The 131,554-nt window shown below is 29.6% G+C and overlaps 1 pseudogene; it reads right to left on the minus strand.

Moving 5' to 3' along the window:
* Window positions 1-6: 6 nt before the first annotated feature.
* On the minus strand, window positions 7-103,140 carry LOC119611018 (annotated as a pseudogene).
* Window positions 103,141-131,554: the final 28,414 nt, after the last annotated feature.

Below are 131,554 nucleotides of genomic sequence, written 5' to 3' on the forward strand. Positions count from 1 at the left end.
TTCTGCATTAAAACAACGAGACCTGCAAAGGTCAAAGTCATTTTCATAGTGATCATCGATTGAAGCCCACCAGCTGCGTTTGGATGTGTTTTGTGTCTGACGATTGTAGGGATTTTGATTTTGATACTGTGGCGGAGGCTTATTGTACATATTTGGACTTGGATAGCCACCGGGATAGGGAGCTAAACCACCACCACTTCCACCCAAAATGCCAGCACTACCACCGGGAGGTCCACCAGTACCAACCGGGTGCATTGTAGAAGGGTTGTTGACCAAATACGAACGATGGATTGTAAGGATTTACCGGCTGCAGACCCTGAGGAACGCCTGGATTGAGAACGCTACCTGGATGATTGGGTTGTGGGAATTGTTGAAAAGATGGAGCTAGAGTGGGTGAATTATAAGGGAAGATAGGCAGATTTGGTAAGACGGGTATTGACTGCGGTGCGCCAAACACGTAATGGGGATCAATGATGGAGGGATTATTGTATTGCCCGTTGCCACCATTCTGACCATTACCATTTGAGGCGCCGTTGCCACCATTGTGACCATTATTATTATTGTGATTGCTATAACCACCGTTATTATTACTATTGCTACCACTATTCTTATTCATATAACCGTTACCGGTCTGATAGCCATTATTGCCCATCGCTGATGAGCCCGGCTTAGCACCGTTGCCATTGTGATTGATGTAAGCGTGAGTGTTTAAGGTGGGATTTGAGGATGACGATGATGAACCAGATGAGAAAATATTTAGCTCTGGTCCAGGTTTTAAAACTGGATCCTGTATACATACACATTAATTGTAATGGGTAATGTTTACAAGGACACATTAAAACACACAAACACAAATACATGTTAGTGTGGCCATTGTTTTTGGGGAGTAGACAGTAAGAAAATAGATCAAAAAACAAATAAAGAGAGAGAGGAGAGAGAAAGACAAAATATGTTTAAATACCGTTAGTATGTGTAACCAAATTATGTCTGTGTAGTTTTAAGAATATGTAATTTATAATATATTTTTTATATATTTTATTTACATGTGTTGTTGTTGTTTATTCTTTAAATTGACCAACTACTTTAAAAAAACATGCTTTATTGACAGGGTAGAGGAAAGAGCCTTAAATCTAGAAGCCAGGTTTTAAATAAATAAACAAACTACTTGATGATTAATGAGTTTCAAAAGCTAGAAAATTATTAAAGCAAAACTTAAAAAAACAATTATTTTATTAAATAATAAATTGTAAATAAAAAAATTCAAAATGTGTTGCCTTGTTTTATTAAAGTGTTAAGATTAATTTGCCATTTATTTAGTTTTATTTAAAATACATTTTAAAGCTTGATTTGTGTTTGTAGTGTTAGATTTTTATATAAATTTTTAATATGATTTAAAAACCCAGTATATGTTGGTTTTTGGTTAATTTTGTTAAAGCTGTGATAATAAATGTTGTTGCGTTTTTTAAATAGAGTTCTTGCACCAAATGAATGTGTTTTTCTATTAATTATTGCCACTTGATTTGGGATTTTTTTAATGTGATGTAGTTATAGAGTGTTGACTTTTTGTTTTCTGTTGTATTTTTTTCGTTTTTGAGAATTAAAGCCTAATTATTATAATAGTAGATATTAATATTAAGAATATAATTGTAGAGAAAATAAAAATTTAATAAAATACTTAAATTGTAGAAAATATCAAAAAAACTTAATAAAAAAGTTTAAATTAAAAAAGTTTAAATGAAAAAACAACACTTAAGAAAAGTAATTTCTACCATAGAGATATATTGAAATTACTGTGGAACAATGTTTCACATACCTAAGTCCCCACTTATGCGATTTCCCTCATAATCGAAATTTACCGATTGTATACTCGAATCAAATCGAGAGCGTTATACATATAAGTTCTTTCTTTCATTTTTCTGACTGATTACTAACTAACTAACTAACTAACTAACTACTAACTAACTAACTAACTAACTAACTACTAACTAACTAACTAACTAACTAATAACTAACTAACTAACTAACTAACTAACTAACTAACTACTAACTAACTAACTAACTAACTAACTAACTAACTAACTAACTAACTAACTAACTAACTAACTAACTAACTAACTAACTAACTAACTAACTAACTAACTAACTAACTAACTAACTAACTAACTAACTAACTACTAACTAACTAACTAACTAACTAACTAACTAACTAACTAACTAACTAACTACTAACTAACTAACTAACTAACTAACTAACTAACTAACTAACTAACTAACTAACTAACTAACTAACTAACTAACTAACTAACTAACTAACTAACTAACTAACTAACTAACTAACTAACTAACTAACTAACTAACTAACTAACTAACTACTAACTAACTAACTAACTAACTAACTAACTAACTAACTAACTAACTAACTAACTAACTAACTAACTAACTACTACTAACTAACTACTAACTAACTAACTAACTAACTAACTAACTAACTAACTAACTAACTACTAACTAACTAACTAACTAACTAACTAACTAACTACTACAACTAACTAACTAACTAACTAACTACTAACTAACTAACTAACTAACTAACTAACTAACAACTAACTAACTAACTAACTACTAACTAACTAACTAACTAACTAACTAACTAACTAACTACTAACTAACTAACTAACTAACTAATACTAACTAACTAACTAACTAACTAACTAACTAACTAACTAACTAACTAACTAACTAAACTACTAACTAACTAACTAACTACTAACTAACTAACTAACTAACTAACTAACTAACTAACTAACTAACTAACTAACTAACTAACTAACTAACTAACTAACTAACTAACTACTAACTAACTAACTAACTAACTAACTAACTACTAACTAACTAACTACTAACTAACTAACTAACTAACTAACTAACTAACTAACTAACAACTAACTAACTAACTAACTACTAACTAACTAACTAACTAACTAACTAACTAACTAACTAACTAACTAACTAACTAACTACTAACTAACTAACTAACTAACTAACTAACTAACTAACTAACTAACTACTAACTAACTAACTAACTAACTAACTAACTAACTAACTAACTAACTAACTAACTAACTAACTAACTAACTAACTAACTAACTAACTAACTAACTAACTAACTAACTAACTACTAACTAACTAACTAACTAACTAACTAACTAACTAACTAACTACTAACTAACTAACTAACTAACTAACTAACTAACTAACTAACTAACTAACTAACTAACTAACTAACTACTAACTACTAACTAACTAACTAACTAACTAACTAACTAACTAACTAACTAACTACTAACTACTAACTAACTAACTACTAACTAACTAACTAACTACTAACTACTAACTAACTAACTAACTAACTAACTAACTAACTAACTAACTAACTAACTAACTAACTAACTAACTAACTAACTAACTAACTAACTACTAACTACTACTAACTAACTAACTAACTAACTAACTAACTAACTAACTAACTAACTAACTAACTAACTAACTAACTAACTACTACTAACTAACTAACTAACTAACTAACTAACTAACTGACTAACTAACTAACTAACTAACTAACTAACTAACTAACTAACTACTAACTAACTAAATAACTACTAACTAACTAACTAATCTAACTAACCTACCTAACTAACTAACTAACTATCTAACTAACTGGCTCCAGAAGATCCCAGTCTTTCGTGGGATCATAATCAGTTCGATCTTTAAATAATGGGTATCCCGATATCAGTCCCCCGAAGATTCACTTATTTGGAATGTGGTATCGGGCGGTAGATTGTTTATCAATTGTGAGGTATTTAAGGGGACTTCCATATAACATGTATTGCAGTAGGTTTTTATAAAAGGTTAAAAAATTATCCATTCATTTTTATAGCCCCCTCCTTTTAACGAATTTGAGCCAACCCAAATGTACGATATTTCAGAGTCAGTTCACTTTTTTTGTCAGTTATAGAAAATAGTATGACCACAATGAATATTAAAAATATCAAGGAAATTACAGTGAGTACATGTAAATACATAAGTATTTTTAATTTAAAATTGTGGTTTTATAACAAAGACATCGAATACACGTTTACTTTTGTCGTTTGCTTCCATAAATAATTATGTTACCCCCATACACTCTATACCGCCTAGTGTTATTTTCAAACAATAATTCAAACTTAAATAAAACTCTTAAAAATACACTCAGAATAAAAATAATTAAAGTTAAATAATAATAAAAACTAAATAAATACTTAAAAAAAATAAAATGTTAAATATAAAAGAAGAAAATAAAAAAATAAATAATAATCACCTGAGGGATTAACCGACGATGACGAAGAAGAGGTACTGACGCCAGACTTCCTTCTGCAAGTAGGATAACTGCCACAATCTTTGCCATCACGTTGACTATAACTGCACGAATCAGTGCTAATGACACACTCCTCATTGGGCAAACAGCCAATGTCATTGCAGCCACGCCCATACTCTAATGCAGTGTTTACATTGCAATTTTAGATTTGGACACAAAGACAGTTTTATTTTTTCGTTTTCATTGTTACATTGTTGTAATGATGTTGCATTTAAAGTTGTTGTGATTGTTGTAGTAGTTGTAATAAGTATTATGGTGTATAAGGATTTTATTTATTATATTTTTATTATAAAAAATATATATTTTTTATTTATTTGTTTTTTTTTTTTTTTATGGCAACACAATTGTGGTAAGGATTTATTTTTAAAAGTTGTTTTGTTGGTTTTAGTGTTGAAAAATTAAAAAAGGTTTTGTTGGTGGTGGGGTAAAATAAAAAGACGAAAACAATATTAAATTAAAAATTATACAAAACTAAATAACTATTTTACATTAATGATGATTGAGATCTGATGATGAATTTTTGGAGGAAAAATTAACGTACAACATTGAGGTAGAAATCAGTTAGTGTAGTTAATATTAGCTTTAGTTTTTTTAGGAATTTACTTTAGGAGAAAAAAGAGTGCTGTGATATCTTGAGGATTTAGGAAAATAAAATAATTATTATATAATTAAAAAAGTGAGATTTTTGGGCTACGAGTCTCGACTACGGATGACTTATAGACTTCAATATGTAATAGTCTATAGGTTGCATTATAGAATAGCCCATAGTCTGGACTATAGAATAGTCTATAGCGTGGACTATAGAATAAACTTTAGTCTGGAATATAGAATAAACTATAGTCTGGACTATAGAATAGTCTATAGTCTGGACTATAGGTATAGTCTGGACTATAGAATAGCCTATATTCTGTACTATAAAATAGCCAATATTCTGGACTGCAGAATAGTCTATATTCTGGACTATAGAATAGTCTATAGTCTGAACTATAGAATATCCTATAGTCTGGACTATAGAATAGCCTATAGTCTGGACTATAGAATAGACTATAGAAGAGTCCATAGTCTGGACTATAGACTATCCCATTGTCTGGACTATAGAATATCCCATTGTCAGGACTATAGACTGGTCCATAGTGTGGACTATAGTCCAACTCATAGTCCGTCCTATAAACTTGTTTTTAGTATGGAATATAGACTAATCCATAGTCTATAGTCCGTACTCCAGAAAACTAATCTATAGTCTGAATTATAGAATAGTCTATAGTCTGGACCGTAGAATTGTCTATACTATGGAAGGGTCTATAGTCTGGACTATAGAATAGTCTAAATAAACTCCAAACTGTGGACTATTCTATACTCCAGACTATAGACTATTCTATACTTTGGACTATAGAATAGTCTATAGTCTGGACTATAGAATGGTCCATAGTCTGCCCTATAGTCTGGACTTTAGAACGGCCTATAGTCTAGAATATACTGGCTTGACTGTAGAATAGTCTATAGTATGGACTATAGAATGATCCATAGTCCGGACTATAGAATGGTGAATAGCCTGGACTATAGAATGGTCTATAGTCTGGATTATAGAATGTTCTATAGACTGGATTATAAAATGTTCTGTAGAATAGTCTAAGGTCTGGATTATAGAATGTTATATAGTCTGGACTATAGAATGGTCTATAGTCTGGACTATAGAAGAGTCTATAGTCTGGACTATAGAAGAATCTATAGTCTGGACTATAGAAGAGTCTATAGTCTGGACTATAGAAGAGTCTATAGTCTGGACTATAGAAGAGTCTATAGTCTGGACTATAGAAGAGTCTATAGTCTGGACTATAGAATGGTCTATAGTCTGGACTATAGAATGGTCTATAGTCTGGTCTATAGTCTGGACTATAGAAGAGTCTATAGTCTGGACTATAGAAGAGTCTATAGTCTGGATATAGAAGAGTCTATAGTCTGGACTATAGAAGAGTCTATAGTCTGGACTATAGAAGAGTCTATAGTCTGTACTATAGAAGAGTCTATAGTCTGGACTATAGAAGAGTCTATAGTCTGGACTATAGAAGAGTCTATAGTCTGGACTATAGAAGAGTCTATAGTCTGGACTATAGAAGAGTCTATAGTCTGGACTATAGAAGAGTCTATAGTCTGGACTATAGAAGAGTCTATAGTCTGGACTATAGAAGAGTCTATAGTCTGGACTATAGAAGAGTCTATAGTCTGGACTATAGAAGAGTCTATAGTCTGGACTATAGAAGAGTCTATAGTCTGGACTATAGAAGAGTCTATAGTCTGGACTATAGAAGAGTCTATAGTCTGGACTATAGAAGAGTCTATAGTCTGGACTATAGAAGAGTCTATAGTCTGGACTATAGAAGAGTCTATAGTCTGGATTATAGAAGAGTCTATAGTCTGGACTATAGAAGAGTCTATAGTCTGTACTATAGAAGAGTCTATAGTCTGGACTATAGAAGAGTCTATAGTCTGGACTATAGAAGAGTTTATAGTATGGACTGTAGAAGGGTCTAGAATAGTCTCTAGTCTGGACTATATAATAGTCTACACTCTGGACTAATGGGTTACATTTTTATCAGTTTGATGTATAACTAATTATTTTAAAACTAGCCCAATAAATCTCACTTTGAAAATTATTAAAGCCAGTTCTCTAAAATCATAGCATAAACTTTGTTTTAGCTAAAACCTTAAGAACATAAAATATCTATTTAAAAAGTATAAAAAACATAAAACTACAAATAACTCTAAACTGACCCTTGTTAACCTAAACAAATATATTTTGGGTTTAAACCCAAACATACTTGTTAACAAAAAATCACGAAATGAAAAAAATCAATAGGAAATTTTTTAGGGTGTATAATAATAAACAAGAACTTCAACACTTGAGATTGTTTTTTTATAACTATTTTCTTTAGGAAATGTAAAAGAGAAACACAACCATAAAAAACAGTAAAAAAGGGAAAAATTCTTAAATATTTTTTCTGTTATTTTTTTAGGTTTTCTTATAGTTTTGTTATGGAGGAAGAAAAAATAATGATTTTTTTGTTGGAGAATTTCTTGTAGTTGTTTAGTTTGTGGGCATGTTTGCCCTTTAGCTACATACTTGAATAAGAGTTGACGCTGCTGACAGCACATAACAGTAAAATGCCGCAGGCTAACAAGCCTACGCCTCCCATTTTCTTCAACATCATGTTACTGACGTTTTCTTGAAGTTGTTCGTTGTTCCTTCTGCTGCTTCCTGGCTAGAATAAATATTTTTCTTGGCAAATTTTGTTGTTGTTGTGTTGCCTATTCCTCCTTGTTGGCTTAAGTTGTTTTATTTTTTTTGGATATTTGTTGTTGTTGTTAACGGCTGCTTCCTTGAGTTATTACTGCGGTTTACCCCAAAACAATTGGAGAAGGAGAAAAAAGTTTAAAAGTTATTTCTGGAAATATAAGAAAAAAATAGTAAAGAAAAAATTAGTTTTAAATTAAGAAAACATGCTAGAAAAAAATTAAATATCTATGTAAGATTTTTTTATATAAAGAGATTATAGGAAATAGTCTTATGCCAGCCGGGGACTTGCCAAAAAAGTAGGATATTTTTATATTAGTTGTGTCAGCCTTTTGAATGCTTACAACTGCAGTAGTTGCGATTTCCTTTGGTTATCTGTGTGCTAGTGTGTTTTTAATTTAAAATAATAATTTACGACTTTAATATTGCGGTATAATTAATTTTTCCAGACAGCTAAATTTTTGTTAGGGTAAAAAAAAACTATTTATAACCAAAACTCCCACTTTACAAAATGTTGGCGATAAAGCAAAGAGCGACAACAAACAAATCGTTTACTTTATGTAAATAAGTTTGAGGATTTATTTTTTCCAGTTTATTTAAGAGCGATGGCCAAAGCAGTAAAAAAAGAGGAAATGAGAAATAAAGGATGCAAAATATCCTTTTAACGAATTTGGCCAAGATAGGAGAGGTAAAAATTATACTCAATCTAATTTTGTTTTAGACATTTTAAAGAATCTGATAAGTTTTATTTTTAAGTTTGAAGTCTTGAACTATTTTTCTGTAGAAAAGAGAAATTTTCTAAAGTTTTCTATAGAAGACTTAAATTTTTCGAGAATTATTTTTATTAATTTTCTCTGGAAAAGATAAAAATTCACCAGGAGAAGAATTGAGAAAGTTTCTATAAAAAGTTAATTTCAAAAATTTTACTGTAATAAGATAATTTTGAAAAATACACTAGACTATTGACTAGACTGTAGACTAGACTATAGACTAGAATATAGACTAGACGATAGACTAGACTATAGACTAGACTATAGACTAGACTATAGACTAGACTATAGACTAGACTATAGACTAGACTATAGACTAGACTATAGACTAGACTATAGACTAGACTATAGACTAGACTATAGACTAGACTATAGACTAGACTATAGACTAGACTATAGACTAGACTCTAGACTAGACTCTAGACTAGACTATAGACAACTATAGACTATAGACTAGACTATAGACTAGACTATAGACTAGACTATAGACTAGACTATCGACTAGACTATAGATTAGACTATAGAGTGGACTATAGACTAGACTATAGACTAGACTATCGACTAGACTATAGACTAGACTATAGACTGGACTATAGACTAGACTATAGTCTAGACTATAGACTAGACTATAGACTAGACTGTAGACTAGACTATAGACTAGACTATAGACTAGACTATAGACTAGACTATAGACTAGACTATAGACTAGACTATAGACTAGACTATAGACTACTATAGACTAGACTATAGACTAGACTATAGACTAGACTATAGACTAGACTATAGACTAGACTATAGACTAGACTATAGACTAGACTATAGACTAGACTAGACGACTATAGACTAGACTATAGACTAGACTATAGACTAGACTATAGACTAGACTATAGACTAGACTATAGACTAGACTATAGACTAGACTATAGACTAGACTATAGACTAGACTATAGACTAGACTATAGACTAGACTATAGACTAGACTATAGACTAGACTATAGACTAGACTATAGACTAGACTATAGACTAGACTATAGACTAGACTATAGACTAGACTATAGACTAGACTATAGACTAGACTATAGATTACTGACTAGACTATAGACTAGACTATAGACTAGACTATAGACTAGACTATAGATAGACTTAGACTAGACTTAGACTCACTATATACTAGACTAGAGACTAGACTATAGACTAGAACTATAGACTAGGGACTATAGACTAGACTATAGCTAGACTAAGACTAGACTATAGACTAGACTATAGACTAGCTATAGACTAGACTATAGACTAGACTATAGACTAGAACTATAGACTAGACTAATAGACTAGACTTATAGACTAGACGATAGACTAGACTATAGACTAGACTATAGACTAGACTATAGACTAGAACTATAGACTAGACTATAGACTAGACTAAGAACTAGACTATAGACTAGACTATAACTAGACTAGACTAGACTATGACTAGACTATAGACTAGACTATAGAACTAGACGATAGACTAGACTATAGACTAGACTAGACTAGACTATAGACCTAGACTCATACTAGACTATAGACTAGACTATAGACTAGACTATAGACTAGACTATAGACTAGACTATAGACTAGACTATAGACTAGACTATAGACTAGACTATAGACTAGATTATAGACTAGACTATAGACTAGACTATAGACTAGACTATAGACTAGACTATAGACTAGACTATAGACTAGACTATAGACTAGACTATAGACTAGACTATAGACTAGACTATAGACTAGACTATAGACTAGACTATAGACTAGACTAAAGACTAGACTATAGACTAGACTATAGACTAGACTAAAGACTAGACTATAGACTAGACTATAGACTAGACTATAGACTAGACTATAGACTAGACTATAGACTAGACTATAGACTAGACTATAGACTAGACTATAGACTAGACTATAGACTAGACTATAGACTAGACTATAGACTAGACTATAGACTAGACTATAGACTAGACTATAGACTAGACTATAGACTAGACTATAGACTGGACTATAGACTAGACTATAGACTAGACTATAGACTAGACTATAGACTAGACTATAGACTAGACTATAGACTAGACTATAGACTAGACTAGACTATAGACTAGACTATAGACTAGACTATAGACTAGACTATAGACTAGACTATAGACTAGACTATAGACTAGACTATAGACTAGACTATAGACTAGACTATAGACTAGACTATAGACTAGACTATAGACTAGACTATAGACTAGACTATAGACTAGACTATAGACTAGACTATAGACTAGACATAGACTAGACTATAGACTAGACTATAGACTAGACTATAGACTAGACTATAGACTAGACTATAGACTAGACTATAGACTAGACTATAGACTAGACTATAGACTAGACTATAGACTAGACTATAGACTAGACTATAGACTAGACTATAGACTAGACTATAGACTAGACTATAGACTAGACTATAGACTAGACTATAGACTAGACAATAGACTAGACTATAGACTAGACTATAGACTAGACTATAGACTAGACTATAGACTAGACTATAGACTAGACTATAGACTAGACTATAGACTAGACTATAGACTAGACTATAGACTAGACTATAGACTAGACTATAGACTAGACTATAGACTAGACTATAGACTAGACTATAGACTAGACTGTAGACTTTAGACTAGAGTATAGACTAGAGTATAGACTAGAGTATAGACTAGACTATAGACTAGACTATAGACTAGACTATAGACTAGACTATAGACTAGACTATAGACTAGACTATAGACTAGAGTATAGACTAGAGTATAGACTAGAGTATAGACTAGACTATAGACAGACTATAGACTAGACTATAGACTAGACTATAGACTAGACTATAGACTAGACTATAGACTAGACTATAGACTAGACTATAGACTAGACTATAGACTAGACTATAGACTAGACTATAGACTAGACTATATACTAGACTATATACTAGACTATAGACTAGACTATATACTAGACTATATACTAGACTATAGACTAGACTATAGACTAGACTAGACTAGACTAGACTAGACTATATACTAGACTATAGACTAGACTACATATGTTACTAAAAGAAGAGATATTTTAAAAAAATTTCTAAAAGAAAAGAAATTAAAAAAAAATTTTCTAAAAAAATAATATTTAAAAAATTTCTTAAAGAAGAGAATTTTTAAAAAAATTTCTTAAAGAAGAGATATTAAAAAAATCTAAAAGAAGAGAAATTTAAAAAAAAATCTAAAAGAGTAGAAATTTTGAAATTTTCTTTAAGAACAAAAATTATGGAAAGTTTTCTATAAAAAGAAAAATTATGGAAACTTTTCTGTAAGAAGAAAAATTTGGTAATTTTTCTCTAAAAATAATAATTCTAGAAAATTTTCTATAAAAAGAGAATTTTTTAAAATTTTCAAAAAGAAGACAAATTATGAAAACTTTTCTATAAGAAGAGTAATTTTCGAAAAGTTTCTATAAGAAGAGTAATTTTCTATAAGAAGAGAAATTTTTGAAAATTTTCTATAAGAAGAGATATTTTCCAAAATTTGCTATAAAAAATTAGTGCTACAAATCTTTGCTGATGTTATTCATTTGTTCTAACAACATAAAACATGCTAAAAAAACAATTTTAATTCCAATTTAAACTTTATTTAAACACCAATTAGCTCCAAATGTTAGCAAAAATCTCTTTAGCCATTTAATTTATAGCACTTATCAAATTAAAAACGAACAAAACATTTAGATAAATGGCATCCTCAAAATCCCTGACCAGGCAAACATCAAGTGTTAAATAAATAAACTTAAAAAGATACACCCTCAAACACACATACACAGACATGTATAAATAAACAAATAAAGTTTTATTTTCTAAACACCTCCCAAAAAATAAATATTTTAAATGTTTTCAAACAAAATAAGCAGAAAAAAATTTGGAAAAGGTTCACACAGCAACAGCAAACATTAAATTCTACAAACAAGCAAAACAATTTTTATCAAAGAAAAACATCTAAATGTAGTGAACCCAGTGATTTAGATGAAAAACTTTAATGCCTTTTCCCCTTTGCCCCTTAAAACGAACAAAACCACAATAACAAATGAACAAAGCAGAGGGATAGATTTTTTTTTTTCAACAAATACTTATTTTACTGTATTACCAAACTGTAAAGAGTTGCTGGGGATTTTTGTGTTTGTTTTTGGTAGAAAAACTAACATATTTTGGTATAATAAATGAGAGAAAAGCTGTTTAAAAGCAAAAGAAAAACAAACAGAAAAGGCAATGGCATCCGGGAAATGTCAATAGAGGCGTATAAGGATGGCATCATTAAATTTTTAACACTACAATGAAGTTTTTTTTTTAATAAATTATAAAAGAATTTTAAATACATTTTTTTAAATTTAGAGTTTATTTTTAGCAAATTATTCCTGAAATAATTAATATTCATAATCGTGACATCTTTTAGCTGAAATTGTGCCAAATGGAAGAACATGTTGCCTTTAAATTACAATATAAAATTATGCTTACAATATCCTGTCGAAAATATATTTCGTTTAATTTGCAATTTTTTTGAATCTTTCCCATTGAATTGGGTTTAGTTCCGCCCTTCTCGAAAGTAAACAAGAGTTCCCATCATGATAAGTATAATTGACGTGAGCTTTAAAACGTTTGATTACCTCTTACGTTCATCAAACATTTGATAATGGTCCTGCAGGTTTCATACAGTATATGAAACTAAGTATTAGGGATGTTTCTGGAGAAGAACAATTTTTCTAAAATATTCCAAATATTTAGAGAAATTTTAAGTAATAGAAATTTTTGAAAATGTTTCTGAGAGAAGAATTTTTTCGAAAATTTTCTATAACAAACACTTTTGTAAGATTTCCTGTCGCAAAGACATTTGTCTAAAATCTTCTACAATAAGAAAAGAAATGTTTCCAAATTTTCAATAAGAAATAAATTTTTCGAAAATCTTCTATAAGAAGAGATATTTTTTTGAAAATTTTATGTATGAGAAAACATTTTTTATAGAGAAGAAACGATTTTTATAAGAGGAAATTTTTTATAAAAGATAAACTTTTCGAAAAGTATCTATAAAACGATAAATTTTTCGTAAAGTTTCTATAAAGACAGAAACTTTTCGAACGGTTTTTATGAAAAGAGAAATTTGCAGCAAAATTCTATAAAAACAGAAAGTTTTCGAAAATTTTCTATAAAAAGAGAAATTTGTTAAAAAATCTATAAAAAGAAAAAGTTTTTGAAAAATTTCTATAAAAAGATCAATTTTTTGAAAATGTTCTTCAAGAAGAGAATTTTCTTTTTTGGAAATTTTCTTTAAGAAGATACATTTCTTTTTAAATGTTTCTATATAAAGAGAAAATTTCCGAAAATGTTCTTTAAGAAGAGAATTTTTTGGAAATTTTTCTATAAGAAGAGAACATTTTAATAATTTTCTATAAGAAGACATATTTTTGATAATTTCCTTTAAAGAAAATAATGTTTTTTATAAATTTAATAAAATTTTCATTAAAAAAGTGGCATTTTTGGAAAATTTCCTATAAGAACAAATATTCTTTAAGCTGAGAAATGTTTCGAAAATTTTTGAAAATATTCAATACGAAGAAAAATTTTCTGTAAGAACATAAAGAAATTAGAAAATTTTCTTTAAAAAGATATATTTTTCGTAAGTATTCTATAGGAAAAAAACTTTTTCTAAAATTTTGTATAAATAGAATATAAATTTTGAAAATGTTCTATTAGAAAAGAAAATTTTTGAAAATTTTTTATAAAAAGAGAAAACATTTTCCATAAGAAGAAAATTCTTTCGAATATTTTTATAATGAGATAATTTTTTCGAAATTGTTTTATAAAGATAAATTACAAAAGCAAAGTGTTTATGAAAGCAAAGAAACCAACACACATCCAAACATACGTTTCTTTCCACTAAGCAATGTTGTTGTTGCTTTTTTATCAAAGCCTGCAAAAACTTGTCTTTTTGGATTGAATTTTCAGAGGTTGTATCGGATATTTGCTCATATCTCCGTTATTTATGGATGGATTTTGCTGATTTTTATCGGAAGCATGTCTGACAGAATTATTGGATCCCGAAGATATCAGGGGTCTTCAGAAAGTTTCAACTGACAGACGTACAGATAGATAGACAGACAGACAGACGGACACACAAATAGATAGACAGATAGACAGACAGACAGACAGACAGACAGACAGACAGACAGACAGACAGACAGACAGACAGACAGACAGACAGACAGACGACAGACAGACAGACAGACATGACTTAATCGACTCCGCTATTTACTTGGTAATGGCTTTCAATTGTAATTACTTACCTAAAAGCATGTTACTTTTCAAGGGCTACTACATATCGTCTGGATAACATAGAAGTAGTTTAATAATGTCTTACTTATAATGTGTTATATAAATACTTTCTAATTCATTAATCATCTTTCCAGTAAAGATTTAGAAGCTAAATACGTTTTTTCATGCGATTAACAATGACTACTTTTTGTAATTACTTGTAATCGTTTGTGTTAAGTACTTGCCTCCAATGACATCACCGTGTTAAAAAAATGACTTAAAATGCTATTGTGTAAGTAAATTTAAGAACCACTTACATGGTAATCAAAGTTTTTACTGGCTTCCTTTCAAACGAAATAATTCTGAAACATTTTCTTTTAAAAATGACATGTTCTACAAGAAGAGAAATTTGCGTTTAATTTACTACCCTAATGCATATACAGAGTTTTGTTTCTCTCATAGGAGTATGTGTATATTTTGTTAAAAAGTTTCCCTACCACATGTTGTTTTCAATACTCGAATGATTAGGGTTATTTAATGGGAGGTCATTAAAAGAATAAAAGCAAACATGATGTGGGTTTTGAAAGCACACACACACACACACGCTAATTCGTACCTCCCATAAAACTTTAAAAGCAACAACCAAATAACACCAACAAAATTGAATTAAAATGTGTTAGAAATTTGCTGATAGATAGAGGTTGCTGCAAAGAATTGAAAATAATGCTGGTATTGTAAAAAAAGATGTGAACAAGTAAGATAACATATAAATGGTTTTAACGACTTTAGAAATACACTTTAAGGGACAAAATTTAGACCCAAAAATTTTTTTATATTTTCGATAAATTTTCTTTATATAGAGAACTTTTGATAATATTTTAAAGAAAATTTTAAAAATACTGGAAGTTACAAATGGTGTAGGGTATTAGAAAAAGGTAATAAACTATAATAGCGAAGGATGTTTAACTAATTAGTAATAATTTGAAGGGGAAAATAGCAAAAAACCTTGAATTTTAGCTTTTTTCTTGCAATTTTTTACAAATAACTTTTATATTACTTGTAACAAATTAATATTTAATTAATTTATGTGTGTGTATTTAAAACATCAAATAAATTTTAATTGCTGAACATTTATATTAATTACTACTAATTAAAATAAGGATTTAATTAATTTTATTTTTGATTAAACTGAGTGGAAAGATAATACTTTGAATGGTTTGATTCTATGACTAAAATTTATATTTAAATAAAATTATTAAAAATTAATAAAACAAAGTCCAATATTCAATCCATTGTGCTTTCATATTTGTTACCTTTGTTTTTACTATCAAATTATTTTATCGCAATAAACTTTAATATATTTCCTTCCTTATACCTGAGTCTTAAGAAAGCAATTATTTTTCGAAAAATTAGCAAAACAACTTGCGACTTTGTAGTTGAACTTAATATTTTGCTTTTAATATGACTTTTGTATTTCACCCTTTAACTTTCTAATTCATCTTTTGTAATTTGTTTGAACATGACTTCCTTTCTTTTAACTTAAGTTTAAAAGTGTTTTTGTTATTTTAAACTTTTTCCGAAACTAAAGTTAATACTCCTTGACAGCATAATTATTTAACTCTAAACTACAGCAACTAAAACACCTGCTAAGTGTGTAACAATCTCGAAATAATTTTTAAAACAAACTGAAATAATAAGTAAAGAACTAAACTAACTGTAAAGGAAAAATAAATAAATTTGTTAGGAAAACTTTAGCACTAATCTAGATGTAAAAAAAGTTTTTTATAGAAAAGAGATGCACTAGCATATTTTTACAAAAGTTGAAAATTTTTGTAACTGAAAACAAATTTGGTACTAAAAATAATATTGTTTTATAGAAAACGCTTCAGAAAATTTAAAATTTTATATTTTTTTAAAAATAGTTAATATTCAGTCCAATTCTGTATGACTTTGTATATAATGTACATTAAAAACTTATTGAAGTGTAACAAATACATACCGGAAATAATTAAAACAAAATCAATTTCCTTCTATACTCATTCAAAATCCCTTTAACCAAACTTTGCTAATAATTTATTGCATAAAATGTTTAGAAAAAGTACAAAAACCTAAAAATCATCCTAATAAATTCTGACATGTCCGCAACAAATGTTGAACTGACATACATAGGCAACATGTGCATACATACATATATTTTGAATTTGACATACCGGATGTAAGTTTTCTTAATACTAAAGTTATAACCAAAAAGGATGGTTGAATGAATGAATGAATGGATGTTTAGATGAATGACTGTGTATGATGTTACCACAATGAATAAATGGCTGAATGGTTGATTGTTCGGTTGACTGACGATATTACCTCAATCGTTGGCAGTTTGGCAGTTTAACTGTTCACGTGGGAATTTAACATGATTTTATGTTATTTTTTTATTTTACTTCTACTTACACAAGACTCTGAGCTGAAAAGTCTGCAACTGAAATATTACACTGACAAATCAAACAAAAATCGTTGACATTGTTTCATGTGTAGTTTTTATGTTTGGATGTAAGTATAAATATTGAATAGACCTGCTCTAGAAAAAGCTATATATTTTAAACATTGGAGGCTACAGTTTAAGTTACAAAAAATCAATTGAGTCTTTCATGGAGCAATTTAGTTTTTAAAGGGCACATCTACTGTTTAGTGTAAGCAATTCTCTTGACATGAGACCGTTATGGAAAAAAAAGGAATCAATTAAACGAACAAAAAATTACCAAACATGAATATGACATGTGACTAGACGGTTGAATAGTTAAGAACTGAAAATTGCTGACTTGCCAACGTCAACTTCACCATTTATCAGAAAAACTTTTAAATTTTAAATCGTATATATAGCGCCTACAGATAGAATGTAGGCTATAGCATAAAGCTCAGACCTTAAAATGTACTATAATTAAGACTTTAGCCTGGCCTATAGTCAAGTCTATATATTAGATTATTTTTTAGTATAAAGAAGACTACAGTCTATACTTCAGACTATACTTGACAAAAGACTAGACAAAAGTTCACACACACAAGATCAGACCATAGACTATAGTCTATACTATAGAACGATCTATAGTATATACTATATACCAGACTGTAGACAAGACTATAGTCCACACTATAGACCAGTCTATAATCCAGACTATAGACAAGACTGTAGCCCACAATATGCACTAGACTATAGTCTAGATTATAGACTACGCTATAGACCATACTATAGACTAGAGTATAGTCCAGACAATAGACAGGACTAGACTATAGTCCAGACTATAGACTAGACCATTGTCCAGACTATAGAACAGACTATAGTCCAGACTATAGCCCAGACTATAGTCCAGATTATAGACAAGACTAGACAATAGTCCAGACTATAGACTAGACTATTGTCCAGACTATAGAACAAACTTTAGTCCAGACTATAGACAAGACTAGACAATAGTCCAGACTATAGTCCAGACTATAGAACAGACTATAGTCCAGACTATATTGCAGACTATAGAACAGACTATAGTCCAGACTATAGATTAGACTATAGTCCAGAATATAGACTAAACTATAGTGCAGACTATAGATTAGACTATAGTCCAGATTATAGACTAGACTATAGTGCAGACTATAGATTAGACTATAGTCCAGACTATAGATTAGACTATAGTCCAGACTATAGATTAGACTATAGTCCAGACTTTAGACTAGAATATGTTCCTGACGTTAGACTAGGCTATAGACTTTCTATGTTCCAGGCTGGACTACACACTTCATGATGAACCAAACTATAGACTACACCAATGTTCTGTCTTACTATTGTATCAAGTTTATTACATGAATTAGGAAATATTGCTAAAGCTATGAAGTTTAAAATATTCTCCTTGAAAATGGTGTAACTGACAGCTTAAAACATTCAAAAATATCACATGACAAAAAATATCACAAAAACCTGCTTAAACTGACATTTTATAAAGAGGGTGGAAACTTATACGAAAAGAACAATCAAAAAACTGTGTATACAAAAATAGAACTAAAAAGTGCAACGGAAATGTTACTGCCAAACTTACATGAATTTTGGTGATAAACACAAAAGTGTTAAAGAATCTTAAAAAATAAAACCCAAAAAGTGCTTACTTAGTATTCCTGTATGCAACAGCAAACAGCGTACATTTATTGTTTCAAGAACACTTAGCTCTCATACATAATACAAACAGCACAACAACAATGATGCAATATAACCCACACAATACAAAAATGAACATTTTTGTTCGTTTTGTTCGAAAAGTTGATTTGGTGAAAATTCACTTTGTCACAATTGTCGTTGTAGGGAAGATGAAAAAAAAAAAAAAAACAAAAGAAAAATTGCTAACAACTTGCAAAAAGTCAGACATCACATGAAAGTATTTTTTTTTTATTATTTGTTAGTTTCCTGCTGCTGTATTCTGTTGTTTTACAAATGAGAAATGTTACTGCACGTTGCACAATTCTCACGTAGATATGTACATATATACATATATCAAAACAAAAAGTGCAGGTGGTATTTGTGGCAGCAATGAGATTTTTTACTTGAAATTATATAAAAGATGTTGATCACATTCATTCTCATCAACAGAATAAAAAATAATATTATATAAATAAAATTGTTTATTTTTGTTAGAGCTCAGTAAATCGGATTTATTTCGGTGATATTTTTGCAAAAGAACTTAAATAATAATAAAATGGACTATGAGTTTATACAATATGATAATTATTTTGTTTATTTCCAAGGATATAATTCGTAGAATAATCAGGATTTTTCGATGTCCATACGTGTAATTAGCAAACAAGAACTAAGCTTACTATATGTTGAATCCTTTTAGTACTAACTAGAATACATACAAGACATGTATCCTTACTAGTGTAGTAGTGAAAGCATCAGCTAAATTGTGTGAATACATGTATGTTTAACCTCTAGTATCGATTTTGAGGACTTTAAAGGTGTAATACTCAGCTGGTCATAGTAGTGGTGTGTAAACTATTGAGCAAATTTGTGTGTGTGTACAATAGCTTAGCGTATAACGCGAAATCCGATTGGAAGTTTTAAAAAATTGTAAACTAATGCAGAACACTAACACCAAATCAACCAAAATGGTTAAAAAATAAACCATAGTTGTTTATAATTATAGTTCTAGATGTAGGGCCGCCCGATAGTTTAACATTTTGTTCAACAATACAATTCTACATCACTTTATGGTGCATAAGTGTGTGTAGGCTATGTTTGCCTATTAATGTATTCTGCTTAAGTTTGTTTATCCATCTATGTCTATGTTTGGCTTTTTGAATTGACTCTGCCAACAACTACTTAGGCATACATCTGTATCTATGTTTTAATGTTAAGAGTGCAATAGTAGTTGTATTACATACACTTGTTCTTCATTTTTGAGTGTGTGTGTGTGTCTGAATTTTAGGCTAAGTACTAAAGGATATTTTAGTTTTATATTATGTAAAATTCATACGTACATGACACTTGTGAGTAGCAATGATCATTAGGGATTTTGTTCATTTTGTGTCATTTGCTATTCCAATAAACATGTGTCAATTAATATGCAAAACACTCTTAGCATGTAGTTCTATAAGAACTCAATTGTATTCTTCATAGTGCTAAATAAGTACATTTGCTATACTTACTAAACTTCTTAGAATTTGAAAAGGATTTACATTTCTTGAAATTAGAACAATTGCATAAGTATGCATAGTAATTAGATTAGATAATGAAATAAAATAAAGTGTTTTTTTTTAATGAAATTTAATTTAGTGTTCATCCCTGGAGTCACTGGAATAATAAGGAATTATTACAATACACAACTGTACAACGGAGCTGCGTTTGTTATGCCGTTGGTAACAAGCAAAACTATTGGATCTATAATCCCTATATAAGGCTTATTTCAAAAATCATTTTCCAGCAATATAATGCTTATTAGAATCACAGGATAAAAGTACATCGGAGCGTATACCTACGAAATATCTGAGAAAATCACAAACATCACTCATACGACCTGTAGTAATAATAACTAAGGCCATAATGATTATGAAATTAAATTTTTATATAGAAAACTCTTATATTTTAAAGTTTTCCCACGTCATACTATGCATTAAAATTTATGCTAAAAATACAGTTTTACATATGCTGCAACATATATTATATTCAGTTTTTTATGTCCAACATTTGATTTAATAAATTAAAATAAAAAAATTGAATATTTATTTTCGCATATGTCACAGATGTGGCTGGTCCGCAGTACATTTTTTTTGGCAATATTTATTCATTACTATTTTGTTGTTGCTGCCGTTTCAAATGGAGGTTTACCATATTGCAGAAGTTGCAGTATGTTTAATTTTTGGTTTTTTATTTGCTAAAGTTTTTGGTTATATGAATACATAAAATTGAATTTCCATTTTGTTTCATTAGTTTCCGTTTTTATTTATTTTTATTATGGTTTATTTGTTAAGCTACCATTACAAATAAAATTTAATTATTTACATTTATTTATTTTTTGTTTTTATGTAAAGCTTTATTTATGTATGTCACTTTATTAATTTGTTTATATTTATAAATGATATTTAAAAAGTGTTTTTTGTGTATTTGGTGTTTTTTATGCATATCAATTCCAAAACGTAAAATATGATTTATTGAATTGAAACCATTAAATGATTGTTTGAAACTAATTGTTTAATTAAAATTAAATTAATGTTCATTTAGAGAAAATATTTATGTAAGAGTAAAACAACGATTGTAAACTAATTATCAATATCATTTAATTAAAGCAATACTATTATTAATAACACTGTGCGACGAAAGTAGTTTTCCTATGTTATTAATAAATTACATAAAATGAGACTAATCAACTAACTAACTAACTAACTAACTAACTAACTAACTAACTAACTAACTAACTAACTAACTAACTAACTAACTAACTAACTAACTAACTAACTAACTAACTAACTAACTAACTAACTAACTAACTAACTAACTAACTAACTAACTAACTAACTAACTAACTAACTAACTAACTAACTAACTACTAACTAACTAACTAACTAACTAACTAACTAACTAACTAACTAACTAACTAACTAACTAACTAACTAACTAACTAACTAACTAACTACTAACTAACTAACTAACTAACTAACTAACTAACTAACTAACTAACTAACTAACTAACTAACTAACTAACTAACTAACTAACTAACTAACTAACTAACTAACTAACTAACTACTAACTAACTAACTAACTAACTAACTAACTACTAACTAACTAACTAACTAACTACTAACTAACTAACTAACTAACTAACTAACTAACTAACTAACTAACTAACTAACTAACTAACTAACTAACTAACTGACTAACTAACTAACTAACTTAACTAAATGCGTTAAACACCAGAATAACTATGTCGACTTTGCAATGTTCGTCCGTGTGTCTATCCGTCCATTTGTACGTCTGTATGTCCATGCAAACCCTGTGCACACGTTACAGGTCGATATTATTAAAATAATTTGGTGACACATATACTTTTCTCCCATGAACGAAGCCTATATAAGTCGAATTTGACCCTAGCCGCCGTTGCTCTACCAAAATTTATAAGGATTGGCCTATAATTACCTTGTCACGTCAATGATGTGAAACAATTTGTCAAATGCGCTTTTAAAGTTGGAAGTTTCTATACAACTTTTTACATTCACCAATATCCCAATATTGTTGGTATATTAGCTTTTTGTTATCTTAATTTCAAGAAAAAAATAAATTATAATATTTTATGACAACAACCCTCAACGAATTTTGCAAAAAATACATGCCGAAAAAACTCTGTATTATTATAGAAAACTTACAAAACTATACAAACAAGTCTAAACATGAACATTTAATGCTTTCAGAAATTTGTTTTATGACTTGTCCGAAATTAATATGTATTCATATTAAAGTAAAAATATTGCAAAATTTTGTACATAAATGAAGAAAAGAAAAAAAAAAACCAGTCCCTTATCATGAAAAGTTATTAAGCTGACAACAAAAGTGGACAATGTTGAAAAACTTCTGGCATGACCATCATCCCTCCCACACCAAAACTGTCTGGTTAAAGATAATGGCTGTGCAAGGGAAATGTGTATATAAAAAATATTTCTATTTATGTTAAAGATTTTAGTTTCGGTTAGATGATTTCTATGGTCAGCATTTTTTTGTAATTTCTTTTGCTTGAATGTTGGAGCTTTTTTTTGCGATGGTTAATAAAAAAGTATGTTAATAATAAACATAAAATATGATTTAATAAAATGTTTAGCCTTTTAGTTGCTATTATAAGGGAATAACTATACAGTTGAGAAATTAGACAGCTAAGGCGGTATAAATAAAGACAGCTCTAGATTATGAAATTATATTTTTCTTTAAATATGAAAAGTATAAAGTAGAAAAATATTTAGATATTTTGCTTTAGTTTTTTTTTTTACTTTTAATACAATTGCCTAGATGTCCTTATTATTAAGGTCTTTACTGTTCCTAGTACTTTATTGTGGATATTAATGTTCCACTGTTGTTATACTAAAGCACTGCTAATAAATTATGTTTTTTTGTGGCCTTATTTTATTCAACATATTTCGTTAAAATGTCATGTTTAAAGCAAAAAATAATGTTGATTTTTTGGTTATTTTTTTTTCAAAAATACTTGTGGTCATGTTTTGTTTAAGTTAATTAATTGTACATGTGTTTTTTTGTAAGTAGCAATATAATTTATATGAGATTTTTTTTATGTACGCATAATAAATTTATTACGACATTTTCTTTGCAATAAATAATAATACAATTTTATTTATAATAAACGAAAATAATTTATTTGTTTTTTTGGACAGATCAAAGGAGACCCATATAAAATTAATATAATCGTATAATTATGTATATAAATATGAGACTTTTTGTTAATAGCTTAACATCTGTAAAGAGAAAATAATTCAAACTTTTGATTGTATCGCATATCGTACACCACTATGTTATCAGTTATTGGCTATACTTAAAAGTGTATACCTAAAAGTGTATAAATCGGCTAGGAATCATTTTCTCAGTTGTCAGTCTGCTTTTCTGCCTGTCCGTCCGTCCATCCTCGTTTACATTGTAATTATATATAGGCAATTTCGTGTCATGTGACCCAACTCAAAAAATCGATTTATATGAAATTTACACCAAAGATAGTACTATTGAATAGTAGGGCAGACACAAATTTTCAGCGTTATCGGTCCAGAACTGCCGGACTTAGATGGGGTCAAAGTTGGACATTTTTGTCATACAGGGTTTTATTCAAATGAGTGTAACTTTTCACCTATTAGTCTTAGCAAAAATGATCCAAAGGAGTTTAGATACCTATTTCTTCATTCTTTTCAAACATTTTTTTTTTTTAAATTTTTTTTAAATTTATATATTTTTTTAAAGATACACTCTGTATGACCAAAATGTCCAACTTTGACCCCCTCTGACAGTTCTTGACATAGATTTTTAAAGTTGGGTCACTTGACACAAAATTCCCCATATGTATTATTGTATTTAATTGACATGGTACCACGCCCTTTATTTCAAGTACGCCCAATTTTCTGTGTTAATTAATATCCCTTAATACTAAAGTGAGTACAAAAGAATTTGAGGACTCTACACAAAGGGAAAAGGAAATATAGACGCCTGGTACCAAATTGACACCAAAGAGTTTATAATTTTTTAAAAACATCCGTTGTCAAAGTATATACGTACGTACGACAACACTATGTAATGTTGACAACGCATCGTTGTCAACATTGCAACAATTCGTTGTCGAAATCTAAATTTTATACACATCCGTTGTCTAAATGTTAACAAACGTGGTAAGCTCACTATTGGATTGTTTGTCAATACTTTGACAACGGATGGTATTGAAAAATTATCAATTTGGTATCCTCTGTGTATGTGTTATTATACTTAGGCTTCCTATTTTGTTCTTAACTGTTCATATGGATGCCAAAGTTGTCTATAAAAAAGTTTAGTTTATGTGTTGCAGTCTCTGAGTTAGAGGTTATTTACTTATTTTGTATGTGGGCGTGTCACCTAGTCGGGCGAGGCCGACCATATAATACCTTACTCCTGTTACAAAAATAATATGTGATTTAGTTTTCATAATAAAGCATTTAAGTTGAACTGTATCTTGCCTTGAATTATACTTAAGCCATTTATTGTTGAGTAAAATTGTGGTCATTTAAGTGAAATTTTGAAGGGGGCTTTAAATAGGAGCTATGGTCAAATGAGACCATATAATTATAAAATACATGAGGGTCATCAAGGCTAGTATAGAACTTGGTTTTACAGCTTTTTGTCGAGATACAAGTATGTATATTTAACATAATTTGAACTTAAAAGCCCTATTCTGGGGTTAGCTGGATGGGGGCTATAATGGACCGTTGTTAACCATTTTCAATAGGCTTTATCTCCGGTACCATAGAAGATCATCTGCCAAATTTCATAGTAATAGTTTGATTACAAGATTTACAAGCCCTTTTTGGGGGTTCAGTTGTATGGGGGCTAGGTGAAATAATGGACCGATCTTAACCATTTTCAATAGGCTTCGTCCCTGGCACAATAGAAGATCATGTGTCAAAATCGCGACCTGTAGTTTGATTACAAGGTTTATATGGGCGGACAAATGGATAGACAGACAGACAGACAGAGCTAAATCGACTCAGAAAATGATTCTAAGCCGATTGGTATACTTTAAATATTATTGTGCGATACAAACATCAGCACAAACCCAATATACCCTCCCCACTAAAGTGGTGTAGGGTAAAAAAAAAATAAGTCCAAATAACCAAACAAAGACATTCATTTCTATGTGTAAAGATAAATTATACTCTCTCTCTCTCTCTTCATAATCAACTTCGAAGCACTTAAATATATAAACATAAATCCCTCCACTAGATTTCATATTAGGATCGGCTTTGGGTTTCATATGGGGCCTAGAAAAATGTCATAGCCGTTTTGTATAAGATTTTCTTCTGAAGATACCCCCTTAATAATCAAAATTTCCTTTGGATAATAACAACAATTGCAACAATTGTTTAAACTGTTTAAATTACAAGCTCAATTAAACAACAATTAATCTAATACTTAAAATGTAAAAGCAAACAACACTTTTATAAAAACAAAAAAAAAAAAAAAAAACTAAACTTAAACTACCAATAACAATTGGCTTAAATGTGCTTTTCAAAATAACAAATACGATTAAAATAGACTTAAGGCTAAAAAGGAAAAATAGAAATTGATATGAAAAATAAACTACAAGAAAACAGTGACTGGAAGAGGGGAAAAAAGGGGAAAAGATATTGTTGAGAATGCGAAGAGAAAATCTGCAGTGTTATACAAAAATGCCACAAGTTGTTAAATACGAATATTTTATAAAATACTTGAACACATACATATACACATAATATACCCATAAGTACAAAAAGTGTTAATATATACCCTTTGGAGTCTGTATGAGACATTGATTTATATGTTATTAGATTACTTTAGGAATATCATGTAATTTAGAAAAGATAACTGATCTTTTTTCTGTCTCTTGGTAATCTAAGCAGTAATCACCTGAACATGTTTTTGTATATCGTTTAGAAAGTGGAAATTTTATGGCCTTTTGTAAACGAAAATCTTTATTTAAATAGAAAGAAATTATTTCCATCTAGAATAAGCACTTGTATAAAATTCTGAAATTGTTAATTGAACTGTCGGGCATACAAAGAGCATAGTTACAAACATATTTCTATACAAATACAAAATTATACTTTAAAGAGAGGCGCAACTATAGCCGTAGGAAGGGATAATAGGTAAATTTTAATAAATATTTGTTGCTTAGTTATTGTAAATTGCTGGCCTAAGAAAGGTTTATAAGATTATTAACATTCGCATTTTGTAAATATTTAATTGAAAATTTTTCCTCTTAATGGAAACGCTCCTGTTTTCACAAACAATTTATAGCAGTACTGTTGATTGAATAGCAGAATTAAAGGATTATCATTTTAGCATAATTTAATCTAACAATATTTACATTTAAAACAGAAATCCAAAATAACCAAAAGTCTTTACTCTAGTAATAGCTGGTGTAATATTTTCTATAAATTTTAGACATATTATATATGAGACTTCTTAACTTTATTACTTTAAGTGTTTACAGTAATTTAAGTAAGTTGTTGACAAGTATTATCAATATAACTACAACAGCTTGAAAATGCATCAAAAACTGAAGTATAATATACAAACGAGGAGGTTGTAAAAAATGTTGTCAAAACAACTTTATTATAACATAAAATATCTTGACTGCAGTATTGATAAACAGAAAACTTAAGAAGCCAATGAACTTGATGTCTAACATCGAAAAGTGTACTTCTGTTTTAAAGAAGAAATGCAAACAAAAATAACAGGCATGTTGAACATACTTAGAAGTGGAGGAAAAAATTTGTGATAGAAAGAACAAAACGTTTTTTTGCACTAAGTTATATATCGTCATCTGAAATGTAAAAGGGCTTAAAAACCATAAAATTTAAAATGGCCCTCCCAACTATATGTTAAAAATTCCAACTTTATTATATTTAAAAGTTCTTAACAAAAAATTTGTCATTTCTACATTTCTGGTGACGATATTTTAAGAATGGAAACAAGACGTGATAAAAACAGGAATATATGTAAATATGAATATGAGAGACAGTCTTTGGCATGGTTTAACACCTTCTGCATATGTGAATGCCCAGCCTAACAGGAGCTCAGACTACTCTATCTTAGTAGAGCTCTTTTCCATGATCTAGAACACACAATACTTATAAGACATAAGTTAGGTTACGTGGCTTGCTCGCTAGTTACCGAGTTCACTCGGAGGCATTGCGGCCCATTGTGATACCTTTAGAATTATCATTATCTTACGTTGGGGGAATGGTTTCCCTCCCTAATATATTTGATTATTTTGTTCTTGAGGTCTTCTTGAAAACCAGCCGGTGTTTCTAATAAAAGCGATCATGTTTACTAATGACGCATTTCTGAGACAGTCCAGATCATGGAAAAGAGCTCTACTAAGGTAGAGTAGTCTATGCTCCTGTAAGGCTGGGCAGTCACATAGAAGGTGTTGTACCGATTCAACTTCCTATATAAATATATTTATAATATCTTCACAAAAGTATCATAATCTGGATCCCTTTTAAGAATCTAATACCGTCTACTTAGCTCTTTCCGTCCATGGCTTGAGAATACGATACAGAACACCACATTTTCAATTCAATTTCAAAGATGAGAGTCTAGCGATTTCGTAATTCATTTTTGAATACTTCAGAATATTGATAAGTAGTGGACTTCGTTAGTTTCTAAGAGGACCTAGTCATGTCCGTCCGTCCGTCCGTCAGTTGCACTACAGGACTATATGCAACATTGGTCTGTATTATAATACTGATAAATAAGTACGTAAGTAATATTGTTAAAGAAAGAAATTGGAAAGAAAATAATATAATTTTTTCACATACAAAATACAGCAAGCGTAAGTTTCAAGAGCAGTAAGCAGAGTTAACAACAAAACTTTTTACTTAAAAATTTTATTATTATTTTTATTTCAGAAGACTTTACCAACTATAAGGTAGACGAATAAAAATTTAAAAGTAGACATATGTATGTATATGGTGCCGGTAGTACCACAGATGGTCTCGTGTATTAACTTAAAAATTGTGAAAAGAAAACAAAACAACTAAAGTGTATTGTAAACGGAAGTAAAACTTTTGTACTGAAAACATGTTTGTATAGAGCGAAAAATTAAAATGATATAGCATAACAATGATCAACTTACATAATTTAATATTGTAAAAATAAGATGCTGAGAAATATAGCCAAAAAACAAAGGTAATTGAAAACAGATACAGTAGGGAGTTTATTTCTATGGAGATAAAATTAAGGTTTGATTTATTACATTTTACTATTAAAATTCTTTTTATATGAACTTTTAGTTCAGTCAAAATAATTTTTTTGCAATTGACTTAGTATTGTCATGAGATCTTAAGGTCTTCATAGTAAATATTGATATAAGTTTGTTATTCCATTTGTAATTTCCACAGTACAATTTTCTGATCCTTGTAGATAGCGGAGTCGATTTAGCCATGTCCGTCTGTCTACACGCAGAGAAAAAACATGGTTGTGGTAACCATGTTCTAAGAGCAACATATTATGGTTAAAATTATGATTGTAGTCTAAACATATTATAGTTATTGTAACAATTTTAAAATATCATAGGATTATATACCGTGGAAATATTTTATCATAATATTTTTCTATTTATCATAATATTGTTATACATAATCATATTACGATCCAATGTGATCAAAATTTTGTTTAAATATGTATCGAAATCAAAATAAATTTTACTGAATTAGTAAAATTACAGTTTCTAAAAAAAAGTAAAATATATATATATAAATAAATATAACTTACAATACTTAACATAATTCGCAAATTTCAATTTGCTTCACATAAACATAACTACATTATTTTATACAAACTGAAAAACTTATACGTTTAATGTTATAAACCAAATGAGAATTATTTCAACTCATTTTATTGTCGCGTAAAAAAAAAAAACACACACGAAAAAGTAATCTGTATGAGTAAATGTGTGTGGCAAAAGTTGTTTTGTTGTTGTATTCATTTGTTGTTGTATCAGCAGACATATAACAACATAACATATAATGGTTATTTATAACAACAGAACATACAATGGTTATATAACATAACATATAATGGTTATAAATGGTTGTAAATAACATAATATGTTTTCATTGTTATAATTATTTAGTTGTTGTAAAAATAACATAAAAAGGTTTACAGTAACTAAAATATTGTTAAAATCTAATTAAAATAACAATTACATGTTTTTGAAAACAATATATTGTTACAGTAAACATGGCGTAGTTATAGTAACCATGTCGAACCATGTTTTTTTTCTGCGTGTATTCGTCTGTCTGTCTGTTTGGCTGTCCGTCTGTGTGTTTGTTGCAATCAATTTTTTGAAGACACCAGATATATATTGTATATATATATATATGCAAAAAGACAACCTCTGAAAATTTCATCAAAAAAAGAAAATTTTAGTGAATGCTTTGACAAAAAAAAAAACGTACGTGTGGATGTATGGGGGTTTTACTGTTTTGTGTATTTTGTTTTTGTTTTGTTTAGCATTCTTGTTGTTTTGCTATTGATGAAGTAATTATGGTGTTGCAACTGCAGTAGTGATAACAGTGACAAAGGTAGCAATGACTTCTTACAAATATTCATATGGGCAATTTCGTGTTAAGTGACCCAACTTTTAAAATCGATGCCTTCCGATTTGGATGAAATTTGCAGCAAGGTTAGTACTATTGGATAGTAGGCCAGACACAAAATTTCAGCTCTAAAATTAAAAAGAAAATATCTGTACTCCTTCGGATAATTTTGCTAGGACCAATAGGTGAAAAGTTACACTCATTTGAATAAAAACCTGTATGACCAAAATGTCCAACTTTGACCCCCTCTGACTCTGGCAGTTCTTGACCGATAGAGCTGAAAATTTGTGTCTGTCCTATTAGCGCATAGTACTAACCTTCCAAATCGTAAGACATAGATTTTAAAAGTTGGGTCACTTGACATGAAATTCCCTATATACATATGTATATATTTTGCATTATCCTTATTATACCTGAAGTATTTTTGTAACAACTACTGTTTTATAAAAAACATGATGAAAAAGAGCAGAAACAACAACTACCACTTTCGCAGGCAATCCTTCTTCTTGCTGCACACAATATATATGTATAAACCTATTTACATTTACGCTATATATGTTAATTATTTATAAACCCTGCAGTAAGGGATGGCAATTATTGTGACAAATGATTTTAACATAGAACGGTATGAAAAGTTAAAAGAAAGAAATAGTAATCACGATTAATATTTATAACAAATTGCACTGTTAACAGTAATGCACTGTTTATACTAAGTTATTTATTTATTGTAGTGTATTCTAAAAACCTTCAATTTGTGTTAAGATATTTAACATAATACGTGAATACCCATAAAAGGTGGAATACTCTTACCCTTGTAGTGGTGCAGGGTATAAAAATATTTCAATTGTTGCCATTTTGCATACACTTAAAAGTGTCTGTCAAGTATAATTGCAAATACATTCATATTAAACGCGAAAACAAAAAGCTTAGCATACTTTAAAGGGCGGCAAAAAACCATACATGTAAATGCATACGAATTTCTACTTGAAATACTTATATACATACCTATATATTATAACCATTCTATGTCATGCACTCAGAAAAGCATTTCGTATAACTAAATAAAAAACCAAAAAATATTTTATGAATTTTGTTAAAAAAAGAAGTATAAAAATATTATTCAAAGAACTTTTTACATATTTTTTTTCACAAAAGTAAAACTACTTTGTTAGGAAATTATCGATTACACACGTATTCGCATTGTAAAATATTTAATATTCATACGCAATGGTGTTCTCATTGTTCAATCGTGTGTAACATAAAATACATTAGTCAAACGATTTTAATAATTTCTGCCAAAGACCAACTATGTTCACCTAACTTTCTCTTTTATTTTTGCGTTCAAAATTTTACCAAAACCATTGTAAATTATCGTTTATTAACTTTCAGTAGAACTTTCTAAAACAAAAAATCGAAAAAACTACAATAAAAGAATTATAATATCTGACTATTTTTATAACACTCTACTTTATTTTAGTTTGTAATAATTTTCTGGGCCATTTTGTAGAGCAATCGATAGTGCAATGACTCTGGTGAATAAACTGAACCAAGGGCAAATAAATAAAAGAAACGTTCATGATGTAAATATTAAAAGGTAATGGAGAAAGAGCTTAAGCACCTAAACAAACTAGAATAAAATTTTTTAAATGTTAATTTAAGGGTATATCATTAAAAGTAAATATTTTGATAAAAAATCTTGACCTAAGGTATAAAAAATCAGCGGGTTAGTTCTGTAAGTTACAGGGTTAATCTCCTTTTGCCTTTCTGTACCGAGTACGGTGTCATCCAGTAGTTTAGTGATTTATTCAGGTAGAACGGAGTTTATAAGTTTGTTTCCTACCTCAGGCTTAACTAACTGACTAACTACTAACTAACTAACTAACTAACTAACTAACTAACTAACTTAACTAACTAACTAACTAACTAACTAACTAACTAACTAACTAACTACTAACTAACTAACTAACTAACTAACTAACTAACTAACTAACTAACTAACTAACTAACTAACTAACTAACTAACTAACTAACTAACTAACTAACTAACTAACTAACTAACTAACTAACTAACTAACTAACTAACTAACTAACTAACTAACTACTACTAACTAACTAACTAACTAACTAACTAACTAACTAACTAACTAACTAACTACTAACTAACTAACTAACTAACTAAACTAACTAACTAACTAACTAACTAACTAACAACTACTAACTAACTAACTAACTACTACTACTAACTAACTAACTAACTAACTAACTAACTAACTAACTAACTAACTACTAACTAACTAACTAACTAACTAACTAACTAACTAACTAACTAACTAACTAACTAACTAACTAACTAACTAACTAACTAACTAACTAACTAACTAACTAACTAACTACTAACTAACTAACTAACTACTACTAACTAACTAACTAACTAACTAAACTACTACTAACTAACTAACTAACTAACTAACTAACTAACTAACTAACTAACTAACTACTAACTAACTAACTAACTAACTAACAACTAACTAACTAACTAACTAACTAACTAACTAACTAACTAACTAACTAACTAACTAACTAACTAACTAACTAACTATTCATTACATTTACAAACTATTATGGTTAATAAGTCCTTATTCCCTTAAATATTATGCAAATACAAACCAAAATACTATATAGATTATAAACTGCATTTAAATTTAAATACAGTTGAATGAAAATAATATAAAGCTTTTGAGCGCAGTACCATCTAGGGTTCAATTATTTTGCATTTGAACTATTTTTGAGGTCAAAAGGTAAACAAAAGCGAAAACAAAAAAATTTTCCATACTTAACATACGTACATATGCAAGTATAATGTGTGGTACAATATAATGAACAATATACGCACATATGTAAGAATATATTGTATGTATTTCTTGTAAAAATAAGGGAATGTTAGAATATTACTTAGAACTACTAATGTTCATATTGCACATTCTATTAAAGATATTAAAATCTTGTGAAAAAATTAAAATTCATAAAGATTTATTTATTGTAAATTTATCATCATAATACTTTTATTATCTTTAATTTTGGTTTACAAAACGATGTCTCTCTTTCGATTGAAAGAAATCAACGTTAAAAAAACAAAAAGACAGCCACTGTAAACGAGCATTTAAATTGGCTGTCAGACAAGTAGACACTTAAAGTGACAATAGGTTTAAATCAACAAATTGCTCTTAAAGAAAAGTATACACTGACAAACCCTTATTAAAGTAAGTAACATGTTGTCGCATAGTCGAGTCATAGATCATGGCAATTGTTAATTTTGCTCTGTTTATTATCATCTAGAATCACCCAATAGTAAAATGCAAAAAAAAAAAAAAAAAACACCAAAGACGGGCTTATCGTACAACTCAAAAAAAAAAAAAATAATGAAAAATTTTACACAAGTGTTTTATGTCATGTTACTGTAGGGTTGTCTGTAGCACCTAAACTTAAGCACTTGTTTAAGGGTTTATATATACATTTTGAATTGATTTTAATAGCTGTTTTAGTACGACAGATCTAATAAAGTGGAATAAACATTACTTAATACTGTAGGGACATGTATAATAAACTTGAAAAGGGTTGTATACATGGGATTTATTTATTTATTTATTCTTTAATAGGATTAAAGAACTTTTATAATATATTAATCGAATGAATTATTCTTTATTAAGTAAATTTGTTTCAATTGACGAAGTAATTTTGTACTTAAGAATATATTATTTTCAGACACTTTCTATACACTGGTTTAAGGGATTTCCAAAACTACCCAATAAAAACTTTCATTACCATGTAAGGGGCTAAAATGCTAAAGTTCACTTACACAATAGCATTTTAAGTCATTATTTTAACATGGTGATGTCATTGGAGGCAAGTACTTACCACAAACGATTACAAGTAATTAGAAAAAGCTGTCATTGTAAATCACATGAAAAAACGTATACAGCTTCTATATTTTTACTGGCAAAATGAATTAGAAAGTATTTATATAACACATTATTAGTAAGACCTTATTGACTACTTCTATGTAATCCAGACCATATGTAAAAGTCATTGAAAAGTATGTTGTTAGGTAAGTAATTACAATTGAAAGCCATTACCGAGTTTTTGCTGGGTAGTTGTTTTCAAAATTTAAGTGAAAAAAGTCAGTTCGCACTCAAGTGAACCTTTTTCTCTATATGTTTATAAAATGTTGTCCAAATCGTTGACTATAGGAACAAATCTTTTAAATTTAAAATGGAATTCCTAAATTTTTAAAAATTTTATAACCATCTAAATTTCCTCGAGTTTATGTAATTTTTCCATAATTTATTTATTCGTACAGTTTTTGCTTCCGTATATGATAGTCATACATTCCTACATTACATTCATCGGAAATTAGCCTTAAATCCTCTGATGTGCATTTATAATCATGTTAACAAATAATTTACGCCAAACTGAACATAAAATTTTATTTGAATATTTTGCAAATATATAATGAATTTGAATGAATATTAATAAATGTCTACATGTTTTTATGTGACAATATTTTTAGTTTTAATTAAATTATTTCCAACATGAATGGACAAAGACATTTGTATGACATTAAATTAAATTGAAATAAATTTAGAATAATAATTCAAAAGTTATGTGTGAGTTATTTGTTGGCAAATATTTACATCAAGTCTATGGAAAATTTCTACAGAAATTAGATTTTGATATTAATAGCAAAATTTTTTAATTTAAATTTAATATAGGATTCTCTTAAACAAAAACTTACAGTTTTTAGTATTATAAATCCTTACGTACCTGTAATTAAAAAAAAAAGTAAAATTTGTTAAATGAAATAAATAATTTGGAAAAAGAAAATCCAAAAATTAAAATTTATTTTCTTGTCAAATATAAAGGGAATTTGTAAGTATTTAACAGTCGATTGAGTTTTATATGGCTTATATGGCTGTTACACATGTGTCTAAGCTTTTTTGAGTAATTAATTAATTAAGTTACTAATCGCACAATAAGTCAAACAGTGTATGCGTGCAAAAATTATAAAAACTACTACATATTTTGTTCGCTACAAATATATGTATATAAACAAGTAAGACCATATGATACTCTACACCAATTATAGAAATAAAATGTGATTTAGTGTTCATAATAAAGCATTTGAATTGTATCTTGCTTGCCTTAGATATACTTAAGTCATTTATTGTTGAATGAAATTGTCATATTTTGAAGGGGCCTATCATCAGAAAATTCATCAGGGTCATCAAGGCTAAACATAACTATGAACTTAAAAGCTCTGTTCGGGGGGTTCAGTTCTATGGAGGCTAGGTCAAATAATGAACCGTTGTTAACCATTTTCAATAGGCTTCGTCTCTAGTACAATAGAAGATCATGTGCTAAATTTCATTGAATGATCTTCAAAATTGCGACTTGTACTTTGAGTGCAACGTTTAAAGCCCTATTTGGGGTTCAGTTGTATGGGGGCTTGGTGAAATAATGGACTGACCATAACAATAGCCTTCGTCCCTGAGACAATTCAAGATCATGTACCAAATTTCATTGAATTATCTTAAAAATTGTGATATGATTCCAAGTTTTACATGGACAGACAGGCAGACGGACAGACGGACAGACAGACAGACAGACAGACAGACGGACAGAATATGATTCTAAGCCGATTGGTATATTTTAGGGTGGGTATAGGACCAATATTACTGTGCGTTACAAACATCAGCACAAACCCAATATGCCCTCCCCACTAAAGTGGTAAGGGTATAAAAGGGCAAGAATTGATAATTTATTATACGCATTTACATTGTTTGATTTAATGTTAAATTTTCATAAACATATTACTGTTTTTCTTTAATGCTCATTAACAAAATGTTATTATTTTCATATTTAACCAGCTGCCAGAAAAAAATCAAGCTTCATGGTATAAATTAATTTATATATTTTGTATACATCTTACCACACATTTTAAATCTTTAACTTTATTTAAGCCTCTTTCTGAAAGAGCACTTCAACAACAAAAGACAATAACTAGGACAAGTGAAATAACTCAGAGCAATAACTTGACAAACAACAAAACTAAAAGGTTTAAGCGCTAAATAACAACCAAAAGTGTTTCTTCGTGCTCCAGGTAAAGGTATAAATGTAATATAAGTAGTAAAAAATGGTATAAAGCTAAACGGCAACAGCACTAAAACGCGTTTAAAGGATAATTAAGGACATACATGATTAAGCAGTTATAATAATGCCAAAAGGTGTAGTTTTAATGATAATTAAAAGAGTTTTATACTCTTTAGCTAAAATGAAAATTTAATTTAAAAGAAAAAGCTGTTTCATGTAAGCATAATCTATGAAAAAAATAAATTTGAGGGAATAAGTACGTATGATTTATATTTTTTATTAAACTAAATAATATCAATTATACGCCTTCGGTAATAATATGAAAAACCAATGTTAGCTATCTTTAACGTTAAATTACACCAAATTATTTTAAACGTTTGGCAAGCTTATGGAAAAAACTCTCTGTTAAATTTTGTATCAGTAAATTGTAATTTGTCTATTAATTCTGTCAACTTCGGGTTTTGTTTCCTTGATCCCATCTTAGTGTATTGGAATCCTGGGGTAAAGAGGTACATCTAGGGTAAAGAGGTACATTCGGTACATCTAGTCTGTCGGGTCTATAAATTGGTGACAATCAAATGTATCCTCGGCCTTTCTGTTACCGCTCCTTGAAACCAAAGGGCAAGGCTGTGGATTAATAAAATGTTGGATATGAGCTGATAATGCTAAGATTGAGTATACGTTGTTGTGCGATGTTGTGCGGATACTTGTATCTGATGGATGAGAGGGATTCTGTGTTGTATCTGTGAAGATATCGGAATGACGGTTGAAGTGGCGGTGAAGTTGGTTGAGGCGTTGGCGGAGTTCTTAATACCTTAATTAATTTATCGGCGATTTTATTTCATGATGAAGGATGTTGGAGTTTACTCTAAAACATACTTAACTTATCACAGTAGGTCTTTGTGGCCACTGAAATAAGTCTTGTCAATTGAAAATGGGTCCGTGTTTAGGACTAGGTGCTGTTGCCGAAACTACATAGCCATTTAAGAGGTCAAGGAGAATGCTTGTAGGAACACGGCATTCCTCATAGCATCAGTAGGGTGTTTCCAAATGCTGTTGCGTCCACCCCTTCTACAGAATCTAACCAGTGATTGCCTTATCCTTTGTCGGGATTTGATCGAGCTTGACTAATGATACCTGTTACTCCCCAACGGGGCTACTATGGCAAGTGCTTGCGTAGCTCGAGTACTTAAACAAAGTGCTTGTAGATGGACTGGCTGAACCGTGTAAAAAAATAACAACCCGGGTATAAGAAACACAAAAGGGCGGTGGTGAGTCATCAAAGAAGCTCAGCCAGTGGTGAAAAGACCACCGTGAAATAAGGTCAATCAGGCAGGTGTTCACGTAAAGCACTTCGACATTCATACCCTTCTCACGAAAGTGAAGGGTATAAAAACATTGCATTGTTTTCTAGTACGTATGGTTTATATTTATTATTAAGCTAAACAATATCAATTATACGTACATATGTAATCCTTAATTATATTTAACCGGTAGTTGTAAAAATTGTGACGTTAAAGTAATTTTCTAAAGGGGATCTAATATGAGGAGTAGGCTTAATGATGGTCCGACATTCAAAAAATTTTGTAATTTTTTAAAGGGGGAGTGTTTAGTACGGACTAATTCTCATAAAATTTGGTGGAAAGATTTTGGATCGTATGAAAATTATTTACTTCAAATTTCATTGCTGTATTTCGTATTTTTAGGGGGGCCGGCTTGTATGGGGGCTATGCGAAATAATAATACCAAACAAACCTTACTAATGGAAAAATTTCAATCCTCTAGCTATTTTCGTTCGGACTCAATTGCGTTTTGAACAGACTGACGGACATATGGACGGAAGGATAGACGGACGGACATTGCTAGATCATCTTATAATTTAATAAGTACCTAGAATAAATTTACTTTTGTGGGTTTATGACATATATTTCGATATATAGCAAAATGAATGACAGAAATCTGAGTGAGAATTAAGAATTTATATGAAACTTAAAATTTTAAAAAGATTTACGCAAAATTTCCTACTTAAAAGTTGCAAAAAACAAATTCTTGTAATTTTATTAAGTTAACATTTTTAGCATCACTTTCTATTTTCTTTTTGATTTAAACGCAAAATTTTTTCATAATGTCCTTTAGTTTAACGACTGAGTATATGTCTGGCGCCATTTATATAAATATAAATATATATGTATAGACAATGGACATTACTTAACATAAGTTTTTTTGAGAAACAATATTTTACAACAAAATTTTGTTTTATTTCTAGCTTTTGTTATCCTTCTCAAGTGCTTAACAATTGATGCTTTATTTTTATTTAAAAAGGTTGGATAGAGAGACTGGTAGGCGTTATTTCTTACATATATTTTATTAGCAAATGAAATAGGAAAGAAATGGAAAGACGGAAGGACTCTAATTGGTGTAATACAGTTTTTATGTCTGCTGCTATTTTGATGATAATATCAATAATAAAGATTTTTTTTTAAATTTTACTTTGATTTTGTCCAAACTTATTTGTTTATTGTTTTTTCATTTTTTCATTGTTGTTGTTATGACCATTTTATTGTTTATTAGTGTACAAGTTTTCACCATAAAAAGACATAATAATGAATTTCTTCACCAAAAGTTGCTGTTGTCCTATTTATTTATGTCTTTTTATTCCTAAATGAATTTCTTTTTTTATTTAAAAATTTTTATGTTTTAAATTATTTTTAATTTTTTTTAATTATCTAAATTATATTGCCGAAAGCAAACATTTTCACAAACAGATAACATAAGAAGTTTATTTACTAAAGTCTTCATTAAAGTGTTGAATAAACAGGCATTATTTTAGGAAATAACAAGAAAAAGTTTGTGAATTTTTCTGTTAACTTGAAACTGTTTGTTAAAGACAACTTTAATGTGCAAGAAAACAAAAAAAATTTTGACAGCAAACACTTCTGACAATGACATCTGACAACATATCCCATTTAAGTGCAGTGCATGCAGAGGAAGTTAGAGTTTTTAAAATAAATATTACATTAAATATTTAAACAGAAAACAGGAAGAAAAGAAGCAATTTAAATAAGTGCCTTAACAACAGGAAAATAAAAAGCTTATTCTGCCTAGTAAAACGTTAAATCTGTTCAGGCAAGGCTCTAATGTTCCTCAACATTTGTTGTAATAAAAAAGACAATTAGATGTCACTTTTGGTGATTTAAAGAAAATTATTTTATTTTCATATTTTTCATTAACAAGTTCATTTTAGTTGTATATGGATGCGTATGAGTAATATAAGTTACGATTTTTATTTGAAAAATCAAGTATACGTATCAGTTCAATCAAAACATAGGTCCTTAAAAAAGTACAATTTTTAATAAAAATTCCAAAAGCAATAAAAATTCTGTAATATAATAAGGTTTTATATGAAAACTCATTTTAAAATTTCATTAAATACTGATAAATATGTTTTTATTTAACAAATTCCTATTTTAGTATCCTCATCCACTTGATAACTACAACAAGGAAAATAATATTCATCTGCATTGGAAATTTCCCATGCATGTCAGTGTCGTCGCCAGTTTAGTATTTTATCCAGGAAAAAACACAGAAAAAACAAATACAAAACATTTTTCCTGTCTAATATGTTTTGCAAGCAAAGTGTGACATTGACTGATTTTACTGCGGTGAAGAATGTTCCTATATTGTTGCCAAATATCGATTTAGTTTTAATTTGCTCTAGTATAAATAAAAAGAACAATTGCTGTAATAAGAACGACAAAAACCAATTATATTTTAGGTCAATGTACCGACTACCTTGACAATTATTGAGAAAATAAAAACGCTTAAACACTAGACATTTCAATGTCAATATAATTTAAATCGATACCTTAATAATAATTATTTTTAGAAATAAAACTATGTAGTACATATTTATTATATGGACACTTTTATGTTTTGTGTTTCTAAATGTTGAATGAAAAAATTTTTTAAGAGTTCTTTGGTTCACAAAATGATCTTTAGCAAAAGTTGTCGTAAGTTTTAACTTATAAAGAAAAATATTTAAAAAATTGTTTGATTGTTTGTATAGGTCAATGAAATGAAAGTTTTGCCATCAATTCTACTGATTTAAAAGTATTTTTAGCTGCTGAAATCGTATCCGATATCTGCTTTTCCTTTATCACCCACCATTTTCTCGCAAAATGGCATCGAATATTTTGTTTATATATTACGGACATTTTATATAATTATAAAAATATATTTATTTATTTTCAATGTCATCATAAATACAAGTCTTCATTATATATTTTTTATTTATTTTCAATGTCATCATAAATACAAGTCTTCATTATATATTTTTCCTTAGTAGCATTTAAATCGTTTGAAAACAAAATAATATTTGACTATGGTTTTAAGAGAATTTCCCAAAAGCATAACATAGCTTAAGTTTGAACTTCACAGTTTATGGGTTAATATTGTTCTATTTTACTAAAACTTTCAGATTGATATTTCCAATTATCTTGAATTTTATATTCTGAAAAGGTTTTGTATAAAATAAATTACAGTAAAGAATAAAGGCTGGATTAAAAAAATTTTAAGAAAATATTATTTGCTCCAAAATTCTCAAAATTAAAATCATAGATAAGCTAATCTTAAAGAGATATCAACCAAATTTGTTTAATATTTTATTCTCCTCTTTATTGTCCATAAATCGCATGGAGATTTACTTAAAATTTAAAAATTTGCTTAACAAAATTTTTTAAAGTTTGAAACAGGAAATTTGAAACTGCCGTCTGAAGATTTTTCCATTTATGACTATATTCCAAATAGGAATTTGCGCTATCTAATGAGGAGAGAAACTCTAATTAACGTTAAATTTCCTAAAAATTTTTAAATTTTTTAAAATATTTCTCAGTTAAGTGTTTTGTGACACTATATCGTAGGAATTTCTAATAACTTTTAGAATTTTCAACCGATTTTCGTGTTTTGAAACGTACTAAAACTTTAACTGCATAAGTATTATAATTATTTACTGTTAAAATTAAAGAAGATAAATTTTGTGTAAATTTTTTTTTTTTAAATCGTTTTGTCTTTCAAAGCCGTGATGCCATTAGTTAACGTGGTTCTATCACGCTAAATTTTCTAAAAGGAATAAAATATGAAAATGTGGAAAAATGGTGAGTAATAAAGAGAGATTAAATGAAACAAAACTTCGTTTATTGTTTTTTATTTCGTGATCCTGTTTCTCTGTAAAAACTCTTAAAAACATTAAAAAATACATAAATACATACTTATGCATAACCTAGTATGCCAAATTTGGTGTCAAATGACCAAGAAAAGTTATAAAATATTTTGTGTTATTTTTATTTTATTCTATCGGGATCAAAAGGTGCCAGAAATGTCCTTCAAAATTTTGGGAAAAATAATGATATTAAAGGATAAAAGTTTTTAAAGACACTTTGCTTCTTTAAAACTTTAGATCACAGGATCATGAAATAAAAAACTAAAAACGCAGTTTTTCTGAATTTAATTTATAGTTTTGGATGTACATATATTAGTTGGTTCGTGTCTAATGAATTTTTTCTCTTTTTGTCTTACGAAAAAGGAATTTTTGGAACCCTTGCGCAAAGATAGCAGCAATCTTTTTAAACATATTGCACTGATATTAAGATTTTTAATCCTTGGTAGACAACTGAGGTCCTTTTTGAAAAAAAAAAAATATTTTTTTCGAATTTAGAACATTTTTGATAAGTTTTGCTACAAAAAAATTAACCGCAAGACACCGGAATATGACTCTATTAAGTATTTGCTCTCTGTCTGTCTCTCTATCTGATGTTTGTATGTCTTACTGCAGTCTGTATGTCCGTCAGAGTTAATGATTGTATTAAGTTGTTTATACGTACGAAATATAAAACAATTTTTATTGTATTATTATTTCTTCTGTTCTAAAGATAATATTTTTAAAGTATGATTTTTATATTTTCTTCGCTACTGCACACAATAACTTACCGCCTGTGAGCAAGTGTTGCTGTCAATGTTAGCAAATAAAACGAAATAAAAAAATAAGCTTGACGAATATTTAACAGGAAAAACAATAAGCAGCGGCTTATATCAAACATTACTGTATCAGTTATGCTATGAACATAACGGCGAAAATATGCAAAAGGGAAACGGAAACAAAAGAGCGTTATTTCAGCGGATATAAACACTTGGCTATGAATTGTTTTCGTTTCTATATTTACTTGTTGTTTTTAAACATTTTCGTTTTTTTTTGTTTATTTACAATTTGTCTTAACAAAAGTGTCGTTAAAAGAAAAACTTCCTTTTTATAATAAGTAGGCTTATAAAAGAAAAATATTTCGAAAATATTAAAGGACCCTGAAAATGAAAATTGTAAATTAAAGTTGACTTGTAAAATGTTAAAATGATAATGTAAACACAATTGTAATACTAAATCGTTACCACTACTTATTATATCCTTGTAATTTTCACAATATAATTTTTCGACCCTATAAAGTATATATATATTCTGGATTCCTATAGATAGCGGAGTCGATTAAGCCATGCCCCTGTATCTGCTGAAATCAAATTTCTGAAGACCGCAGGTATCTTCGTGATCCAAATCTTCAAAAGTTTTGTCAGACATGCTTTCTAAAAGTTTTATATTTAAAATCACCAAAATCCGTCCATAAATAACAGATATATGAGCAAAAATTCTAGACAACCTCTGAAAATTTAATTAAACAAAAGACAATATCTTATATGCTTTGATAAAAAAGCAACAACAACATTGCTTATTGAAAAAAAACCGTATGTTTGGATGTGTGTTGGTAACATTGCTTTTGTGTGTTTTGTTTCGTTTAGGGTTCTTGTTGTTTGTTTGGTTTTGTTCTTGCTAAAGTAATAATAGAGTCGGTAAAAATGAAATAAATCGATATTCTTTAAAATTAAATCTTATTGAAACACACTATGGTGTAGGGTATATAACTTCTTATATAGTCTTCTTACTTGTTTTTATACCCACCATCAAAAAAGATGGGGGGTATATTGTTTTTGTCATTCCGTTTGTAACACATCGAAATATTCGTCATAGACACACAAAAGTATATATATTATGGGTCCTTATTAAATTCTAAGACGATTAGCCATGTCCGTCCGTATGTCCGTATGTCTGTCTGTCTGTCTATCTGTTGAAAACACGATAGAGTTTGAACGGAATAACCTATAGGGTTGAAATTTTCCAGAAATATTCTTTATAGGCAAGGTTTGTTTGGTATTGGTGGGCCATATTGGTACACGTCCACAATTGACCCAACCCCCCATATAAGGTCCCCTTCAGAAAATTACTTTAACGATCATTTCTGGCTTAAAAATACGTGTACATGTGTATGAAATTTGATATAAAAAACATTTATAGAAACTTAAATCTTTTTACCGAATTTCATGCGGAAAGTGTCGGTAACTTATCCTACCCGCCCATATAAGCCTCCCTCGATGCTATTCGATGAAAACATGTTTTATGAACCAAAATCGGTCTAAAAAATTTTATGAAAACGATCAGTTAATTTGATGAGTGATCATGATGTTAGGGGAGCATTCTTTTTATGGCATACGGTTTGATGGTGGGTAAAAAAGATTCGCAATGGTCGAATATAACACTCTTACTTCTTTATATTTATTTTTTAATACATTATACGTAAATTTGTTGTTCTTTTCTCAACCAATTTTTATTTAAATAATTTATCTTTATATTTACGTATGTATGTATGTATGTTGTTTACATATGAACTCAAAAATCAAATTCTAAACCTTTTGTCGTCCAAGGTCTTTTGGTAAGCAATTGCCAAACAAATTACCAATCTCTCAATTGAATCTAAATGATGATTTGTACTTGTATATAAAAAAACTTAATGAATCGTAACTAATGTTTGAAAATATCTAAAAAGATACATTTTTGTTGCCAGTTCAAAAGTTCAATACGAAAAATTAAACATAAATAAACAAACTGAATAAAAAACAGAGATTTTTTTAAACAATATTTGCCTAAAAACTTATCTAAAAAAATAAACAAGATAATAAAAAAACATACTGGACCATTTAACAAACAGTAAATATGTTTAAGAGTAAACAAAGACATTAAGATATTGAAAGAGATGTTGGTTTAGAATTTCTTAAAGAAAAGTATTAATTCTATTTCATGATTCTGTAAAATAAATATCTGTATGTGTGTTTAAAGTTAAAGACAGTAGTTAGTGTATATTATAAAGTATTAATTACTTACTCTGGCCTCAATGTTAAGTGATCTAATGAATATTGTTATTTTAGTATTTACCTGCAAAGAAAAAAATAAGAGAAAAACAATTAAATAAATATAATAAAAATAAATTCTAAAATTTCATAGAGAATAGTGGCGTATGAGCAATTTCTAATGCTTAGAAATTACTCATACTCAGGAATTTTTTTTTAAAGATTTATGAAAATCAGGCGACAGTTTAGAATTGTATAACTAGTTGTTGATTTAATATAATTTTATTATATGTAAGTATTTTTACATAACTACTCATATGTTATTATAAGACTTTATTGTATAGAGTTTAGAATAGGTTTATAAATAGTTAACCTCCCAACCAATTGACCTCTTTAACCAGTCTTAACTAATCAAATTATCTTTTGTTATTGTTGATGTTTATTTATATTGTTACAGCAGTCTATGAGTCATATAAATGATCCTTTTAAGCTACCTTTTATATTAAAATAAACACACAACCTCCAACATACTTGAAGGATACATAAAACTTCCTGACAGTTTCACACTTCCTTTTGTCATACACGTAACAATAAAATCTACTAAACAATCAGGGTACAGATAGCGATCGAATTCAATTCGCTCGCGAGCGAGTTTAATTGGAGCGATTTAAATAATTTATTTTGCGGCGAAAAAATCTATTCGACTCGCGAGTTTAATTTTTAAACTCGCGATAAGAGTTGAAAATTTAAAGAGCGTAAAATAGAACTCGCTCGCGATTCGAGTCAAAACGAGTTAATCGCGAGTTTTATAATTTTGTAAATGGAATAAATTTAAATTTATAAGGCATACTCAATTTATATATAAATATGACATAACCAAATAAGTTTCCCATTAAAATTATGTACGCAAATTCATATGTACGTACATTATTTGCTGCAAAGTAGTAGACACTTCGTACATACATACATACATACATACATACATACATACATACATACATACATACATACATACATACATACATACATACATACATACATACATACATACATACATACATACATACATACATACATACATACATACATACATACATACATACATACATACATACATACATACATACATACATACATACATACATACATACATACATACATACATACATACATACATACATACATACATACATACATACATACATACATACATACATACATACATACATACATACATACATACATACATACATACATACATACATACATACATACATACATACATACATACATACATACATACATACATACATACATACATACATACATACATACATACATACATACATACATACATACATACATACATACATACATACATACATACATACATACATACATACATACATACATACATACATACATACATACATACATACATACATACATACATACATACATACATACATACATACATACCATACATACATACATACATACATACATACATACATACATACATAATTCACAATCAATAATCTAACTGCCTGTTTCACAATATCGAAACAACATTTTCTTTAAATTTTAAAGATCACTTGCATGTCCATCAATATACATATGTACATTAGAGTGCTCCAAAAAAACGAAGTTGCGAATTTTGCCCGTCCCCCCCTCTAGAATTGTTCTATGGATTGTAAAACCATGTCATACAAAAATTTAGGCTGATTGGATAACGTTAACAGGTGCCGCAACGGCTCTGCAGTTTTCAAGTGCATTTACAAGGGGAAAATATCGATTTTTTTCAGTTTTTGCTAAAATTTGGCCACTTAGTAATAAATTTTGAACTTTATTGTAAAGGAATCGTAATGTGCATAGAGTAAGAATTTCGGAAAGATATAAAACACAAAAATTGCTTGCAAACTTTAAAAGTTATTGCAAATTCCCCAGGCCATTAACTTGTCCCACAGCACATGAATTCGAAATGTGACAAAAAAATTTTTTTTTTTGGAATATATTCTAACAAAAACATTTTGTTACTTAAAATATATCTATAATTACTCGAATATTAGTTTTTGCCCTTATAAGATAACGCAAACTTCCACTCAGCTATGGTCAAAAAATTTTGATTTTTTCAACGGCCGTTTCAAATCTCCAATTTCAGTTTTTTTGAATCTTTGTTAAACAAATTTCAAAATTTTTAGGAGATCTCATGGGGATTTAGGGTCAGTAGATAAGGCTATTTAACGGTAAAAAAATTAGATCAATATTTCTTACAGTTTAGCTGTACCTGCGATTTTAACTCGGCGGATTTCGGGAAAATCGCATTTTTTTTGTAATATTTTAGAGAATACGTATTAATTCTTTACTGTTGCACATTTTACATAAAGTATTATCAGAGTATTATAGTCCAGATAATATAAAATATATATAAGAAGTTTTATTAAAATCGGACATTCTTAACCCATAAACTGTGGAGTTCAAAGGTCAAATTTTGCAATATTTGGTAATTTTTAGTGTACCATATCGAAATAATATTTATTTGTCGGCCATATTTACCAAAAATGACTGGAATTTATCGTATATAGTCCGATATTTAAAATAGAGTGAAAAAAGGTAGATTAACCCTTTAAGGCACTTGGGAACAATTTAACACCAAAGTTCAAAAATTCGAAAAAACACTATCTATTTGAATAATGCTCTATATAATTAAAGGAATAACAGAAATAAAACAAAAAATTCTATATTAAGTATAAAAACTTATGAATTAACCCTTTTTGACCATATAAAGTTTGTATTTTTAGACATATTACATTGAAAATCGACCGTAAAAAAGGATTACGTAAATTATCAGTTTTAAAACAATGCACCTCAAGTTTACTCCATAGTCAAAAAGGGTTAAAGTATAATTTTTTATACTTAATATAGAATTTTTTGTTTTATTTCTGTTATTCCTTTAATTATATAGAGCATTATTCAAATAGATAGTGTTTTTTCGAATTTTTGAACTTTGGTGTTAAATTGTTCCCAAGTGCCTTAAAGGGTTAATCTACCTTTTTTTCACTCTATTTTAAATATCGGACTATATACGATAAATTCCAGTCATTTTTGGTAAATATGGCCGACAAATAAATATTATTTCGATATGGTACACTAAAAATTACCAAATATTGCAAAATTTGACCTTTGAACTCCACAGTTTATGGGTTAAGAATGTCCGATTTTAATAAAACTTCTTATATATATTTTATATTATCTGGACTATAATACTCTGATAATACTTTATGTAAAATGTGCAACAGTAAAGAATTAATACGTATTCTCTAAAATATTACAAAAAATGCGATTTTCCCGAAATCCGCCGAGTTCAAATCGCAGGTACAGCTAAACTGTAAGAAATATTGATCTAATTTTTTTACCGTTAAATAGCCTTATCTACTGACCCTAAATCCCCATGAGATCTCCTAAAAATTTTGAAATTTGTTTAACAAAGATTCAAAAAAACTGAAATTGGAGATTTGAAACGGTCGTTGAAAAAATCAAAATTTTTTGACCATAGCTGAGTGGAAGTTTGCGTTATCTTATAAGGGCAAAAACTAATATTCGAGTAATTATAGATATATTTTAAGTAACAAAATGTTTTTGTTAGAATATATTCCAAAAAAATTAAATTTTTTTGTCACATTTCGAATTCATGTGCTGTGGGGCAAGTTAATGGCCTGGGGAATTTGCAATAACTTTTAAAGTTTGCAAGCAATTTTTGTGTTTTATATCTTTCCGAAATTCTTACTCTATGTACATTACGATTCCTTTACAATAAAGTTCAAAATTTATTACTAAGTGGCCAAATTTTAGCAAAAACTGAAAAAAATCGATATTTTCCCCTTGTAAATGCACTTGAAAACTTCAGAGCCGTTGCGGCACCTGTTAACGTTATCCAATCAGCCTAAATTTTTGTATGACATGGTTTTACAATCCATAGAACAATTCTAGAGGGGGGGACGGCCTGTCAGACAAATTTTTTTTTCCTTCATACAAGCTTGAATCACTCTAATGTACATACATAACTACAGATAAAAAACATACACATTTAAATAAAAAGGTAGACAATATATTTCTTATACTTTCCCACTTTTGCTTTGTCAGACCGTCATAAAACATACGGCTAGACAATCACACATACATAATTATTTCCCATATTATTGGTTCTTTTTTACTACCACAACAGAACCTGTTTCTTGCACACACATTTTGCTGATTTTCGGCTCGAATTTAACTCGAATTCAACTCGTTTTCCACTCGCTCGTAAGCGAGTTGAAAAAACAAAAACATGTAAATATCGCTTACGAAGCGAATGCAAAACACATAAAACTCTAATTAAAATTGTGCTCGCGTGTTGAAAAATAAAACTCGCGATTTTGAATTTTAAAACGAGCGATATAAATAAAATAGCGATCGCGAGCGATATTTTTACCTACCCTGTAAACAATACAATAACAAAGCTAAAAAAAAATCAACTAATAACAATCTTAACCAGCACACATACCTACATACATACATGTGTATGAAATCAACAAGAAGTAAAAAAAGGGAAAAATCAAAAGAGTAGAAGTGGTAAAGCCGCATTATTTTTGCAGTAGTACGTGACCAGTTTTTGAGAAAATATATGAAAATAAATACATATACATTAGGGTGTAACCAAAAATAGAAAATTTCTGATTTTGTAATAAAAAATTTTAAATTTTGTTTTAAGTAAACATTGAAAACTTGAAAGCAAAAAAAGTTATATACTTTTTAGATACTTTTTTATGCTCTATATGGAATGGATAGGACCAATTTAAAATTTGACCAGATATTTAAAAAAAGTTATACCCCTAATATACATATATATATATATGAATGTGAATGTTCGCATGAGTGCTTCTTTAAGAAAAAGAAAGTATTAAATTGAAAAATATAATAAAATAGAACTTTATGTAACAATGATGTGAACATAGAGAGAATCATGCAAAATCAAATAAACACTCTGGAAAGTAGTGAGGTCGGGGACCTTTAAAGTTGTCTTACGAAAAGTATAAATGAAATTGTTAATTTATAATGCCTTTGAAAGGGGGTAAATAAATACATATTTTTAAAATATTATACTAAACAAGTAAGAAGTATTTGCCGAATATTATATACCCTTCACCATAGTGTGTTTAGAAAAGATTAGTTTTATAAAATTTCAATTTATTTCATTTTTCGCGATTCTACCATTACTTTAGCAATAACAAAAGAAAAAAAAAAAAAAAAAAAAACAATAAACAAGTAAGAATTTATAGTCGGGCATAGCCAACTATATGATGCCCTACACCAGTGATTATGTTAAAAATGTTGATTATTTTTTTTAATAATATTTAATTAAATTTTTAACTTAATTCAGAAATATTTAAACAATTTGTTGATAAAAGAGCGATTTTCAAAAAGAGAGGTTAAATGGGGACAGGGGGTTAAGATGGTACTATCCTTATAAATTTTAGTAGAGGAATTTATTTCTACATTAGTTATTTATGCATAATATCATCGTGTTACTAGTGTTTATAAGTTAATTTTGACCATCAAGTCATTTACTGAAGAAGACTTTATATGGTAGATAGGGTCAAATGAGGCGCGATCATAACGATAATCAGCAGTATCATAATGGGGGCTAAACGAAATTATGGACCGATTTTAACCATTTTCAATAGACTTCATCCTTGGGTCAATGAAGAGTATGTTGCAAATTTAATCTAATTATCTTGAAAATTGCGATCTGTGGAGTCTGCACAAAGTTTACAAGGACACACAGAGGGACAGACGGACTGACGGACGGACCTAGCTAAATCGACTCAGAAAGTGATTCTCAGCCGATTGGTATACTTTAAGGTGGGTGTAATATTTTTGGCTGTTACAACTATAAACCACCCCACTATAGTGGAGTAGGGTATAACAAGTAAGAGTTTTATATTCGATCTTATATACTCTTCGACATAGTGTATTTACAGAAGTTTAGTTTTATAAAATTTCAAATTATTTAATTTTCCCGACTCTTTTTTAGCGACGTTATTTTAGCAATAAGAAAACAAAACAAAAACACTAAGCGAAACAAAAAAAAAATATTCATAAATACATACGTTTTTTTCAATAAGTAACACAGATGTATGTTGTTGTTGTTTTTTTTGTCAAAGCATGCACTATAATAATTTTTTTATGAAATTTCCAATTTTTGCTCATATCTTTGTTATTTATGGACGGATTTTGCAGATTTTAAATAACAAAATTCTCGCCATCTGAGGTCTTCAGACAGAGAGACAGACAGATAGACAGACAGACAGACAGACAGACAGACAGACAGACAGACAGACAGAGAGACATATAGACATGACCTTATCGATCATGAAATTTTGACAGTAGATGTGTTTTTGTTTATGTAGATCCTCTAAGGAGGGATTTTTGGAAATTTGTAAAGGGGAAAAAACGGGTAAAACAGCTTTTCTTAATTATCTTACCCAATATTAGTCATACAAGAACAATTTTAAATGCACCTGTATCTACTCTTAAAATAATCAGATGGGTGTATGGTACTTTTTTGAAATTCGTACTTTTAAGGGGAAAATTTTACTATTTTATTAGTACTTTCCACTAAAGTAGAATTTATTCCACTTTAGGTACTTTTTCTTTCTTCAAATGTTCTAAAATATGAAGTCAAAACACATTATTATTAAACATACACGGTCCTCATTGAATACAATTCTTCAAGAGAGAACTTTTTAGTACTTTTTATATCATAAATGGTACTTTTTGAATTTTCTAAAATTTTCAACCTAGGAACATAAATTTTAACATACATGGTCTTAACTATGGTTAATCGGATCACATGACATTATATGAGAATTTATTGAGAGAGATTTTTGTACTTTTTCGTTTTTTTTTTTTCGATGGTACTTTTTGATTTTTTTACGATAAATTATAAATAAAATTTAAAATGAAGGAACCTTAGTGAATGAGAATCTACTGAAAGGGACTTATGGATTTTTTTTTTATTTCAACCTGATAAAATATAGAAAATGCCAATATGTATTAAAAAGCTGCTCAAAATTTATGTTATACCTACATCTCCAGTAATTATTTTTAAAACATTTTTTGAATCTAAAAAGTTTAATCTTAACATATTATATATTTAAAACCCTAGAGTAATATGCAAAATAAAAAAAAACTTTAGAATAAAGCAAACTGCATACATTACAGGCATTTGTGCGTAAAGGATAGAATAAAAACTATTTCAAGATTTTAGTTGCTTTTATAAAGTTAAATTTATAGAAATTCATATATGACCTTAATTTTATAATAAGCCCCTTTAGACTTAAGTTGACATTATTTTTTTTTATAAAAACATAGCCACAAATGGGGTTATAAAATTTCATTTATTATTCACTTTTACCTTTAAACGTTGACCTGTTTTATTAACAGTTCAAGTTTTTTTTTTTACTTAAAAATAAAATTGTAAAATCATTGTGTGTGCATAAAAATTTTACTTTCTCTTATTAAAGTCGTTTATTTTCTTTTATAATGTTCCCTTTTGGAAAATAAACATGACTTATTGATTTTCCTCTTTTGATTACTATTCCCATGTGCTTTTTGTTAAACATAAATCATTTGCATATTTTTCCCCTACGTTTTAGCATTGTTTTCTACGACCATATTAAGCCATAAGTACTCCAACTATGTATGGTAGCATTTAGTTCACACAATTCTGTTTCCATTGATTTTAACTTTTCCTGCTTTTTAAAGCCTTTTATTATACCCTACACCACTTTAGTGGGGAGGGTATATTGGGTTTGTGCTGATGTTTGTAATGCACAATAATATTGGTCCTATATCCACCTTAAGGTATACCAATCGGCTTAGAATCATTTTCTGAGTCGATTTAGCTATGTCCGTCTGTCTGTCTATATGTTTGTCTGTCTGTCTGTCTATATGTTTGTCTGTCTGTATGTCTGTCTGTCTGTCTGTCTGTCTGTCTGTCTGTCTGTCTGTCTGTCTGTCCGTCTGTCTGTCAGTCTGTACGTCCATGTAAATCATGTAAGCCCCTATACAACTGAACCCGACGAATATGGATTTTAAGTTCATAAATATGTTTAATATACTCGTATCTCGACAAAAAGCTGCAAAACCAAGTTCTATACTAGCCTTGATGAATTTCAAGAATTTTATTATTATAGGGTCTAATTTGATCATAGCCCCAATACAAATCCCCCTTCAAAATTTGACTTAAATATCCACAATTTTGTTCAACAATAAATGGCTTAAGTATAATTCTAGGCAAGGTACAATTCAACTTAAATGCTTTATTATGAAAACTAAATCACATTTTATTTTTGTAACAGGTGTAGGGTATTATATGGTAGGCCTCGCCCGACTATAATTTCTTACTTGTTGGTACATACATACGTTCATTTTCAATGATTTGTTGCGTCTTTTTTCTATATGTGTCAAGTGTTGTTAGTATAATTCAATAACTTTGATTCCTATGTTTAGTCTAACTACTTTTTAATGTACAATTCTGTCTGTGATATATCATAACAATTGATTGAAATGCTTTTTGCATTACGGAGTATATTAAAGGGAATGTTACAATTATGACTTACATATGTTTTTGATTCAAATAAATAAAATTTTCAGTTATTTTGTTTATAAATAAAAAAAAATAAATGTATTAGCATTTTACATAAGTAATATTTTTAAATACAAAATTTAAAAATTTTCTAAAATTTTAGCAAAATCTACATCAAAGTCAAATATCAAAGTGAAATATATTACGTTTGAAATAATTGACATAAGCATTTTCTTAGTATTCGTGCTGTGACATTAATTATGACATAATTTCCTTTTAATCATGTTTATTACATGACATGTGCATTGAGGTATTTAGCAATGACTTTGACTTAATTGTGCACTGTGATTTGAGACATTTCAAAGAAATGTTAAAGATGTAGGCTAATTTACATTTTTTACGAAATATTTCATTAAAATTAGGTAAAATTGCGTTTTAAAACAGTGAGTTGCGTTTAAATGTGTTATATTTTCTTAAAAAAAAGCTTCAAGAACACAAAAACTTACAAAAAATTTTGCAATAAATATTGACTATAAATAACATTACTCATACGCACCGTAATATATGTATAAATCAGAGAACATTTTAAATTATTTAGTTGTTCTTTTCAGTAGAAGATTTTCTTTTTTAATTGTTTTCTCAACATTGCGAAAAACTTAACCCAAATCTTCAACAAGTTTAGAAATGAATAGTAAAAATTTTATCACATATTTACGTGACTTTTACAGTTTGCCCTAATAGTCTTTATATATACCATATTTTTATTAAGAGAAACTTACAAGAACTTTAAAAAGAATAATAAATTATTTTCTTTAGTGAATGTTAGTTTATGTGTAAAAAAGCTTTTTTCGTTTGAACTCAATACTGTTCTAGTTTTAACATAAACTAAGTTTCTTCCACTATGTGTAAGCAATGCTAGTGTGTGTGTTCTTTTTGGTGATTTTTAATTTCTTAAGGCAATATGTCCTTGTCATAATTTCCGCTTTTCTTTTAAGTTGGAATATTTAACATAACATACAGTCATTTCTAGTTCATCTTAACACTTTTTTTCTTTCATTTATGCTTTAGTTGGCTTAAATCTTTTTGACTTTTTTTAATGCTATGATTTCTGTTTTTCGTTCTTCTTGCTGAGCATGTTATACTTCCGTCATGCAAACAATTGTCACCAACTTGAAAAATTTGAAACGAAGAAAAAGTAGTTCATTGAACTTTGCTCTAATATACGCTCAAGTACACAAACACTTGAAAATCTACACATATTTTCATTGTTTCTCGAGTTTTATTAACAACATGGCTTTGCTAGAGATAAAGGACATTAACCCACACATTCAGCACTTAAGCAGACATACATACATGACATAAATATTTAATATTAGTTTTTTCATCTGCTGTTGTCCTTCTTTTATTAAGATGTTTTGTTTTCCAATAAGAAAGGAGAGTTAATTTTTATTAAACTCGAAATAAAACTAAGTATCCAAATATATAGAAATGAAAATTATGAAAACTTCATGAAAACTAGATTGAAATAGTAAATCAAGTATAATAATCAATTTTACCGCAAATTGAAATTAATCAAAAAAGCAATAAAATGTATTAGAAGTGTCTTTCTATATAAACCCAACATCAGCATATGGAAAAGGAGGTGCAGGACATAGGCCGGGACGAACGAACGAACGAACGAACGAACGAACGAACGAACCGAAACGAACGAACCAACGAACGAACGAACGAAACGAACGAAACGAACTAACGAACGAACGGAACGGAACGAACGAACGAAACGAACGAACTAAACGAACTAAGGAACGAACGAAGAACGCGAACGAACACGAACGAACGAACGAACGGAACGAACGAACGAACTAACGGAACTAACTAACTAACTAACTAACTAACTAACTACTAACTAACTACTAACTAACTAACTAACTAACTAACTACTACTAACTAACTAACTAACTAACTAACTACTAACTAACTAACTAACTAACTAACTAACTAACTAACTACTAACTAACTAACTAACTAACTAACTAACTAACTACTAACTAACTACTAACTAACTAACTACTACTAACTAACTAACTAACTAACTAACTAACTAACTAACTAACTAACTAACTAACTAACTAACTAACTAACTAACTAACTAACTAACTAACTAACTAACTACTAACTAACTAACTAACTAACTAACTAAACTAACTAACTAACTACTACCTACTAACTAACTAACTAAACTAACTAACTAACTAACTAACTAACTAACTACTAACTAACTAACTAACTAACTAACTAACTAACTAACTAACTAACTAACTAACTAACTAACTAACTACTTAACTACTAACTAACTAACTACTAACTAACTAAAGAAACTAACTAACTAACAACTAAACTAACTAACAACTAACGAACTAACAAAACTAAAACAATAAAGAAAACAAAACTAACAACAACAATAACTAACAAAACGAACTAACGAACAACGAACGAAAACTAAACGAACTAACTAACAACTAACAGAAACAACTAACAACTAACTAACTAACTAACTAAACAACTAACAACTAACTAACTAACTAACACAACTAACGAACAACTAACTAAACTAACGAACTAACTCCTACAACTAACAACGAAACTAACTGAACAACGAACTAACTAACTAACAACTAACTAACTAACTAACAACTAACTAACTAACTAACAACTAACTAACTAACTAACTAACTACTTAACTAACTTACGAACTAACTTACTAACTAACTAAACTAACAAGACTCATACGCAGAATGATGTAAAAAATTAGTAAGCAAACCAGCAAATAACAGGTAAGCTAACACCAGCAACAAAAATATTTACATATAAAAGCCAAAGTCAGAGACATTATTACAGGCCAGTTTAAATTTAGGTTTATATCTTTTAAACCAACTAAATAAAATAATCTTGTATACTAACTACATGTAAATATGTGTGCAAGACTTTACTATTGTAAGTATCTACTATACATGGAAAATTGTGGGAATTGGTAAGGGAAACACAGATTTATTTTTATAAGCGATTAAATATTAAAGTAATAATGACGATTATTTATGTGCTGACAGTACACAAAAAAATCTTGTAATAAAGTTCCAAAAGAAAAGGGTTTAAGGGTTACTTATATTTATTTTCTTACTTTTGTTACTTATATTTTGTTTAACCCACAAAAATGTTAAATCAGCAAAATGATTTTGAAAATATTATCATATTTGCTGACAGCTGTTTTTTTCATTTGAACACAGTTTTTACTGCTATCACTTCTTAGAGTGTACAAATTATAAACCTTTATAAAAGGGAGAAAGTTAAAATTTCAAAGCAAAAAAAAAAAAAAACATACATAGTTGTGAACCATATGCGCTTATGCCGATTTTTATATAGAGGAGTTATAAATCAACAGGCCAAAAAAGGAAATAGATAGAATTTTTTTTTTCTGAATTTATAAAGTAATCAGTTTTGTTATATCCCTAAATAAAGGTTAAAATAATTTTAAGAAACTAATGTTTACCAAAACTTCACAGTTCTCTAAATAATTAAAAAATTTGTCTTTGTTTAGTTAATTTAAAAATTTTCTTTGTTTAGTTTTGTTATACCCTAAGATTGGTCATATGCCCTCCTTAAAGTATACCAATCGGCTTAGAATCATTTTCTGAGTCCAATTAGCTATGTTCGTCTGTCCGTCTGTCCTTGCGTCTGTCCGTCTCTCCGTAATCAAACTTCAGGTCGAAATTTTGAAGATAATTCAATGAAGTTTGGTACATGATCTTCTATTGTCTCAGGGACGAATCCTATTGATTATTATTTCACCTAGCCCCATACAACTAAAATCCCGAAAGGGCTTGTAAAACTTGTAATCAAAGTACAGGTCGCAATTTTTAAGATAATTCAAAGAAATTTTGCACATGATTTTCTATTGTATTGTATCTATTTTTATGCTCTTTATTGGAAGTTATTCGGAAGTGAAATTGTATATAATATATAAAATTATAATTATTTTCGCTTCTTCGGAAGTCATTAAACAACCCTCCCACAGAAGGTAAAAAAATTACTTAGTGTTACTTTTGAAGCGGTGATAAATGTTATTCTTTTGGAAGTACTTCGTTTTATTTTTACTCATACGTATGATTAATATTTTATTCTGCCCAATTACTGTTTATGGCTTATACGTCATGGTGACTTTTGAAAAGTAAATTTTATTATTTTTATTTTTAATCGTATTTTAAACAACAACGTTTTAAGCTAATTGTTAAGTTTATATTTTATTGTTTTTAGAAAATTTTCATGTTTGTTTAAATAATTATATACTTATGAAAAAATATTTATTATTAAATTTAATTATTAAAAAAATATACATTAACGAATATTAAGTTTACAACTTTTTAGCATTTTTTAAAGTAATACTTTAAAAATAAATAATATAAAACAACAAACTCTTTAAACAAATCCAGGAAGTTGGGACATTAGTTGTCAACCAAACCAGACAACATGAGTTTTTTGTTTTTAGCAAGGATGCATGTCCTTGCTCATGTTTCCATACTGGATTTTAAGACTTTTTTTATTTGTTTGACAACTAAAAATATTAAAATGCAATTTTTTGCTTTTTTAAAAAAAATTTAAACAATATATGTTACACATACAATTTCTAACAGACATAAAATAGGCACGTACTCTAGCAACAACAAAGAATAAAAGACCAGCAACAACAAAATGTCAGGTTTGTCTATCCAGTTTCATTTCTCTCCCTCTCTTTTTTAACATTTTAGATTCATTAAAATCATGCATAAAACTTTTGTTATATTTTGTCGTCAACCTATTCATTCAGAAAAATAGTAGACAAACTAAAATAACAAAAAAACAAATACAACAATAGCTACAATAACATTGAAACGGAAATGAAAACATGAATAATTACACAAAAAGGAAATAAACTTTAAATTGGTTGGAGTAGGGAGTTACATAAATATCATTGTTGGTTCTTGTTAAAATACATTAAAACTAAAAAAAAAAAATTCCCTGTTTAATTTATTTTTCTCTACATTGCTGCTCTTTTTAAAAGCTTATTTCTTATTCCTTAAAAATAAGGAATCTTAGATACAATTACTTCTTATTTAAAAGAAAACAATTCAAAAGTCTACTTCTTGTGTAAATATAATAAAAACACATCTATGTATATATATTGTTGCAAATATTATTGTCATTTTATTCTATTAAAAACTAACAACGTCTGCTTTAAATAAACTCCTTTAATATAATAATATTCCGTAAATTATATGTAAAATTTTCCATGTTGTTTTAACATTTCAAGTCATTATAACTGTTGCCTTTTCTGCTGGTTTTGTAGCAACTCCATACAATTTGATCATAGTTATGATTTTCTATTCTCATGCTACCGTTCATGAGCTTAGTTTCCTGTTATCATCTTTTAGCATTTTTTGTTGTTGTCTAATTCAAACTATTTTGCATATTCCACGTACATAATTGAAATATATGTACATATGTACGTATTTGAAAACTTATTTATATGAAAACTTATTTGTATGTAAAACTGAGGGATATTCCATATGAGATTTGAACAGTAGTAGTGAAAGGATACAACTGAAGCTCAATATTTGTATAGCCGCAAAAATATTACTACGAGAAGTAAGAGATACATATGGGTAATTTTATATCAAGTGACCCAACTCAAAAAATCGATTTTGACGAAATTTGCACCATACATATGATCATTTCGGTCGAGTGACCCAACTTTAAAAATCGATGTCTTCCGATTTTGATAAAATCTGCACCAAGATTAGTACTATTGGAAACAATGAAGAAGTAGCTCTCTGAACTTTTTGCTAGGACCAATAGGTGAAAAGTTGCACTCATTTGAATAAAACCCTGTATGACCAAAATGTCCAACTTTGACCCCATCTAAGTGCGGCAGTTCTGGACCGATAGCGCTGAAAATTTGTGGAACACATCGATTTTTAAAGTTGGGTCACTTGGCACAAAATGACCCATATGTATAGGTGAAATATGTTATTGTATGGAATGTCCTATTTTTAAATTAGCACATGGTTTATCCTTGTGTTATTAAAAACAGGACATTTCATACAATGTAACATTAGACATACATACACGTATAAATATACAAACACTTATACCTTTACTTCAGATAGGTAGGTAAGTTGATAGGAGGATGTATTCTACATCAAATCCGAAAAAATACACCTAGGCCACTATCGGGCCTGTTGCGCGCTCCTTATCATGAAAAGAAAGGGAACTGAATGAATTATTTTTCAATGTTCATAAACTCAGTTTCCAGAACGTAATTCCTAAGAATCTTCCAATCAGTGTCAGGAATGTTATTTCCGGAATAACATCACTTCCAAGATATTTGATAACTTTACTTTAAGTACTAAGACAGTTGAAAATAAGTCAGAGTTCTATATTTGTTTTAAAAATTTTTTTTTTATTTAATTTTGAAGAATTTTCTTTAATTTTATAAAATTTCAATTTATTTAGCATCGACTTGTATCTCTGCAAACATATATGTGACATGTTTGCAGAGATACACATAAATAACTGTATAACCACCCTCACACAAATATAAACTGTATTACCCAAATGTAACTGCATTATCTGATTTCAACAAACATATAGACGGCGGGCAGACAGACAGACGGACATAGTTTAATCGACTCCGCTATATACTTTATTATATTGTAGAAATTACAAATGGAATGACAAACTTATATATACCCATCTCACTAAGGTGAAGGTTATAAAAAACTACTCTGGCGAGTTTAAGTACAAAAATTCCTCTAATGTGTGTCTAGTACTTGTGAAGTACTTCATAATAATACTTAGACACTGCATACTGTTAGGCAGCAGTAAAAAGTATATACCTACTGCACTTCAACTAAAGCTTGGTAAATATAAAATCTAATGTGTTTTTGTTCAGATTGGAACAGAACCGTATTTTGCATTCGAGCAAAACCAGCATAAAAAGAACTTCTAACGAAGCGAAAAAGAAGTGCCATTTACTATATGGAAGTACTGAAAAAGTCCTGCAAAAGTAATGATTTAAACACAGGCTTGTCATAGAAGGGATGTCCTTTTTATTTGATTCCAAATTCACTACTTCTGAACCCATTCTCAAGAAGTAAGTAAGATCAGCATTGAAAATATATAATATTTTCATTTCTTTGGAAGTCATTAAACATCACTTCCACAGAAAGTGAAAAAATCACTTAGTGCTGCTTTTGAAATGGTGGTAAATGTTATTATTTTTGAAATACTTCGTTTTATTTTTGCTGGGTTCATTTGTATTTGGTCTCACATGCGTATGATTAATGTGTAATTAATATATATAATATAACACCGTCCGACAAAAAGGAAAAAAATTCGTTATACACGAACCGGATGATATATGTCTGAAACTATAAATATAATGAAGAAAAACTGCGCTTTTAGTTTTTCATTTCGTGATCCTATGTCCTTTTTAAAGGACTTCCGAGTTTTAAAAAGTAATTTTTTTAAAAAATATTTTAAAATATTTCTACTGATCAAACAATACCAAATTTGATGTTAAACGAACAAGAAGATTTGGGAAATATTACTTATTATTTTTATTTTGAATATACATATTTATAAGCGAAAATAAATTATTAGTTAAATTCACATTCCTTTGTATTGGCCCCACATACGTATGATTAACATGTAATTAATACATAACAAGTATACTCCATTACATTGAAACAGTATTAATTAGAATCAAAGCAACTTTTTCTTCAAGGTTTATGGATTTTATCCAAATGCTTAAAGAGTTTTCTAAGTACTACATTTTACTAATAGATTATCCTGAATACAAAAATATTACATATTTTAATCAAATATTTAACTTCATGTCATAAAGTCAGCAAATTACCCCATTAACAGCAATCACTAATCAAATAAGAACAACGAAAAATGCAGAACTGATGATAAAAGTCAATATGAATCAATGAAGTAAGTTAACAGCAATCATCGATAAATGACAGATGAGTACATTGACGTATCCATAAGTGATTGGCATTGAATGTAGATAAATGGTTAGTAATGAGTGATAGGAAAGAGTAAGAATGGATGCTTGGATTCGTAAAAGAAGTGTGTTAAAAGTACAAAATGATTGCCTGTGGATATTGGTATTTCTTAGAACATATCAAAATCAGACATTTCGCTTTTATGGGTTATTATGTTTGATTTTTTTCCATATCCCAAATGTTTCATATTTCTTTATTCTAAAGTTTGTACATTCTGCATTCTAAAGTTGAATCGTTGTACTTTTTGTTGCATTTATGAGTTAAATAAAATCATATATAAAACATCATTATTTAGAAAATATTTACTAAAATTACGGATATAATAAACAGATTAAAAAATAATCCCGTAATAAGTTGTCACAAGCAAAAATAACCTAACTCAAAAATCACACTGTAGTGAAAAATATTTTTTTTTTTTAATAAAATTTTTTTAATCATTTATTAAGAAGTGAATATGAATTTATAAATAGCTTTTTAGAAAACTTATTTCAATACTGTCTTAAGTTGACTTAGGCGGTTGTAGTTTGTGGCAACATAAACAATGTAACAATAGACATATAGAATGAGAAAAATATTTTATTTGCTTTTAAATGAAATTAATTATTGCAGTATTATGGTTTTTGTTTGACAAAATGAGTATTAAATCATTTTAATTATAATGATAATGATGTGTAATACTAATGACAATAGTGATTGAAATCGAATATGATAATAGAGAAACATGTGGGTAATGGATGTATAAATAATTATGTATGTAAAATTTTAAATATCATTCACTAGATATGATATTTAAATTTACATGATGTGTAAAATGTGGCCAAACATGAGGACTGTGTATGTTTAATAACCATTAAAAATCAAGAACTTACAAACAATATCATTTGAAGAAAGAAAAAGTACCAAAAGTGGAATGAATTCTACCTTAATGAAATGTAATAATAAAAATAGTACTATTTTTCCCCTTTTCGCTTCGAAATATACTTTTTTGTGAATTAAGTTTACAAAATGTTCCGTTTTTAAATCTATATATCACAGATGAAACTCAAATGATTCAATCTGCAATGTGCTTTCAAAAAGGTACCAAACAATTTACTCTAATTTGGTCCTATATAGGCTTTAGTACTCCAAAATAATATACCAATAGCTCATTTTGTGTGAGTAAAAAAAATACTTTTTCAAATTTTATAATAATTGGCTAAATGAGTTTGAATAAAATTAAATTTCTCGTTTTTCCCCTTTTTGGTACTTTTTTCCTCAGTGAAATAGCAAAAAATTTTCCTTCAACAAATATTACAGAGTTAGTCCGTAATTTAATAGGAATACTTCAATAAATCGAAAAAGTTTTCTGAATGTGCTAAAAAAGTACCAAAAATACAGTTTTCTCTCTTTTACACCACGTTACAATTTTGAAAAGTACGAAACAGGTGCCTCCTAATTTTGGAAGATATATTCAAAATATTTACAATAATGTTATTTTGTTTCTAAGTTAAAAAGTTATAAAGGGCCAAAAAAAAGTACCAAAATCACCTTTGTTACACATTTTCACCCCTTAAAAGTACGAATTTCAAAAAAGTACCAGACACCCGTCTGTTTATTTTAAGAGTAGATACAGGTGCATTTAAAATTTTTCTTGTATCACTAATATTAGGTAAGATAATTAAGAAAACCTGTTTTACCCGTTTTTCCCCTTTTTTACCCCCAAATATACAAATTTCCAAAAATCCCTCCTTAGTGGATTTACATAACCAAAAACACATCTACTGTCATGATTCTAGGTTCAGACGTTTGGGCTGTGCGATGATGAATCAGTCAGTCAGTAACGCTACTCTTTTATATATGTATAAATAGATAATTGAACCATAAGTATATATGTTTATTTATAGACGTTCATTAGGTGACCACATTTTTATGGAGACGATTTAGCTTCATATTCTCTGTAAGTATTAGGGCAATTTCATGTCAAGTGACCCAACTTAAAAAAAATCGATTTTAACGAAGTTGCACGCAGAGAAAAAATATAGTTGTGGTAACCATAATCTAAGAGCAACATATTACGGTTAGAATTATGATTAAAATTAAAACATATTATGATCATTATTAGTATAAAAAAATATCATATAATGATCATAATTAGTATAATAAGATATCATATTATGATTAAATATATTCCGAATATTTCTTCATAATATAGTTTTATTAATCATAATGTGATGTTGTAGCATCATATTGTAGTTTCAAGTAACCATACAATGGTTTCATGTAATCGTATTATTGTTTCAAGTAACCATATTATGGTTTCAACTAATCACATGGCTTCATGTAAACATATTATGGTTACATATTAAACATACTATAGTTAATCTAATGTGCTCGGCGTAAATTGTAATTATTTTTAAGTTTTCTTTTAAACAAACACAAAACTTCCTAGAACTGGTATCGATGTCCTGTGTTATTTTTAGATAAAATATATTTTCTTACCTTTAAAATTTGTTGGCAATTATTATAAATCCTTCATGCAATTTGTTGTTGTTATCTGTAAATAAAATTTACAAAAAATAATTAATATTTAAACCATTTGATAATATGATAAAAAATGTTTTAAATTATGTAAATGTAAAAAAATTTCATGTTTGCGTGGGTCTAAAAACATACTTCAAATTTCTCACTACAAAGGATCAAAAGAGATATACTAAAGAAATACATGAAGAAAATATCAACTCATTTGACAGCTATTCCCTTAAACTGTACGAAAGAAAAAGTTCCCCCCTAGTGAAATATTTAAGCCAAACAGTCAAAAATTTGTAAAAAGAAATGGAAAAACAATTACAAGAAAGGAAGAAAAGCACAAAAGTGATGATAAAAAGTAATTTGGAAGAGATGTATGCCAACAGCGATAATAGTTTTACTACTGATATACAGAGTTATAATTATTTCACGTAAGATTTTTCACAAATAAAATTATTATAAAGTACATAGCATTTTGTATCAAAATTAGTTACAATAAATTCAGACAACTTGGTTTAGAACAAAAATTTATTCCAATATTTATATTAAAAAATTTTCAAAAATGTCTTTATACTTATGAATACTTTCCCCTTTTGCATTACAAAACAAACAGTTGAATAGAAAAAAATTACAAGAGACAAAAAAAAATCTAAAAAAAGAAAGAAAATTATGGTCAAAGTAAAGCTATCATTTATTTATTTTATGGTGAGAATAGTTTTATATGTCCATATAATAGTGTCATCGTCATCTTCACACAAACACACAATCACAAATACAGTTACACTTTAAAACAACTAGCAACTAAAGCATCCAGTAGTTAAGAGATACAAAGATACAATAATGGTATCGATGCCAAAGTACAAGAGGAAACTAAAAAAGTCATAAGTCTTGGTCCAATGAACAAAACAAATAAACCTTAAACTAATGGCCTTCTATTGCATCAGTATGTATTTGTCCTCATTTCTATTTTTCAAATATTTTTTATTTATTTTTATTTCACATATTTATTTCAATTGTATAGTCCTTTCTCTTAGGAAATTCGTTACACTATAGAAAAATAATAATAATGATGTAAAGGAAATATTATTTAACAGAGGCTTAACATTAATCTTTTGTTTATCGTTGTGATATCAAATATTTAAGGTTACAGCATACTTTTGGTTCGAATTTATTTTAAGATTGTTATAAAAGTAATTAAGATTACTTACACTGCATTTATAAAGTTATCAGAGATATATTTTCGGCTTATTAAACAGTTTTTAAACAATTTTTTGATATAAAAAACGATTATAAGAATAATACCCCCGTATTTATAAACGCTTAATAAAGCTATTGATAGTTTATTGTAGGAGTTAATGGTTCATATCTTTATGAATACGATAGTAAGTCTCTATTACCGACTGTAGCTCATTTACTTATTATACCCAAAAATATTGATCCTACACACACACCTTAAAATATAACAATCGGCTCAGAATCACTTTATGAGTCGTTTTAGCTATGTCCGTCCGTCTGTGTGTTCATGAAAACGTTGTCGCAATTTTCAAGATAATTTGATGAAATTGGCACATACTCTTCTTTTGATCCAAGGAAGAATGCTATTGGTCCTATACCCACCTTAAAGTATACCAATCGGCTTAGAATCATTTTCTGAGTCAATTTAGCTATGTACGTCCGTCCATCCGTCAATGTAAACCTTGTAATCAAACTACAGGTCGCACTTTTGAAGATAATTCAATAAAATTTGGTACATGATCTTCTGTTGTCTCAGGAACGAAGCCTAAAATGGTTAACATCGGTCCATTATTTCACCTAGCCCCCATACAACTGAACCCGCCGAATAAGCCTTTTAAGTTCATAATTATGTTTAATATACTCCTATCCCGACAAAAAGCTGTAAAACCAAGTTCTATACTAACCTTAATAAGCCTCATGAATTTTATAATTATCGGGTCTCATTTGACCCTAGCCCCTAAAAAACGCCCCTCCAAAATTTGACTTAAATGTCCACAATTTTATTCAAAAATAAATGACTTAAGTATATCTGAGGCATGGTACAATTCAACTTAAATGCTTTATTATGAACACATTTTATTTTTATAACTGGTGTAGGGTATTATATGGTCGGCCTCGCCCGACTTTAATTTCTTACTTGTTTTATTCTAATTTCGTTTTCCGTTCCTAGGTCATAGTCATATTTTACTGCTTGACAAAAACTAAAAGCAAAAAAAAACAACATGAAATACGAAGTGGATGCTGCCAACTCACAAAACAATGTCAGGAAAAAAATTGCAACACAAATATATTTATAGTTAAAATATTATATTTGTTGTTATAATTTTTTTGCTTTTGCTTCCTTTTTTGTTGCAATTTTGCCTTCAACAATATATTCATAAAGATTTTAATTTTTTTTAGTCAAGGTTATTTTCTGGTTGTAGGGTAATTTTTATTAAATAATGTTATTGTTATTATAGCTGTTGTTTTTGAGGCTGGAAAATATGCTTTCGTTACTCTTATTTTCTATAGAGATTTTTTTTAAATATTGCTTCCAGTTAGATTTTAGTGAAAGTACCTAGTAGTTGTTTTTAATTATATTTTACATAGAAGAAAGTTCAAACTGTAAATATGTAAACAAAAATCTCTACGTTTAATATGTTTTGCTCATAGTATACCTTTAAATAATATAGAAAATCTTAAAAGGTGTCAAACTGTAACTAGGTCACACAAATTGGATGGTTTTTTCAAGTTTCTGTACATGTATACAGATTCTTGCAGTGTACCAAAAACGGAAATAATGAATATGTGTTTTAGGTAAAGGGAAATGAACAATATATCCGGATATAAGAGAGAATGAATTAAAGATTTATTATTTTTAAATAAATAACAAAACACAAACCAAAGTGATAACTACGTAAATTATTTGACCTAAATAGTTATATGAAAAACACTAAATTAAGAAAATAATAGAAAATTTTGGAATCAAATTGAGAAAAATAACTCAGGCCAACGATGAAAAAACTTTTTAAATAAGTTTCACTAATCCCATTGTTATTTTTGGGTTTAGATTGCAAATATGGAAATAAACAAGTAACGGTGTTATATTCGGCTGTGCCGAATCTCATATACTCACCATCAAATCGTATGTCGTAAAAGGAATGCTCCCCTATAAACATCAGGGTGATATTTGGAATATGGCTTGAACTAACAAAATATTAATTTTTACAAACAAAATATTTTTGTTAAATGTTTAAACCGTGAGCGTGAAGAGGACCTTTATATGCGTCAATTATGAACCGATACTCATAAAATAGATAACATAACATAGATTTCGTTTAGAACTTGTTTATGCCAAATTTCATCGCAATACTCGTATTTTAAATGAGGAAAACTCATATTTTAATACCCAAAACTCTTTCCTGAAGGGAACCTTTTATAGGGGCTAGGGTCAGTTAGAGATCAGTCCTCATTAAATTCGGAATGAAGATTTATGTTCCCAAGTATAAACATTTTTATGTCGATTTTTATCGCTGTACCAGTAATTTTCTAAATTTTCTTCATCAAATTTTCTAAAGAGGATCTTATAAGAGGGGTATGATCAATTATTGACCTATCCTCATAACTTTTTGTAGACGGATTTTGGTTCATATGAAACTTGTTTACATTGAATATCATCGCTGTACTCGCATCTTTATGCCACTAATTAGCATTAATGTAATTTTCTAAAGGGGGCTTATATGGGGGGTAGAGTGAATTACCGACACATTTCGCATGAAATTCGGTAGCGAATTTCATAAACGTATTTCATAACTCATAGTTTTAAGCCAGCAATGATGGTTAAATAATTTTCTGAAGGGGACCTTATATGGGGGCTAGTGTCAATTATGGACCGATCCACATACAGTTTGGTAGAGAGATTTTGGCTCGCGAGGAACTTACATGCTTGTATCACATTTTATCGCAATACTCGTATTTTTTAACCAGTAAAGAACGTTAAAGTAACTTTATGGACCGATCCTCCCTTTATGGACCGATCCTCCCTAAATGTCCATAGACATTGTGACACTTTTAAAACCGAAATGTATTGGAAAATTTGTTTAGAATTTAAGAAAGAGACACACTTATCCCGAAAAGAATTGCTCCTAAATTTGGTGTATGTTGCATTTTGGATTCCTTTTAAAAATGTCCTGGATAGTTCGGCCGGGTGCAGGAGTTTCAAACTCTGGGGAATTTCGAATACCGGCTTCGCTAAAATAAGCCTTTTTTTGATAAATGAACTCTTTGAAACCCATGAACTTTCTGTTGCATTGCTCTTGGACATTGTGACACTTTTGAAATTGCCATTATGTCCATGGACATTATGACTCAATTTAGTATGTCATAAGGTCTATGGACATTATGACACACCACCTTTCGTCACTACATTCATATTGTTAAGCCAGTAATAAGCGTTATAGTCCTTTTTAGAGGGGGACCTCATGTGAAAGTAGGGTCATTTATGGACCGATACAAAAAAAATTTGGTAGAAAGATTTTAAGTCATATAAAACTTATTTATGTCGAATTTCATCGCTATATTCGTACTTCTAAAGCAATTATGCTCATTAAAGCTGTTTTTTTGAGGTCCACTTGTATGGGGGCTATCCGAAAAAGTGGACCAATATCGCCCATTTTCAATACCAAACAAACCTTAGCAATAGAGAATATTTATGCAAAATTTCAACTGTTTAGCTCCTCCCATGTAGTTCCTATCGTGATTTCAACAGACAGACGGACGGACATGGCTAGATCGTCTTAGAATTTAATAAAGACCCGCAATATATGTATATACTTTTATGGGTCTATGACCAATATTTTGATGTGTTACAAACGGAAATTAATATACCCCCCATCTTTTTTGATGGTGGGTATAAAAAAAAAATATAATTATTCTCTAAACCAAGTATAGTAAATTGTTCATTTATAAATATATTTACATATATCGTCACATAATATGCAAAAGTGTGTAACAACCAAAAAATTTAAAATTTACTTTATGATTAAAATGAAATGCTGTAAAATTTCCAAAAAATATATTTTTTGTTTTTGATATGTATATGTATTGTTTGCTGAATATTTTATCATAAAAATCTTATTTTTATTATCATGAAAGATAGCGACTCTTCAATATTATCTCTCGATATTCTCCATAGCGCACAAGCAATAAACAAAAATAGACATTTAAATTATTTATAAAATTTCATTCAATAAATTTGTGTTACCACAAACGTTTGTTCAAGGTCAATTTGTAAAGATTTTGTTTATATTTTAAAGCAAACAAAAAAAAATAGATATAGAAAATAGAACTGATGAGTAATAGTAAAAAATAACATTGACACTTATTACACAAATAGTTTACAAGATTTTATTTAGCCGTCATCACAAGCACCATTAATCTGTCTATTGACAAAATTTGTTCAAATGTTATTCAAGTAAATTTTCTTTTAATGTTTTCAGCATTAAAACACACTTTATGTCGAATACAACAGCGACACTAGCAGCATTTATGTTTTCTTAGTTCGTTACTCTAGATACTTTTGCTGCAGATACATGTGATACATAATGTGTTACTATAAAAATTCAAACGTCATGTAAATACATGGAAAGAGACATGAAAAAAAAACTTGCAATTCTTATTTTATAGATACTATGTATTATCTAGTAGTGGTAAACAATAGGTAAAACAATTTTTTATAAATGTCGAGGTGGTTTACATGAACACTTGCCGTGTTGGCCTTATTTCACAGTGGTCTTTTTCACCCGCAGGTTGATTTTGGCTCAGATAAATCTTTTTTTTTGGCCGGAATCACCAAGGTCCCTTTGGTTCTGCCGGCCCATGTACAAACACTTTGCTCAAAAACTGGAGCTATCTAATCTCTGACATTGTTGCCCCGTTTCTTAACAGCCTAGATGTAAAAAACATCACTTCATCTGTTGACTTCGGCAACAAAACCGAACTTATTCCGAATTATAGATTTCACCGTGCATCAGTCCTTTAACCGACATTCCCTTTCTGCGAATTTGGGTTTAAACCATAGCCACTACGTGGATCCGGAAGGAACCTCAACCAACTGACCAGCTACGACAAAGTCTGCGAATTTGGGTTTAAAACATGAGGAAGGAACCTCAACCAACTGACCAGCTACGACAAAGTCCTGCGGGTAACTGGTCAACTGTAGTACTAGATTATGTGGTTCTCTGGTTGAACCCCATGTCAGTTTAAAGTCATGGCAGTCTAAAGGTATTGGTAGCACCTTTATATCCCTGGATAGCAATACACCAAGATGGGAAATATCATCAAGGAAACATGCATCGGGGGGCGTGAGAAGTTTGTCATTCCGTTTGTAATTGCTAAAACATAATTTTCCGACCATATAAAGTATATATATTCCGAGTCCTTATAGATATCGGAATCGACTAAGCTATGTCCTTATGTATGTCTGTCTGTCTGTCTATCTGTCTGTATGTATGTTTGTTGAAATCAATTTTCAGAAGACCCTAGATATCTTCTAGATCCATATCTTCAACAATTCTGTCAGACATGTTTTCGAGAAGCTTCCTATTCAGTAAAATCAGTTCATGATACAAAGTTCAAGACAACCGACAAAAATTTCATTTTTGAAAACAACAACATACATAATTACACGGCAAACTTTGTTCTTGAAATTGTTTGTTTATAAAAACAAAGCAAAGAAAGAATAACATGTTACGAATGGAGTAGTGTAACAACACACTGGTTTATTTGCCTAGGTGAGAACTAATAAAAGGGTACTTTTTGGTACTGTTTCGTTCATTAAAAGGTACTTTTTATAATATTGAAACAAGAAATATGAAATTATGTATGTAGAGCCCGGAGTAAGATAGAACCTCTAAAAGACGAGGTTCTACAATATTAAAAGTATCGTTTGGTACTTTTTCGTTCTACAAAAGCCACTTATTGAACCTAGAAACATGAAATTAAGCATGCAAAGGCCGGAGAGCTTTACATGCTCGTGAGTAAGGGGACTTTTTGGTAATTCTTCGTTTTTCAAAGAGTACCTTTTACCATTTTTTACAATGTTGAAACAACAAACATAAAGTTAAACATTAACATTTTTTCGATTTACATATCAGTTTTTAATTTTTTGTAATAAAACTCGTACTGACTGTTTTTTTAACACATCATGGTGAAGGGTGTATAAGATTTGGCACAGCCGAATATAAAACTCTTAGTTGTTTTTTCTCGTGTTTTCTTTAATTTAAAAAATCGTTCGATTGTATTTTTCGGAATATTTTAGCAATAAAGTCTCAGCGTAATGAGGGCATATTTCTTATAATTAAATATTTTGTAATTAATTTTTGAAAATATTACTCGAGCAAACAATTTATGTTTATTTAGTGCAAAATACACAAACTTTAGCTGAATATTAAAACATGAAAAACTCTTCATTTTATGGTTATTACTCGAATTTTTTTTTTTTTGTAAATAAGAATATTCATAAATTTTGACCCAAATAAATGAACCAATTTTTTTGTAGCTTAATAAGAGCACTGCTGTTTTCCCTTGCTGCTTGGTAGAAATATTTTAAATTATAATTTTTATAACCACAAAATGACACAGAGTTTAGGAAAATTAAATTAAAACTAAAGACCCAAATGAATGAATGTTATGAAGAATAAACGAAATAATTAAAATCCCACAATTTAGTTAAAAAAAAACTTCTGGCCATAAATGGAATCAAATTAAAAAGAAACCAGTTGAAAAAAAAGACAACAAAAAGAGAAATTAAAAGCAAAAAAATTATAAAAGCATGACCCAAAATGGAGACACACAAAGCTAAAATTTTAATTAACACTTCAATCAAAAACACAATTATGATTCTTTTTACACTTTTTCTCGTTTTAGAAAGAAATTATGATTATTTAACACCTTCTCTAAAAGGCAATTAACGAACAATTGAATTGGGTAAGAGAAATAAATGTTTTTTTATATTTATCTTAAAAAATAAATTTAAAAAAATTATCAAAAACTTGTCAGAAATTTCGTTTGAAGCGTTTATAGTTTTTACATTTTAATGTTATTTTTTAGAAAATTAATCTAAAGACAATACTCCCCCTGGAAGATGACATTTTTAAGGAGAACAGTAAGATTATATAGAAACAACATAAATATATTTTTACCCTACTCTCCTTAGCTCTATACAAAATTTGCAATTGAACAAAAATATATAATTATACATTTGTTGTTATTCGAAAAATCTTAAAATAATTTAATTAACATTAAAAATTTTAGAATTTAAATTCTTTAACATTGAGTCAATTGTGAATTTTAACAGTTAAACTAATTTTGAAAGTTTATTTGTCTTCCGGAATATATACATATACGTACATGCGTTGTTAAACAATAAACAGTTTTATAAATAACTAGAATACCCTGAGTGCGTCGCTACCCAAAGCAAAATTAAATGCATTCAAATTTTTGTTTACTTTTATTGAGAATTTTAATTGATTAAATGTTTTTTTAATGATTCTGAAGAACGAAAATGTACAAAAACACTTTATACTTAATACTTTTGTTTAAATTTTATAAAAATTGATTTTAAACAAGTGAGAATGTTATATTCGGCTGTGCCGAATATAATCAAACCGTAAGCCTTAAAAGGAATGCTCCCCTGTAAACATCAGGGTGCTATTACTCATCAAATTAACTGAAGAAGACCCATTTGAGAGATAGTGTTAATAATTGACCGTTTTTCATAAAATTGTTTATACCAATTTAGGTTCATACAAAACATCTTTACATCGAATATCACTTTCCGACACTTTCGCATGAAATTCAGTAGGAAGATTTACGTTCGTATAAATGTTTCTTATATAAAATTTCATAACTGTTCACGTTTTTTTAAGTCAGCAAACATCGTTAAAGTAATTTTCTTATGGACCGATCCTCAATACATGGTAGAGAGATTTTAACTCGTATAAAAAAAATATGTGTGTCGAATTTCATCGCTTTTCTGTAATCTGTATTTTTAAGCCAGTAATGATCGTTTAATTAATTTTTTGAAGGCCACCCTATATAGGGAGTAGGGTCAATTATGGTCCGATCCACATAAAGCTTGATAGAGAGATTTTGGCTTCATTGAAACTTAAGTGTGTCGAATTTCATCACTATACTCGTATTTTTAAGCCAGTAATGAGCGTTAAAGTCATATTCTGAAGGGGACCTTATATGGGGGGTACGGTCAATTATGAACCGATCGACAGAAAATTAGGTAGGGAGATTTTGGATCATATGAAACTTATGTATGTTAAATTTTATCAATATACTCATTTTTTTAAGCCAGTAATGGGCGTAAAAGTCATTTTCTGAAGGGGACCTTATATTGGGGGTAGGGTCAATTATGGACCGATCCTTATAAAATTTGGTAGAGAGGTTTTGGATCATAAGAGACTTTTTTATATCAAATTACATTGTTATACTAGTATTTTTAAGACAGTAATGAGCGTTAAACTAATTTTTTAAAGGGGACCTTATATGGGGGTAGGGTCAACTATGGACCGATCCTCATAAAACTTGATAGGGAGATTTTTTTATTTATGTCGAATTTCATCGCTATACTCGTACTTTTGAAACAGATATGCCCATTAAAGCTGTTTTTCGGGGGTCCACTTGTATGGGGGCTATCCCAAAACGTAGACCGATATTGCCAATTTTCAATACCAAACAAACCTTACCTGTAGAGAATATTTGTGGAAAATTTCAATCCTCTATCTCGTTCCTTTCGGACTCTATCGTGCTTTCAACAGACAGACGGACGGACAGACGGACGGACGGACAGACGGACGGACAGACGGACGGACAGACATGGCTAGATCGTCTTAGAATTTAATAAGGACCCAGAATATATATACTTTTGTGGGTCTATGACCAATATCTCGATGTGTTACAAACGGAATGACAAAATCAATATACACCCCATATTTTTTGATGGTGGGTATAAAAAGTACGAAACTGGTTTGTAATAATTTTGAGAGATATGTATGTCCAATATACATACATATGTACAAATTTATTAATATGTTTATTTCTTAGTTGAAAAGTTATAAAGGGTCAAAAAGGTACCAAAATCAACTTTTTTAGACATTTTCATCCCTTAAAAGTACGAATTTACAAAAAGTACCAGACACCCATCTTTTTATACCCTACACCACTTTAGTGGGGAGGGTATATTGGGTTTGTGCTGATGTTTGTAACGCACAATAATATTGGTCCTACACCCACCTTAAAGTATACCAATCGGCTCAGAATCATTTTCTGAGTCGATTTAGCTATGTCCGTCCGTCTGTCCGTCCGTCTGTCCGTCCGTCTGTCCGTCCGTCTGTCCGTCCGTCTGTCCGTCCGTCTGTCCGTCCGTCCATGTAAACCTTGTAATCAAACTACAGGTCGCAATTTTGAAGATAATTCAATGAAATTTGGTACATGATCTTCTATTGTCACAGGGACGAAGCCTATTGAAAATGGTTAAGATCGGTCCATTATTTCACCTAGCCCCCATACAACTGAACCCCCCAATAGGGCTTGTAATCCTTGTAATCAAACTACAGGTCGCAATTTTACAGATAATTCAATGAAATTTGGCACATGATCTTTTATGGTATCGTAGACGAAGCCTATTGAAAATGGTTAACATCGGTCCATTATTTCACCTAGCCCCCATACAACTGAACCCCTCGAATAGGGCTTTTAAAATTTGTAATCAAACTACAGGTCGCAATTTTGAAGATAATTCAATGAAATTTGGCACATGATATTTTATGGTACCGTAGATGAAGCCTGTAGAAAATGGTTTACATCGGTCCATTATTTCACCTAGCCCCCATATAACTGAACCCCTCGAATTGGGCTTTTAAAATTTGTAATCAAACTACAGGTCGCAATTTTGGAGATAATTCAATGAAATTTGGCACATGATCTTTTATGGTATCGTAGACGAAGTCTATTGAAAATGGTTAACATCGGTCCATTATTTCACCTAGCCCCCATACAACTGAACCCCCGAATAGGGCTTTTAAAACTTTTAATCAAACTACAGGTCGCAATTTTGGAGATAATTCAATGAAATTTGGCACATGATCTTTTATGGTACCGTAGACGAAGCCTATTGAAAATGGTTACCATCGGTCCATTATTTCACCTAGTCCCCATACAACTGCACCCCCGAATAGGGCTTTTAAAATTTGTAATCAAACTACAGGTCGCAATTTTGGAGATAATTCAATGAAATTTGGCACATTATCTTTTATGGTACCGTAGACGAAGCCTATTGAAAATGGTTACCATCGGTCCATTATTTCACTTAGCCCCCATACAACTGAACCCCCGAATAGGGCTTTTAAAACTTGTAATCAAACTACAGGTCGCAATTTTGGAGATAATTCAATGAAATTTGGCACATGATCTTTTATGGTACCGTAGATGAATCCTGTTGAAAATGGTTTACATCGGTCCATTATTTCACCTAGCCCTCATACAACTGAACCCGCCGAATAGGGCTTTTAAGTTCATAATTATGTTTAATATACTCATATCTCGACAAAAAGCTGCAATAACCAAGTTGTATACAAGACTTGATGACCCCCACGAATTCCATAATAATAGGTTCTCATATGACCCTAGCCGCTATGAAAAGCCCCCATCAAAATTTCACTTAAATGTCCACAATTTTATTCAACAATAAACGGCTTAAGTATGTATATCTAAGGCAAGGTACAATTCAACTTAAATGCTTTATTATGGCAACTAAATCACATTATATTTTTGTCAAAGGTGTAGGGTATTATATGGTCGGCCTCGCCCGACTATAATTTCTTACTTGTTTTTATTTAAAATTTTTCTTGTATTAAGAAATTCAGTTTTACCGAATGAATGTCGAAGTGCTTTACGTGAATAACTGCAGTGCTAGCCTTATTTCACGGTGGTCTTCTTAACCCACAGGATAAGCTTCGGTGACAACTCACCAACGATATTTTGTGTATCTGACATGCGCATGGCAATTTTTGTACATACTCGAGTACTTTGCTTAAGTACTCGAGCTATCTAATCTCTGACCATTGATGCAACAACAGCACTTAGAGAACTATTCGGCTACAGTACCTAGAGAACTATTCGGTAGACCGAAACACTAATCCATCAAATAAGCCGAGTACTTTGTTTGATAGGCAAACGGACATAGCTTAATCAACTCCGCTATATATAGGGATCCAGAATATATAAATATATACTTTATGTGTTTGGAAAATTATATTGTGGAAATTACAAACGGAATGACAAACTTGTATATCCTTCTCTCAAAGGTGAAGGGTACAACAATGTAAATCAATAATATAAAACATAACTAAAGTGCAATATTTATAAAATAATTAAATTCTAATTATAATTATACTCATGTGATAGTCTCCATAATTTAAAAACAATTTTAATTACCATCTAATAATATCAAATAAAATTATAAACAATATTACCAAACAAAATAAATTTGCGTCATAATAAAAACTAAAAATTGTATCAAAAAGCCTGAAAAAATATTATCCATAAATTTGCACATAAATTGATCAACATTAAATTTATCTCTTTTCATTTTAATGGAATCACTATATTCATCAATAACAATAACAGCACCACCATCATCATCATTATCAATCCATCATGTGTAACGTTATATGTATGTATATAAAGTGAAAGCCGCACATTAAATACACATTATTTTTATTATTTTATTTTTTGAGCTTCTGTTTGTGTTTTATTTTTAATTTTATTCGCTTTATTATTTATTCAGTTCAAAATAATTATTTGGGAATGAATGCTAGTCGACCTTGAAGTTGCAATGTGTATAAATACAAAACAATTGCTTAAAGTTGTTTAAAACTTGTCAGTGTGTTTCCTGAAAGAGAGCGGACGGGCGCACACGTCTTATTCAATGTATCATAATAAAACGCTTCGCGTGTAATAATTGTCTGAGCTATAGTGTTGTATGTACTTAGCAGGGCTAATCACAGTTTATGTCACTAAAACGGGTTTGTATGACACAGTAATGTTTTCCAAATTAAAACAAGTAAGAAATTATAGTCGGGCGAGGCCGACTATATAATACCCTACACCATTTATAAACATAAAATGTGACTTAGTGTTCATAATATTAGCATTTAAGTTGAATTGTATCATGCTTGTCTTAGATATATTTAAGCCATTTATTGTTGAATAAAATTGTATACATTTATGTCATATTTCGAAGAGGGCTTTGTATAGGGGCTAGGGTCAAATGAGGCCCTATCTCAAATAGTTCATCAGGGTCATCAAGCCTAATATAGAACTTGGTTTTGCAGCTTTTTGTCGAGATACGAGTATATTAAACATAATTATGAACTTTAAACCACTACTGGTGGTTACTCATTATACCCTACACCACTTTAGTGGGGAGGGTATATTATGTTTGTAAAGCTCAATAATAGTGGTCCTATAACCACCTTAAAGTATAACAATCGGCTTAGAATCATTTTCGATTTAGCTATGTCCAACCGTCTGTCCGTCCGTCTGTCCATGTAAACCTTGTAATCAAACTACAGGTCGCAATTTTGAAGATAATTCAATGAAATTTGGCACATGATCTTCTATGGTACCAGAGACGAAGCCTATTGGAAATGGTTAACATCGGTCCATTATTTCATCTAGCCCCCATACAACTGAACCCGACGAATAGGGCTTTTAAACTCATAATTATGTTTAATATACTCGTATCTCGACAAAAAGCTGCAAAACCAAGTTCTATACTGGGCTTGATGACCCTGGTGAACTATTTGATGATTGGGCCTCATTTGAATTATCTTCAAAATTGCAACCTGTAGTTTGATTACTAGGTTTACATAGACGGATGGACAGACAGACAGACGGACGGACATAGCTAAATCGACTCAGAAAATGATTGAAACCTCCCCACTAAATTTTTTTAAATTTTTTTCACAAATATTTTTAGAGAAGAAAAACTGTGACCACCTCTAATGTTTCATTACTTAAAAACTAAATTATTTGTTTATTTAATTTTATAGATAATCTAAACAATTTACATGATCACTTCCATTTTACCTCATTAGTTTTATGTAAGTGATACAATTTCATATAAATTACAAAAATATTTTCAAATAAATTGCAACCTGACAGAGAGGCAGTATAAATGAATACAATTCTATTTATAATGACTACTTAAAAAATTAAACGTAAAATAACTGCAAAATAAATGACCTTGTCATGAGTTCAAGATCATGTTTGGAATTCATAAAAAAGTTTCAAATTTATCTCATGCGGAAATGTAGTTGTTAGTATACATTATCTTAACACATTTAAGTAAGTGTTAATTTAAGGTTTGTATGTGAATTATAAAGAAATACCTGATTTAGAAAATAGTCCAACTCGCTTAATAGTTTATTGAAGTTAAACGTACCTGTAATAAAAAAAAAGAAAATCAATTTAAATAAACTCTAAATAGTATTATTTTGCCAAATTATATATTTTCAAAAACATCTTGAAAGCACATAAAACTCGTAATAATATTAATTATAGAATTTGCTACAATGATCTAAATTTATGATTTGCACCTGCAACCGACAAAAGTTGTCATTTAATATATTTTTCCCAATTCTGTTTAATACTTTGTAAAATAATTCTTATTTAAGTACAATTTTATGATGACATTTTTAAATCTCCAATTATAAATCATTTTGATTCATTTAAGTATTAAAAAAAATGTAATTCCATTTTTAATTTATTTTTTTAGATTTAAATTGTTAAATAAATATTTATATTGTTGTTATATTTTTAGTACACATTTAATGGACCTCAATTATTGCTTACACAAAATAAATACAAGCATTAAAAATCCCAGCAAAAACTTGCTACAGGCTATATGTAATTCATTAAAATTCCTCTTAAAAGTGAATGCAAATGTTATGATGTAGTCATTGAAAATTAAGTTGAATAAAGCTGATTGAGTTCTAGAGTTATTATCAAGTTTTTGCTGAGATTGTCAATGCTTCTCATTGTTATAAACTAGAGACACACAAACAAATATAAAACTTTGTAAAGCTGTGATTGAAATTTCCCTCAAAACTCACTAACAAAAAAAAAAAAAATCAGAATTGTGAAAATCAATTGTACAAAAGCTTTGTTTGCTTTTATACGTATTAAAGATTTTACTGCTTTTATAGAAATATAAACAAAGAGAATTCATTGTAGAAATTCCTCAAAGAAATGTAATTCTTTTCCTAAATTACAATAAATAAATGCGATTATATACATATGTATATATACCCTTCGTGGGAAGGGTATCTGCAAGTTTATGTATGTACATATGTATATAATCTGGATCCTAGATAGATATCGGAGTCGATTAAGTCATGTCCGTCTGTCTGTCTGTCTGTCTGTCTGTCTGTCTGTCTGTTGAAATCAATCTTCTTAAGACCCCACATATCTTTGGGATCCAAATCTTCAATAATTCTATCAGACAAACTTTCGAGAATTTTTCTATTTAAAATCTGCAAAATCCATTCATAAATAGCAAAGATATGACCAAAAATCTGAGACAACATCTGAAAATTTCATTAAAACAAGAAATTTTTTATGCTTTGACAAAAAAGCAACAACAACAATATTGCTTATTGGAAAAAACGTATGTTTGGATGTGTGTTGGTTTTATTGCTTTGCCTATTTTTTGCTTCTTTTGTGTTCTGTTTCCTTTGTCGTACATTTGTTTTTGTTTTGTTATTACAAAAGTAATAGTTGGTTGATTGGTTAATAGAGTCGAAAAGACTACATTTTGAATTGGCCACTCCACTCGTCAGATGTATTATTGTATAGTGTTAGATCCAGTCTTTAGCCGTGAGAAATCTCTGAATTTCATTAAGCTTAAACCTAGATATCTCTCCAAGAAAGCATTTTCTCTTAACAGCTAGAGCAGGGCATTCGCAGAGAATATGGAAGACCGTTTCTTCCTTTTCCCTGCTTTACAACTGCGACAGTGCTCATTAAAAGGGAGCCCAAGCCGATTCGAATGTCTGCCTAGCCCTCAATGTCCCGTTATTACTGCTATCAACTTCAATATATCCCGTCTACTTCGGTTTCTAAGGTGTCTTGTGCGTTTTTCATTGAAGGAAGGCCACAATAATTTAGCCCCTCTACATGTATCCAGATTATATTCCACATGTTTTCAGCCTTCTGAAGAAAGAATCTGAAGATACTGCTCTTAATAAAACCCAACGGAGTTGCTATTGAAATGGCGTTGGAGAATTTAGTGAGAGAAAAACCGCGTTGCCGCCAATATTGACGTCATGTAGTACCCTACAGGCTGACATTATCGCAAATATGTCAGTTATAGACATCAGAACCAACACGGCAGTTCATTTTAGAACCATGTGTAAAGATTCTGGTGGTATATTCGCTCGGTGGGTTACACCACCTATACCACTCGCTACTGAAAGAAACTCTGATTTTGAAAACTTTATCAAAGTCCGTGTGTGGGGTAATATAGTCGAGTGGTTGATTCAATATTAGAGGTAATAGGTTTAAAAACTTAGCCTGTCCATATGTTCTTGATCAACAACTGCCGGATGAGTTAAGCCTCGCTGCGCTGCAAGCAAATATGACCATTATATGCAGATCTATAGGTAGGATATGCACTATAGCTATCAGGGCTTCTGAAGGACTAGTTCTTAGAGCACCTGTTATCCCAATGTATGTTTATATCTGAACTTTGTATAGCAGATCTACAACAAACTTCTCTTTAACCGTTCTTTATCCGAGTCAAGTTGAAGCTGGGAATCTTGGACTTTGTTGTGAATAGTACCAGTTCTGTTTTGCTTGGATTTACTTCTAGACCACTGTCTGTTTATGATTTATTGACGATAAAAAGTAACAAAATTTTGCAAAATTTTTTAAATCTACATTTTGTAAACGATTTTAATTCAATTTAATTGCATTATAACACCTTTTTGATAAAAAAAAAATATAAAATTAGTGGTTTTTTATTACATTTACAATTTATTTATATTTTAGAATTAAATTGCTTTCTCTTAACTACGGAATGCACTACGAAAAACACATACGTTTTCTATATTTTAACAACTAACCTCAATTGGTTGGCGCAAAAATTGTCATAAATTTATATTTATTTCATTGTGTTTAATTGTGGTTTTAGCACTGCATTAAAGTGTACTCGATTTCAGTTTTAGCTCAATAGATTATATTAATTTTATACACTGAGAAAAACGAAGGTAGCATTTAGCAATTAATTGCATAACTTTGAACTTTATACTGACTTAAGTAATTAAAAACTAAGATAATTTAAAATTGATACATTGCCTCCTATTAGGTTTCGAAAATTTTAACTAAATCTAAGCATTTTATATACAACTCATAAATGATCGTTTAAAGTTTTTTAAATAAATGGACAGGAACCCAGACAACTGTTTAAATTTTTGCTTGAAATAGAGGCAAAATTAAGTGAATAAAACTTTAAAACTTCTAAGACAATATCATAAGATATACCTAAATCTGATTATCTTTACAAATGAGATTTAATGCTTTAAATAAACAATTTCTTTAGGCATTTGTAGACACATACAGTAACTCACTTGAGTAAAGTTATCCTTTCAATTCTATGGTATAAATATCCTGGTATAGAAATTCGAGAAAAAAAGGACATTTTATTATTTTCTTTTACTCGCAGTTAAACAAGAACAAAAAACAAACAAAAACTTTATAGAGAATAAAAGTCCTTTTGAAATTTCTATTGAAATTTAACAACCAGCATATGAACAGGAAGAAATAAGTAAAAAAAAGTATAGTTGGCCGCCATACCAGATCATATGATACCTCTACACTAGAAGTCTTATATAGAGATATTTGAAAGGTGTCGAAGTAAGGACACATCTAGGATATCAGGCCACTTACAAACGGATTTCAATCATCTAATAACACTGTAGCTGTAATAATACATACAGTATTCTAATGATAGCACTATTACTTTCACATACTACAAACACTATATTAAATGCATAATACTCTCCAATTTATGCTATAATTGTGTAGGGTATAATGAATCGTATGTCCGTAACTTCATAAACTCTGTACTTTTATCTGTACAAAGTCTAGATAAAAGTACATACATATGTATGTGTGTAGGAATATATTTTTGTTCATTGCTGTTGTTTCTTCTAAAGGTAAAAAAAGTATTTTATAGAAAAACACTATACAACAAAAACAACAAAAAATAGGGAATTGACTGAGAAGTGTGATGAATTTGCACAAAAATTGTTAAACTTTTGTGCAATATACAAATGGTATGAAAAGAAAAGGAAGCTACGTTTAAAGGAGTGTATTCATTGATTTGACAATTTAATGACATAAAAGTGGGTTAATTGCATAAAAAATTGAAAGGAAATATATACATATGGCCACAGCATCAAACATATTATATAGACAGAAATTTTTTAAATAGAAATCAGGTCAAATTTGATATTTTTCCAACGCAAAATAGTTATATCAAACGATATCCCCCTGTTTCATTACAGAAGAATTTAAAACTTAAAATTTAACTATTCTAAACTTTTGAGAGTCCATTTCGAAAAGATTGCAAGTAAATGTTTGAAATGAGATCAGGATTTTCAATAGCTGGTAGGGAATCGAGGATCTTTGGAAAAAATTATTTTTCTCGTATATAGTACATTAATACGCATCGTTTGAAAGGAAAAACAAGTAAGAAATTATAGTCGGGCGTGGCCGACCATATGATACCTTACACCAGTTATGAATATTAAATGTGATTTGTTTTTCATAATAAAGCATTTATCTTCAATATTCTCTTGTTCCGATACATTTAAGCAATTTATGGATGAAAAACTAATTTTCTGGAAGGGGCTAGGGGCAAATATGGACCAAGCCCGATAAAATTTTGTGAATATATTTATATTGACATAATATTTTATTGTGCAGAATTTCATCGCGATATTTGTGTTTATAAGCTAATTTGGGACATTCAAGTAATTTTCTGAAGGGGACCTTGTATGGGAGCTAGGGTCAGATGGGGCCCGATCTTTATGAAATTTGGCAGGGTCATCAAGACTTCTATAAAACTTAGTTGTGCCTTATTTTATCGATATATCTGTATATTTAACATAATTATGAGCTCAGAAGCCCTTTTCGGGGGGTTCTATTGTATGGGGGCTAGGTGAAATAATGAACCGATTTTAACCATTTTCAATAGGCTTCGTCCTTAGGTCAAATAAAACGTGCGCGCCATCCAATTATCTTGAAAATTGCGACCTGTATCTTGCGCACAAGGTTTACATGGACAGCCAGCCAGACGGACGGACGGACATAGCTTAATCGACTCAGAAAACGATTCTAAGCCGATTGGTATACTTTAAGGTATACTTAAGGTCTAGGACGAATATTTTTGTATGTTACAAACATCAGCACAAATCCAATATACCCTCCCCACTAAAGTGGTGTAGGGTATAAATACACCCTAATGTACACGTTTTATGTTAAGAATGTCGTATATTTCATTGTTTTATGATAACTATTTTCAAAAACTATGTTTCATGTAACACTATGTGAAAAAAATAAAGAAGCAGGAAGACAAAAAAAGCATATAACACAACAAGCTCTAACTGGCAGTCATCATTTAACTAACCAGCCCCTAAAAAACTTTAACAAGAAAATTCTTGATGAACAACACCCACAATGCCTGCAGTAAGAAATGTTATTCATAATACTACAGCAACATCATGTTAAAAACTACAATTTACAAGAAACCACAACATCAAAACTAAACTACAAGGATGAAGAATAAGTGAAAAAAAAATTGATAACATGTCTCGACACATTACTTTGAAACAAAGTTTTGAGAATACATAAGATAAGAATACACATAATCGTGAATACTTGTGAAGAACGCATATAAAAGTCTAGGTAATAGTAAGACTATGTCTATGTAATGTTTTTTCCAGACTGCAAGAGTTTATATACATATGTATATCCCAGTAAAAAAATAACATCCAAAGAAACGAAAAAGTAATAGATTTACTCCATGGAAGTACTGAAAAAGACCCGAGGAAGTGAAGATTTTAAAACAGGCTTGTCATAGGAGGGATGTCCTTTTTATTTGATTCCAAATTCACTACTTCTGAAGGCATTCTTAAGAAGTAATTTTTTTAAGTTATTCGGAAGGATAATGTACACATTTAATACAAAAGCCTAAAAATTCACTTAGTGATACTTTTGAAGTAGTGATAAATGTTATTCTTTTGGAAGTACTTCGTTTTATTTTTGTTGGGTATATGTGACAGTTTATGCATGTTTTCCTTGCAGGCATTTGGTGTACTCTAACCATTTACATATACATATGTATATTAGTCTAGTCCTTGAAAAACTAAAACATAATGAAATAGCATTATACAAAACAAATATATTTTGAAGGATAGGTCTAATACGAACCAATTTAAGCAAAAACTAAAAACAGTTATTATTCATGTATGTACTTTTACTATTGTAGTGATTTGTGGTTGAAAAATGTTTAACCAACCACTATTTGGATATATTTTATATTTAAACTAAATGAATGTTTCAATGAATGATTCTCATAGATTAGAATAGAATAGATTAGTCACTATAGAACTAATACGGAACTAGTAATGTGACAGCTTTTTTGAAACAGAATCTAGATTTACATTTTGTTTCAGTACTTTGCTTATTATTATACCCTTTTTATCTTGAGAAGGGTATATATATATTCTGGATCCTTATAGATAGCGGAGACAATTAAGTCATGTCCATCTGTCTGTCTGCCTACCTGTCTGTTTGTCTGTCTGTCTATCTGTCTGTTTGTCTCTCTGTCTGTCTGTCTGTCTGTCTGTCTGTCTGTCTGTCTGGCAGTCTGTCTGTCAGTCTGTCTGTCTGTCTGTCTGTCTGTCTGTCTGTCTGTCTGTCTGTCTGTCTGTCTGTCTGTCTGTCTGTCTGTCTGTCTGTCTGTCTGTCTGTCTGTCTGTCTATCTATCTATCTATCTATCTATCTATCTATCTATCTATCTATCTATCTATCTATCTATCTATCTATCTATCTATCTATCTATCTATCTATCTATCTATCTATCTATCTATCTATCTATCTATCTATCTATCTATCTATCTTTCTATATTATCTGTCTGTCTGTCTGCCTGTCTGCCTGTCTGTCTGTCTGTCTGTCTGTCTGTCTGTCTATCTGTCTGTCTGTCTGTCTGTCTGTCTGTCTGTCTGTCTGTCTGTCTGTCTGTCTGTCTATCTGTCTATCTGTCTGATATCTTGAGGATTCAAATCTCTAATAATTCTGTCAGACATACATTCGAGAAGTTAACCGTTTAAAATCAGCAAAATCCGTCTACTTATAATTTCGTAAGTTGTTGTTGTTTTCTTATTGCAAAATATGAAATAAATTGAAATTTTATAAAATTAAACTTATTTTAAACACACTATGATGAAGGGTATATAAGATTCGCCAAAGGCGAAGAATATAGAACTGTTACTTGTTAAAGAAATAATGATTTTTATTTTATTTCGTGGCTAAAAAGTTCAGTTTTTGGTGAACTTCAGTTAAAAAAAAAACATGAAAACGAAACAAAGCTATTTACTTAGATATTCATGTCAATACATACACGCAGAATGTGTATAATCAACTGAAAATTCTTAGCATTGCTATTTACACACATTGAAGTCGGTCAATACCGGGTCTAGTTTTATAGAAACTACAAACCTTGATTTAAACTAATGTTACCCACAACCACAATTCTGGCTAAAAAGTACAAAACATGCATACTCATTTACACATACTAAACAAAAAGTCATAAATATTTATAAATGGTATTCCAAAATTCATGTTAGATTTGAATCATTATACGAATGAACAAAAATTTAACAACAAAAAAAGGTTAGAGGCCAAGGTTAAAGAAAAAACATACAACGAAGGATTATAAGGGATTTTAAAATTGCTTTATTTTTTTAATAATTTATACTTCAATATTTTTTAAATATCATAGACAATTTTTTTTCAGTTTTCGTAAGAATTTTGGATCACCCTTTTGAAAATGTTTCAAAATAAAAGAGAGAAAATGTTATTTTGTTGCATTCTTTCCCGCTTAGTGTTGTTGTGGTGCAATGTATTTTTTGAATACCAACAAACATTCATGTATTTGTTAGTATTTTTGGGTTTTTCCAAAAAAAAAAAAAAAATTCAAAATGTTTATGTTTGTTTTTTGCTTTTTTTTTTTGCAAGAATTATGAATGAATGGTTGAACATGTATTAAATGTTACACTGTTTTAAAGGTGGGTAGTCTGAAAAGTAATTTCATAATTTTTTAACGTCAATAAGCTGGAGTCAATGGACATGTTTGTGTATCTAAGAATAACCCATATAATACACATAGAGTAATCTATTGAATCTATGAAATCATTGTTAGGCAGACCTATCTCGAATAGCAGTGAACTTTTTGGTTTGCCTTCAAATTTTTCTGGATGTGTATGTTTTAGTACATGTGCACTCATACACAAATGAATGAATGAATAAATATACAAGACTTAAAATACACAAAATGTATCATCACCAGAGTCTAGTATATGTGGCAGTGATGGGCAAATCAATATTATGAGTTTTGTACTGAAATAGAAGAACACAAAATTTTTTAATCTTTGACTGAAGTTAAATGTAATATTCTTCTTATATGTACATGTGCATACAAAAGATCCGAAAAATTGCCCATAACTGCTGTGCATCATTGTAGAAAGACTAGAATTGCTACAGAAAAAAAAAAATAAAAGTAAAACCAAAAAACCTTTCAAACGGAGTTATTTTGATTTATACGAGCAGTTGTAGACGAAATAGACTGCATAATAAGCAGTATATCAGAAGTTGCTAGAACTTCAAAAAGAAGGCCTAGTCAATTTAAATTAAATACATTTTTGTAGATTTTAATAAAGGAAATAATAATGAAAATAGAAAAAAAAAAAACGTTCATAAGAAAGTTTTGAGGATTATATTAAATTTAAAATTAAAACAAGTAAGCAATTATAGTGGGACGAGGCCGACCATATAGTACCCTACACCAGTTATAAAAATAATATGTGATTTAGTTTTCATAATAGATTTCATAATAATTTTAGTGGAATTGTAACTTGCCTCAAATATACTTAACCCTTTTTTATATCCTACTTAAGTGGGGAGGGTATATTTGGATTGTGCTGATGTTTGTAACGCACAATAATGTTGGTACTATACCCACCTTAAAGTATACCAATCGGCTTAGAATCATTTTCTGAGTGTCCGTCAGTCTGTCCGTCCGTCCGCGTAAACTTTGCAATCAAACTACAGGTCAATCAAACTTGAAGATAATTCAATGATATTTGGCACATGATCTTCTATGGAAACGGCTTAAAATCATTCTGAGTTGATTTAGCTATGTCCGTCTGTCCGTTCATCTGTCCGTCCGTCCATCTGTCTGTCCGTCCATGTAAACTTTATAATCAAACTACGGGTCGCAATTTTGAAGATAATTCAATGAAATTTGGTGCATGATCTTCTATTCTCCCAGGGACGGACGGACATAGCTAAATCGATTGGTATACTTTAAGGTGGGTATAGGACCAATATTATTGTGCGTTACAAACATTAGCACAATCCCAATATACCCTCCCCAATAATGTGGTGTGGGGTATAAAAATGCGATTACCGATCATAACCTTTTTCAATAAGCTTCGTCCCTGGGACAATAGAAGATCATGTACCAAATTTCAGTAAATTATCTCCAAAATTGCGACCTGTAGTTTGATTAAAAGGCTTACATGGACGACGGACAGATACAGCTAAATCGACTCAGAAAAGGATTCTAACCGATTTAAGATGGGTATAGGACCAATATTATTGTGTGTGGTGTAGGGTATAAATATGGGATTAAGTATTTTGTTCCGTTGGAAATTATAGTTTTATGACGATTGAGAAGTGGGTTGTTTGTAGATCAAAATCATTTTAAAACTTAAATAAAATGTTTTAATTAATTCACATTTCAACTGTTTTTCAAACTGACTCAGTTTAGTTTCATATTTTTCAAAATATTTAATTAAGTCGTTACTATGTAAAAAAACTGTTTAAATAATAAATAATTGCACGCATTAATTAATAAAAGAACCTTAAAATTGCCTTGTAAATAAAACAACAAACATATAATTTGTTTAATATATTGTTTTATATTGTACAAAATCACTCTAAAAAATTATTGCGGTTTTTTTGTTTGTGTACACTTTAATGTGTATACTTGAAACCTCTAAACTGTTTCTCATTAAATATTTACGCCAATAAATATTTTTCTATAATTAAACAAACAATAAACATTTAGTGATTTTTTTTATAAACAATTTCACAAATTAATAATTTTTTTAATGATTTCTCTTGAAATATTTACGTTGGAAGAATAACAAAGAATTGAGTAGGCGCCTCTTGCATTTTAAACAAGTAAGAAAGTAAAGTTAAGTTAGATCGACCCAATGATACTCTTTTTAAGGTGGATCTTAGCTCATTTCTACAACAGTTTATGAGACATTTATATGAGGCTTAATGAAGTAATATTAAACTGATTTAATTCAGTTCACTAGAGTCACTGACCAAATTTAAGAACCTTATAATAGCGACCGATAGTTTAATTACAAAGAATGGAATGACAGATCGATGATCACCACTTAATCGATTCAAAAAGCTTGAGTTTTTGGTAAAGTTTACAAACATAAGTACAACCCTTCCACTGTAGTAGAGTAGGGTATACAAATATGTATGTATATAGTGACAAGGTACTTTGCAATTGTACACAAATAATTATTGGGCCGATGTTACCCATTTTTAATAGGATTCGTCTCTAGTACAATAAAAGATCATGTGCAAAATTGAATTATCTTCAAAAATGCGACCTGTAGTTTGAATACAAGGTTTACATGGACAGACAGATGGACGGACGGACGGACGGACAAAGCTAAATCGACTCAGAAAATGATTCTAAGCCGATTGGTATACTTTAAGGTGGGCATAGGACCAATATTATTGTGCGTTACAAACATCAGCACAAACCCAATATACCCTCCCCGCTAAAGTGGTGTAGGGTATAATGATTCTTTTAAAATTAACATTCTACGAAGAAACACTAAATATTTCATTTCTTCGTTATCATCACATTATTAATGAATGTGTCATTATCAATTCATTGGAAGAGACAAATTTTGTGCTTTTTTGTCTATTCAAATAAATTTGTGTTGTTTTTATAAAATTTATTTATAATGACATAAAAACGTATTTTTTTCTTTCTCCTACTGATAACCTATATAATTGGGTCAAAATCAAATGATTATTTTTTTACGAATCTACAATTAAGAAATATTGTATACTATAGTACATTAAACTATTGTCTAGTTCTCTAATTTAACATTAGTTTTATTAGAAAAGGATTGGGAAACGCCCATCTTAAAATCACGGAAATAAGAAGAAACATGTCTGAAACTCAGATCACTAGAGATAAAAGTCAACAAACCAAATTTTTTCTTAAATTTCTTTCTCAATGGTTATACCCTACAACATAGTGGGGAGGGTATTATGAGTTTGTGCTGTAACATGAAAGTATATCAAAAGATTCAGAATATGTTTTTATAACGATTTAGCAGTGTCTGTCCCTCTGTCCTTGTAATCAAACTACAATTTTAAAGATAATTTAATGAAACTTGGCACATATGACTCTTTTGAGCCAAGGACAAAGCTTGAACAAACTTTGGCTGACAATTAAGGCATTATTTTGTTGCAGGTTTTAAAAATAAACATTACTATATTTATATCTAAACATCAACAGTGACCTCTTCTTTATATTTCATCTGCATTTGTTTCTTTCATTCTTTATAACTAAAAACATACAATAATAAATTATACAGCTAAAATGAAGACACATGGCCAATTAGAAAAGACACAAGTAGTGAATGTAAAATAGTTTATAACAGTAAATAAGTGTAAACAAAAAATTTCACATGCTGGGACATATTACACAAGCAATAAATTTTTGCAAAAAAAAAAAAAAAAATAACTATTCACACTTCATAGAATTCACAGCCACACAAGAAAGAAATTAATGATGCCAAATTAGTTAATTATCTGAATAACAAGAAAATAATTATATTAATTTTATTTATTATTATAACTTGCAAAGATAAGGAAGTAAGTGAGGAGTTTAAGGCACACAAAGGGGGAGGTTACATACATATGTGGCATTTTAGGGCAAAAGAGAAAAGTAAAATACGTTATCATCGTCATACACATTTACTACAAAACTGATATAAATCAAAATATGACTTTTCTTTTAGACAAAAGAATTATTTAAAAGTTATTTAGGTTCGATTGAAATCTCATATAAATACATATGTATATGACTTTCTCAAAACGATGTTTTTGGGTTATGTAAGTTTTGTAGTAAATAATCGACGTATAGGTAACGATAATGAAGTTTTCTTGTAATGACAATGATTTGTAATTATCGTTTCTATAGTTGTTGTGTCTAAGTAATTATTATAAGGCAGGCATGGAAAATTGAAATTTTAGTACTAGCTTATAACAAACATGGTACTTTTTTAGGTTTTACAGACTTAACTAATTTTTAGCTGGACGAGGTAGACAGACTACAGACTAGACTGTAGGTTTAACAGACTATAGACTAGACTATAGACTAGACTATAGACTAGACTATAGACTAGACTATAGACTAGACTATAGACTAGACTATAGACTAGACTATAGACTAGACTATAGACTAGACTATAGACTAGACTATAGACTAGACTATAGACTAGACCATAGACTAGACTATAGACTAGACTATAGACTAGACTATAGACAAGACTATAGACTAGACTATAGACTAGACTATAAACTAGACTATAGACTAGACTATAGACTATACTATAGACTAGACTATAGACTAGACTATAGACTAGACTATAGACTAGACTATAGACTAGATTATAGACTAGACTATAGACTAGACTATAGACTAGACTATAGACTAGACTATAGACTAGACTATAGACTAGACTATAGACTAGACTAGACTATAGACTATAGACTAGACTAGACTATAGACTATAGACTATAGACTATAGACTAGACTAGACTATCGACTAGACTAGACTATAGACTAGACTATAGACTAGACTATAGACTAGACTATAGACTAGACTAAAGACTAGACTATAGACTAGACTATAGACTAGACTATAGACTAGACTATAGACTAGACTATAGACTAGACTATAGACTAGACTATAGACTAGACTATAGACTAGACTATAGACTAGACTATAGACTAGACTATAGACTAGACTATAGACTAGACTATAGACTAGACTATAGACTAGACTATAGACTAGACTATGGACTAGAACTATAGACTAGACTATAGACTAGACTATAGACTAGACTATGGACTAGACTATAGACTAGACTATAGACTAGACTATAGACTAGACTATGGACTAGACTATAGACTAGACTATAGACTAGACTATAGACTAGACTAATAGACTAGACTAGACTATAGACTAGACTATAGACTAGACTATAGACTAGACTATAGACTAGACTATAGACTAGACTATAGACTAGACTATAGACTAGACTATAGACTAGACTATAGACTAGACTATAGACTAGACTATAGACTAGACTATAGACTAGACTATAGACTAGACTATAGACTAGACTATAGACTAGACTATAGACTAGACTATAGACTAGACTATAGACTAGACTATAGACTAGACTATAGACTAGACTATAGACTAGACTAGACTAGACTAGACTAGACTAGACTAGACTATAGACTAGACTATAGACTAGACTATAGACTAGACTATAGACTAGACTATAGACTAGACTATAGACTAGACTATAGACTAGACTATAGACTAGACTATAGACTAGACTATAGACTAGACTATAGACTAGACTATAGACTAGACTATAGACTAGACTATAGACTAGACTATAGACTAGACTATAGACTAGACTATAGACTAGACTATAGACTAGACTATAGACTAGACTATAGACTAGACTAGACTATAGACTAGACTATAGACTAGACTATAGACTAGACTATAGACTAGATTATAGACTAGACTATAGACTAGACTATAGACTAGACTATAGACTAGACTATAGACTAGACTATAGACTAGACTATAGACTTTAGAAAATGCCAAAAATTTAAGAAAAATTTATTTTCTTTTTAATGAAAAATCTACTACAAAAACTCTACACCCAAACTGATACATGATTACAATAAATAATGAAACTAAGAAATTGCGAATTATTTAAATTAAACTTTTTAAAAATTTCTTTAATCCAGCGAAGGCTAAATTGAGAGGCAGGATTTAGCTGCAATGTCGTTATTTTCATCATAAATAGAAAAGACAATTTCCAACAAACATTGACAAACAAAAAACTCAACAAACAATAAGATACAATAGAAAGATCTACTAGAAATTACAACAGGAAGAATAAACTGAACAATCACATGAAGGGCATACAATTTGAAAAGCGGGTATTTTGTTAAAACCCAAACAAATGGTAACTGCCAGCCGCAGTAGATGTTGCAGTAACAGACAGCAAATTGTCGTAGTTAGATCAATCAACGTTATGATGATGTGGTTCTTTAGCAGTGAGAAACATTTTGTTACTTTCACTAATGCATTAATAATAATGCTGTTACGCTGCTACAGCCAATGAATTTGTCATTGTTGTATTTTGTGTTCTTGTTTTTTTTTCCTGATATATTCCTAGGATAACCAAACTAGACACAATGGCTTCAAGGGATATTACATTTGAAACTACTACTACGAGATATACATACTTTCGATAAAACGCAATCTTTCAAGGATATATTGAGTTGTATGTGGATGTAGTAATCATACAATCAATCAGAAATGAATATTACTGTTTTAAAAATAGTGTTGTAATCTACATGCATACAACATAGTAAATTTATACACACATACATATGTATATCTACTCTTCCTTTGTTTTTCTTCGTTTTAGTTTTGTGACAATGTACATTTCCTTTCTCTTAACATTAATTTTATACTTAAAATTCATTATACGTGGGTAGATTTATAAGTAACCATATTATATTTTAAATAATTCCACATCCACCACCGGGACAGTAGAAACTTTTGAATCGAATTTATAATAACAATCTGCCTGTCCTTTAAAAAACAAAGCAGACGGTAAATAATAATCTGGATCGAAAATAATTCGGTGAATTACGTTGCAACTGTGAGGTTCAGTAAATACAAGAATGTCCATTAAATGGTGCAGACTTTAGACATTCTGATTAAGAACAAAATACGGATATTATCTGACGACTTATTCTCTAAGTTTAAGAGCAGTTTTATAGGTGAGTACTATGATTCAGTTATTTATGAGTTGCTCTACCTTAATATGACCTTAAAGTGACTAAATATATATTTCTGACTAAAATTGTATTTGTGCTACTACTGCTAGTATGAATAACAAACCACAAAAGCTATTTTTTTTATAAATACATGTTTGCATTGTTTCGAGAGTAAATGGAAGAGAAAAAAGTTCAAAAATATTTGCACAAATTTGTCATTACATTTGAATGTTGTACAACCAAGTAGTTCATGGTGGCGGCAAAAATGCAAAAAATTGTGTTTTTTGATGAAATTTTCAGAGGTTGTCTCGGATTTTTGCTTATATCTCCGTTATTTATGAACGGATTTTGTTGATTTTAAATAGGAAACTTTACGAAAGCATGTCTGACAGAATTATTGAAGATTTGGATCCCGAAGATGTCAGAGGTCTTCAGAAAACTAATTTCATCAAACACACACACAGACAGACAGACGGACATGGCTTAATCGACCCCAATGACAAACTTATATATACCCTTCTCACGAAGGTGAAGGGTATAATGATACCTAGCAGACACTGAATTGTCACTAATGAGGTTACGCAGAAAACTGAAAAAAATTCCATTAGTATTCTACAGTACTTAGGAGACAAAAATAACGAGAACAAGGTTCAATACAACCTCTTAGTAGATAAGGGAGTCTAAAGTTAAAACTAACTTCCCCTCTTTTACTTGTCTACATTCAAACTTTGAGTTTAAAGAGTGTAAGGACATTTAAGGAAAGTGCATTCTTCAACGAATACTATAAGTCCTTGCAAAACTGCTGGGTTCAACTATTACAATTATTTTAGCTTCTTCTTAGTCTTCTCTTTCTTCTTACCCTACTGATGATAATAATGATGCAGTTGTTAACATTTCAAGGTCTTTTTGTGTGTGTGCATTCTTTCTGGTAAATAAAGACACAATATAATGCAGTTATGGCTATGTATTCTTTCACTTCTTTGCCAGCTAAACAATATTAAAATACAAACATACCAATCTAACAGATATAAATTTTCGAGAGAATACTAAAGGTTTATAATAAATATTTAAAATTGTATTTACACAAAATTTATTTCCAGTCTGTTTCCAGTTTTTTTTTTTTGTTATGCTATACCACAGCCCTTTTATAAAGAGGTCTATTATCCTTTCTAGATGTTGGCAATGCAAGTTAGTTTTAATAAATAAGTTTATTGTTTTATACAATTTGCATTTTGGTTTCTTTAATGTTTTCTTTAGTTTTTCTTACACTGAAAATAATCCATACCTAATATATACGAAAAATGTCGTACAATGTACGAAATATTTAAGTATAATGCAAAATAATCTTATATTATCACCCATAAGATTTTTTTCTTTTATATTAGTTTTTCTTAAATTTTATAAAATATGTTGTAATTTTGTATAAAATATGAAAGTATATTACAAAAGGTTTTCGTCAAAGAAATTAAATAAAATTTCATATTCTACACGAAATTTTCGTAAATATTACGAAAAAAGTATCAATTTTTTTTCGTATATTTAAGCATGTATTATTTTCAGTGTAGTATTAAATATAATTTCTTTAGTTATTCCCTTAAGGGCATTTTTGTATTTCTGTATCTGTTTTCCTGTCTGGTTTTAATATTCCTCTTATTGTTGGTAATATTAACATTTTATATGTATGTTTATATCCAGGAGTATATGTAAAAGTAGTTTCTTTAAGAGGTTACGTAAAAATATGCAGATTTTTAGCATTATAATAGTTTTAATCAAATATTGCATATTTTACAGCTGTTAATGTTATACTTTAATATTGCATATTTTAAGGATGTTAATTTTAAATATTGTTGATATCTTTTATTTAATTCAAAAAGGACAAAGTTGATCTTTTTATTACGTCTCAATTTGACCCTTTTGGGCGTTTTTAGATCTTTTCCTTTGCTTGAGTCATTAGTCAGCCGTGATATAGTATTTAAAATATGCTTTCTTTTTTATTTGCTATACATTTTTATCTTAATTAAATGCATCTAGATACAAATCTTAAAAAGTTTCTTTTTAATATTACTAAAAATGATGACTACATCGTTTTTTTTGTTAATTGTATGACAAAATATAATTATTTTAATTAGAACTATAATATCTCTATTGCATGTTCATTGAAAATTAACTTTTTAATTTAATAAAATTTTAATTTCTTTGTATGAACATTTCATTTTTTTAATCTAAATTTTTGTTATTTCGTTTAGGCAACTATAAATGTACATTAGAGTGGCCTCTTTCATTTTGGGGAAGTAATCGAGTATCCAGGATATACTCATGTTCTCAGCGAAAATTAAAGTTTATTTCATTCTAAGATACCATTTCTAGAATTTTACGTCCTGTTATAAATACTTGTGGAGCTGGGCCCAAGGATGAATGAACGAAGAGACGGACAAAAGGCTGAAGAAAGTCAATCGTCACCCCATTGATTACGAAGAGACAGACAAAAAGCTGAAGTTTGTTGTTAAGTGTCCACTTTCTCGTTTACAAAGGGGACACTAAAGTGACGATTACATTCATGCTCGTTTATAAAGAGTACATCCGTGACGAAGGACGAATTAGTGCCAACCAGGTGGTTAGATGTTAGTGACAATCACTGTTTTTTTCGGATGAATTGTCTCTTTGTCGAACTGATGGGACGTTACAAACATCGGCACAAACACACTACTCCTTCAATACTAAAGTGATGTAGGGTATAAAAAATACACACATACAAGTATTAACAAGTAAGAAATTATAGTCGGGCGAGGCCGACCATATAACACCATACACCATAATGTAATAAAATGTGATTAAGTTTTCATAATAGAGCATTTTAGTGGTATTGTATCTTGCCTCAGATATACTTAAGTCATTTATTGTTGAATATAATTGTGGACATTTAAGTCATATTCTGAAGGGGGCTTTGTTTGTAATGAGGCCCTATAATTACAAAATTAATGAGTGAGCTCGGGAACTTGGTTTTGCAACTTTTTGTCGAGATACGAGTATATTAAACATAATTAAGGACTTAAAAGCCCTATTGAAAAATTTCATTGAATTATCTTCAAAATTGCGACCTGTAGTTTAATTACAAGATTTACAAGCCCTATTCTGGGGTTCAGTTGTATGGGGGCTAGGTGAAATGATGGACCGATCTTAACCATTTTCAATATTAAACATAATTATGGACTTAAAAGCCCTATTCGGCGGGTTTAGTTGTATGGGGCTAGGTGAAATAATAGACCGATATTAATCATTTTCAATAGGCTTCGTCCCTGGAACAATAGAAGATCATGTACCAAATTTCATCGAGTTATCTTCAAAACTACGACCTGTAGTTTGATTAAAAGGATTGATTAAAAGCATGGACGGACGGTCAGACGGACGGACATAGCTAAATCGACTCAATGTGTTACAAACATCAACACAAACCCAATATACCCTCCCCACTATAGTGGTGTAGGCTATGAAAATTGCTGGTCCATATGAAATACATATGTAGGAAGTATAGTTACTGGAAAATTTATTTGTAATCGAAAATTTTATCATAAAAAATATTTTTATTTATGATCAATTAAAGAAGAGAAAATATTATTTTAAAAAATTGTCAATTTGCCAAAAAAAAAAAAAAAAATATATATATATTTTAAACATACGACTATGGACCACTTGTATACCAATTCAAAACGTGATATAGTTTAAAAGAAATTAAATTTTGTCAAAATATTATCTGGCAAGATATGAAACTAAACAAGTTAATCCGAAAATAAATTACAACAAATTGTCCGTCTGCACACCGCACCACTTAAGGTATTTGGAATCGAAACGTTAAGTTCTTAATATATTGTAAAATATTTATATATGAAATCTACTATTCTGGTAAAAAGCTAGAAGAATTCCTTTTTAAATTTTTTTAAATTTCTTATTTATAAAAAAATTCCATTATATTTTTTGTTCAATTCTGAGATGACAAAAAAAAAAATAAGTCAACAAGTATAACAATAAAATATCGCATAACTTGATCCCATTTCATTACAATCCATTATTCTAAACAAGAGAAAACACAGAGAAAAACTCATGTTATTTCATTTTTTTTTTCGTCATTTCACTTATTGTTGTAAAACAAAACAAGAAACAAAGATGGTTGTCATAATTTTCCATTACAATAAAAATAAACCAAGAGTAACAACAGGATAAAAAATGCAATAACTACAACAATAAGTTTTAAACGGTTTTGTTTTTGTGCTTATATTTTTTTTAGATTTTCCACTTTTTCCGCAAAATAAAACGAAACACCGATGAAGAAAGTATAATAGAGATAAAAAACTAAGCACTCTATAGTGTATAAAACAAGAAAAAAAAAAACGAAATATAATAAAAAACAATAAAAATATGAAAAGAAAACTTCATAAAATAGTAATACTGACCTGACCTACTCTACACGTTGAGGGAATCCAAATTGTTGGTTTTACAAAAAAAAAAAAAAACCAAGACACGATGATGTTGGTTGGCTCCGTTGGTGCTCACTGTTTTGGTGCACTGCTCCAAAAATGTCGTTATTGTAGTCGTTGTGGCACTTTCACACACAGAGACAAAAAATTTTTTTATATGATAAACAACAAATTGGTTTTTTGTTGAGTTTTTTATCTATTTTTAAGGGATTTTTTCCACTAATTGGTTTTCGTTTTTTTTATTTAAGCGCTTTTAAGCGTCTTTTATAATATTTGTTATTAAGCTGGTAACACTAATTTTGTTAAAAAAAAGTATAAAAAAATGGTAAATTAATTATTTGCTGTATTATTTGTTTTTGTTTTTTTTTTTTGCATTAATATAGAAACAACGACAGCTTAAAAGGAAGAAAAATAAATAAATGTGTAAAATATGCAGGATTCCTTTTATATATATATATTTTTTGTTTGATTAACAAGTGAAGGAGGAAAGGAAAAAAAGTAAATATTTATTAACAACAAACAGAAGGGAGCATTGTCTCTCAAGAGTTGAAAACTCATTTTACTAATGAGCAAAAACGACAACACAACAACAACAACAACAACAAAAAAGCATAATTTATAATAGCAACAACATAAAAGTAGTAGCTGTGTAAAAGAGTGTTGTCAATAAGTGATTTTTGTTAAGGGGATTTTATTCAATAATGTCTAACTTGGATATTATCCCAATACTATATATTTTCTTTATCGATTTCTGTATCAATCTGTGTCAAATAGATCAATGTGTCTGAAAAAGTAAAAATATGTATGTATATATAAAGTGTAAGAATTGTGCTAAAACGCTTTGAAAATTTAGCTTTTTTCGAAATTTAGTTTATTATTATTTTTGTCTATATAAATCAAGTATGAATATATAGTCGGGCATGGCAGAATATGAAGCTTTACCAATTACAATTACTTGTCATTGGAAGTATTTCCAATTTCAATTACTTGTAATTGGAAGTATTTCCAATTACAATTACTTGTAATTGTGAATTTTGTTCCATAAAATTACATGTAATTTGTATAATAATAATTACAATTGGAAACTTCAATTACATTTACAAGTAATTGTAATTGGTTATTGGCCAATTACACATTACAAGTAATTGTAATTGGCAAAACTTCAATTACACTTACAAGTAATTGTAATTGGTTATTGGTCAATTACACATTACAAGTACATAATTGGAATTGACGATGTAATTAATTACTTTGTGTAATCATTACCCCCCATGCCTGATGGACAACAATGACATCAATATGAACAATTGTGAGCAAAATGGGCATGCTGGGTATAGGGGGCGTGGCACTTCCTATATACAGAAAATATATTGAAAAATATTGAATAAGTATTTCAAAGTAGCAAAATAGGTGGCGTGACATCCGCATATGAATTATGTAATAAAATTTGTATATCTGAAAAAAAAAATCGTATATCTGAACAACTTTGAACTTCATGTTAATATTAGTGTAATAAATTGACCAATTAGCAATAGAAGGCATGTCCCCCCATATGAATAATCTACAAAAATATATCTGAGAATCTATTAGAACTAGAATCCTCATATTTTGCAAGAACAACTTTGACATCCATGTGAACTACAAAAGGTAGGAAGGAGAACTGTTGTAATGTAGTATCAATATGAAAATTTGATTTAAGAGTAAGTCGGTTAGAAATTGTAGACATGGCTCTTCTCATATAAAATAAATACTAAAAGTCGTAAATTTAAGAATATATAACAGCTACACAAAATTATGTATGGAAATATGGTTTTCCGAAATATTTTGAAAATTAAAAAAAAAAAATAGATTTTATACAAGAGGGTTTATATGGAGTAAATATGGGACTATCCTTATAAGTTTTGATAGAGGAATTTGCAGATCTTGACCATCAAGTAATTTTCTGAAGGAGACTTTCCCAAATGAAAACCCGATCATTACGAAAATCGCCCGTGTTATTTAGACTTTTATAAAACTAAGTTTTGCCGATTTTTGTAGAGATACAAGAACATTAAACATAATTATGAATCAAAAGACATATTCGGTAGTACGGTTGTATGGGGACTAGCAAAATAATGAACCGATTTTAACCATTTTCAATAGGCTTCGTTCTTGGGTCAAAAAAAAGTGTAAATGCCAATTTATCAAATCAAAATATTTGGAAAAATGCCACCTGTAGCGTGTGCACAAGGTATATATGGACACACAGACACCCGGACGGATATAGCTAAATCTACACAGAAAGAGCCGATTGGTATACTTTCACCTAGTCGCCATACAACTGAACCCCTGAATAGGGCTTGTAAACATTGTAATCAAACTACAGGTCGCAATTTTGACGATAATTCAATGAAATTTGGCACATGATCTTCTATGGTACCGAAGACGAAGCCTATTAGAAATGGTTAACATTGGTCCATTATTTCACCTAGCCCCCATACAACTAAAAACGCCGAATAGGGCTTTTAAGTTCATAATTATGCGTAATATACTCGTATCTCGACAAAAAGCTGTAAAACCAAGGATCTCATTTGACCCTAGCCCCTATACAAAGCCCGTTTCAAAATTTGACTTAAATGTCCACAATTTTATTCAACAATAAATGGCTTAAGTATATCTAAGGCAAGGTACAATTCAACTTAAATGCTTCATTACAGTGTGTAATTTTTTAAGTCATGGATGAATAATCATATACGGACACCACTATATCATAGAAGACCAAAAATAAGAAGACCCGTGTCTTCAAGTTTTGCCCAAAGTCATGCACTTTTTTAGTTATAGGCCCCCAAAGATTTGGGGCCTCGGTGTCATATTTGAAAAAATTGATCATTTTCTCAGGCTCATATCTTGCCAACCGTTTGGAATTTAGATTTACTCTCTGTGGCAATGTTTTTGCTCTTATCACAAAGAACAAAAATTGTGAATATTTGAAGTCAAAAAAACGTTATCTTCATGATCAGAATCGCAAAAATTATTTTTTTTTTTTAATTTTTTTCCTTGTTCAGGTCTATAAGTAGCAAACCGTTCAAAATTAAAAAAAAACACTCAACTACAAAAATGTACCTAAGATCTCAATAAAGAACTTTCTGGAACATATGAACTTTGAAAACTAAATCATATTTTTTTTGCAGCAGGTGTAGGGTCGGCGTCGCCCGACTATAATTTCTGATTTATTTTCTAGTGCATTATTTTTATACCCTACACCACTTTAGTGGGGAGGGTATATTGGATTTGTGCTGATGTTTGTAACATACAAAAATATTTGTCCTAGACCCACCTTAAAGTATACCAATCGGCTCAGAATCGTTTTCTGAGTCGATTAAGCTATGTCCGTCCGTCTGGCTGTCCATGTAAACCTTGTGCGCAAGGTACAGGTCGTATTTTTCAAGATAATTGGATGAAATTTGGCACGCACGTTTTATTTGATCCAAGGACGAAGCTTAAAATGGTAAAATGGTTAAAATCGGTCCATTATTTCACCTAGCCTCCATAGAACAGAACCCCCCGAAAAGGGCTTCTGAGCTCATAATTCTGTTAAATATACAGATATATCGATAAAATACGGCACAACTATGTTTTATAGAAGTCTTGATGACCCTGCCAAAATTCATAAAGATCGGGCCACATTTGACCCTGCAAAGTCCCCTTCAGAAAATTACTTGAATGTCCCAAATTAGCTTATAAACACAAATATCGCGATGAAATTCAGCACAATAAAATATTATGTAAATATAAATATATTCACAAAATTTTATTAGGCTTGGTCCATATTTGCCCCTAGCCCCCATATAAAGCCTCTTTCAGAAAATTTGTTTTTCATCCATAAATTGCTTAAATGTATCGGAACAAGGGAATATTGAAGATAAATGCTTTATTATGAAAAATAAATCACATTTAATATTCATAACTGGTGTAGGATATCATATGGTCGGCCACGCCCGACTATACTTTCTTACTTGTTTTATTTTTGAATCATTTTTAAATTATTTAAAATTTTGTATTTTCTTTTCTTTTAATTTTTTCCATAAAACTTTGAAAATTTGTTTTTTTTCCAAAATTAATTTTTTATTATTTTATTTTTTAATTTTTATTATTATTTTTACAAATTTTAGTTAATTATTCTCATCCGTTGAAAAATTTATTAATCGATTATGAAGCACATTAAGTCGCAATTTCTTTTAAAATTACAAATAAATAATTTATTTACTTATTTGAAAAATCTATCGATTTTTATTAATATTTAAATTATTTTCAAGAAATTTTTTATAAATTAATATTTTTTGATTTTATAATTTTTTTAATTTTTTATTAATTTTTTTGTGCAAAATTAATTATTCACTTCACTTAAAAAATTCCAAAAATTTTCAATATTTTTTATTTTTTAAGCCGCTTAAAAAACGCTACATAACGACACATTTATCTGTCGCATCAAAAAAACAGAAAAAAACAAACCTTAATTAGAAACTTGAAAGAAAAAATTCCCGTAATACTAAAATCGAATTCAATGAATTGCAAAATATAATAAAAATCACAATAATACACTGCGAACAACAATTAGTAAAATGCAATTTAAAGTTAATTTCTATTAAAAAAAAACAGCAACAAAATAACCACAAACTACACATTAATTTAAGCTGATGATGATTAAACACTAATTTTGTTGTTGTTGCTTTCTCTCTGTTAAGTAAATATACATAGTTGTTGTTGTTTAACTTAACATGCATTAGTGGCTGTTGTTGTTATTATTGTAAATATGTTTTTTGTTTGAGCAGTAAACACAATAATGACGTGATTGAAAAAAAAAACAACTTATAATAATTTCCGTTTAATTTAATATATTTTTTTTTTTGGTCTAAACATTTTAATATTTATTTTTCTTCTTAATAAGCTTTTAATAAAATAGATGATATAAATTTTATGTTTCTTTTTTTTGTTAAAATTTTTAAATTAAAAATTTTTATTTTATTTTTTTTTTGTTTGCTTTGTTGGCAACGTTTTTACTTTGTTAAAATATTTATTTTTTTATTTGTTGTTATTTTACTATTTTTTTATATATATTTTTTCAAATGAACACTTACGCGTTTTAATTTTTTTTATATATGCATGAAAAATAAAACACAATCAGATAATTATTCTGTTTTTTTTCTACCGTATTCGTTTTAAAACGAAATAGAAAAACACCCGCAAACCGCAAAAAAGCACAACCTTATACAACGATTCCACGTTTCCAACTAAATGTGAGATGTTGTCGTTTAGTGGAGCCTTAGCTCCAATTTACTTATTTTCTGCTAGAAATCTATAGAAAAACAGGTTTTAACTGTTAAGTTAACAGAGTATCCAAAATGTGAAGTGTACTCTCTCTCTCTCTCTGTTAAATGTTATATTAACATTTTTTTTATAAATTTCTCTTTCTCTTTAAATGAGCAAATAACTTAACAGTTGTGTTTATTCTGTTAAGTATAAAATACTGTTAACTTATTTGCTGTTAAATTACTTTTTACATTTCTGTTATTTCACGCTCTCTGTGTCTATAGTTTGTTTTTGTGTTGGATATTTTTAATGTTATTGCTTTTGCCTGTGTTTTGCTTTTATTTCCCTTTTCAATTCCCAACCCATTCACAACATTTTTATTTTCAAGTTCAACATGTGTTTGTTTTCGGTATTTTATTTTGATTTATCATTGAGTACTGGTGCAATCATAGAATAAATAACAAAGAAATTTTTTAAAATCAAAAACCGTTTTATTAGAAATCTTTTTAAATTAATTTAAAAACAACAATTTTGAAATATAAATTAGGGTTTTCAAAGTTTTGTGTTATTTTTTACTTAAATTTTAAAATCAAGGCTGAAGAAACACCTTCCCAACAAACCAAAAAGCTTTAAAATTCGTTTATAACAAACTTACCCAACAAACCAAAAAGCTTTAAAATTCGTTTATAACAAACTTACTACCATAAGCGTTAGGTTTGCAAAACTATTATGATAATTATTGTAAAATGCTTGTTAACAATTATTTTATCAAGAAAATTGAACCCTTGTGATAATATTCCTAGTTGCAGTTTACAACAAGCTTAGAATCGCAATTATGAAATAAGCTTACTGAAGAATAGTTTTTGAAACATGATTGAAGTAAGCTTATTTTCGTAACATTTTTATAAGCTTGTTAATTCAATTAAAACAATATTTTTTTTTTGTTTCATACATATTTTTTATTTTTCATTACTTTACTGATATTTTTCAATTATACTTTCTACAATTTTGCACTTTTCTATATATATTTTACGTATTAGTCTATTATTGGTAAATGGAAAAGACTTGTTTATACTTTTTATGAACTCGTCCTCCCTCAATCCTATAGAAAAAGCGGCATCTATAAAATAAAAAAGCACATTGTTTTATTATGTGGCATTTTTTATATATTAATTAAATTACCATTTTTAAACACAAATTTTATATTACTTTATTTTATAAAATTACACTCTTAAACACTTAAAAACACTGCCTTTGCCAAACTAAACAAGAAGACTGAAATGAAGAAGAATAATAATAAGAAAAACACGCAATAAAATAACGGGATATCTTATAGGAAAACAATTACAAAACTATTGCGATCATTAGTCTTTTACAATCACATTTGTAAAACTTGTTATCCTAACTAAGTGTACAGCAAGTATTATTGCAAATATTGTTGCTATACGAAGCGTTTTTTAAGCATTATTTTAAAAGTATTTATAATTTCCATTAAAATAAACCTATCATAAGTATCCTTATGAAATGTTGTAGAAAATTCTTTATTATAAGTTTATTTTAAAATGTAGTTATATTTTGATTATGGCTTGGTTTGTTGGGTTTGATTCTTATAACATTTACTATAATTTCACTGAGGTCTGTTAAGATAAGCGGTTTATTTAAACACCAGCATAAATTTTAATAACAGGAAGTTTTGTTATTAAGGTGACCATGTTAACTTAACTACTTTACGAATAAATGAAGCATATACAAAGGATGAAATTATAATTTTTTGCACGGTACAGATCAAATTCTTAAAAGAAATATCTTTTTACCCTACACCACTATAGCGAGAAGGGTCTTACGCATTTGTATTGATGTTTATAACACCCAAAACTATTGATTCTACACATTCTTAAAGTATACCAATCGGCTCAAAATCACTTTCTGAGTCGGTTTAGCGTTGTCCGTCCTTCCGTATGTCTGTCTGTCTGTGCGTCATGTGTCCATGTAAACATACAAATACAAAGATGAAATTTGCCACATACTCAAAACTTGGCCCAAGATTAAGCCTGTTCAAAAATTAATAAAATCGGTTCATTATTTCACCTTGCCCCCATACAACCGTACCTCCCTAATAAGGGCTCATAACCTCACAATTATCTGAAATGTTCTAGAATATCTACCAAAATAGTAAAAACTCATTTTTATAAATATGGAAAATTTCTTGTCAAGTAAAGCAACTCAAAAAAATAGATTTGGATGAAAATTCTATCGTTCAAGAACTACTTTAGTTTGAGGGGGTCAAAGTTGGACATTTGTGTCTGGCCTACTATCCAAATGACTATTTTTTTTTTTTTGGAGAATTGACACAAAATTGCCAATAAACATAAGTCTAAATAATAATTCCGATTTTCGTAAATACAGAAAATGTATCGCCAATTTTCTTAAAGTGCCTCCGAATCTAATAAGAATTTGTTAATGAAAATTTCCAAACACCTTCAAAATCTTGAGTTAGAGGTAAAAACCCAATTTTTCTTTATGCATAAATAACCTTCAAACAATTTCAACCAATTTGAAATTGCATCTCATCCCTTTTATAGATTTTCGTTCAATCAGGGTATAAATGAAAACTAAAATGTACCAGTCATAGTAGGAAAAAGTACCAAAAATCCTTTCCTACAGATTTACATTAATTTTATGTTTCTTGGTTCAATATTATAGAAAATTTAAAAAGTACCTTTTGAAGATTATTAACAAGTACTAAAAATCGTATTTTATAGCATCTCATTTACTCCGGGCACTACATGCTTCATTTTATGTTTCTTAGTTCAACCTTATAGAAAATTCAAAAAGTACCTTTTGAAGAATTAAAATGTACCAAAAAGCCCCCTTTTATTGATTCACTTATTCAGAGCTTTATATTAAAGAATAAAAACGTTTTTTTGCTTATTTTAAATAGGAAAATTCTCGAAAGCCTGTCTTAGAGAACTGTTGAAGATTTAGGTCCTGAAGATATCTGAGGTTTTTAGAAAATTGATTTCAACAAACATACAGACGGACAGACAGACAGACAGGCATACAGACGGACGGACATAGCTAAATCGACTCCGGTATCTATAAGGATTCGGAACATATGTATATGCTTTATAGGGTCGGAAAATTATATTATAGAAATTACAAACTTATATATACCCCACTCAGATCACCCCTTCACCCCGGGGCATGTTTCCTTGATGACAGACCCTTATTTTGGTGTATTACAATCCCGAGGTAATGAGGTGCTACCGGTACCTCTAGTCTGCCAGAAGTTAAACTGGTAATGTCATTTCATTCCTCGTCTAGTCCTTGGAGTGATCTAACATGGGGTCTAACCAGAGAACCACATAATCTGTTACTACGGGTGGCCAGTTGCCTGCAGGACTTGTCCTCTTTGGTCAGTTGGTTGAGGTTCAATCGTGATCCACGTAGTGGCTGTGGTTTAAACCCAAATTCGTGGGAAGAGTAAGTTACGGTTAAAGGACTGATGAACGGTGAAATCTATATTTTGGGATTATTGCAATCCATATTGGATTATTGCAATCCCGGTGTAAAGAGGTGCAAGACTTTGTCTTGGGTGGTAAGTTGGTCGAGGTAATAAAATGTTGAAATTTTGAGTGCTAACAATGGGTATGTGTTAGTGATGGATGAGAGGGATTCTGAGTTGTATCTGTGGAGATGACAGAATGAAGATACACTAAGGGCGGTGATGAGTCGTCAAAGAGGTTGAAAAAGACCACCAGGAAATAAGGCTAACATGGCAGGTGTTCATGTAAAGCACTTCGACATTCATACCCCTCTCACGATGGTGAAGGGTATATTAATTTTGTCATTCCATCTCTATATGGAAAATTTCGTGTCAAGTGACTCAACTTTTAAAATCAATGTCTTCCGATTTGCATGAAATTTTTACCAAGAATAATACTATTGGATAGAAACTCTCCAACTCTGGCAATTCTTGACCAATAGAGCTGAAAATTTCAATTTTAAAAGTCACTTAACACTTAATAGCCCATATATGTATATATATTCTGGGTCCTTATTAAAATCTAAGACGATCTAACAAATATGAAAGAATTAATACTTTCAAACCTTCATTTTTAAGCTGGTGTTTTCCTTTTATCCTCAGCATTCTTTTCATACAGCTGTCAACAGAAACTAGGTTATTTGTTCACATATGTATGTATGTAAAAATATTATTATTATTTTTCAACTATCGTTTTTCGTTGTGTTTGCCAATTTTAAAAATAATAATAATAAAATCCATTTTATATTAAAAATATTTATTTGTTTTCGTAATATGTAATAAAAGTAAAGAAATCAGAATAAGAAACTGTCAACTTAGATTTAGGTTTTATTAGATTCTAATGACAGCTTTACCTAAGTATTTGTGAAAATTGAAAAGTAATTTTGGCCAAATGCTGTAATTTGCATTTGTTAGAAGGACGTTTATTGTAAAGTGATAAAGTTGACGTCATCTGCAAAATGTATTTTGTTTTTTCTTATACTTTTCCAGAAAAAAGACTTTTAATGAAATATCTAAAATAAGTTATAGTTTTTTTAAATGGGTGGCAATAGAAAAAAAGTGATAATCTGTAATCACTTTGAAACTTTTTTATATTCGTTTATTTTCGAGAAAATCTAAAGTCTTAAATAAGCGTATAATTGAGATAATGATAAAAATCTGTTATAATTTCTACTTTATATCGTAACTAGAATTATATAATTAAAACTATTTAAATTTTCCAAGAAAAATGCAACTTTATTTGGAAAATATAAAATCTTTTGAAAAGAGATAGAAATAATTTGGAAGCCACTGTAGTTTTCAGTGAAAACATTACGACAAATGGCGACTACAATCTTTTTGACCGGATATAATCTAAAAATATGTCGCACTCAAGTATTCATACTTAAACCCACTCGCAATAATACCAGCAAAATTATAAAGATATACTAACAAATGTATTGTATTGTATGTATGTATATATTTGGCAGTATAATATAAACTAGACAATATCAAATATGGGCAATTCCATACGCTTGTATTTGACATTCGCACGCCACAGTGGTATAGATTTTGTAAAATTAGGAGTACTTGGAAAACAATTTTGTCATTCTGTTCCATTTAAGGAATACTATATTTGCAAAAGGAATCATCCCATTCGGAACCTTGTTTTCCAAAATATGGATTAAAATATCGTATGTGACAGATTTTTCTCCTTATTTTTTTTTAGGTTACAAAATATATATTTTGGATATATATACATACACACACTTCAACAAAGCAAAAGGAGTAGGAAAGTGCAGTCGGACATGGCCGACCTATATATGTACATGTTTAAGCAATTTATAGATAAAAATAAAAAACTGAAGTTATATGGCGACTAGGGTCAAATATGGACCGATCCTCATAAAATTCTAGGGTTTAATTCAATTTTTTAGATTTTAATTCATATAGAACTTATTTGTGCCAAATTTTATCATAATACTAGTGATTAGAGGTAAGTTACTGACGTTTAAGTGTTTTTCTGAAATTAAACTTTGAATGGAACTAGGGTCAAATGAGGACCAATCGTTATGAAAATCAGCATAAAGGTTTAGGCTTATAAACATTTTAGATCTGCCGATTTTTGAAGAGATAGTATTATAATTAACAGAATTATGAGCTAAAAAGTGATATTTTCGGGTCCGTTTGTATGGCGGCGAGGTGTAAAAATAGACCAATTTCAAAAATGTTCAACAGTCTTCGTATTTGGTGCTACAGAAGATCATATACCAAATTTTGTTGAATTATCTTCAAAAATGCAGAAGTTATAAGGGTTTATTTTTTCGGTCGTGGTTTACCTTTTCATGGAATTGCCCATATGCTCTTTTCAGTATATAGTGCTTTTGGTATTAAAAAACGAAAGTGTATGAAAAAAGTTAACTCCTTGGCTTACATTGAACCTTATTCAAAGCCAATACATAAGTAAGATGCATTTATTAAATATCTCCAGTCGTTTATATTAGTGTCTAAACAAATACATGGGTTTCTTGGCTTTTTATTATGCGACACGATTTTTTAGAGTATGAAATTTATTGCATTTTATTGGCAATTGTTGTGCATGAAATTAAGAAACTGGCTCAAGGAGAAAATCATACAACAAACATTATGTTGTGTTTTTTAAAGGTCCTTTTTTGGAATGTTTAGAAATTATTATGTAAAATCCGAATAATTATATGGAAGATATGGTTAAATCAAAAATATTTTAATAAAGTTTCTTCCAAAATGTATCCACCATTACCCACTAGTAAGTTATATAATGGTAAAGACGTGAATACGATTTTTTTTTAATTTTTAAAATTTTACACATTTTTTTACCAGCAAACCACGAACCCTCGTATTGATAAAAATTGTGCACACCAGATCAAAACTGTAGAAAGTGCTCGAGAGAAAATGTTAAACTTTTGACAATACCACGTTTTTACGAGGCACACTCATAATATTGTATTTAGAGGTCTAGAATATCGTGTGATCGTAATATTTTTCAATTTCCTACTTTAAAATCGGCGGCACTTGTTTCAAATCTTATTCGCAAAAAATCTAAAAAAAGGCAAACAATTAGTTTTAGATTTTTTTTTTTAATTTTGCGCCAGAAATTATGATATCTTAAAATGACCTAGCATGTATAGTATTCTTAAATTGTGTTTTAAAAACATTTCAATTTATCCCTCTGCTTTAAGAATTCCTACAGACAGATATATGTATCTATACAGAACAGATGATAATTTGTATGTTGCTTACATGTAAGTTTGTTTAACTGAATATGTCTACTATGCATGCATTTGCATGCATGAAAAAAGATAACAAAAACAGTATCTATTTAGGCACTTGTACTCCAATTATGAATATGTGAGTATCGGTTTAAAGAATAAAGTAGTTTGTAGAACACATTTTGTAAAATCTATAAATTACACTTGAGTAACTGTGATTAGTATGGTTTTTGTTTGGTAGATATTTTGTACATTTACTGTCATTTGTTATAGCAACAAACATGTGTCAATTAATATACAAAAAAGTTTTAGTATGAACTCCTTCTAACAACTGACTGTGGTTTGAAATTGTGCTTAAAAATAAGATCTGACTGAAATGCTCAAATGAACACATGCATTTGAGATGTGAGTTGTTTATACATTTGTCAGTAGTCGCAACAAAAAAAGTTTTACAGAAAAATTTTATTTAAAATTTAAAATAAAATAAAATAATACACTCTTAATGCTGTTAGTTAAATACAATAATTCAATCTGCTAATTGAACTAACTAACTAACTAACTAACTAACTAACTAACTAACTAACTAACTAACTAACTAACTAACTAACTAACTAACTAACTAACTAACTACTAACTAACTAACTACTAACTAACTAACTAACTAACTAACTAACTAACTAACTAACTAACTAACTAACTAACTAACTAACTAACTAACTAACTAACTAACTAACTAACTAACTAACCTAACTAACTAACTAACTAACTAACTAACTAACTAACTAACTACTAACTACCTAACTAACTAACTAACTACTAACTACCTAACTACCTAACTACCTAACTACCTAACTAACTAACTAACTAACTAACTAACTACTAACTAACTAACTAACTAACTAACTAACTACTAACTAACTAACTACTAACTAACTAACTAACTAACTAACTAACTAACTAACTAACTAACTAACTAACTAACTAACTAACTAACTAACTAACTAACTAACTAACTAACTAACTAACTAACTACTAACTAACTAACTAACTAACTAACTAACTAACTAACTAACTAACTAACTAACTAACTAACTAACTAACTAACTAACTAACTAACTAACTAACTAACTACTAACTAACTAACTAACTAACTAACTAACTACTACTACTAACTAACTACTAACTAACCTACTACCTAACACCTAACTACCTAACTAACTAACTAACTAACTAACTTAACTAACTAACTAACTACTAACTAACTAACTAACTAACTAACTAACTAACTACTAACTAACTAACTAACTAACTAACTAACTACTACTAACTAACTAACTAACTAACTAACTAACTAACTAACTAACTAACTAACTAACTACACTAACTAACTAACTAACTACTAACTACAACTAACTACTAACTAACTAACTAACTAACTACTAACTAACTAACTAACTAACTAACTAACTAACTAACACTAACTAACTACCTACTAACTAACTACTAACTAACTAACTAACTAACTAACTACTAACTAACTAACTAACTAACTAACTAAATAACTAACTAACTAACTAACTAACTAACTAACTAACTAACTAACTACTAACTACTAACTAACTAACTACTAACTAACTAACTAACTAACTAACTAACTACCTAACTACCTAACTACCTAACTACCTACTACCTAACTAACTAACTAACTACCTAACTACCTAACTAACTAACTAACTAACTAACTACTAACTAACTAACTAACTAACTACTAACTAACTAACTAACTAACTAACTAACTAACTAACTAACTAACTAACTACCTAACTAACTAACTAACTAACTAACTAACTAACTACACTAACTACTAACTACTAACTACTAACTAACTAACTAACTACTAACTACCTAACACCTAACTACCTACTACCTAACTAACTAACTAACTACTAACTAACTAACTAACTAACTAACTCCTAACTAACTACTAACTACTAACTAACTAACTAACTAACTAACTACTAACTAACTAACTAACTAACTCACTAACTAACTAACTAACTAACTACTAACTAACTACTAACTAACTAACACTAACTAACTAACTAACTACTAACTTAACTAACTAACTAACTAACTAACTAACTACTAACTAACTAACTAACTACTAACTAACTACTAACTAACTACTACTAACTAACTAACTAACTAACTAACTAACTACTAACTAACTAACTAACTAACTAACTAACTAACTAACTAACTAACTAACTAACTAACTAACTAACTAACTAACTACTAACTAACTAACTAACTAACTACTAACTACTAACTACTAACGACTAACTAACTAACTATAACTACTAACTAACTACTAACTAACTAACTAACTAACTAACTAACTACTAACTAACTAACTAACTTAACTAACTAACTAACTAACTAACTAACTAACTAACTACTAACTACTAACTAACTAACTAACTAACGAACTAACTACCTAACTACCTAACTACCTAACTAACTAACTAACTACTAACTAACTAACTACCTAACTAACTAACTAACTACTAACTAAAACTAACTAACTAACTAACTAACTAACTAACTAACTAACTAACTACTACTAACTAACTAACTACTACTAACTACTAACTACTAACTACTAACTAACTACTAACTACTAACTAACTAACAACTAACTAACTAACTAACTAACTAACTAACTAACTACCTAACTACTAACTAACTAACTAACTAACTAACTAACTAACTAACTAACTACTAACTACTAACTAACTAACTAACTAACTAACTAACTAACTAACTAACTACAACTAACTACTACTAACTACTAACTAACTAACTAACTAAACTAACTACTACTACCTAACTAACTAACTAACTAACTAACTACTAACTACTAACTAACTACTAACTAACTAACTACTACTAACTAACTAACTAACTAACTAACTACTACTAACTAACCTACTAACTAACTCACTAACTAACTAACTAACTAACTAACTAACTACTAACTAACTACTAACTACTAACTAACTAACTAACATAACTAACTAACTACTAACTACTAACTACTAACTACCTAACTAACAACTAACTAACGAACTAACTAACTAACTAACTACTACTAACTACTAACTAACTAACTAACTACTAACTAAATAACTAACTAACTAACTAACTAACTAACTAACTAACTAACTAACTAACTAACTAACTAACTAACTAACTAACTAACTAACTAACTAACATTTAAAAAACATCGACAACAACAAGTTCACTATCAAACGTTAAAATAAAACCAAAACAACACTAACTCCTCACAGAATAAAGAATGTTTACAAATCAGTGACGTCACTGAAACAACGCACAAATAAATTTTGAAAACATCAACTGCTTGCAAATGCATGTTTTTAGATAACCAACAACAACAAAACATAGCCTACCGCAAAGCAAAACCTTTAAAACAATAACAATTCTGTTTATAATAACAACAATTGTAAGTTTTTTTTTTTGGCAATTTGTCTCAAATAAGTAAATAAAAAGTACATATGGATATACATTTGTATGTATGTACATTAGTTTTTGTTGCAAACTTACCATTTTATTTTATATATGAATCGCTAAGCAAATTAATATTGGATAGTGGCAGCTTGCAGAAATTTCTTAATTTCTTAAGAGGAAAGGAGCACTTATACACTTTACTAAATGTAGCTTTATTATTTTTACTTATTTTAACACTTAGTTAACACTTTTTTCAATAAATTACTTAAAAAAACATAATCTTTACTTGCGTCTTCACAAATTGTAACAAATTTACAACCGCTTAGTTTAACAATTAAAGAAGAACTAACAAACAAAGAAGAAAACGAAGGAAAGAGAAAAGCTAAAATATAATACGCACTTTCTAGTCACTTATTAACCACCTTAAGATATGCTAAGAATCTGGCGAATTTGGATTTTGACAAACATATTGGCAACACTATGCAAGTTGGCAATATTAACTAAATGTTGTCACGTAACTGCAAGAAAAAATCTACACTTGTAAAATAATGTAGTATTGTATATGTTAAGGCAGATTTTAACATTCATTTAACAGTTCCAACTATAACAACTTTGGCCATGTTTAATCTGTCCCTGAATGTATGTATAAGAACTTAAGACGCAAAATCCTTAACATACCTTAAGGGTTTAATAGAAACTAATAGAATTAAGCATTTTGACATTTCAGCTGTTCCCTTTTATTTGCATATTCTAGTTTTTATTAGTTCTCTTTTAAGCATTAAACTAAGCGGTTAAAAATTTCTTAAAATGCATAAAGACGCTTTTACAATGCAAGCAGTGTGTCCTGATCCAAAAACCCACTATACACAAACAAATGGCAATAGCACTGACGTCACAATAACAAAACAAACTCACAAACAAAATTCATAAACAACAACAACTACGGCTGCAGATTTTAACAAGTCACGGCCTGATACAATGCAAAATCTTTGAAACAATAACAATGATATGTGAATATAACAACAAATATTGGGAAGAAGAAAACAACAACAATATATGTACATATTTATGTGCATTTCGTTTTGCTGTAAATTTTATAAAAACAAACTTACCTCTTTAGGTATTTGAGGTGGTTGCATGTACGAAGTAATAATGGGTGGCGGCCAAATTCCGAAATTACTTAATTTTTTATGGGACAAAATCACTAAAACACTTAATTACACATTTCTTTTTAATTTTTATTTATTTAGTTAACACTACTTTCAATAAATTATTTTATATTTAAAATTTTTACTTGCGTCTTCATAAATTGTAACAAATTTGCAACCGCTTAGTTTAACGATTAAAGGAGAATTAACAAAAAAGAAGAAGACGAATAAAGGGAAAAGCTAAAATGTAATACATACGTACTTTCTGGTCACTTATTAACATCCTTAAAATATGCTAAGAATCTGTCGATTTTGGATTTTGAACAAATATTGGCAGCACTATGCAATTGGCAATAATAACTTAGCAATGTTACCTACAGTTCAACAAAAAATCGACTCTAGTAGTTAAATAACATAGTATTGTATATGTTAAGGCAAATTTTAACAACCATCCAACAGTTCTAGTTAGATAACAGTAATCATTTAAATTCTTTAATTGTGATTATTCAAGTAAAATTAATAATTATAGAATAAATTATTTATAAACTTAAAATTGAAATTATCTTTAAATCAGCCTCAATATAGGCTACATTATTTGTTTTTATAAATAAAATATAGTTTTGTCTTCAACTATAATGACATTGCGCATATTTGTATGTTTAATCGTTCAGAAATGTCCATGAATGAATGTATAAAAACTAAACACGCAAAATCTTTAGCATACCTTAGGGATTTAGTAAAAAACTAATAGTATTAAGCATTTTGACATTTTAGCCATTCCCTTTCATTTGCACATTCTACTTTAGTTCTCTTTTAATCGTTAAACTAAGCGGTTGCAAATTTGTTGAAATTTATAAAGACGCATTTTAAAATTGTGATTTTCAAAATAATTTATTAAAAATTAAAGTTATTTTAAGTATTAAATAAGTGATCAACAACTGCAAATAAGAAAAGAAGTGTTAAAGTGTAGTTTTTAAGAAATTCCTAGATGCTGCCGCCAACACTCATCACCATATTGTGAAGTTACCAGTTAAAAAAAAGCAAGTATGAAAGTTATAAATATTATTATGAATATTAATTGTGCCTTTTTTTCTTAAATATTATTATGTATTATTATTGTACTTTATGTACACATTTTTTTGTTGTTATATAGAGCATTTCTATTGTTTAAAAGGTTTTGCATTTCATCAGGCCATCTCATTTTGTTGTTGGTCGTCAAAATAAGTCTGTTGTTTAGAAATGTATTTGTGCGCTTTTTGTTTTGTTATAGTGACGTCACTGTTTTTATACCCTACACCACTTTAGTGGGGAGGGTATATTGGATTTGTGCTGATGTTTGTAACATACAAAAATATTCGTCCTAGACCCACCTTAAAGTATACCAATCGGCTTAGAATCGTTTTCTGAGTCGATTAAGCTATGTCCGTCCGTCCGTCTGGCTGGCTGGCTGTCCATGTAAACCTTGTGCGCAAGGTACAGGTCGAAATTTTCAAGATAATTGGATGAAATTTGGCACGCACGTTTTATTTGACCTAAGGACGAAGCTTATTGAAAATGATTAAAATCGGTCCATTATTTCACCTAGCCCCCATACAACAGAACCCCCCGAAAAGGGCTTCTGAGCTCATAATTATGTTAAATATACATACAGATATATCGATAAAATACGGCACAACTAAGTTTTATAGAAGTCTTGATGACCCTGCCAAATTTCATAAAGATCGGGCCACATTTGACCCTAGCTCCCATACAATGTCCCCTTCAGAAAATTACTTGAATGTCCCAAATTAGCTTATAAACACAAATATCGCGATGAAATTCAGCACAATAAAATATTATGTCAATATAAATATATTCACAAAATTTTATCGGGCTTGGTCCATATTTGCCCCTAGCCCCCATATAAAGCCTCTTTCAGAAAATTAGTTTTTCATCCATAAATTGCTTAAATGTATCGGAACAAGGGAATATTGAAGATAAATGCTTTATTATGAAAAATAAATCACATTTAATATTCATAACTAGTGTAGGGTATCATATGGTCGGCCACGCCCGACTATAATTTCTTACTTGTTGCATTTGTCTTTGAGGGGAGTTGATGCTATTTCACTTACTGAGTTTTTTGAAGTTGGCGTTTATTTTGTTATTGTGACAGCATGAATTTGATATTGTTGTAGCATTTTGTCATTATAATGTTTTGTTTAAGTTTTTTCGTTGGTTGCAGTAACATATGTAACAGAAATTGCTAACGCAATTTAAAAAAAACAAAATCACAACTTCAAAAACAAGAGCATAATTTACAAAAACAACTACACCCAAACAATTTTCTAGAATTCATAACAATAAAAGTAAATAATATCATTCTTATTTAATACTTTATTTGTACATTTTAATTTGAAATGTTGTTTCTATGTGAAGAAATTATCGTTTCTTATGTCTATTGAATATATTTTGTTTATAAATATTCCCATTTTATAGTAATGTAATTTAATAAAAAAATATTGAAAATAGCCAAATATTTTTTCAGTGCAATTTCTTTGAAATAATACCAATAGTGTGAGTGTATTGGTGAATTTTTTTCACCAGTATACATATGTTTTAGAAACATGTGGAGTGTGAACATACATATAAAACGGGATTTGTTTTATCTCTCATAGTTTTCCAGAAAAGCGAACATTTATGTTTTCACTCAAAAATCAGTTTTTAGTAGGAAATAAAAGTTATTACAGATTTCACTAGATTTTGTCACTCAAAATCGAGTTTTCAGTGGGAAATGAAAGTGACCACAGATGTTCCTTGTTTTCGCTATAACTCTTATAGATTCCGAGATAAATTGACTTCTATGTTTTCACTCAAAAATCGAGTTCAGTGGGAAATAAAAGTGATCAAAGGTTATCTTTGCTTTTGGCTCAGTTTCTTATAGTTTCCGAGAAAAATTAACTTTTACGCTTTCACACAAAAATCTGGTTTTCTATGGGAAATGGAAGTGATCACAGATTTTCTTTGCTTTCGCTCTATCTCTTATATTTTCCGAGAAAAATGGAATTTGAATAGATTTTCTATGTTTTCGCTCTTTTATGGACTTTATGTTTTCACCCAAAAATCGCGTTTTTTGTAGGAAATGAAAGTGATCACAAACTTTCTTTGTTATCGACAAAAATGGGCTTTTTTTCTTGTTTTCTTTTGTTTTCACCAAAAAATCGGGTTTTCTGTGGGAAATAGAAGTGATCACAGATTTTCTCTGTTTTCGCTCTCTCTCTTATAGTTTACGAGAAAAATGCAATTTTATGTTTCATTAAAAAATCGGCTTTCAGTGGGAAATAGAAGTGATCACAGATTTTCTTTGTTTTAGCTCTATCTCTTATAGTTTCCGAGAAAAATGAACTTTTATGTATTTGCTCAAAAATAGGGTTTTCTCTGGAAAATGGAAGTGTTCACAGATTTTCTTTGTTTTCTCTCTATCTCTTACAGTTTCTGAGAAAAATGTACTTTTATGTTTTCACTCAAAAATTGAGTTTTCAGTGGGAAATAGAAGTGATCACAGATTTTCTTTGTTTTCACTCTATCTCTTATAGTTTCCAAGAAAAATGGACTATTTATGTTTTCACTCAAAAATCTGGTCTTATAGTTTCTGAGAAAAATGGACTTTTATGTTTTCACTAAAAATCGGGTTTTTCTGTGGGAAATGGAAGTGATCACATATTTTCTTTGGTTTTGCTCTATCTCTTATAGTTTCTGAGAAAAATGGACTTTATGTTTTCACTCAAAAATGAAGTTTTCTGTGGGAAATGGAAGTGATCACAGATTTTCTTTGTTTTTGCTCTACCTCTTACAGTTTCTGAGAAAAATGGACTTTTATGTTTTCACTCAGAAAACGGTTTTTAGTGATAACAGATTTTCTTTCTGTTCTTGTAGTTTCTGAGAAAAATGGAATTTTATATTTTCATAAAAAAATCGGGGTTTTGTGGGAAATTGAAGTAATCACAGATTTTGTTTGTTTTTGCTCTATCTATTGTAGTTTCTGAGAAAAATGGACTTTTATGTTTTCACTCAGAAAACGATTTTTAGTGGGAAATGGAAGTGATCACAGATTTTTATGTTTTCACTCAGAAAACAGTTTTTAGTGGAAAATGGAAGTGATCACAGATATTCTTTGTTTTTGCTCTGAGACAACTGGACTTTTATATTTTCACTCAAAAATAGGGTTTTCTGTGGGAAGTGGAAGTGATCACAGATTTTCTTTGTTTTCGCTCTATCTCTTATAGTTTATGAGAAAAATGGACTTTTATGTTTTAACTCAAAAATCGGGTTTTCTGTGAGAAATGGAAGTAATCACAGATTTTCTTTGTTTTTGCTCTATCTATTATAGTTTCTGAGAAAAATGGACTTTTATGTTTTCACTCAGAAAACGATTTTTAGTGGGAAATGGAAGTGATCACAGATTTTCTTTGTTTTTGCTCTATCTCTTATAGTTTCTTAGAAAAATGTTTTCACTCAAAAATCGGGTTTTCTGTGGGAAGTGGAAGTGATCACAGATTTTCTTTGTTTTCGCTCTATTTCTTATAGTTACTGAGAAAAATGGACTTTTATGTTTCACTCAGAAAACGTTTTTAGTGGGAAATGGAAGTGATCACAGATTTTCTTTGTTTTTGCTCTATCTCTTATAGTTTCTGAGAAAATGGACTTTTATATTTTCACTCAATAATGGGGTTTTTCTGTGGGTAATTTAAGTGATCACAGATTTTCTTTGTTTTCGCTCTATCTCTTATAGTATCTGAGAGAAATGGACTTTTATGTTTTCACTCAAAAATCGGGTTTTCTGTGGGAAATGGAAGTGATCACAGATTTTTTTGTTTTTGCTCTATCTCTTATAGTTTCTGAGAAAAATGGACTTTTATGTTTTCACTCAAAAATCGGGTTTTCTGTGGGAAATGGAAGTGATCACAGATTTTCTTTGTTTTTGCTCTACCTCTTATAGTTTCTGAGAAAAATGGACTTTTATGTTTTCACTCAGAAAACGGTTTTTAGTGATAACAGATTTTCTTTGTTCTTTTAGTTTCTGAAAAAATGGAATTTTTTATTTTCATTAAAAAAATCGGGTTTTCTGTGGGAAATGGATTTTCTTTGTTTTTGCTCTATATCTTACAGTTTCTGAGAAAAATGGACTTTTATGTTTTCACTCAAAAATCGGGGTTTCTTTGGGTAATTGAAGTGATCACAGATTTTCTTGTTTTCGCTCTATCTCTTATAGTTTCCGAGAAAATGGACTTTTATGTTTTCACTCAAAAATGAAGTTTTCTGTGGGAAATGGAAGTGATCACAGATTTTCTTTGTTTTTGCTCTACCTCTTACAGTTTCTGAGAAAAATGGACTTTTATGTTTTTCACTCAGAAAACGGTTTTAGTGATAACAGATTTTCTTTCTGTTCTTTTAGTTCTGAGAAAAATGGAATTTTATATTTTCATTAAAAAATCGGGGTTTTGTGGGAAATGGAAGTAATCACAGATTTTGTTTGTTTTTGCTCTATCTATTATAGTTTCTGAGAAAAATGGACTTTTATGTTTTCACTCAGAAAACGATTTTTAGTGGGAAATGGAAGTGATCACAGATTTTTATGTTTTCACTCAGAAAACAGTTTTTAGTGGAAAATGGAAGTGATCACAGATATTCTTTGTTTTTGCTCTGAGACAACTGGACTTTTATATTTTCACTCAAAATAGGGTTTTCTGTGGGAAGTGGAAGTGATCACAGATTTTCTTTGTTTTCGCTCTATCTCTTATAGTTTACGAGAAAAATGGACTTTTATGTTTTAACGCAAAAATCGGGTTTTCTGTGGGAAATGGAAGTGATCACAGATTTTCTTTGGTTTTGCTCTATCTCTTATAGTTTCTGAGAAAAATGGACTTTTATATTTTCACTCAAAAATCGGGTTTTCTGTGGGAAATGGAAGTGATCACAGATTTTCTTTGTTTTCGCTCTATCTCTTATAGTTTATGAGAAAAATGGACTTTTATGTTTTCACTCAGAAAACGTTTTTAGTGGGAAATGGAAGTGATCACAGATTTTCTTTGGTTTTGCTCTATCTCTTATAGTTTCTGAGGAAAATGGACTATTTATGTTTTCACTCAAAAATCGGGTTTTCTGTGGGAAGTGGAAATGATCACAGATTTTCTTTGTTTTCGCTCTATCTCTTATAGTTTATGAGAAAAAATGGACTTTTATGTTTTAACGCAAAAATCGGGTTTCTGTGGGAAATGGAAGTGATCACAGATTTTCTTTGGTTTTGCTCTATCTCTTATAGTTTCTGAGAAAAATGGACTTTTATATTTTCACTCAAAAATCGGGTTTTCTGTGGGAAATGGAAGTGATCACAGATTTCTTTGTTTTTGCTCTACCTCTTATAGTTTCTGAGAAAAATGGATAAAAGTCCATTTTCACTCAGAAAACGGTTTTTAGTGATAACAAATTTTCTTTGTTCTTTTAGTTTCTGAAAAAAATGGAATTTTATATTTTCATTAAAAAATCGGGTTTTCTGTGGGAAATGGAAGTAATCACAGATTTTCTTTGTTTTTGCTCTATCTATTATAGTTTCTGAGAAAATGGACTTTTATGTTTTCACTCAGAAAACGATTTTTAGTGGGAAATGGATGTGATCACAGATTTTCTTTGTTTTTTGCTTTATCTCTTATAGTTTCTTAGAAAAATGTTTTCACTCAAAAATCGGGTTTTCTGTGGGAAATAGAAGTGATCACAGATTTTCTTTGTTTTCGCTCTATCTCTTATAGTTTCTGAGAAAAATGGACTTTTATGTTTTCACTCAGAAAACGTTTTAGTGGGAAATGGAAGTGATCACAGATTTTCTTTGTTTTCGCTCTATCTCTTATAGTTTCTGAGAAAAAGGGCTTTTGTGTGTCCATTCAATAAAAGGGTTTTCTGTGGGAAATGGAAGTGATCACAGATTTTCTTTGTTTTTGCTTATCTCTTATAGTTTCTGAGAAAAATGGACTTTTATATTTTTACTCAATAATAGGGTTTTCTGTGGGTAATTTAACTGATCACATATTTTCTTTGTTTCGTTCTCTCTCTTATAGTTTCTGAGAAAATGGACTTCTATATTTTCACTCAATAATAGGGTTTTCTGTGGGTAATTTAAGTGATCACAGATTTTCTTTGTTTTCGCTCTATCTCTTATAGTATCTGAGAGAAATGGACTTTTATGTTTTCACTCAAAATCGGGTTTTCTGTGGGAAATGGAAGTGATCACAGATTTTCTTTGTTTTGCTCTACCTCTTACAGTTTCTGAGAAAAATGGACTTTTATGTTTTCACTCAGAAAACGGTTTTTAGTGATAACAGATTTTCTTTCTGTTCTTTTAGTTTCTGAGAAAAATGGAATTTATATTTTCATTAAAAAATAGGGGTTTTGTGGGAAATGGAAGTAATCACAGATTTTGTTTGTTTTTGCTCTATCTATTATAGTTTCTGAGAAAATGGACTTTTATGTTTTCACTCAGAAAACGATTTTAGTGGGAAATGGAAGTGATCACAGATTTTTATGTTTGCACTCAGAAAACAGTTTTTAGTGGAAAATGGAAGTGATCACAGATATTCTTTGTTTTTGCTCTGAGACAACTGGACTTTTATATTTTCACTCAAAAATAGGGTTTTCTGTGGGAAGTGGAAGTGATCACAGATTTTCTTTGTTTTCGCTCTATCTCTTATAGTTTACGAGAAAAATGGACTTTTATGTTTTAACGCAAAAATCGGGTTTTCTGTGGGAAATGGAAGTGATCACAGATTTTCTTTGTTTTCGCTCTATCTCTTATAGTTTCTGAGAAAAATGGACTTTTATGTTTTCACTCAGAAAACGTTTTTAGTGGGAAATGGAAGTGATCACAGATTTTCTTTGTTTTCGCTCTATCTCTTATAGTTTCTGAGAAAAAGGGCTTTTATGTGTCCATTCAATAAAAGGGTTTTCTGTGGGAAATGGAAGTGATCACAGATTTTCTTTGTTTTTGCTTATCTCTTATAGTTTCTGAGAAAATGGACTTTTATATTTTCACTCAATAATAGGGTTTTCTGTGGGTAATTTAACTGATCACAGATTTTCTTTGTTTTCGTTCTCTCTCTTATAGTTTCTGAGAAAAATGGACTTTTATGTTTTCACTCAAAAATCGGGTTTTCTGTGGGAAATGGAAGTGATCACAGATTTTCTTTGTTTTTGCTCTATCTCTTATAGTTTCTGAGAAAAATGGACTTTTATATTTTCACTCAAAAATCGGGTTTTCTGTGGGAAATGGAAGTGATCACAGATTTTCTTTGTTTTCGCTCTATCTCTTATAGTTTCCGAAATAAATGGACTTTTATGTTTCAATAAAAATCGGGTTTTCTGAAGTTCTGTGGGAAATGGAAGTGATCACAGATTTTCTTTGTTTTCGCTCTATCTCTTATAGTATCTGAGAGAAATGGACTTTTATGTTTTCACTCAAAAATCGGGTTTTCTGTGGGAAATGGAAGTGATCACAGATTTTCTTTGTTTTTGCTCTATCTCTTATAGTTTCTGAGAAAAATTGACTTTTATGTTTTCACTCAGAAAACGTTTTTTAGTGGGAAATGGAAGTGATCACAGATTTTCTTTGTTTTTGCTCTATCTCTTATAGTTTCTGAGAAAAATTGACTTTTATATTTTCACTCAAAAATCGGGTTTTCTGTGGGAAATGGAAGTGATCACAGATTTTCTTTGTTTTCGCTCTATCTCTTATAGTTTCTGAAAAAATTGGACTTTTATGTTTTCACTAAAAAATCGGGTTTTCTGTGGGAAATGGAAGTGATCACAGATTTTCTTTGTTTTCGCTCTATCTCTTATAGTTTCTGAGAGAAACGGACTTTTATGTTTTCACTCAGAAAACGTTTTTAGTGGGAAATGGAAGTGATCACAGATTTTCTTTGTTTTTGCTCTATCTCTTATTGTTTCTGAGAAGAATGGACTTTTATGTTTTCACTCAAAAATCGGGTTTTCTATATGAAATGGAAAGTGATCACAGATTTTCTTTGTTTTTGCTCTATCTCTTATAGTTTCTGAGAAAATGGACTTTTATGTTTTCACTCAAAAATCGTGTTTTCTATGGGAAATGGAAGTGATCACAGATTTTCTTTGTTTTCGCTCTATCTCTTATAGTTTCTGAGAAAAATGGACTTTTATGTTTTCACTCAAAAATCGGGTTTTTTGTGGCAAATGGAAGGTGATCACAGATTTTCTTTGTTTTTGCTCTATCTCTTATAGTTTTGAGAAAAATGGACTTTTATATTTTCACTCAAAAATCGGGTTTTCTGTGGGAAATGGAAGTGATCACAGATTTTCTTTGTTTTTGCTCTATCTCTTATAGTTTCTGAGAAAAATGGACTTTTATGTGTTCACTCAGAAAACGTTTTTTAGTGGGAAATGGAAGTGATCACAGATTTTCTTTGTTTTCGCTCTATCTCTTATAGTTTCTGAGAAAAACGGACTTTTATGTTTTCTATCAAAAATCGGGTTTTCTGTGGGAAATGGAAGTGATCACAGATTTTCTTGTTTTTGCTCTATCTCTTATAGTTTCTGAGAAAAATGGACTTTTATGTTTTCACTCAAAAATCGGGTTTTCTGTGGGAAATGGAAGTGATCACATATTTTCTTTGTTTTCGTTCTATCTCTTATAGTTTCTTAGAAAAATGGACTTTTATATTTTCACTCAAAAATCGGGTTTTCTGTGGGAAATGGAAGTGATCACAGATTTTCTTTGTTTTTGCTCTATCTCTTATAGTTTCTGAGAAAAATTGACGATGAAAATTGAAACGATTTTTAGTGGGAAATGGAAGTGATCACAGATTTTTATGTTTTCACTCAGAAAACAGTTTTTAGTGGAAAATGGAAGTGATCACAGATATTCTTTGTTTTTGCTCTGAGACAACTGGACTTTATATTTTCACTCAAAAATAGGGTTTTCTGTGGGAAGTGGAAGTGATCACAGATTTTCTTTGTTTTCGCTCTATCTCTTATAGTTTACGAGAAAAATGGACTTTATGTTTTAACGCAAAAATCGGGTTTTCTGTGGGAAATGGAAGTGATCACAGATTTTCTTTGTTTTCGCTCTATCTCTTATAGTTTCTGAGAAAAAGGGCTTTTATGTGTCCATTCAATAAAAGGGTTTTCTGTGGGAAATGGAAGTGATCACAGATTTTCTTTGTTTTTGCTTATCTCTTATAGTTTCTGAGAAAAATGGACTTTTATATTTTCACTCAATAATAGGGTTTTCTGTGGGTAATTTAACTGATCACATATTTTCTTTGTTTTCGTTCTCTCTCTTATAGTTTCTGAGAAAAATGGACTTTTATATTTTCACTCAATAATAGGGTTTTCTGTGGGTAATTTAAGTGATCACATATTTTCTTTGTTTTCGCTCTATCTCTTATAGTATCTGAGAGAAATGGACTTTTATGTTTTCACTCAAAAATCGGGTTTTCTGTGGGAAATGGAAGTGATCACAGATTTTCTTTGTTTTCGCTCTATCTCTTATAGTTTCTGAGAAAAATGGACTTTTATATTTTCACTCAATAATAGGGTTTTCTGTGGGTAATTTAAGTGATCACATATTTTCTTTGTTTTCGTTCTCTCTCTTATAGTTTCTGAGAAAAATGGACTTTTATGTTTTCACTCAAAAATACGGCTTTCTGTGGGAAATGGAAGTGACCACAGATTTTCTTTGTTTCTGCTCTATCTCTTACAGTTTCTGAGAAAATGGACATTTATATTTTCACTCAATAATGGGGTTTTCTGTGGGTAATTTAAGTGATCACAGATTTTCTTTGTTTTCGCTCTATCTCTTATAGTATCTGAGAGAAATGGACTTTTATGTTTTCACTCAAAAATCGGGTTTTCTGTGGGAAATGGAAGTGATCACAGATTTTCTTTGTTTTCGCTCTTTCTCCTATAGTTTCTGAGAAAAATGGACTTTTATGTTTTCATTCAAAATCGGGTTTTCTGTGGGAAATGGAAGTGATCACAGATTTTCTTTGTTTTCGCTCTATCTCTTATAGTTTCCGAAATAAATGGACTTTTATGTTTCAATAAAAATCGGGTTTTCTGAAGTTCTGTGGGAAATGGAAGTGATCACAGATTTTCTTTGTTTTCGCTCTATCTCTTATAGTATCTGAGAGAAATGGACTTTTATGTTTTCACTCAAAAATCGGGTTTTCTGTGGGAAATGGAAGTGATCACAGATTTTCTTTGTTTTTGCTCTATCTCTTATAGTTTCTGAGAAAAATTGACTTTTATGTTTTCACTCAGAAAACGTTTTTTAGTGGGAAATGGAAGTGATCACAGATTTTCTTTGTTTTCGCTCTATCTCTTATAGTTTCTGAGAAAAATTGACTTTTATGTTTTGACTCAGAAAACGTTTTTTAGTGGGAAATGGAAGCGACCACAGATTTTCTTTGTTTTTGCTCTATCTCTTATTGTTTCTGAGAAGAATGGACCTTTATGTTTTCACTCAAAAATCGGGGTTTCTGTGAGAAATGGAAGTGATCACATATTTTCTTTGTTTTTGCTCAATCTTTTATAGTTTCTGAGAAAAATGGACTTTTATATTTTCACTCAAAAATCGGGTTTTCTGTGGGAAATGGAAGTGATCACAGATTTTCTTTGTTTTTGCTCTATCTCTTATAGTTTCTGAGAAAAATGGACTTTTATGTTTTCACTCAAAAATCGGGTTTTCTATGGGAAATGGAGGTGATCACAGATTTTCTTTGTTTTTGCTCTATCTCTTATAGTTTCTGAGAAAAATGGACTTTTATGTGTTCACTCAGAAAACGTTTTTTAGTGGGAAATGGAAGTGATCACAGATTTTCTTTGTTTTCGCTCTATCTCTTATAGTTTCTGAGAAAAACGGACTTTTATGTTTTCTATCAAAAATCGGGTTTTCTGTGGGAAATGGAAGTGATCACAGATTTTCTTTGTTTTCGCTCTATCTCTTATAGTTTCTGAGAAAAATGGACTTTTATGTTTTCACTCAAAAATCGGGTTTTCTATGGGAAATGGAGGTGATCACAGATTTTCTTTGTTTTTGCTCTATCTCTTATAGTTTCTGAGAAAAATGGACTTTTATGTGTTCACTCAGAAAACGTTTTTTAGTGGGAAATGGAAGTGATCACAGATTTTCTTTGTTTTCGCTCTATCTCTTATAGTTTCTGAGAAAAACGGACTTTTATGTTTTCTATCAAAAATCGGGTTTTCTGTGGGAAATGGAAGTGATCACAGATTTTCTTTGTTTTCGCTCTATCTCTTATAGTTTCTGAGAAAAACGGACTTTTATGTTTTCACTCAAAAATCGGGTTTTCTGTGAGAAATGGAAGTGATCACATATTTTCTTTGTTCTTGCTCTATCTCTTATAGTTTCTGAGAAAAATTGACTTTTATGTTTTCACTCAGAAAACGTTTTTTAGTGGGAAATGGAAGCGATCACAGATTTTCTTTGTTTTCGCTCTATCTCTTATAGTTTCTGAGAAAAATTGAATTTTATGTTTTCACTCAGAAAACGTTTTTAGTGGGAAATGGAAGCGACCACAGATTTTCTTTGTTTTTGCTCTATCTCTTATTGTTTCTGAGAAGAATGGACCTTTATGTTTCACTCAAAAATCGGGTTTTCTGTGGGAAATGGAAGTGATCACAGATTTTCTTTGTTTTCGCTCTATCTCTTATAGTTTCTGAGAAAAATGGACATTTTATGTTTTCACTCAAAAATCGGGTTTTCTGTGGAAAATGGAAGTGATCACAGATTTTCTTTGTTTTCGCTCTATCTCTTATAGTTTCTGAGAAAAATGGACTTTTATGTTTTCACTCAAAAATCGGGTTTTCTGTGGGAAATGGAAGTAATCACAGATTTTCTTTGTTTTTGCTCTATCTCTTATAGTTTCTGAGAAAAATTGACTTTTATGTTTTCACTCAGAAAACGTTTTTTAGTGGGAAATGGAAGTGATCACAGATTTTCTTTGTTTTCGCTCTATCTCTTATAGTTTCTGAGAAAAATGGACTTTTATGTTTTCACTAAAAATCGGGTTTTCTGTGGAAAATGGAAGTGATCACAGATTTTCTTTGTTTTCGCTCTATCTCTTATAGTTTCTGAGAAAAATGGACTTTTATGTTTTCACTCAAAAATCGGGTTTTCTGTGGGAAATGGAAGTGATCACAGATTTTCTTCGTTTTTGCTCTATCTCTTATAGTTTTTGAGAAAAATGGACTTTTATGTTTTCACTCAAAAATTGGGTTTTCTGTTGGAAATAGAAGTGATCACAGATTTTCTTTGTTTTCGTTCTATCTCTTATAGTTTCTGAGAAAAATGGACTTTTATGTTTTCACTCAAAAATCGGGTTTTCTGTGGGAAATGGAAGAGATCACATATTTTCTTTGATTTTGCTCTATCTCTTATAGTTTAAGAGAAAAATGGACTTTTATATTTTCACTCAAAAATCGGGTTTTCTGTGGGAAATGGAAGTGATCACAGATTTTCTTTGTTTTTGCTCTATCTCTTATAGTTTCTGAGAAAAATTGACTTTTATGTTTTCACTCAGGAAACGTTTTTTAGTGGGAAATGGAAGTGATCACAGATTTTCTTTGTTTTGCTCTATCTCTTATAGTTTCTGAGAAAAATGGACTTTTATGTTTTCACTCAAAAATCGGGTTTTCTGTGGGAAATGGAAGTGATCACAGATTTTCTTTGTTTTCGCTCTATCTCTTATAGTTTCTGAGAAAAATGGACTTTTATGTTTTCATTCAAAAATCGGGTTTTCTGTGGGAAATGGAAAGTGATCACAGATTTTCTTACGTTTTCGCTCTATCTCTTATAGTTTCTGAGAAAAATGGACTTTTATGTTTTCATTCAAAAATCGGGTTTTCTGTGAGAAATGGAAGTGATCACAGATTTTCTTTGTTTTCTTTGGCTCTTATAGTTTCTGAGGAAAATGGAGTTTTATGTTTTCACTCAAAAAACGGGTTTTCTGTGGGAAATAGAAGTGATCACAGATTTTCTTTGTTTTCGCTCTATCTCTTATAGTTTCTGAGAATTATGGACTTTTATATTTTCACTCAAAAATCGGGTTTTCTGTGGGAAATGGAAGTGATCACAGATTTTCTTTGTTTTTGCTCTATCTCTTATAGTTTCTGAGAAAAATGGACTTTTATGTTTTCACTCAGAAAACGTTTTTTAGTGGGAAATGGAAGTGATCACAGATTTTCTTTGTTTTCGCTCTATCTCTTATAGTTTCTGAGAAAAATGGACTTTTATGTTTTCACTCAAAGATCGGGTTTTCTGTGGGAAATGGAAGTGATCACAGATTTTCTTTGTTTTCGCTCTATCTCTTATAGTTTCTGAGAAAAATGGACTTTTATGTTTTCACTCAAAAATCGGGTTTTCTGTTGGAAATAGGAAGTGATCACAGATTTTCTTTGTTTTCGCTCTATCTCTTATAGTTTCTGAGAAAAATGGACTTTTATGTTTTCACTCAAAATCGGGTTTTCTGTGGGAAATGGAAGTGATCACAGATTTTCTTTGTTTTCGCTCTATCTCTTATAGTTTCTGAGAAAATGGACTTTTATGTTTTCATTCAAAAATCGGGTTTTCTGTGGGAAATGGAAGTGATCACAGATTTTCTTTGTTTTCGCTCTATCTCTTATAGTTTCTGAGAAAAATGGACTTTTATGTTTTCACTCAAAAATTGGGTTTTCTGTTGGAAATAGGAAGTGATCACAGATTTTCTTTGTTTTCGCTCTATCTCTTATAGTTTCTGAGAAAAATGGACTTTTATGTTTTCACTCAAAAATCGGGTTTTCTGTGGGAAATGGAAGTGATCACAGATTTTCTTTGTTTTCGCTCTATCTCTTATAGTTTCTGAGAAAAATGGACTTTTATGTTTTCATTCAAAAATCGGGTTTTCTGTGGGAAATGGAAGTGATCACAGATTTTCTTTGTTTTCGCTCTATCTCTTATAGTTTCTGAGAAAAATGGACTTTTATGTTTTCACTCAAAAATTGGGTTTTCTGTTGGAAATGGAAGTGATCACAGATTTTCTTTGTTTTCGCTCTATCTCTTATAGTTTCTGAGAAAAATGGACTTTTATGTTTTCACTCAAAAATCGGGTTTTCTGTGGGAAATGGAAGTGATCACAGATTTTCTTCGTTTTTGCTCTATCTCTTATAGTTTCTGAGAAAAATGGACTTTTATGTTTTCACTCAAAAATTGGTTTTTTCTGGAAATAGAAGTGATCACAGATTTTCTTTGTTTTCGTTCTATCTCTTATAGTTTCTGAGAAAAATGGACTTTTATGTTTTCACTCAAAAATCGGGTTTTCTGTGGGAAATGGAAGTGATCACAGATTTTCTTTGTTTTCGCTCTATCTCTTATAGTTTCTGAGAAAAATGGACTTTTATGTTTTCACTCAAAATCGGGTTTTCTGTGGGAAATGGAAGTGATCACAGATTTTCTTGTTTTGCTCTATCTCTTATAGTTTTGAGAAAAATGGACTTTTATGTTTTCACTCAAAATTGGGTTTTCTGTGGGAAATGGAAGTGATCACAGATTTTCTTTGTTTTCGCTCTATCTCTTATAGTTTCTGAGAAAAATGGACTTTTATGTTTTCACTCAAAAATCGGGTTTTCTGTGGGAAATGGAAGTGATCACAGATTTTCTTTGTTTTTGCTCTATCTCTTATAGTTTCTGAGAAAAATGGACTTTTATGTTTTCACTCAAAATCGGTTTTCTGTGGGAAATGGAAGTGATCACAGATTTTCTTTGTTTTCGCTCTATCTCTTATAGTTTCTGAGAAAAATGGACTTTTATGTTTTCACTTCAAAATCGGGTTTTCTGTGGAAATGGAAGTGATCACAGATTTTCTTTGTTTCTTGCTATATCTCTTATAGTTTCTGAGAAAATGGACTTTTATAGTTTTCACTCAAAAATCGGGTTTTCTGTGGGAAATGGAAGAGATCACAGATTTTCTTTGTTTTCGCTCTATCTCTTATAGTTTCTGAGAAATATGGACTTTTATATTTTCACTAAAAATCGGGTTTTCTGTGAGAAATGGAAGTGATCACAGATTTTCTTTGTTTTTGCTCTATCTCTTATAGTCTCTGAGAAAATGGACTTTTATGTTTTCACTCAAAATCGGTTTTTCTAGGGGAAATGAAGTGATCACAGACTTTTCTTTGTTTTTGCTCTATCTCTTATAGTTTCTGAGAAAAATGGACTTTTATGTTTTCACTCAAAAATCGGGTTTTCTGTGGGAAATGGAAGTGATCACAGATTTTCTTTGTTTTCGCTCTATCTCTATAGTTTCTGAGAAAAATGGACTTTTATGTTTTCACTCAAAAATCGGGTTTTCTGTGGGAAATGGAAGTGATCACAGATTTTCTTTGTTTTTGCTCTATCTCTTATAGTTTCTGAGAAAAATGGACTTTTATGTTTTCACTCAAAAATCGGGTTTTCTGTGGGAAATGGAAGTGATCACAGATTTTCTTTGTTTTTTGCTCTATCTCTTATAGTTTCTGAGAAAAATGGACTTTTATGTTTTCACTCAAAAATCGGTTTTTCTGTGGAAATGGAAGTGATCACAGATTTTCTTTGTTTCGCTCTATCTCTTATAGTTCAGAGAAATGGACTTTTATGTTTTCACTAAAAAATCGGGTTTTCTGTGGGGAAATGGAAGTGACCACAGATTTTCTTTGTTTTCACTCTATCTCTTATAGTTTCTGAGAAAAATGGACTTTATATTTTCACTAAAAAAGTCGGATTTTCTGTGAGAAATGGAAGTGATCACAGATTTTCTTTGTTTTTGGCTCTATCTCTTATAGTTTTCTAAAAAAAATTGGACTTTTATGTTTTCACTAAAAAATCGGGTTTTCTGTGGGGAAATGGAAGTGATCACCAGATTTTTTTGTTTTCGCTCTATCTTTATAGTTTCT

The sequence above is a fragment of the Lucilia sericata genome, unplaced genomic scaffold (genome assembly GCF_015586225.1).
Source record: "Lucilia sericata isolate MDLA Ls3-8-SP2 unplaced genomic scaffold, ASM1558622v1 Contig001340F_arrow, whole genome shotgun sequence".
NCBI lineage: Eukaryota > Metazoa > Arthropoda > Insecta > Diptera > Calliphoridae > Lucilia > Lucilia sericata.